General features: G+C 38.4%; 9 protein-coding genes, 1 long non-coding RNA gene and 1 other non-coding gene across 25 annotated transcripts; 4 read left to right on the forward strand and 7 right to left on the reverse strand.

The window, feature by feature from the left end:
• Positions 1-1,125: 1,125 nt before the first annotated feature.
• On the reverse strand, positions 1,126-1,791 carry LOC143876808 (uncharacterized). The gene has a single exon (XM_077378503.1). It carries the CDS (start codon positions 1,701-1,703, stop codon positions 1,422-1,424), a length of 282 nt encoding a protein of 93 aa, XP_077234618.1. The 5' UTR covers positions 1,704-1,791; the 3' UTR covers positions 1,126-1,421.
• A 4,337-nt stretch (positions 1,792-6,128) lies between these two features.
• Positions 6,129-16,191, reverse strand: LOC143877863 (E3 ubiquitin-protein ligase RING1-like). Its single transcript, XM_077380144.1, has 2 exons — positions 14,975-16,191; positions 6,129-6,409 (listed from the first exon to the last, which is right to left on the reverse strand). The coding sequence occupies exon 1, from the start codon at positions 16,039-16,041 to the stop codon at positions 15,025-15,027; it is 1,017 nt and encodes a 338-aa protein (XP_077236259.1). The 5' UTR covers positions 16,042-16,191; the 3' UTR covers positions 6,129-6,409; positions 14,975-15,024.
• Positions 16,192-17,203: 1,012 nt separating this feature from the next.
• On the reverse strand, positions 17,204-38,244 carry LOC143877864 (mediator of RNA polymerase II transcription subunit 31-like). Of its 6 annotated transcripts, none has more exons than XM_077380150.1 (7): positions 38,172-38,244; positions 24,251-24,340; positions 23,945-24,042; positions 22,535-22,631; positions 22,276-22,354; positions 19,735-19,982; positions 17,204-17,578 (listed from the first exon to the last, which is right to left on the reverse strand). In XM_077380150.1, exons 2-7 carry the CDS (start codon positions 24,295-24,297, stop codon positions 17,566-17,568), a joined length of 582 nt encoding a protein of 193 aa, XP_077236265.1. In that variant the 5' UTR covers positions 24,298-24,340; positions 38,172-38,244; the 3' UTR covers positions 17,204-17,565. The 6 variants fall into 6 exon arrangements, with proteins under 6 accessions (XP_077236265.1, XP_077236264.1, XP_077236262.1 ...); XM_077380149.1 differs by lacking the exon at positions 38,172-38,244 and adding an exon at positions 26,841-26,900; XM_077380147.1 differs by lacking the exon at positions 38,172-38,244 and adding an exon at positions 25,026-25,134.
• On the reverse strand, positions 32,599-39,691 carry LOC143877862 (Aha1 domain-containing protein). 2 transcript variants are annotated; one of them, XM_077380143.1, is made up of 4 exons: positions 38,674-39,691; positions 38,359-38,438; positions 38,172-38,275; positions 32,599-35,191 (listed from the first exon to the last, which is right to left on the reverse strand). In XM_077380143.1, the coding sequence occupies exons 1-3, from the start codon at positions 39,544-39,546 to the stop codon at positions 38,182-38,184; spliced, it is 1,047 nt and encodes a 348-aa protein (XP_077236258.1). In that variant the 5' UTR covers positions 39,547-39,691; the 3' UTR covers positions 32,599-35,191; positions 38,172-38,181. The 2 variants fall into 2 exon arrangements, with proteins under 2 accessions (XP_077236258.1, XP_077236257.1); XM_077380142.1 differs by lacking the exon at positions 32,599-35,191 and having other exon boundaries at positions 37,926-38,275.
• A 2,161-nt stretch (positions 39,692-41,852) lies between these two features.
• On the forward strand, positions 41,853-47,192 carry LOC143877865 (DNA-3-methyladenine glycosylase (MAG)). The gene is made up of 6 exons (XM_077380152.1): positions 41,853-42,247; positions 42,325-42,396; positions 42,981-43,104; positions 44,103-44,173; positions 46,596-46,653; positions 46,744-47,192. Exons 1-6 carry the CDS (start codon positions 41,969-41,971, stop codon positions 46,905-46,907), a joined length of 768 nt encoding a protein of 255 aa, XP_077236267.1. The 5' UTR covers positions 41,853-41,968; the 3' UTR covers positions 46,908-47,192.
• A 3,583-nt stretch (positions 47,193-50,775) lies between these two features.
• Positions 50,776-60,684, forward strand: LOC143877866 (E3 ubiquitin-protein ligase SINAT2). 4 transcript variants are annotated; one of them, XM_077380155.1, is made up of 4 exons: positions 50,776-51,045; positions 52,395-52,723; positions 59,005-59,391; positions 60,080-60,684. In XM_077380155.1, the coding sequence occupies exons 2-4, from the start codon at positions 52,505-52,507 to the stop codon at positions 60,398-60,400; spliced, it is 927 nt and encodes a 308-aa protein (XP_077236270.1). In that variant the 5' UTR covers positions 50,776-51,045; positions 52,395-52,504; the 3' UTR covers positions 60,401-60,684. The 4 variants fall into 4 exon arrangements, with proteins under 4 accessions (XP_077236270.1, XP_077236268.1, XP_077236271.1 ...); XM_077380153.1 differs by having other exon boundaries at positions 50,776-50,933; XM_077380156.1 differs by having other exon boundaries at positions 50,931-51,068.
• A 1,952-nt stretch (positions 60,685-62,636) lies between these two features.
• On the forward strand, positions 62,637-66,673 carry LOC143876809 (putative protein kinase At2g41970). Its single transcript, XM_077378504.1, has 8 exons — positions 62,637-62,746; positions 63,019-63,200; positions 64,221-64,474; positions 64,673-64,799; positions 64,933-65,206; positions 65,979-66,111; positions 66,206-66,292; positions 66,416-66,673. The coding sequence occupies exons 2-8, from the start codon at positions 63,116-63,118 to the stop codon at positions 66,533-66,535; spliced, it is 1,080 nt and encodes a 359-aa protein (XP_077234619.1). The 5' UTR covers positions 62,637-62,746; positions 63,019-63,115; the 3' UTR covers positions 66,536-66,673.
• A 4,285-nt stretch (positions 66,674-70,958) lies between these two features.
• LOC143877867 (Cation efflux family protein) lies at positions 70,959-89,308 on the forward strand. Of its 4 annotated transcripts, none has more exons than XM_077380161.1 (8): positions 70,959-71,209; positions 78,945-79,126; positions 79,298-79,496; positions 82,012-82,190; positions 82,341-82,491; positions 83,778-83,911; positions 85,974-86,181; positions 88,979-89,308. In XM_077380161.1, the coding sequence occupies exons 1-7, from the start codon at positions 71,014-71,016 to the stop codon at positions 86,151-86,153; spliced, it is 1,221 nt and encodes a 406-aa protein (XP_077236276.1). In that variant the 5' UTR covers positions 70,959-71,013; the 3' UTR covers positions 86,154-86,181; positions 88,979-89,308. The 4 variants fall into 4 exon arrangements, with proteins under 4 accessions (XP_077236276.1, XP_077236273.1, XP_077236274.1 ...); XM_077380158.1 differs by lacking the exon at positions 70,959-71,209 and adding an exon at positions 75,498-76,087; XM_077380159.1 differs by lacking the exon at positions 70,959-71,209 and adding an exon at positions 75,498-76,087 and having other exon boundaries at positions 88,994-89,308.
• Positions 89,309-97,482: 8,174 nt separating this feature from the next.
• LOC143878051 (small nucleolar RNA snoR117) lies at positions 97,483-97,560 on the reverse strand. Its single transcript, XR_013250875.1, has one exon. It is a non-coding gene; the product is annotated as a small nucleolar RNA snoR117 (small nucleolar RNA).
• Positions 97,561-99,901: 2,341 nt separating this feature from the next.
• On the reverse strand, positions 99,902-104,422 carry LOC143877868 (uncharacterized). 3 transcript variants are annotated; one of them, XR_013250820.1, is made up of 4 exons: positions 104,263-104,422; positions 103,623-103,811; positions 103,453-103,491; positions 99,902-100,915 (listed from the first exon to the last, which is right to left on the reverse strand). It is a non-coding gene; the product is annotated as an uncharacterized LOC143877868 (long non-coding RNA). The 3 variants fall into 3 exon arrangements; XR_013250818.1 differs by having other exon boundaries at positions 103,623-104,286; XR_013250819.1 differs by having other exon boundaries at positions 99,902-103,365; positions 103,623-104,286.
• Positions 104,423-106,391: 1,969 nt separating this feature from the next.
• LOC143877869 (casein kinase 1-like protein HD16) lies at positions 106,392-118,750 on the reverse strand. The gene is made up of 16 exons (XM_077380163.1): positions 118,015-118,750; positions 117,262-117,390; positions 117,058-117,131; positions 116,902-116,971; positions 116,631-116,686; positions 115,418-115,489; positions 114,890-114,984; positions 114,696-114,762; positions 114,453-114,582; positions 114,137-114,355; positions 113,885-114,027; positions 109,339-109,513; positions 109,161-109,251; positions 107,322-107,479; positions 106,952-107,140; positions 106,392-106,732 (listed from the first exon to the last, which is right to left on the reverse strand). Exons 1-16 carry the CDS (start codon positions 118,441-118,443, stop codon positions 106,673-106,675), a joined length of 2,157 nt encoding a protein of 718 aa, XP_077236278.1. The 5' UTR covers positions 118,444-118,750; the 3' UTR covers positions 106,392-106,672.
• Positions 118,751-143,670: the final 24,920 nt, after the last annotated feature.

The raw sequence follows: 143,670 nt of genomic DNA on the forward strand, positions 1-143,670 counted from the left end.
TCATGTGATGGACTTGATATCTTATTATGTTTCTTCTCAATTTTGGCGTTTGATTCAAATAAATGAACGCACAAGGCCTAAGGGTGCATTTGGATTATCGGAATCAGGCGCTTGAATTGATATCATTTTCCAATTCCGTCTAATTCTGGCATCTGATTCAGATAAATGAATGGAATAAGAAGGGGCGGAATAGATGGGGAAAAAAACCGGTGAGATGGTATTCTATTTCTGCCCCGGTCAGAATTAAATACTAATTAAAAAGTTTTATTAGAATTTTTTTCATTCCAATGAAAATAGGAATAAGAATCGAAATAGGATGTCGATTCCAATTCCTTATTCTGGCAATCCAAACACACCCTTAAATCTAGGCCCAGCAAAAAGTGACCCGGACCCGCGGGTCCACCCGGCCCGCCCGTAAATTCCGGGTCCGGGTCACCAATCTATGACCAGTTTGAAATTGTCCTGCGGGTCCACTCGGCCCGTCAAAACTGGGCCGGGCATGGTGACCCTCGGGTGCCCGTAGAGAATTACAAAAGTTTTATTTTGGCATTTTTTTCCTGTAATTGTCATAATTTTTAATTTTCTTTGTAGTTTTTTCGGTAATTGTCATATTTTAATACATTCTTTTGGCATTTTTTTGGTAATTTTTCTACTTTGCTTCCATTTTCCGTAATTTTTCATTTAAAACTAATTAGTACCCGCATGATTATTATATATTGCTATTATTTATTGCTAGTAACCTTTGCGCAAATCGTACTTTGCCGATCTTTGCAGCAAAGGATGGGCGACAAGCCGAAAAGTAGCCTCGGGGAAGGTGGCTAGCGAATCCCTATACAAAAAAAAAATCTTAAAAATAATACGTCAGAAATCCGGGAGACCGGCCCGGGTCTAAGCATAGTGACCCGTAAAATTTTCCGGGTCAAAACTGGCCCGGCCCGCCCGTTTGCCAGGTCTACTTAAATCCCAGCGATCATTTATGGCCAGAATTTTCAGATTTGGCAAACGGCAGCTTCATTGATTCTTGGCCTTCTTCCAAATATGCTGCATCATATTATGATGCACTGTGCCTATGTTGGGTCAATTGTAACTCAAGAAGAAACTTGGGCTGTTTTGTATCTTAACATGTGCTTGAAAGGGCCTTTAATATAAACAAATAGTAAGAAAACCACACTGATGGTACAAGGTTTCTCAGTATACACAGCGCAACAATAACATACAATTCCCAGGCAGCTATAAAAAGCTAATCACAAAGAGTGCAAATAACAAGAGCACTGCTATGATTAAAATAATGGGTTCCAATATCAATCTCCCCAATCAATACTATAACTTAATTACAACCCAAAAAATGAAAACAAACAAATGAAAGAATATGAAGTCCCTCCCAATTTTTTCAATGAAAATTTGCAAAAATGTTCAGCAAATTAACGTTTGTGATTAGCTGCAGAAACATCTTTGCTCGGCGACAGTGAATTGGCCGACGACGGGGAATTCTCGCCATCCGGCGGCATGTCCGAAAGGGCCGCCAGAATCCGCCGTATGCTAACCGAACGGGCAGTTTTAAAGCTTAGGGATCTCATATTGGGAGAGAATATATTGGACGACTTGGAAAGGATGAGATAAACCAGAGCTTGGACAAGGGCGAAAATTGCAGTCTTCATAAGAAATTCGCTTGTGCTATCACTGAAGAAACCTTCAATCGCCATTTCTAGAGACCAGAAGTTGCAGAATTCAAGGGCAGATTGAGAAGAATAGGTAAAATTAGAAGTGGCAATGTTATGTCCAAGACTACAGCAGGTGACCTTCTTATATAGTTGTTATCAAGCCGCCTTGTTGACTATAACGTGAGCAAGAAGAAGCCATGAAACTTCGATTACTTTTTTAAGTACCCAAAATGCCCTTACTCTGACTTTTGACTGCTGCCAAATTTGTTTTGACTATGTCTAAAATAGACACGAGGAGGAAAGCCTAATAGAGCAAAGTGGGTCCCATTTTGGATTGATCTGAACCGTTCATCTTAGAAGCCTTGAATCTGTTATGGCCCAAAAATGATTTGGTTTTGAGCCGTCCACTCACAAAACACATTATATGATGATAAAAATTGCATGATTGGCTTGATTTTCCGTCCAAAAAGAGATCTGAAGTGAGGCCTGTCAAATGAACAGTCCGGATCATTTAAAAAGTGGGACCAGCTATTCTGTAGTGTACACATCATATAATCGCACTACAGTGGGCTGTGGCGAGTGAAAAAACAGGGGCGAATACTTCAGGCAGAATAGTGCGTGTTTGAAAACGCCACGCCCCAATTGATAGCTTAGATCACCTGCTCACGTAACAAATAGATGGCGTGTCCGCTCCTTTGTGTCCCACTATTTTAGGCCAATGGGAAGGGGCCGATCTCCAACACGAAAATTCCTCGGTGCCTGAAAAATCTCTCTTACGTGTAAAAGTGACTCTCGTGAAAGCCATCAAAACCGAACTATAGTTATCTAATCAGTCACGTATGACGCATCTCACTCTAGAATGGTGGACAACTTCTCATGGTCAACTAATCCTAACAGTCCAAGGATAACTTCTCCAGAATATGACTAAAATACCCTTCTCGAGTAGTCATAAATTCAAAAGATGGGGCTGTCCGAATGAAAAAAAAAGGGTGAATATATATCACTTCCCTTTTTTCTTTTTTGAAAGTTTCACAACTTGACTGCAGAAAGATTTTACCTTAAAAAAAGAGCTCTTCTGTAAAAACGGGATTCCATTTGAGCCACGTCCACTAAAAGACAAATTGAGGAGCTCAAATCCGCATAAGAGCAATGTTAAATCAACGGTCATTTCAGTCCCGTTTTTATTTTCCAAACGGAATCCTGTTTTCGAGTTTTCCAAAAAACGAAACTGAACAAGTCTTATAGACTCTTCATCTATTTCTTGTTAAACTGGACAACCCTTCACAAAATTCTTGTTTTAGTTCTGTCTTTGTCGCTAGCTTTATCTTGTCTTCTAAGCTCTTCATTTGTTTCTTGTTTTAGTTTTTCTCCGTCGCTCTCTTTAAAGAGGTAGGCGAAAACATTCTCCTTTATCTTGCAAGTGACTTTTGTAGAAAGGCATTTAGCGGTCGGCTGTTGAATGAGAGAGCAATAGAGTAGCCACCTCATATGAATTAGACGAATCAGACAAAATTTGCTGAAAAGTGAGCCTATGTGTCTGCTCTCTCATACAACAGCCAGCCACAAAATGATTTTCCGCGGGAGTCCCTAGCAAATCACAACTATAAATTTACCAAAATTTAAGCCTGTGTGGCTGCTCTCACATGCAACAGACTAGCTGCGAAATGCCTTCTGCAATGGTCCCTAGTAAATCCCCTCATTAAATAACCCAAAATATACCTATCCCATGAAAATCGATAAAAAAAAAATCCATAGCTTGTAAAAAAAAAACAATGAAAGTACTCAGATTTCAAAGAAACTTATTGAAAACCTCGGCGAATAGTAAGGTAGATCGGCTTGAAAGAGCTAAAGTATCCTTATATTAATAGAAAATGACCATAAAAACTCTTTTTAATGGCTAACCAAAATACTCCTACCTAATTCAATAAGGGTATTTTGGTCATTTTTTACCAGATAGGGGAGTTTTTGTCATTTTGGATTAGCGGGATTTTTGTTCATTTTCTATGAGATAAAGACATTCTGGCTATTTGCTCGAAACTGATGGGACTGAGGATTGAAAATGGTACTGACTCTTGTGAAAATTTATTTTAGAAAGCAAATGAAGACGTTGTTTGATCTTATACTATATTGGCACTCCACATTAGAACATTGTAGTAGAGTGAATGAATAAAACCATCATTGAAAATGCATGGTGTATGCTTTCAAATGTTGGCTTGTCAAACATTTTGGGGAAAAAGCGATGACGATCCCAACCAATTTCATAGTCATTGGATGCCCTTGTACAACAAATTAGATGTGAAAATCCTTAGGAGGAATGGTTAGATAATGCTTGTGTTCATGTTAAGGATGGTAAATTAGATTCTAGAGCCAGGAACTGTATCTTTCTTAATTAGTTATGCACAGGGGTGAAGGGTTAAAGCTTTTGGTGTCATGGCCCTAAGTCATCAAAGTTAAAATCATTAGGGATATAACTTTTCTTGAGTTTTCTTTGTTGCCTCCGAGAAAGAAAAATGATAAGAGTGGGGATGATAATAAGGCTGATTTCGCAGAGGTGGAGTTTGACACTCCTATTTCAGGGAAGAAGAAGGTAGGGACACTTAATCCTTCACATGATACTAAAAATAACTAACTTAACAGTCAAGAATGTGTAGCACCAATAACAATCCAAAACCCTTAGATACGAGTTTGAATGTATGGTAGTTTGAATGTAAGGTTTTATTCTTTTCAGAAAAATCCAGAAAAGTGATTCTTCTACAGAGGAAGATTAAAGAATGCACCCTAAATTATCAAAATGCCAGAAGTATGGTTAAAGTAGGAAAAAAGAAAGGAACAGTGGATAAATACTAGAGTGGCACCTTGGCCCTAGCAATGATCTTAGATGAAAAACGAAAGTAATTGTCAACAGCAGCGAAATTGCATCTTTTCTTTTTGTGGGGACTTTACCAGTAAATATCTAATCTGCAAAATAGGTACCAATTATTCATGAACCCTGTTACCAAAATGTTGTAACATTTTTTTTTAATATTTCCAATGAGCCCCTGAGTACTAACAAAGCTAACCTACTTTTTCTCCGCAGTAATTTTTGTTTTGGTATACATGTGAAAATTGCAATCATCTTTTAGTATAAGAAATAGCTCTGCTAAAAGTTTTTCAGAGGAAAAAAATCATTTTCCTCAATAATGACTTTTTAGAATCACTTTTCAAAAAATTGGGCTTTTGGGTCCTTATCTTAATTCTTATGAAGTTATTAAAGGATTCTTTACAAAATGAGGGTAGTAGGGCCTATATCAGTCAGTCCCCAAGGCTATGTCTGGCAGCCAGGAATTTTTTATCAGGGGCCGTTTGGATACGCGGATTTTAGAATCCAAGTTTTAGGTTGAAAACATTGTACAAGAGTCGAGAGGGTTCATGATCAAGCTGTTGTGTGCTGTCCTGACTGCATTTCTTAGATTCTAAGTAAGAAATCCAAGTATCTTAGATTTGAAGTAAGAAATCCAAGTTTTTTAAATCTCTCCCGCATCCTCTGATTTCTAAAACCTAGAAACATGGGATTATCTGCTGCTCTCTCGCTGACGGAAGAAGGGCAAGAAATCAGAAAACAACGGCTAGTCCGCTTCTTCTCTTGTCTAGGTTCTAAAATCCGCATATCCAAACGGCCCTTCGGTGTCTCCAAGTAGCTAAAAATCAGGCAAAAGTCATCCTATTTTGAGTAAGTTTTTTGTTTCCTGATTTTTAGCCACTTATCATCACTTGGGAGACACTAGTTTCCTGTTTTTTGTTTTCTGATTTTGAGCCACTTCACCCTCATCTCCACTTGGAGACACCAATTTACCATGAAAAAAGATTCAATGGTAGCCGAATGTGCCCCAAATAAAAACTAAATTCCCCAAACTAAATCCCTAGACCCTTTCCCAAAAGAGGGTTCTCGAGAAAGTGTGATAAGTTGAGCTGCCACTTGGGGTGAAAAAAAGGGTAAGCATGTGAAATCCACTTCCAAGATACAATCTGAAGCTGCTACTTTTAGGGGCCATTTGGATAGGCAGATTTTAAGATATGGGATTTCTTCAAAATTGTAGCTAAGAGAAAAGAGAAGAAGCAGACCAGCCGTCGTTTTTTACTTCTTCCCCTTCTTTCCGACAGCAAAAGAGTAGCAAATCCTCCCATTTTTTCAGGTTTTAAAAATCTCAGGATGCAGGAGAGATTTCTAAAACCTGGTTTTCTTACTTAAAATCGAAGAATCGCTGCCGACAGCGGCAGCAGCTTGATCATGAACCCTCTTTTACACTGTTGTCAAATTAAAAACCTGGATTCTAAAATCCGCGTACCCAAACGGCCCCCTGGTTTTATTCCTTCCCTCCTATGTACATGATTCCTCTTGCTGCTATAATAATACCAACAACGAAAAAGAAGTGTTTTTTTTTCCTTTTTCTTGGGTACTTATCTATATTTGGGCACACGACCAAAAAGGAAAGAAGGAACTCCCGACCTCTTATTTATTATTCAAAAGCAAATTAGAATTAGCATACAGAGGGAAAAAAGGAATAAAAGAAGACGAATTCCATTCTTGAAAATGAAGAAAAGAGGAATAGAAGAAGAAAAATGACAAAGGCATACAACATCTACATTAAGTGAAGGTTTCCGGTGCAGAGTTTGCACTCCATTTAAACAAATTATAATGGGGAAATCTTCTGAATTCATAGCTGGAATGCTGGCAACAACTTACTGTACAGTAACTGCAAAAGCACAAACTAAAAAAAAAAAGAAACAGAACTCAGTACATCGAAGTTAAAAGGACCATGTTATATAGATTAGTATGCACGGATTAAATAATCTAAAGAATAATTGCCAAGATTTAACATAAAAAACAATCAATGAATTCCATGCAAATTGTTCACCCCAAATAAACAGTTCTTACAAAAAATCATGAAATAACTGAGGACTGAACTAAAAAATGCCATTTGGAGTGCTACTTATTCTTACAACTTTTACGTCTGTTTTGGTGTTAGGACATAATTCAACCCTCGCTAAAATTTCATTGCACTCGACAAGTGCGATTAAGAAACCAAAGGCTTTTGAGCTGATTAATGGAAAGGCATTCCCATGCTATTAATGGTCTTGTTGTGTCAACTATGGACTCGGAATCGATTCTCAAAATCTAAAACAAACAGGGCCTTGGGGAAACAATTGGGGTTAGCCATTTAGGGCAGCAAAGTTCACAAACAAGCCCCCAATTTAGCATAAACGACTGAAGAGTAGAGGGTCAATCATGATCCAAAAGTAAGCCCGAAGATGTACAAAACATCAAGATAACGTCGACAATGAACCCTATAGGGCTCCGTTCATTAAGAAAATTAGCGAACTTAATTATGATCGTACATGATGATTTATAATACTTTGTGTAATGCTTGGGCAAATTTTAAATAGATTTTGGTAGGCTTTTAATGAAAGTGCGAATAATAGGCTACAGAGGCACTACCATAGTTTAATAATTGCACAAACACAGCTTGTCTTGTTTAAACAGCTGTTAAAGGTTATTACAGGTTGTTTAAACAGCAGTTGGAAAGTCGGGTGCCAAAATGATTCTTGCACTATTTGTCATTTGGACGCAGGTGCTTCATCTCCCACTGGAAGTTCATGTACCAGTTTTGGGAGCCATTTGTGACTTGAAAAGGAAACTAAAGAAAGAGTGCATTGTGCTAGCATGAACTGAAATTCACCAGAACTTGTATAATGGTGAAGAATCTGAGCAAGGCAGAAAGAGGCGCAGATGGGGCTTGAAGGGACCCTGCTCGCGAGATACCATAGGTGGTGATGGATGGCTTCCAAGAACTACTTATATTCACTAAGAAAATAAAATTTAAAGAATGGGGCGTGAAAGGATATCCAATGGCTGTAAATGTTATAAGGGGCACCTGGAAAATGAAAAAGGAAAGTTGACCAGAGTGCGAACGAGCAAACTATCCAAGTCAAGAATAAGACTCATGGCTATGTTTAGAAGTGTGCATCAAGACCACGAAAAGATAGCCAACTGGATAAGAAAATATTGCCACAAGTAGTGTGATAAGAGGCATGCATTTTTTTTTGGCAAATAACGTAATTTCTAATAAAAGACTTTTCCAGCATAGGGTTTCACGATTTAGCTGAAAGGCACTAGGTGCACTCTAGGAGCAATGGCCCGTGGACTGATCTTCGGATAGAGTTAAAGAAGAGGTCTTCTCTGTATTAGAAGAAAAGAGCAGTGACCTTAAATCTTCGTGTATCAGGTACTGACACCTAATCGAATTATTTGGGGTTCAGAAGTGAAGGAAGACGTTTATCTACTAATAGTGGCATTTTAGCACATTACCAAATCAAGCCCCTATTAGGTATTTTGAGAATACCAATCAACGACAAATGTTCAATGATGGCCCTGATGGACCGCTTCACTAGAATAGTCAAAGATAGTCATATGGAGGTTCCACTGAATCACTGACTGATGGAGAGGTTTGTCCCCAGTCCTCGTCACCAATGCTAGAAAGGCATTTATAGGATGGAATTCCAGAATGATGTTTCATAAGGATGAGAATGCACCGCATCCAATAGTTGCCATGATATTACTTCCATTGAGTCTATCAATGATGACTTGCCTCCAGCGGCTTACACAACAGGTAGGCAGGTTTGAATTACTAGAAGAAATATAGGCAGTCATAGGGATAGAGAAAGATGCAATAGCTACAGGCACAACAATAAAATTGACATTGGGAAGTATGGCATCAGACTAGCATAAAATCAGTATATGTAACAGGAACAAGGCGTCAAGAGTCACTCAGTTAAAAGGCTTCTGAATACTACAGAAAAATAAAGGCATTGATTCTGATTTTGACAGAAGAAATGGCAGTCGACATCTGAAAAGAGGGTGCCGGGTGAATGAATAGCGTCAAAGGTCTTGATTTCCAAACAGAAAGTCGACTAGGTAGAGGGATTGGCAAATGCCAACGTAAGGAATGGTTGAGTTAGGATGGTCACCACCACCAATCCTTTTACAACATGTTTATCTTGGAGATATGTTCTCTGACCAATTAGTATGCATTTTTATTTTATTCCCATCATTTTACATATTATTAACAACTTCCTTCTTAAAACAATATATTACTTTCAACTCAAATGCTATTTTTACTTTTAATTTTTATGGCAACGTTTGATAATCCATATAATATATATTATGCAGTAGAAGCATCACGGTGCCCATCAATGCTCGCCATGCAAAAGAGGAGTAAATGTTCACATGCCAATATAGTCCAAATATAACAAACACTTGTAATTGGAAAAGCCCGACCATGCAAAACCATTAGTAAAATATGTTCGAATCTAACACCAATTTCTAGCTATTGGATTGGGTAGAAACTAAAGAGTAAGCTGCAAACTGATGATGCAGAAATGCACAAAAATTGGAAGGAACGATTATTATTTATTTATTCTGTTTGGTAACAAATTTATCAATAAGAAAAAAAAAAAAAAAAAACCCAATAAAAGACCTAATAGCAACAGAAAGTGTTACCTTCATAACCTTGCACACAATGCAGATGAAGGAGACCTGAAAGGCTCTAACCCAATGGACAACTCCAGGATCTCATTAATGGCACATGCTAATCTCAACCGTACTAGGTTCCTCTTTAATGCCAGGGTGATGCTAATAAGATCTGACCTCATAGACATCTACAAAATACTTATAAATCATTCGCACTCGAGCCTCAATTCATTTGAGTATTTAATTCCAATAAGGCCAAAAAAAATTACTTGACTAACCCTTTATCATCTCTAAATATCACTCCAATGTCTGACCCCTACGACTGCCACTTAAGATCCCATCTAACTTAAAAATTGAGCCAAGTGAGGTTCATCCAATTTCGTCATGTTGGTACATTTACTTTGACTACCTTTGGCCACAAGCTTTCATATGCATTGGAGATCTTGGATGAAACACAAAATTTACTTCTAGCCATGGCCTAATAGATCCCAAAGCTCTTGATCTCAAGGATAACTTCAACAAAAAAGAACCTTCATCTCTAATTACGCTTTTATCAGTCCAAGTGAGGATCAATGCTTCAAAACTTATACTAAGATGAGAATTGGGCCATGGTACAAAAAGGAGTAAACTGGGTGGGAATCAATGATTGACACAGTCAATTTTTCATTAAAAGGAGCAAGTCAAAAGAGTTCTAATTGACTTGGTAGGGCAAAACTCGGATTCAGACGAGAACTCAGCCAACGTATAAGAGAGTCAAATCAGGGAGATTTTAATAGTGGGAATGACCATTGATTAAGTGCACAGTCCTTGCTAGGGATGAACAACTCATTCCAAAAAAATGTCTCGTAAGAAGAAACACCACATATAAAACTGTTAAACAATAGACGGTGTAATTAACAATCTCCACCTTCATAACATGCATCCTCTAGCAGATTGTCACTCATGGATCACAAGAACAACTTTACAAGTAGCCCAAAGGATAGAACATGGAAGGACCCTCCATAATGTGCACCCCATATTGAACTCATTGAATAGACCACTAGACCAACCTCCAATTAGGTCTAATATCCAAGCTAGGAATGCCCAACCCATTTCAATTAGTTTGAGATAAAGCTCTGCAAACAGTGTTTCAAAATGTGGATGCATGCAACGAAAAACCTAGACAACTATGTGAGGCGCGACCAAACATTGGTTATGCAACCAAATAATTGGTTGACACCGTCATAACTCGGGAGAGGCAAATGAGTTCTTATTGACTTGGTAGGGAAAAATGCAGACTTGGACAAGAACTCTGACAAGGAAAAGGGAATCGACTCCAACGAGTCCGCGATTGATATGGGGAGTTCTGAAACAATGTCCACAATTGTTAAATAGTAAATCAATGGATGAAGGAGTAATCAACCACTTCCAATCTATTCAACGATTGCATGTAGGAATATTACCTACCATAACCATTCAAAAGAGGCCTTCAATTTTAAAAGGACTAGAAGGACGAGAGAATTCAAGAATAAAGAAGCTTTTTAAGCCCCACAACCAAATTCTTGTATCTATACCAAACCCAAGATATATAGGTCATCTAGTCTACGTAGCAAGTTGACTAGACAATCTACCTTATCCTCCTTTAGGCTCCTCCAAAAATGGTGCATCCGCAAAACCATAGTTTTGAAACTCCCCCGCGTTCGCGTCGACTTCCCCGAGTCGATTCCCTTTCACCTTGGTCGCGTTCTGCATTGCGCCGCATCCATGTTCCGTGTTTTGCCCTACAGAGTCAACAAAAACTCCTCTGACTCTCCCGAATTATGATGGCGTCAACTGAGTACTCGGTTGTGTCAACCGCGGTCATGGCCACGTCCGCGCTGAGTCAACAAGGGTTTTTCTTCGGCCGCATTCCGCACCACCCCCGTGTTTTTAAACACTGCCAAAACACTCCTGGATGACAACCTCCCACATACAAGTTTAACATACGGAGGCTTGGGTAAGCAAGATAGAGAGCTTCACCATCCCAAACATGCCACAGAGCTTTAAAACTAGGTTGCAACCACCTCACCTAGTAAGTTACACAGTCTTTCTCCACCCTTTTGTCAAGTTCTTTTTCCTAATTACCACCTCTCAGAACTTAGACCACTTGAAAAAAAAGTCTTCCCACCCTCTAAGTTGTATTGGTTTTCTAATAGCTATTAAAAGGCACAATCAATCAATCAATTCAATTGCAATCTTTACCTCCAAACAACTGTTATTCATTAAACTTGCCTCGTAATCAATCAATCAATTCAATTGCAATCTTTACCTCCAAACAACTGTTATTCATTAAACTTGCCTCATGCACCCCACTGGCAACCCCCCGGCTCGTAATATGGTTTTAGATTCAATCACGAATTGAAGAATTATTTCCCAAAATTCTAGCCCCAAGACCTTAGAAACATCATCGAGTATATCATTTTCACTGCTAGCAAAGGATACATCAATAGCTCATAGGCGTTCGAGGTAGGACTGACACTCAAGATTCTCGTAGAAAGTTTGTCAGTTACATACAAAAACTCCAGTTATTGGGATGTTCATGGACCTCAAGGACCATCACCGAAACAGAAGGTCAAAGTCTGTATTCATATGCTCTCAGTTGCAACACCTGTTCATTATTCATCCACACACCTCTCACTAAAGTGAAGGGATGAATCAACTAGATGACCACCAGATTCGCGATTAGCTTATTCTGGAGAGGAAGATGACCACCAGATTCGCGATTAACTTGTTCTGGAGAGGAAGATGAGGATGGACCAAATTTCAGACTTAATAATCATGAAATTTATAATGATAAATCCAAGTCCACATTCAATAATTGTTACGATATATCTCTATTGACTATATGGATAATCAGTTATCACCAGGGGCTTAAGAGACAGGAAGAAAGGTTTGAATTGCTAGATAAATAGGTAGTCGTGGGGATTGGAGAAAGACGCAATATACACTGCCACCTCATGGAAATTGGCATTGGAAAGTATGTCTTCATACTGAAAGGAGTATGCATAGCTTAAAATGTTACATGAGATAGGAGCAAGGCCTCAAAGGGTCACAAAGTAAAAAGGCTTCTTAATACTACAAAAAAATAATGACATTGATTCTGATTTTGGCAAGCACTAGACTCTCCTGCTAAGATGATATGATTGGAGCAAAGAAATGGCAGTTGCAATCCGAAAAGGAACAATGTCCAGGAACCATTGCAACTTTTCTTTTCTTTTTTTTTGCCAAGAGGAGCAATGTTCACATACGAATAATCCAAATACCAGGACACTCGCAGTTGGCAAAGCCCAAGCACGCATAACCATTATTCAATATGAATGAATCTAACCCCAGTTTCTAGTTGTTGGCTTGTGTAGAACCAGGACAATATGTAAATAAGGGTGATTTCAAATTGAAAATGCAAAAATCCACAAAAATTGGAAGGATTTCCTGTTATTATTATTTTGCTTAGTGAAAATTTTATTACTAAGAAAAAGACACAGCTAGACTAAGGGTAAAGCTTGCCCAATAAAAACAGCTTATCTAGATACTACTTGAGCAACAAAGTAAATGCAACCTTCTTAACCTCGCAGAAAATGGGGCTCAAGGAGACGTTTAGCACAGTAGACAATCCAAGATCTCATCAATGAGGCATGCTGACACCTTACCTCAATAAGCCGCTCTTCGATGTCCCGAGTGATGCCAAGAGCACATAAGCATCGGCTTTATTTGAGTATTTAATTCCAATAAACCTAAAATTTTTGAAATTGACTAGTCCTTTAGCATCTCTAAATACACCTCCAATGCATACCCCTTTCACTGCCACTTGAGCTCCCATCAAAGTTTTGAGCCAAGTGAGGTCTGTCCAATATCGTCACGTTGGTACCTTTAGTTTGTCTGCCTACAGCCACAACCTTTCATTTGCAATTGAGATCTTGGTTGAATCACTAATATTCCTTTCTAACCATAGCTTAATAAATCACAAAGTTATACATATTCTCCTTGATAACTTCATCACGAAAAAAACGTCATCTCTAGTTATGTTTCCCATCGAGTGAGGAGCACCGATTTAAGTGTACTATCCAAGGATCCTAGCTAGGGATACCCAACTCATTTAGAAAATATTTAGTTTGAAATGCCACATATATAAAATAATCACATAATAGACGAAAGAGGAATTAAAAATCTTCTCCACCTTCATAACAAACATCCCCCATCGGACGATCACTGAATGGATGACAAGACTAACCTTACAAATAGCCCAAAAAAATAGAGTACAAAAGGTCCCTCCATACGTGAACTTGCTGTCAAACTCACTAAATGGACCACTAAGCAAACCTCCAATTAGTTATGTTATCCTAGCTAGGAATAGCCAACTCATTTCAAATGATTGCAAGATAAAACTTCCCAACTATCAAATTGTGAAACAATGTATGAAAGAGTAATCAACCACATCTTGTCTTTGAAGTGATTGGATGTAGGAATATTACCAACCACAACCATTCAAAAGAGGCTTTCAATCTTAAAGGGATGAGAGACTTTGAGAAGAAAAAGGTTTTGTAAGTCCCACAAACAAATTCTTGTATCTGCACCAAACCCAGGGTATATGCCTAACCTAGTAAGTTGACAAGACAATCTACCTTATCCTCCTTTAGGCTTGTCCTAAAACTAGGTTTCAAACACCTTGCCCCAACCCCGTTAAAACACTCCTCAATGACAGCTTTCCTCATACACGCTAAGTACCTAACGTACAGAGGCTTGGCCAAGATAGAGAGCTTCATCATCCCAAGTGGTGTACAGCCTCTAAGTTGAATTGCTTTTCCAGTAGCTATTGGTGGGCCTAATCAATCAAGTCCTTAATGGGTTTGGGTGCTTGCGAGCTGAGACAGCACAGAAGTGCCTACTTAACACAACAGGGAGTTCCATTAGGGCAATTGCTATGAGCCAACCTGCTGTCCTAAGGCTACTAGCAGTTGAAAAAATACCACCACTCTGCCAGATGAATCGGAAAAGTCATTTTTTGCATCCCTTCATCCTTAGTAGCCGGTGGAGTAACCACTTTTTGTTCTATGCGACGTTTCCATCATTGATTCAATTGAGTCCCAGTTCAATTCCAATCTTTACCTCCAAACAACTGTTCTCCATTAAACTTACCTCGTGTATCGAACTCACTCTTCCCCCATATAATATGGTTTGAAATTCAGTCAAATTGAAGAATTATTTCAAAGAGCACTAGTCCCAAGACCTTAGAACCATCAACTCTATCGTCTCCATAGGTAGCAATGGAGCTGTCAAAAAGGTCCTAGGTGTTCACCGTTCAAGATAGGCCCAACACTCAATATCCTTGTAGAAACTTTGTCAGCTACATAAAATCCCTCTAGTTATAAGGATGTTAATGAAACTCAAGGGCCACACCCCTTTGACTAAAGGCATAAATCCGTATTCATCTCCTTAGTAGCAAAATCTGCTTATTAATCATCCACAGACCTCTCAGTCTCTCACTAATGTGTCGGGATGAATCAACTAGATTATGAGCACCAAAATGCTTACATGTGATGTTGTTTAATTTTCTTCATCTAGTTGCAAGGGGAATACTTTGGAGAAACCATTATAATGACGAAGAGATGAAAAAAGAAGCACTAGAACAAGAAATATGAGACATGATATTCATCTTAAAAAGCAAGAAATATCAGACATGATAATAATAATAATAGTAAGAACAGCAAGATATATCAGGCATGGTATTTAACTAGAATTATGGTCCCCGAATTCAGTTGAAAATGGTAAAGAAAGTTTACAAAGTAGATACCTCAAGTTCAGGAAAGGATAACCCATGAAGAGAAACAGATCAACTGAAATTCAATTGATCAAACCTCCCCTAATTTCAGACATCACAGTATCGCCCTCATCGTCAACCCTACTAGCAAACAAAGCTCCCCTAATTTCAGACATCACAGTATCACCCTCATCATCCAATCTCCCACCCCCACCACCACCTCCCCCAACAGTCGCCCCTCCAACCGGCCAACTCGACACAGTCTCCCCACTATTGGTAGGCCCCGCGGAGCTCGTCTCAGCCTCCGCCAGCTGCGTAGGTGAAGACCTAACAGGAAAAACAAGCCTATGCCTCCTTGCTATGTGCCTCAGAGTACTCCTCATCCCAAACAAATCCCCATCCTCCTCTTCCTCCTCCATTATATTCCCAAACCTAACCGGAACCCTAGCCCCACGGCGGGCCCGGCGCTCCGGCTCATCAGTCGGTAGCCGGAATCGGCAAACCGGGCACGAATTGTGCTGAGAAAGCCAAGGAAGAATACAATCGAAATGATAGATATGCTTACAAGGCAGTTGTTTTGCCTCTACATCAACCACAAATTCATCCTTACAAACAGCACAGAGGAGGGAATCAGAGGCCAAGAAGGAGGAAGTAATTTTAACGGTAGGGATCGAATTGACGGCCGATTTAGACGCAGGTGTCGAGCCGCGGACGGCCTGATCGTCATCGGGATCGGCAAGGTGTTGGATCAGACGGTCGATGTAAGGGCTACCGATCTGGAGCTCGAAATTATCGTCAGGATCGGATTCGGATTCGGAGAGGGATTGAGGGAAGGAGAGGATGGGGAAAGGGTCGAGGTAGGCGGAGAGGAGAGGAGGGAAAGGGGGATTAGGGTTAGGGTTAGGGTTAGGAGGAGGAGAGAAAGAGGGGAGAGGGATTTCCATGAGTTCGAGAAAATCGCCTTGGCAGAGAGGGCAGATGAGAGGGGGAGATGATGAGAAAAGGGTGACGCTCATGTCACATTCGTGACACCAATATGTCTCTCCACAACGCCCGCTCCCGCTTCCATTCTCATTGTTTGTTGTATCGGCCGACGACATTTTTCTCCCTCTCTCCCTCTCTCTCTCTCTCTCTCTCTCTCTCTCTGCCTTTTCTTTTCTTTTTTCTTCTTTCTTCTTTCTTCTGCTGATGATAACGACGGCCACGACCGGATTGCTTTTCTTCGCAGGTTCCTATCGATGGAAATTACAGGAATGCCCTTGGGAGGAAGGGGACAATGTACCTCCGAAAATTCGGGGAATTGGCTTCGGTTTATCCGGCTTCATTTTGGAGTTTCTATTTATATTTTATATGGATGATTGAGGCCGAAGCCCGTCGTTCCGGCCGTATGGTTAAGGCGTGTGCCTACTAAGCACATGGAGTTTCCCCGCGAGAGTTCGAATCTCTCAGTCGACGAATTTTTAGCTTCTCTCTTTTTTGGGCGAACTGATTTGGTGTACGCGCGTAGCACTAGGGAATGGATGGTCGCGCATGCATGTACGCGAAAACAGTAAAAAGAAACTCGGTTCGTTTGTCCGCCAGGTTTTTTGTCTTTCGTTGACACGCTTTCAACGAATTGATAAAATAAAATAAAAACAGTCGGTTCTTTTGTCGGCCAAAGGCCCTTGTTATGTACAGAGGCGAAGATATATCTGATCAGCCAGAGTGAACAGCTACTGATATTGGCACTACCATGTTTTGATAATTTGCATCAGCTCACCTTGTCTTTCCTTTCTTAATTTGCTTCCAAGAGCATTTTTGGAAATTTTGTTAACAATTGACCGCAGTTAAATACTAAAAGACAAGGTGAGTTAGTGCAAATATCAGTAGCCAAATCAACGGTTTACTGCCGTTATTTGAATGATTGGACAACTGGGATCTCACCAAATTGATATACTCAATCTAATTAGGACATGATTCAGTAACGAGGGCTTCGCTAATCTACTAGCTGGCTTTTGTGTTCTGAATTATTACAAAGATCACTTTTTTCTGTCTCCAATTGGATACGAATATAGACACTGTAATTGCACTAACCAATCTTGTCTCTTACTATTTAACTAGATGCCAAACCTTACTGCAACTCCCAGAAGCTAAAAAGAAAAGGCAAGCTGAGTTAGTGCAATTATCAAAACATGTCGGTGCCAATATCAGTAGCCTTCCAATATAGTGGTTTTTCTTAATGGCGGCTCAACTTCGCACCACTTGAGCTAGAAAACACAAACGAGTGCAATGTCAATTGATCATTCTAAATCACATTATTCAAAATGAAAACACACCGAAAACACCAAGTGAGAGTGATGTCAAGGGATTTGCTAGGGACCATCACATAAGGCATTTCGCCGATGGGCTATTGCATGTGAGGGCAGCCACACAAGCTCAGACTGTCTTGTTCATTTAATTCACCTTAGGTGAACACCCATATTTTTTTGAAATATTCTATATGCATATTAACAGGAAATAGTGCTCCCACACAGCCCACTCCCACCAACCCCAACCAACCAAACCAGAGTACCACTAAAAAGAAAAAGAAGAAAGTAGCAGTAGGCAAGCTGCACAGCATCCTTAGTAAATTAAATCCACCAAACTCAACCTTCTTTCCTGCAATACAATTCATATTTCTTCATTTCTGTCAATTCAGTTTCAATGCAGATTTCTTCTTTTTTTTTCTTCTAGTAAGGCCCTGTTTGGATTGCAGGGAAAACAATTCTGATAGAAAATTTTGGGAGATGTTATCAGCACAACTATGTTTTGATATCCGCACAAAAACATCTTATCTTCTATTATTTAAAGAGCTGTCAAAGGTCATTACCGTTCCCAAAATGCTCTGACAAGCCAATTAAAAAAGAAAAGATATGCTGCATTTGTGCAATTATAATAACATGGTTGTGCTGATAACATTTCCCAAAATTCTTCCTAGGATTTTTTTTCTTCTTTCTAAGATTTAGAAGGAAATGATATGGATATGGATTATTTAGAAAAATACATCAAATAATGGAAAAATATGAAATTCTGGAAAAAAAATTATGAGCAAGAGAAAGAGAGATGAAAATTAATGCATTTAAAGTTAGTGAAGTCATAAAATAATATTTATATAAGAGAAAAGCACAACTTTTCTAACAACATTGGTGAAAACTATCAAATTGTATAGCATTATTGATGGGGACCACCCTTGGAGAGAACAAACAAGTAACAGCTTGGAATTTTGTGTTTCGATAACTGAGAGGGTAAAAGTTTGAAAAAAGAGTCCGAGAGGCTAGGTTTCCTGATTTTCATAGATTCTTATGTTTGTTTAAGAGTCTTTGTTGACATTTTTCTCCCATTTAACTGTTAATTTAAGTGATTTGTTTTAAATATGCTTGATAGGTGAGTTGAGTCTTTAGGATAGTTAGGAATGGGAGTCCAAGGTTGCAAGGAGTTTGTTTTAGAGTTGAAATATGTATAGGATTAGTCTGTATTCTGCGAGAGTTTTGGAGTCACAATAGGGTATTGGTCGGTCTTTGGACTGGTTTATGTAGAATTACGAATCGGAGAAATAAATTTCAGAGTTTTGCTGCCTTTTCCCTTTGGAGCCTTGTAGATTCATGGGCTCAATCAATTGCAGATTCCATTGATCAAGAACCAAACCCTCTAGGTGGATTTCTAGGGTCCAATGGTGGATGCCAATGATTTATAGACTTTCCTACTTAGCTGGATTTCTAAGGGACCAAAGTAGATTCTTTGCTAACACAATCTATCTTAGCTTTTGTAGGGCTTTATCTTATGTTTCTACCCATAAGTTAATTATTTCATATTCAGTTTTGATTATTTTTAGGATCTTTAGGATTGTATATCTTCATATAGATTTTCTTTTTACAATTCTACAAAGCCTGATATCTCTAGGTCCCTCCTTTCTTGTGAAACTGCTAGTTTCTCCTAATTGTTCTTTGAAATAAGTGTTTTTACGAATATATTTATTTAATTCTATTATTATACTCAAATTTGGGAAGTTGTTGTTTTTTGTTTCTTTAAATCGGCTAATTCTAGAATTTAATTTTTTTCATCCAACGGTCCATTATTATAGCTAATTTCAAAACAAGTTCCTTAAAAATCCACAATTTCAGCACATACCTACAGTTTCTTGAATTATTTTACATTTCTAAACAAATAACTTCAAAATCCGCAATTTTAGCACATACCTACAGTTTCTTAAATTATTTTACCGTTCCCATAGCTTGTCCTACATCATTTGTCTTCTTTAAAGAATTAAAGCACACCTCTGAATATTCATAGCATTGCCTAACTATTGGCAAACCATAGTTTGTGTATTTGATCTTTAGCAATCATCTCCAATATATAAAAAACACATTATTAGAATATCGGCCTGTAGAAAAATGAAATGTTAAAAAACCCAAGAAATATATCAGAACCAAGAAGGTAATTTAATACAATGAGACACAAAAGATACAGCTCATACTTTCTAAGCATAATTATTCAAAGAGGAATTAAAATAGCTGTGAAGCGATCATGGTTATCCTTTAACTTGCGGGCATGTATGAAGAAGAAATAAACGGAACCTAAATGACTACAAATTGTTTCTTGAAATGGAGAACAAAATATTTTTCGAATTTGTAAATCAGTACGAAATCTATCAGGGAAAAATTCAGAATGCCTTTGATGAAAGAACTAGTTAAATCAATTAAAAATAAAGATGATCTAATAAAGTTAATAAAGGGTCCATGAATGTGTTGAAAAGAAGAGGCACTAAAAGAACGTACTTTCTCTTTCTTCGATCTCCCCCACTATTTCTCATGTCACCTTTTGGAAGAGCAGATCCAGGTGGTGCACCATATTGCATTGGAGAAAGTGCTGGTACGGCAGCGGCAGTTGCAGCCGGCACAGGTGGCGGAGGTGGAACTGGAGCTGGGCGAGCAACAGGTTCAGGAAGAGGACGTGGTACAATGTGTTTCAACCGATTATTCCGATAGTTCTTCCAAAAAAAGAATTGTTGGCGATGGGCCAACTCCTGAAAAGATCCAAATAAATGAATATTGTTGTTCAAAACAATAGACATAATAGTAAAGGAATAGCTAGAAGGCTGGAATAGAAAAAAGAAAAGATGTATGACGAAAATTGTGAGAAAATGATTTTAAAGCATTCATAAGAGAGACGGAGAGAATGGCATCACATTCAAGATTGAAATTCAACTGTGCTTCATACAAGGTGCATATATTCATATAATGGGGCAAGGCAGATATATAAAACCAAGCAGCATAGAAAGACTTAATTAATCGACACCAGAGAAGCTAGCAAATGGAGTTTATAAAGAATTAACATCATTCTGTGAGTTATCTGGAAACAAAAATGGCAGTCCAGTAGTTCCACAGCAAACTATGGCAAGAAGAATCCAATGCAATTGTAGAACTCTTGTTGCGCCCATGTGCATACAAGCATTTGCATGATGCAACTGCGGCACAAAAAAGAGCATTTTCAAATCGGCATGAACAGATCATAAATAACCAAATATAGCAAGGATGTTCAAATAAACACTAAGCTCGAGTTCAACCACCAAAAGAAATCCAATTCACCTATCAGGTTCAATAGTATAATCTCACACGAAGAAAACTATCTCCCAATGAATAAAAGGCAAATATTAGGGGTGCAACTCAAGTCGGGTGGGGTTGGGTTGAGGCCAACCCGACCCGACCCGAGGAACCCATTTTCCCAACCCGAACCCGGCCCGAGTCCAACCCGATGAGGTTCAACCCCACTCAACCCAAGGAACCCATTTTTCCAACCCAAACGCGACCCGACCCAAGTTCAACCTGAGCCAACCCAACTTTTTAAGCTTACTTTAATAAAAAAATGTTGGGTTTCACTCAGGTCGGGATGCCCAACCCCTCAACCCGGGTTGGGAAACCTCAACCGAACCCGAACCCAAACTCAACCCGACATTTTTTCAGGTTGAACCCGACCCGAGTTGCACCCCTAGAAAATATGTCTTAGAAAATCAGATCTACTAGATAACCACCTATCTACAGCCCAAATATGTTTAATAGGGAAAGATAATAACGAGTTTCTATTATAGTATGTATGGGTGACAAGTGTAGAGCTGGTTGGGTTAGATTGGGCTGTAAAACTAATGGGAAAGGGGATTGGCTAAGTAGAAAAAAGAAAAAGAAAATGATGGTTCAAGGCGTAATGTTGGGGGAAACTAGGCTATAATCTATAGAAATTAGCGGGCAAATGGATCAATACTTGGTACGGTGTGCCATTCCTTGAGCCTTGATTATCCGCTGCGAGCAGCGTCCGAGGGAGGGGGGGAGCAAGGAGAGAGGGGGAAAGAAGGGATGTTCACAGCCAAGATAGAGAAAAAATAGAGAATCAAGACCAAGAAAGGAATCAAGATCAATAAAAGAACCACGGTCAAGAAAGAAATCAAGATCAAGAAAGGAATTAAGATCAAGAAAGGAGAAAGATAGAGGTATAACAAGGGGGTGGAAGCTGAGAGGGAGAGGAGGGGAGGAAACTGAGGGGAGAAAAGAGAGTAGAAGGGCTTCCCTTTTTTATGTCACAAAACTTAGGTTTTATTACGGGTGATACGGTTTTACAAGGATGGGTTCTTTTAGGTTAAAAGGGATCAATGGCTGGCCCAATTGGTTGGCCAATAGGATTAAAAAGGGGGGAGGGGGCGCATAAAAGGTTTAAAAGGATTTAAACGATTGGGGGCCTTATGAAAAAAAAGGTGAGAAAGGTGGGTAAAATGTTGATGCAGACATCCCACATCTAAGGTAATAAATATAATCCTAAATAAATCCTAAGTAAATAAAAAATACATTTATGTCAATGAATAAATAAATCCTAGTAGTAGATCACATCAGTTTGAAGATAAATTACTGAACATTATTGCCTCCACCAGTCAATGAGATACAAATCTGATATATGCTGCCTTTATAAATTGCATAAAATTCCAAATAAATTTTTTTGAATGATATAAAATTCCAAATACTTATAAGAAAATATGCGGGGAATATCATTACTGAAATATAGAATTTTTGGCACATGTTAGAATCTCCAAGAGAAATTGTATTTTGGACAACCACCATGTAGTAAATAAACAAAGCAAGCATATTTACATTCAAAATGCATCAACTTCCTTTATTGATGATATAAAAACTGTGTTCCTTATTCGTCCCTTTTTTCAGTCAATAAACAACAGACTTGAGTGCAATGGGTTCAACGATACAATAAACCAAGTTATGAAAGCAATTCAGAATAGTCCTCTCCGAATCACAACAGGAATTTGGTAAGAATGTAACCTTGCTGCCTGGATGTGCCATTGCATTGCGGAAGTTTGCATTCTGGAGAAGTTCAAGAAAGAACAGGCAATGTGGATACCTAAATAAGGAAAGAGGGTGTCCAGATGTAAAGATCTAAAATCTAACAAATTGAATAATATAAATATCGATATCTGTGCACTTGATGACTTGAATGACAATGACAACATAGTTATCTTAATTCAATAAGAAAATGCAAGCATAACTTCAAGTAAAATCATGGTTCTTCAAATGTGCTCACATTATAAATTTGATGTACTCGGGCTGCTGCCAGTATTGAAGATATTTCAAGTAGCCAATGAATGCTTCATCTTCAAAATAGCGGTTCTGAGCCAAATCTGCAGAAAAAATAAGCACAAAATCATAAGTGAATCACAATGAACTTTGCTGGACTTAAAGACTATGATAAATAAAAAACACAGAGAGGATGAAAAATAAAGCACTTACAAAACAAAACTCGGGAAATAATTCCCAGTTCAACAGACATGAAGGAGAGTGGGACAACGAATGAGTAGATAAAAATCATACGTGGAATCAGATTTAAATACAAAGGAATTTCTAAGAAAGCGTCTGGACCTAATTTGGCACATTAATCATGGAAGAGTGGCATCACTCTAGGTCTGGATTTCCTCCGTGCTATTTTTTATTTGCATTTCTAAATTTTGAATAACATTAGATAATTTTATAAAGCCTAAAGTCATAAATCGATAAAACTTCTGATGATCAATTTGATTTCCATCAATAGCCAGGTGCAAGTAAGGACTAACCTACATGAAACTTGGAAAAATGCCCATCTCCCAAAAAACTCTTGAAAACCAAGTGATTCAATGTCTCATGGGCCACCAAATCTTGCAAACCACCATATCTCATGACACAATATGATTCAGTTTCTCATGGACTTGAATTTTCTTTGTGGTTTCATCTTATTTGCGAGAAACTTTATTTTGGGTTCTTGCAGACCCCGCAATGGCGGGAGCCTCGTGCACTGGGCCGCCTTTATTTTGGGTTCTCATTGTCCCTCAGACACTCACCCAATCCCCAGATCAGTCCGAGAATGGCCTGAATTTAGTGGTACCAAACAGGCACTTAGGGCCCGTTGGATGCCGAGAAGATTTTGATTTGGATTTCTCACATTTACAGCCCTTTTTGCATTGTAATTTGGATCGGGTCAAATTCTTGGATTTCTAATTCAGCAGCTGACAGTGAAAAAAATCAGATTTCTAAGTTTGCTGTGGAAATAAGAAATTGGAAATCCACAGATGTGGCAGTTTCCTCACCCTCTTTGCTCCTCAACCTCTCCCCTCCACTAGGAAGTAACCCCCTTGCCTCTCTGTCTCCCTCTACATGAGCTGCTTGATCTATTCAATTTGTATTCAAAACTCAATTTCTAATCCAAATACAAAATGGGAAGTATCCAAACGGGCCCTTAGTTCCTTTCCTTTCTTTTAGAAAATTTTCCATTGTCACTTTTTTGCTTTGCGAAAAAAAGTACTGGATAATTTTCCTTTTTTGAATGAAAAAAAAAATCATTTGATAAAAAAATAAGACAACTTTGCCACTTCCTCTCTTGCTTCCTACCAATAATAGTAACTAAGCTTTCACAGCTCGAACGTAAACCTAAAGGTCACTTCTATGATTTAAAAGAACTTACAATGGATGTAGGTTGGATTGGCCAGACACTGGACAAACTCCAATTCAAGCAAAAAGCGCTGACGCCCATCATCAGGGTCCTTGTACACATGTTTGGGCCTGTACAGAGAATTAAAGCGAGACGCATTATCATAAAACAAACCAAGTCAGTATTATCCCAAAACCTCGAGGGACCAAGGTAAAAAAATTTATTAAAAGATGAGCTGCTTGACAAATTATTACCCCAAAACCAGCTCTTATACTACCAACAGAATTTCAAGATGAAAAGATACGTAATAAATTAAAAGCATGAAGGCCAGATACTTGCGTGGATGGAGTTTGGGCCACTTCGTCTTTGTCTTTAGCTGAAGACATTGCTTCTCACTTCGCAGCAACAATATTCATCAACAACAGGCTACTGCAGATAGACCTTCAAGATTAGTGCCCTTCCTTCCGAAATTGAATAAGCCAAACAATCCAGACTTATAAGATTGAAATACACATGTATGTAGCACTTAGGCATGTGTGCGTACATGTATGTTTGTAGACAGGCATGAGTGATTGTATGGGTGTATAATGCACGTAGGTACCTAGGTGCATATGCCTATGTATAGATAGTGCATCTGTATGTGCATGCATGTATGTATGTATGTATGTATGTGAGCATGGGTGCATATGCAAATGTAGAGCACACAGGCAGGGGAAAAAAAGACGAAAAAGCAGAGATTTGATGATGAATCTACAGCGAGAAGGGGGGGAGATTAAAATCTGAAAAATATTACAATCTGAAATTCCTAATAAGGGAACACGATTGATAAAAAGAAAGAACTGGAAAAAGAAATTCATCGATTGAGGAAACCAAAAGTACGGAAATTTTCACAAGATCGCAAACAATAGCAAAAAAAAATTTTTTTTTTTTTTTTAAATCGTTCTAGAGAAAGGAAAAGTAAGGAAATTTTCACAAGATCGCAAATACAAGATTTTAAATGCAACATCTATTGGAATTTATGGTGGAATCGAAATTACCTGTACGAGAGATTTCTAAAACTGCAGGTAAAAACGATCAAACGGCTAAAATAACAAGGATCGAAAGAAACCCTAACTGTAAATTTGAAACCCTGGAAGACAACGTCGCTGAGATGCAGGAAAAGAAAACCCTCTTTTGCGTTATACGCACTCTATGTTTCCGTTATTATCAGTCTCGGTTTTTAAAGGCGCAGGGCGCGTGCTAGTTATTAGTTAAAAAAGGTGGGAAAAAGACGGTCAGTGTTTATTTGCTATTTCGCTGAGGGCAGCCCGTTTGGTTGCACAAAATATGGAAAATCCAAGTAAAGGTCATGTTTTCATTCCCCAGTATTATTGTTTGGTTGAACGCATGCAAGCTTTTCTTTTTCTTGACTTTAGAAAAGGAAAGTAGGATGTAAAGAAATAATATTCTCCTTAAACGGATAAAATCACTCCTAACGGTTTTCCATGGGAATGGTTCACTGCTCGAGGATAAACTCACCCCCCTCTTTGCCTTTAAAACTTTTAACGAATAACGTTAGGGGGGGTTTTTATAGGTAAATATCATTTCCCAAGAATGTCCTACGTTTGGGCGGTGAAAAATTCACCCCCTTCTAGGATGAATTCACCCTGTATTTTTCAAGATGACCCAAACCTCCCATTTGATGGGCAACTACGTAAATAGGTTGTGCCCCAAAAATCTTTTCCATAGGATGATTCTAACCCTCCGATCGAAAGAGGGACTCACATTATGTAAACTTCTATAGATCGGACGGTTGGTATCATCTTATGATATTGATTTTGGGGGTGCAACCTATTTACATTGTGGCCCATCAAATGGACAGTTTGGATTATCCTATGGTGTGGGCTGTGCAGTCCATTTTGAAAAATACGGGGTGAATGTATCACCCCTCTGTTTGTTTTCCTATCCTTGTATATCAAGTAGAGAGAGTTTATACCGTGCATGACTCTGAATTCAAGTGTGGAAAGTAGACTGTATTATGTTTGATCCTACAGCACTCTTAAATATTATTGATGAGAAAAAATAGTTACAAGAGGAGCTGGATAATCCTAACCATTTGAAATAGCAATCCTAACCCTTTGATTGATGGATGGAATGCGAGTGTTAAGCCATTCTTCCATTAGTTAGGATTCTCCAATCAATGCGATTTTTTGCTAGGTCAACCAGTGGATGGACTACTCATATTGTATAAATTTGCAGTGTAAGTCAGAAATTGAATAAATAATTTCCATCAAGCATTTAAATTAGGATTTTGCATTAGGTAATAAGCTTGATCAAGGCTCGATTGAGTGAGAGCTTAGGATTATCCGATGAAGGCGTTCAACAGTAATTGGCCATTTTGCTCTAACTTATGATGATATCCCTCTAACTTAATCATAATCATATCATTTTGCTCTAAATTGTGGAAAGAAAAAGTTTTCCAAAGAAACTTTCTAGAAAGCATTTTCCCCTCTAAAGAAATCAGAAATCTCTGCAAAAATAAACCTTAGGAATGCTAAACTGAAGGGCACCCTTGCAAAAAACATCTCGAGGGTAAATACGTGGTCCCTTAGCTAGGGCCTTGTTTGTTTTGGATTTTGAGAACCGATTATGAGTCGAAAACAGATTATTGAACTCAACAAACAGATATACGAAGAGTTGAATGAGATGAATCTAATTAAAAATGACAACTGACAACATGACAAAAGAGACAATGACACAATCTCTGTATATGATCAACAAATACCTATTATACGATAAATAAATACCTATATATAGCTGCTTCGCAGAATACTAATCAATCCTGTAAAAGACTAGGAATTCCTTTGTAAAGAAAACCAATGCATACCGATCAAACGTCCGAAAAATTGGGTGGGGATACCCTATGCCATCATAAAAAAAAAATGCATACCAATCAAACCAGCTAAAGACTAGGAACTCTCTTTTAAAGACCACGCATGCATGCTAACACCGCGACAAGATATTCACATTTGCAAGGTCTACAAGCTTCCATATCCCTAGCAAGGCAAAAAGAAAATTAGCATTCAATACATGTAAGCAAGCAAATCCAACTTGGGTTCCCTTGAAACAGAACATCTGACCGGGCTCCATCCGTCCATCCACATCTGCCCCAACTCCAATACCAAGTATAGAGCAATTCATGTAGGCTAACTTGCTATAATAGATAATAGAGAACCCAGCTTTCTTTCAGTAAATCAGTACTAAAAGTCACAATAACGCAGTAAGAATGACCAGGTGCTCTGTATCAAAGTGATCCAATTGACACAGACCACACTAATATAGATATGGGTTGTAGCAATAACCAATATGTGTGTGTGTGTGTGTGTGTATTTATTTTAAATTCAACCAATAACCAATAATATTAGTCTTAAAGAAAACAATATGCCACACAGAAGAGGAAACTTCAGAGTTCAGACAACAATGATGAGCTTCTGCTCAGAAACTCCAATAGCAAAACAAATCAGACCTCAGATCAACACGATACACCACTCTAAAATTGCTGCCACAACTCAAAGGTGAGATGGAAAACACAATCCAAACACCAAACATCATAACGAACCAAAAGAGATCCAAAACATTTGGATGTAACAAACATGAGGAGACAGCTTGTCAACCCAAACTGATCCCTGAATGTCAAGAAGTCCACAGAAAACAAATAAAAAAATCAAGAAAAATGGCTTTGACGACCAGAAGGGTTATGGGTCTTTAAGCAGTATGGTTGGTTACGGCGTACATTATGGATGCAATTGTGTGTGTAAACTAGCAATCTGGTTGCTTTTTAGGTGAAATTAGACTGCAAGCTTAAGCACAATGCACCAACAATCCAATTTGAATGCAAATCTAAACTTAGATTAACTAATTCCAACTCCAATGCAGATGAGACATGCAAGTCACACACTTCAACCACTGTTCAGAAACTCAATTGAGTAATCAAAATACTTGGCATATGAAGTCAACTAGTCAATAGACCATAGAAGAACGAATCACCCAACTACTGGCTTTCCATGACTTCTAAGGTTGAGACAGAGGCTAATAATTAATAAAAAAGATGGTGCCACTCTTATTACTGTCCTCTTCCGCCGTCTTAAACCATGTGCCTAGTACATATGTGTAGATTTTTCTCACACTTACACTAGAAGATAAAATCATAAAAAAATAAAGAGGAAACCTCCATTATTAAATCTGTTCACCACATTTTTCCAATAATTACAAGCTTTGGAGAGAGATTCTGAGAAGATCGCTGATTTGTAAACGATTACAAAGTGAAAGGTTCATGACTATGCTCAGAAAACACTCAGCCGCCTCGATGAAGAAATCAATGAGTATAGTCAGGATCTTCCCTACTCTCTGTTGTTGAACCTTGGCACTGACAAAATGGCCTCAAATGTGTAATTTATGAGGTCAAGTTTCAGGTCTCACTTAATGATAGAAGGAGAAGAAAGAAAAGAGAAGAAAAGAAAATCACCGGCATTGTCGCTGTATCATTTAGGTATGGTTCAGGCAGTCATGTCCCAGAGTTAGGTTTAGATAGGATAATGTGCCAGTGGGAGGATCCAGGAGCATATTTAATTATTTATTAGTTACTTCCATCAGGTTCTACATAGGGGGTGGAAGTAGTTCAGTAGCTTTGGCTCCATGCAGTAGGCACGGGGGCTTCTCTACCCCTCCTAGAGTGTTAGACATCAACATCAAATAAAATAATTACAAGAGTTTGTGTTGCAGTTTCAACTTCAAGAACTTCATTCCCATGTAATGTGTGTTTTGTCTCATGCAGCTGAAAGGACTATGGTCCGCCTCCTCCGTTATTGTATGTCGAAAAGCACTGGAGTTTATTTCCTTCACCACTTTGGTGACACACGAGATGCACAAATTGTGATTACAATTTCCTGGATGGTTGGGTTCTATAGGACCTTCCATCATGAGCGTCATATTAGATTCTTCCATTTGGGATTTCTTGGTGATTACACAAACAATAATAGAATTTTCAAGAGTAATAATTAGGTGAGAGTCGATGATCTAAGAGAGAGGATAAGAATTCCATTGTCTTATTGGCTCTAATTTCCAAGGGGTGCTGGCAACAAGGTGATACAAAGAATTGATAAAAACTCTATACAATAAAACAGACTGCTCATCCTTAATATCTAGATGAGATGTTGGTAGAGAAAGTCTAACTTTGGAGGGCATAACTTTGTACCCTGGCCGCCGTTGAGGACACTTGAGTACTCATTTCGAAGAGCTTGAAAAGATATAGGTAAAGAATGTCTAAATTCCGGAGGACACGACTTTGCAGTCGGGTTTTTTTTGTGCCAATAAGAACTCAATTCATAGAGCTTGACGAGATCTAGGTAGAAAATGTCTTTAACATCCCAAAGAGACAACTTTACAATCAGGTATTCCATTTATGCTATTTAACTGCTGATATTGAAGAGTTTGATGACACTTATGATCCTCAAAGCTGAGTCCAACAATAGCTTGCTCGGTAAGGTCGAGATTCAAACAAAATGGTGAAATAAGTGATCAACGGTCCACATTAAGCAGGTAAAAGAGCCGATTGATTGGATTGGTTATGATTACCTGATGAACATGATGCTTGGAATATGGACATTCCATCACAAGGCACATCTTTTCAATTTACCAGACCAAATAAAAGCACCAGTTTACAAAATAATATTATAGCCCACTCGGGAAAGTAGACGATCAATATAAGAAAAAAATGTTGAAATGAAAGCACAAGAGGAAATGGAGTGAGATCGGAGGTACTGTCGACAGATGATGACAATAATCAAGATAAGGATTTGTCATATGGGGATTAACACCCAAATGATCCAAACATGATTTAGTACCATCTTTGAGATGTAAAACCAAATAACAAATATACAAATTTAAATCAAAGTCTATAAAAATAAACTGGGTAACAGGTTGAGTTGGCAAGATAGGTAGATGGAAAGCCATCAGTAAGTGTCATATTACGTTCAACATCATCACCAGCTATCAATGACGCTTCTGTTGGAAGCAGTGTTTTAAAACGTGGATGCGGGTCAGAACGCAACCAAAACAAATCCTAGCCAACTCAACATGATGCGGTCGTGAACTCGGTTAACCCGGCTGGAGTACTCCATTGATGCGGTCGTAACTCGGGAGAGTCAAAGGAGTTTTGATTGACTTCGTAGAGCAAAATGTGGACTAAGACAAGAACATGACCAAGATAAAAGGGAATCGACTCAGGGGAGTCCACGATGATGCAGGGGAGATTTGAAACTATGGTTGGAAGTGATGAAAATATTATGAGGCTGATGTGAGTGGACCATAAGGTCCACATAAATGCAAACAAATAGGGGTGAGTATTCGGTTTAAACCGAACCGAATTAACTGAATTGAGCAAACCAAAATTTTTTCGGTTACTTAAATTTCCAAACCGAACCGATTTGGTGATGAACTGAATCGAACCGAACCGATTTGGTGATTTCGGTTGTTCGGTTTTTTCGGTTCAAACCGAATAGTGAGTTCTACCCGAGTCCAAACTTTTCAAAAAAAGAGAGGGCATGAATTAATGGCATGCAACTGTCTGGACAAAAATTGTGGTGAGAATAAATTAAAGGGGTTGTAATGATGGGAATAAGTCAGGGTACTTCTGACAAGTAAAGAGAGTGATGTGATGTGAGAGGGTAAAAAAAAATCAAATAAAGGGTGATTGATGATAAAGTAACCTGTAGCCCTTTTTGTCTTTCACCTCCTAACATATGTCATCGAGAAGTATTGCTTCTCTTGCTGAAATTTGTTAAAACAATAAAAAAACCCTTGAGGGAGACAACAGCAATCCTCCCCATTCGGTTTTTCGATCCTAACCGAATTATTTTAACAAAAACCGACACCGAAACCGAAAACCGAGATTTATTACAAATAGAAACCGAACCAAAATACCATTTAACCGAATCGGTTCGGTCGGTTATTTCGGTTTTAACCGATTAATGCACACCCCTACAAACAAAGCCATAGTAATGGCTTTATTTTCTTTTATTTATAATGTGTGCGTGAGCGTGAGTGTGTGTGTGTGTGTGTGTTGGGGGGGGGGGGGGGGGGGGAGCAAGAATGAATTTTACCAATCATCAAGACGCGCAACTTAATTTGTAATCGCTTAAGTGAGTGGGGCCAATCTGACCTAACAACACAGTAGTCAGAGCAGGGAAGGTGCCCATCTGAAGTAGCTGTGATTTTTTCCCTACTTCTCTTCGTATTTTTCTTGTTCTTGGAATGTAGAAGACCTAATATATACAGTGGTAGGCTGATCCTCGCTAGGCCGTACAGCTGATTCTGTCAGTTGTACAGTGCCCCTTCAGATTTGAAATATGAAACAAGAAATAAGGATGAAGATTATGTGAAGGTATGTATCGCATTACTTTCAGATATTTATATTTTATAAGTAGGGAAGGGTGATTATTAAGACCTAGAAATCTGTGGTTGTTTGAGATTCAAGAGGGCTGCTCCGAAGGATTTGTGATCTGATCAGTTTGTTTGGATATTTTCATGTTCTTCACAACATATCTCGGTTAGAAGTTAATGGGAACCAAACACTCATCTTGGATGGCATTATTGGCTGGACATCAAGAATACGATGTGTTCTTAGAATATCTCTTACTTTATAAGAGCTGGTTGAATCTGAAATCTCTCAGCCCATATTTGTGAAGTGTTCAAAGATAGATGATGTCTGAAATTACATCCACTAGAAGATTTGTGTCACATTAAAGTTCAAATCAGACCCAGAAGTCATCACATGGACCATCCTAAGAGCCTACATCACCATTGGTCACTTGGATGGATCTACATATCTTTAATGATCAAGATCTGCTAGGATGTTTATTGGATGGAACAGTGGGAGAATCACTGAACCAGAGTAGAATGACCCCAACTATGAAAAGTGAGAATCTGAAAATCTCACTGTGATGTCCTGGCTGATACACACTACAGCCTAATATTAGCCGGGTTATCTTTTCTTGCGAACGACAAAGGAGGTATGGGATACTTTAGCACAGACATACTCCCATAGGCATGATATTGCTAGAGTCTACCAGCTTCATCAAGCCATAGAAAATCACACCCGGGAGGAGAATACAGTTGAATACCATGTAATATTCTCAAAAGTGGGAAGAGTTTGATCATTACAAACCTAATGCACTGAGCCCATAAGATATGAAGAAACAAATAGAGAAAGGAGGATCTTTAAGTTATTGCCAAGATTGCCTCAAATCTTGAGTTGAAGCCTATTTGAAGAAACAAATAGAGAAAGGTGGATCTTGAAGTTATTGACAAGATTGCATCGTAATCTTGAGTTACAGCCCATTAAACAAATGGGCTCGAGATCCGTAATCTGAGATATGTCAACAAAGCGTTGTTTGGAAAATGACAATGGAGATTTGAGGAGGAAAGGGATCATCTTTGGACCAACGTTATCGAAAGTAAGCACGATACATGTTCGGGCTTTTGGATGTCTGATGATAAATACAAGTTTGCAGCCTTGACGACTTGGAGGGATATTCTGAAACAGAAACACCAATTCGTACAGGCACCGGATTCTAGTTATACAATGGCAACAGGGTTTAGTTCTGGCGTGACAAAAGCTGTCCAAAGATGCTTCTCCTAGACCTCTTCCCTTTTTCTCTTTTTTTTTTTTTTTGAACGGCACCTCTTCCCTGATTTTTTAAGAATGTCTTCAAAGAAATAAGCTTTTGTTCAGGACTGCCTCATGAGCCAGGGGCGAAGCTACATGTAGCATAAGGGGGGCAGCTGCCCCTGTTGAGTTGGGCCAAACTCCTTAATAGGCCCAACTCAATTGGGCCCAGCCTCCTTTAAAATTTGAAGCTTGGCCCCCTTACGTATAACCTGCCCTCCTTATGTATAAATCCTGGCTCCGCCACTGTCACGAGGGATGGGGATTCAGTCACTTGGAATCATGGTTTGGAGATTCTTCGATTGGGAGATCAAAAGGGTTGCCAACCTGATGTGTCTCCTGGAAAACTATTACATTGGGAAGGCTGGAAGAGACAAAAGGGTTTGGGTCTTTAACTCATATGGAGCCTTCTCAGTGATGTCGTTTTACATCCACATTGCTTCTTCCTCCCCTCTGTGGAAGCTATCCAGAGTCTGGAGTGTTCCAGCCCCACCCAGAGTCTTTGGGTTTGGATGGGAAGCTTTCCAGGGCAAGATCTGATCATCTTAGCCGGAGACACATGCTCATCATCAACCACTACACCCTTTGCACGGAGGTATTAGAATCAGTGGGTCGCATGCTTCTCCATTGCAGGTACTCTAGATCAGTGTGGTATAAAGTTCTTACAAGGCTTGAAATTTCCTGGGATTTTACTGCTCCTCTATCACATCTCCTAGATTCCCGGTTCTTCGCGCCTTGGCCCGAGAAGGGCATGATTCTATTAGAGCTTGCCATGTTGGCCATTGTCTGGGTCTTATAGAATGAACAGAACGCTCGTACTTTTAAGAATGTGGTCAAAAGCACCTCTTTTACTTTCTCGAGGATCTTAACCTTAGTCATTCTGTGGGCTAAGACTCTCCCATTGCTTTCAATTTTATTCGGGGCCACATATCTCAGACGTTGTTGGAGGGAGATTTGCGTGAGCAAGGAACAAGGAATGACCGCTAGATGAACCCCGCCTGAGCCTGGTTGGATGAAGCTGAACTTCGACGGTTCTAGCTTCGGCAACCCTGGCCTGGCAGGTATTGGAGGTCTTCTTAGAGACAAGACAAGATCGACCAAAGGGTTTATCAGACCCCATTGGATTCGAGGACTCTAACGAGGCAGATGTGAGGGCTATTCTTCAGGGTATCAGATTGATCGCCAAATCAGATTTGGATATTCTAGTCATGGAGGGTGACTCCCTAAACGTTATCAGATGGTTGAACAAAAGGCTTACTTACCCCCTTGGATATTCTCTGAGCTCATTGATGAGATTTTAGATTTTGTGGAGTGCCACCCGGTTTAGTTCCATCATGTTCGGAGGTCGGCTAACGGAGATGTGAACTGTCTTGCTAGAGTCGAAGTGGAGCATCCATTCTTAGAGATATTCAATTCATTACCTCCCTGGCGATTGTATTACTTGTAGCTTCTCAATCATCTTCGTGCTTTCTTTCGTCCTCTCAGTCTCGGTCGTGGTTCCTTTTCTTTCTTTTAATAAATTCCACCATTTCAAAAGAAAAATGGATCAAAACATCTTTAATGGTCACAATCTGCTACAATGTTTATTGGTAGCATATATTCAAGCTAGGTAACATTAATGGGAGAATCAATGAACTAGAGAAGAATGACCCCAACTATGAATAGTGGGAGTCTGAAAATCTCATTTTGAAGTCATGTATGCTACACTCTGTGCAGCCCAATATTAGCAGGGTATAATTTCTTGTCAACAACAAATGAGATATGGATACCTTGGCAGTTAGCACAGACATACTCCCATAGTCCCATAGGCACGATATTGCTTGAGTCTATCAGCTTCATCAAGGTATAGCAAATCTCACCCAGGGGGGAATTACGGTTGAAGAATGATATGTTATTCTCAAAAGTAAGTGGTAAGAGTTGGATTATTACCAACCTCAAAGCTCGCCCAAGCGGAGATGACAGTTGAAGAATGATTTGTTATTCTCAAAAGTAAGTGGGAAGAGTTGGATCATTAACAACCTATTGCACTGAAGAAACAAATAGAGAAAGGCGAATCTTTATGCTTTTATTTTGACAAGATTGCCATAATCTTGAGTTACAAAGAATTCAAATCCTAGGGAATGATACACTTCCTCAGCTTGAGTCTGTTTATAACTATATTAGAGGAGAGGGCAGGAGACTCAATAGCAAGCAGATTCTAGCATTTCCTACATTTTCATCTTAAACGTCCATCATTTACATATGCTTTCATATGTTTCCATGAATTTATAGGATTTTCATGAAAATTTCCAAACAAAACCAACATGTTTCCATTTCCGTAGAGATCGAGACACACTGAAATCAAAACCTGAAACCATGCACAAAATATATTGGCGAGGTTAGAAAGAGTTTCCTTGATAGAAGTAACATGATGTAATATGACCACCCAAAGAAAGAAAACACTAATTCCACCCTGTCAACTTCTCCATACGCTCATTGATAGAGTTTCAAAGAGAACTGGAACAGATGTCTAAGCCCAAAGCAAGTCCAAGGTATGCAAGTAATAGGGAATTGAGAAGTTGCGGGTCCCAAAATCCCTGCCAATTAGGAAAGAATAGAAGGTCAATGTTGCAGCCAATCATTTTTGTTCCTGAATGAATTTCATTAAAGAAAACAGAGACCAAGAAGGTTCCTAAAAGCACAACACCTTAACATCCTTATAAAACATGACCAAGTATAAACAAAACAAAGAGCTAGGGAGGAAGTCAAAGGGTCCAACACTCTCTCCGGTACGCCCTCTCTAGCCAGCCTGTCCGCCTCACCATTAGTTGATCGCCTAACATGTATAAATGAAATCGACGCCACCCCAATTCTGTCCTTAATCTCATCAAACAAGGCGGCAAACCTCCAAGGTACCACTTTTGGACCTCTCAACCATCTAATGACATTGAGAGAATCCCCTTCCACCACTCCCTTGTTCAGATCAACATTCTGCAGCAGCTTAATCCCTTGGTGAACCGCTCATACTTCCGCTTCATTTGCATTTGCCACCCCAATTGGTCCTCTGAATGTTGCAGCCAATCATAGAACTTTTTTTTCCAAATTTACCTTCAAACCATACACCACCTCCAACCATCACAAGATTATGCAAAGCTTTGCGATCTGATCAACAACATTGGCGTCATAGAAAATAAGTGTCATTATCAAACTTTTTTTTTTTTTGAGTAGTGTCATTAGCAAACTGATGATAAGAGATCATAATCACTTCCCTAATGTAAACAACAACCTCAATAGAACAGGATAAGCTATCCTTACCCAACAACTAACACAAAGAATCCCTAACAACAGTGAATAAAAAGGGAGGAAACTGAAGCTTCTTGAACTCTCATTTATCATCACGGAGAAAAAAGGGCCCATCATACATTCCTTCATCTAGACCCCTCACATTTCTACTATATTATCTTCCAAAGAGAAATCTACAAAAATCCCAATCCACCGATCATAGGCTTTCTCTACATCTACTTTGAAAATCACTCCAGAAAATTCATTCAACCAAGATTCTAGACATTCATTGGATATGAGCACTCCATGAGGATTTGCCTACCCTCCACAAAGGCCCCCTTATATGGACGGATAATCGAACCCATAACCTTGCGTAAGAGATCTGCAAGATCCTTAGCAATTATCTTATGTACACTACTAAGCAGGCTAATCGGTATGAAATCCTTCACCTCCTTGGCCCTCTCCTCCTCCAAAATAAGAGAAATAAGTCGTCTTTAAACCATTGTTGAGCTTGACTCTAGTATGATATTCCTCCACCAGTTCCATTAGGTCATCTTTGATACCCTCCCATATATCCTGATAGAAAGCCTTAGTGAAACCATCAGGAGCCTAGTGCCTTATCTCAATCCACATAAACCATTAACATAATGAATCTCCTCATCAAAGTTGCTCTCCAATCCACCCAATCATCGATCAAAATTTGACTAAAAGAAACCCCAGGTAGCAACAGCCTCATTCCTCCTCATGCATAGTGCCTATAGGTGCCCCTTGATCAGTATGCATTTGATAGCACTCATGTGCCTTCTAGCTAAGACAATCTTATGGAAAAAATGAGTAATCATATCACATTAAGACACAAGCCTTTAGACTATGTCCCTCCATCCAATCTCCTCCCAGAGGAGTTTATCATAATCCTAAAAAAGCTCCCCTATTCTAGTAGTAATATCTCATTACAGATGCCCCTTTCCATTGCCTCGTCCAAACCTTCAAATTACCTTCAATCTCCTCCTTTTTTAATATACAAAGACCCAAGGGATGATTTCCTACATTCTTTTAATTACACTTGACAAATTGAAGGCTTTGAGAACCTAAAACCTTCCCACCCTTGCACTTACTTTTTCTTCCACCAACAATTTAAGAGATCTTTATGGCCGGGAAGCTTTAACCAAACATTATCAATCGTGGGCTTGCCTGGAGTTGACTCCCTTTTCCCTTTGTCAAGTTTTCATATGAGACCGAGTTTTTTTTCCTATAAGTCAATCAAAATTCCTTTGACTCCCTCAAGTTAATGAGAACTTGACTCGCCCGAATTAACTCCCTTTTACATTGGCCAAGTTTTCATCTGAGTCCGACTTTTAAAACCTTGACGTGAGCATCTATCTATTTTTCTATCAACCATCAACACATGGGTTGCAAATTTGCAGTTACATTCAGATCATGTGGGCCTATGGCATAGAAATACTCCAATCAGCCTCAACATCTTGAACCTAGATTTTACATGATCTTTCAACCTATTGCCTAGTTTAAATATTCACAACAACAACTTTTGTCACTCAAACACAATTCTAGGTCAATTGGTCAACTACAGAAAAATTTCTTCTTTTGGCCCTACTCTTTTTATTTTATTTTTTAAAGTATAATTTAATTAAAATAGAAATCTGAAATAAGCTACATGTTATCGATTATAGGTTGCCAATATACAAAACAGATCTATCTACATTGTTCTTGGCAAGTCTATCTGCCCCTTTGTTTGCGCTTCTCGAGATGTGGCTGACAAATATAGCTGTTTCTCACTTTCTCTACATCTTTCCACTACCTCATCTATGTTAATGGCTAATCTCTATGGAGCCTAACTTTCCTCTCTTCGATATATCATGGTAAATGTCGAAGCATGCTTTCAGCCAATGTTTGAAAGGATGATTCAAGGAGCACCAAGTAAAAGTTCTAAAGCAAACCCACAGGATAATGAGAAGCATATAATCATATTGTTCAGATAAATCATATATGCAATGCCTAGAAGAAAGAATATCTTTCCAATGACACAATTACTAAAACGAAAATGGGTTTTAAGTCTTCCCACTTTGTTGACTTTTGAAACTTACATCACAAAATCGAGTACACAGGATATGGCATATATGAATCCCTCTGCTCGTCGACAAGCTAAACCAGAAAAACAATGATGGAAAGTTTGACACCACATAAAAGACCTATCAAAGTTCGTACGACTGCTATACTAAAATCATTCAGCACGCGTGAACTTAGAGAAGAGCAAAAAGTAAGGAATGAAGCCCTTGCCATAAAATTTTCACATTCCGAAACCGAAAACTGCACGGATCTTGTGAAAAATCAGTTCCTTCCATCCTCTTTCCGTATTCTCAACCACCGTAGAATTTCCGTATCTGCAATGTATACATTTAAAATTAGAAGAAGAAAACCCAAAGAAGAAGAAAATAATCCCAAAAACCTAAAGAAGGACACTAACCTGTCTTCTTCAGGAACTTCAGTCTGTTTCAACTTGACAATGGTAACACCAGGTTCAGTCTCTTCGAATGTGAGTCTTACCTGTTAAAACCAATCCATCAAAAGCCCAAACCCAATAAATCCAAAGTAATAATCAATTGAGAATAACCAATCCATCCAAACCCAATTAATCCGAAGTAATATTCAATTTAAAGTAACCAACTAAAATCACCAAATGAATGGTCCAAACCCAATAAATCCAGAGTAATAATCAATTGAAAATAACAAATCCATCAAAACCCAAAACAACAAAAATCACCAAATAAAATAGAATTACCGTGGAGTGAATCCCATCCGCCCAGCTCCCAAACCTCCATTTCTGCACAATTAGTTTCCCTTCTTGAAGCTCCTGATTAACCCCAGTAATCGACCCATCAAAAAGACTAAACTCCCCTCCAACCTCCTTGCTAATCTTCGCATTACTCTGCGTAAAACCCTTCCACCTATTTTCATCCATCAAAATCTCATATAAATCCTTAGCCCTACAGCTAAACTTCTCCGTCAAAGAAATCGCCTTAAACCCCTCCTTCTTCTTCTTCTTCTCCTCCTTAGTTTCCTTCTTCGGAGCCGCCCCCGCGGGCTCCACCAGCGGAGCCGCAACCGTTACCTTCTGAGCCTTCTTCTTCACCTCCATTTCGTCCTTCGCAGGCCCACCATTCGCCATACTCTCAACATAAACCCTAACTTTTTCAAGCAAAATGGATTTCCCTTTCAAAACAAAAGCCTCCTTTAATCTTTTCCCAATCGGTCCTTCATCTTTGACAGAGATCTTGATTTCAGGATCCTCATCAGCGTTCTCATCAGCGATGTAGGGAAAATCTACAGTGCCATCGACTTTGAGGAGGGTTTTGCCCTCTGCGTCTCGAGCTTCACCTTCCCATGAGAGGGAGATTGAGATCTCGTAGCCTGGTATGATCTTTCCTTTACGGATATTAACGTAGGCCTCCCCCTCGATTTTGTCTAGGGTTTTGGTCTTGACGAAGAGATCTCCCTCTCCGTTGAGGATTGTGAGATTTTGGAGTAATTTGGAGAGTAGGGTTTTAGACCAGTCGAGACAGTTTGTTTCAGCCCAATGCCAGTTATGAACGTTGGCTCCATCGGCTCGTTCTTCGACGATCCAACGTTTGTCGCCTTCGCCGTATTTTGCCATGGAAATTGAAGATTGATACAGAGAGAGATTGAGAGAGGGAAATTTGAGCAATGTGGGGGGAAGAGGAAATGGGAAGGAAAGAAAAAGGAAGAAGGGGAGGAAAGGAGTTTCTGGATGATTCCACTTTAGAAGGGTCTAGAAGGTCATAGGACCTTAGGAACGGATTTTCAAGAACATGTAACATCACTGATGAGAACACATTTCCATGGAAAATCTTTCTTCCTACGTTTGGAACGGAAAGTTTTTTCTAAAGTCGGAATTGAATTTTTCCGAAATCCAAAATTCCGGTGGAGACCGACACCGAAATCACTAATACCTGAAACGGTATTTTATGTTGTCCGAATTTCGGTCGAAATTTTGTTTTTCCCCGAAATTTCACCCAAAAACCTGTTTTTTAAAAATTAAATTAAAATTTCAGCCTAAATTTTATACAGAATAAAATATTGTTTTTCTGGTTTCGCCGGATTTCGGTGAGGTCTGAAACTAATACGGAAACCGAAATTTAAAACCAAGGGTACAGCACACACATGTAGTTCTTCTGCCGAAATTTAATACAGAATAAAATATTGTTTTTCTGGTTTCGCCGGATCGGTGAGGTCCGAAACTGGTACGGAAACCGAAATTTAAAACCAAGGGTACAACACACACATGTAGTTCTTCTAAACAAAATTGGGTTTTGCTATTTTAACTAGCAGGGAACCTTGCATAGACGAAAGAGAAAACTTGAATGATTAATAAAATGATGTTTAAACTTATTAATATATAAAGTAAAAAAAAAAAAAAAGTATAATTGGACCAATTGGTCATTCATACTATATGAAAATCGTCATTCAAAACTGCAGACAATATGGTTAAATAGCTGGAATGAACTAACATCAAATTGTATAGAAACATAAATCTAACCGTATCGTGCATTTGATTTACTAATACAAATTAACATTTTGTATGTGATGCATGGATTTATGAGATTCAGTCATGCATGCATGCAGATATCCAAATTGGTGAATAGCTTGCCTGTAATTCGATGAGCACAGTAGAAAAAGCATAAGCAAAGGTGGTGTTTTCCTTTTTAAAAAACAAAACAATGAACCATAGAAGGGATAAATTCCATTAGAAAAATCTTTGAAAGAATAAATGAAAATAGAAAAATACTGGTAGCAAAACAAAGTCATTAACGGAATTAGAAAAATCCAAATCATTCAAGCTCTCAGCCTGTTCCGAAGTTGAGGATGAGTACTGGATTAAGCTTCCTATTTGGTTGGCGTCGAGTCTTTCCAGAGATTGTTCTGAGAATGAAAATAAGAAATCAATGCAGCGGGGGCATGATTAGCAGCCCAAGTAAAAATATATTAAAAGTGGAAGATAACTCCAATAGAAAATGAAAAGTAGAGAGAGATATTGCAGCCCTTGGGTGCAAAATAAAACGTCTGAATAGTATGTTTTTTTCCTTTCCCTTTAAAATTTGTTCTCTCTCGCCATAGTTTCCCATAAAAAAGCATCTATTATTTTTGCAGGGTGAAATCTACAATGGGATGTGATATATCCGCCCTTTCTGATTACTTGATACATCCGTAGCAATGTATAAATAACTGTAGAGTGGCTGATTGGCATGTACACGGTACACTGGTGCTGAGTGTTCCAAATAATCAGAAAGGGGCAGATCTATCACTTCCCCATAAAAATAAAAATAAAAACTGTGTACATCTTGTCATGTGGAACGTTGCCTAAACGCAGTGTATTTTGGAAAAACCACAGAGGCATAATTATGGGTCAATAGAGATCCAAAGCAAGGCCTATAATGTGGACTGGGATTGAGCATCTAACTCAGCTGGTAAAGACTCTTGTTCTTTCACCCTGAAATCAGGTGTTCGTTCGATCGCCACAAAAAATATGTGGACGGGTCAGATTAATCAAATGTTGGACCCACTTTGACCAAATGGCTCATAATCTTCCCATCACCTTGGTTACGTTAACAGTGGATCCTATGCTGTCTCCGTTTGGATGCCAGAATTATTTTGGTTCTTTGGACTTTTGTGGAACAAAAAACTTCTTGGGAGATTGGTGGGAAAAAAACTCCCTGGAAGTATCCCGGTAAAATAAAAATCCCATGTTTGGTTGACTGTACTATGGTGGGAAAAAAATCCCGGTAAAATAAAAATCCGTTGTTTGGTTACTTGAACTGTTGGGAAAAAAAAAAGTTCTTCTTTGGTTATTTTGGTTCATCGGATTTCGTGCGGGATTATTTTGGTTCCTTTGGGATTTTTTTTTTCCAGCTTTGGGTTTCGTGTATAACTAGCAACCAAACGTGGGTGAAACTGCGGAAATTCCACAAAAGTCCCAAAAACCAAAAAAATTCTGGCATCCAAACGGAAAATTTAATAAATCTTTATAATCACGGCTTCCTTGGGTAGAGGTGAAGAAAATGGCAAGAACTCCACGTCTTAAAAAGGGCCTAAATTCGAGCAAGAAAGCGACTGAAAAAAGTGACGAAGAATCCCTCGAAATCCATCCAAGTCCCCGTTCGAATTCAAAATCAGTAATTCAGAAGACCCCCAAATCCAAACCCCAATCTTTTCCCAAATCTATGTTATCTTCTCAAATCCTGCCCCGAGATTTCTTTCAAATCGACGCCCTAGATCTCGCCCCGCGTCTCCTCGGAAAGTTCCTCCGCAGAGAAGAAGTCGTTCTCCAGATCACAGAGGTATCGATCAAAATCCTTCTCTCTCTCCCTCTCTCTTTTGCCTTTTTTTTCATCTAAAAAAGAGATGGGTTGTGCAGGTAGAAGCTTATCGACCAAATGACACAGCATGTCACGGTCGCTTCGGTATTACAGCAAGAACAGCTCCCGTTGTAAGCGATCTTATCTCCCTGCATTTTACAATTTGGACTATTCTTTAGATTCCAATCTACACATAAACAGCGAGATAAAGAGGCCCTTTGGCCCCACCTTTGATCATTATGGATCGTCCAATCTGGTGGGCCCCACTTTGGCAATATTTGCTCTGATTGGATGGATGACCCCAACTTTCAAACTGTTTGATCAAGAGCCAGCGGATGGAATACAATGCTCTATACGAGGCCAAATTAATTGATCGTATGGTTAGGATTGTCTAATCAGAGTGGTTTTGCGCCATGGCCAATGCAATCTCACCTGATCAATGGGCCAGATTGGTCAAGGTTTTGTCCAACCTTTGTCCCCTGAGTCAATCAAAAACACCTTATGTTTATCGGTGCTAATGAAGAATTGACCGTGTAAATCATTGACTCACCCAATTTAATGAAAAAATCGACGTCGCCAATCATTGACCTGCATGAGTCGACTCGGTTTTACCCTGGCCTAGTTCTGTTTTGAGTTTGAGTTTTTAAACAATGTGCTGGATGAATTTTTTTTATTTTTATTTATTTATTAATTATATGCAGTACTCTGGATTTAGTTTGGATCAGGAGGACATGCCTATGTTTATCTGTGCTATGGTCTCCATACAATGCTCAATGTGGTAGCAGACAAGGAAGGTGTGGGCGCTGCAGTCTTAATACGCTCATGTGCTCCTGTCAATGGTATGTGTCTCCTCTGTTTTTTTTTTTTATGGAAAAAGATGAGATTTTATTTGTGTCACGTCTATGCCTGATATTATCTCTAAGTCCGTAATGATTTTCAATTACTAAAGAAAAGAAGATATTAATCTGAAGTACTGAACCGTGAATATTGATGTAACTTTGGTTTTGCTCTTCCTATTGCATGGGTGCTGTATTAAATTTCCTAATTGTATGCACATCAAATCAAATGAACAGAAACCTCTTCTTTCCCTGCATAATAAACACGAACCTCGATTACATTGCTAAATGCTCAACATGTTTTCAGATTTTAGATATATTTAGAGATAATAAAAGCATTGTTCAGATCAAGGAAACGGAGTTAGAACTGTTGAAACCATTTGCCTTGTTTTGTTGGAATACGGGGTTGCAGTTTTAAGCATAACTCTCCCAAGCCCTCTGCATAGGCAACCTCCTCCTTGTGTTCCAACGGTGGACAAACATTTGGCATTGTCATTACTCTTTTCATCCTAATTTTGTGAGGCAGGAATACTCGTGAGCCTTTGCAGTATTCTTAAAGCTCAATAATGATTACTTCCAAGCTTCTCCATTATGGTATGATTTTGGTATCTTAAAGGTACTCACACAAACAACTCACTAAGGGCTCTTTTAGTTTAAGATATGAACAGGTGTTCAACATGTAAACTTCAGCAACATTGGGACAACAGCATATTCATACAGTTATTTGATAATGTTAATTCAAAATTCTTAATTAATGTAAATATCCAATCTAAAGTCTGGATCCATGTGAAAGATGAAAGTAGAACGATATAGGGCAAAGATTGTTTAGCTGTTGCAATTTTGGATCAGATCAAATGTCTTCTGCAGTCTATTATTGCAGAAACAAAACCAACATTGCATGATTATCTAATTCTGAACGTACCTTTCTTCAAAACCAACATTGCATGATTATCTACTTCTGAAAGTACCTTCCTTCTAAATTTATCACAAAAAAACTACAGGATTGGACATCATTCAACAACGTCGTGGTCAGAAGACCGAGAAGCCTGTCCTCCTCACAGGACCAGGAAAGGTCAGTTTCTGCTCCTTGGTAACTGTTTTTTGGCATCTGAATGCCGGGGGATGCGCATTGTGTTAATGATAGATTCTTCACTAAGTTTATTGCTAACATCCACTCTTAGCAAATTGTTTTGAATACCATACTCATCCATCATTGGAATAGTACTGATTAGGGCGGCTTGATTAAAACTTTAGAGTATAAAGCCCGTGAAATTCTTTTCCTGTACATGCTAATTTAGTCCCAATTTGACCATGCACCCGTTTGTAAGCTTTGACGTAAATAGGCTCTAAAGTGGTCTGAAATATGAATGAAGCGCTTCATTTGGATTTTCTTACCTATCCATTTTTTTTAAAATTACCCATATAATTGTTTTGAAGAATCAGAACTTTCTTTTGTTTGATTTTATGCAAATTGTATGATATGCACATGTTAGAAAGTGACAACTGCTTCCATTAACCTTACATTCATAGTTACTCCTGAGCGTTGATTGATTTTTTAGATGTTCTTTTCTCTTTGGTTCTTGTACCTAGACCAATATCACTTTTGCTCTAACCCTCGGTTGGTCAGATCTTCCTCCTGCAATGCAAACTATCTCAGCCTCAACTGCAAAAGTAGTAATCTGTTTGACATTTTTTATCCATATGGGAGCCTGCAAACACAGATCAAATTCCTACACACCCTAAGGAACTTCAAATCTCTATCTTAAATCTCCCTCAGCGTAGGTGGCAAAGCAGAATTTCTAAAAGCCCCGAATCAGTAGCTCTCTATGCATTGGAAAACAATGGTGCTTAAACCACAGATGGGCAAACCAAGAAATAGGTCTAGAGTACAATTATAAGTGTTTGATCTTTTGGCTCTCATTTCATTATAGTTTCGTTAGGCAGATGAAATAAGTAGCACAATATAAAAATATATACCATCGGCATTTCAGTTACATACAGAAACAAGTTGCTGTTTTCTTAACCACTACTAAAAAAGTTAAGCAAGCCATGGTTGGAGTTGCACCATTTGAATACTTATTCATTGCACTTAAGCCCGCTCTCAGTTGACAGTCTATCCACAAATCGAAGGGTTAGGATGATCTTATGGAGCTGATATTTTGGGCACACACTATCTATGTCAGGGCCCATCAAATGAATGCTTTGGATCATCCAAACAATGTGGGCCCACTATGTTTTGGTCGGCGGACTAGAGAAGGTTCTCTAGTTGACCGACTAGAGACGAGATCTTAATTAGCATTGTTAGTGTTTCAAAAGGGGGGGTCTACCTTATACACATTGAAAAGTCAAGGGGTGTAGCTGATGAGTTTGAAACTATAGGGTTATCGTTGAATGTGTCAGAAAGTTGAGGGGGTGTAACTGTAATTTTTCCTAAAATAAAAGAAGAATTTAATTTTAGAAAAAAAAAATGCTGCTAATTGAGGATGATGAGCTAAATGCAATTCAATTTTTTTTTTCAAATAGTAGCTATACACAAATCGTCAATTATCACATGCTTTAAACATTCATCATTTTATGGATTCCATGAAATTTCCTGTCTAGAAGAGGCAACAAGCTGAAGACCATTTGCTTAAACATGATTTGACAAAGTCGACTCGAGCCAATACAAGATGTTAGAAAACATAATGTGAACATTTAGAACAATGTAGACATTAGAAAGATACTGATCTTAACTACCGTTCTGTTTGTCAATCCCTAGATCCAATTCATAAAACTGAAAAAGGTTGAGATGCTTCCATATATCTGCAATACAATGGTGCGGGCCATCACTTGTTAAGCTTCAAGAATTAAGCGCCAGTGCCTTGTGACTGGGAAGCACTGCAGCAGCCTTTGGTGTTTTAGGCCCCTTGGAAGGAAACATCTAATAGTGAGCTTGGTGTTCTCATTCTATGGATGACGCCCTCAATCTTCTACAAGATATTCTAAAACGTCAAAAGCCTTCCTTCACAGGATGTCCTCCTTTTCTCATATATGCCCTACAATTTGACATGAAAGGAGGTTTTATGTTTTCATAGCAACTTGTAGGGATGGGGAGGTCTTCTGAAGTACTATTTTGAAGGCGGAGAGTTATTTATTGGTCCTTATCCATCTTTGTTGTATTGTTGGAATCATGTTTCTCTAGATAATTAGGCGTATGACTTCCCCTCATGTTTGGACAGCCTCTTCCTGCTATAGGCATGAAACTAGCAAGCTCGGAAAATTCCACGACCTTCCACATGAGTTCCTTATATTAGCAGTAAGGGCATGGTGAATGAGCTTGTGAAAATTGATATATGGTGCTGAACATTATTTCTTCTCAGCTCTCATGAGGTTTTCTCTGATTTCCCTTGCCTGTGAAAGGCTTGGTACTAGTGATAAATTACTTCTTGGTTTCTTGATTGATCTGGCATCTCCCCTTGGTTTATTGCTTTTGTCAATCCTTATTACTGCTATAGGTTGGTCAAGCACTGGGGATATCTACGGCATGGTCAAACCATCCTCTTTACACCCCTGGTAGGTCTATAATTTGCTTTCAGATATTTCCTTCAAAGTAAAATAGTTGTGATTTTCTGCAGTAATTCTGATATATATGGATCTGAGCAGGTGGTTTAGAAGTTCTAGATGGGCCCGAACCGGAGAATATATTAACCGGTCCGCGTGTTGGCATCGAATATGCTTTGCCTGAGCATGTAAATGCTCCATGGAGGTTTGCCATTGCTGGTAGCACCTGGATTAGCGCACCTAAAAACACTCTCAGATCTCCCTGACTTAAGACATGTTTGGTTCTAGGGAAAAGAAAATAATAGAAAGTATTATTTTCTTGAAAATGTATTACTTCACCAATCATCGTGCATGAAAATGGAGAAGAGTGAGAAAGATGGAAGACAAAGGGAAGAAAGATTGAGTTGTAGAAAATGCAAGGAAAAGAAATTGTGATTCTCCATATCCTTTGCAAATGTCAGCCTTTTCCCTTTCTTTTTCCTTTTGTATTGACTGACCTGAAAATATAACCTGATTGATCTTTACAAAGCATGAAAAACAAGGTTTTATGAGCATTTTAGGCAGTGGTTTGTGAGAGCTAAAATTTTAAATTGGAGGAAAATGACTGATTTCCCGAGCCATAAATCGGATTTTCAGTGGAACCTGCTTTGTTGTTTATTAACTTAAAATTGAAGAAGTATATTAATCATATTTTGAACTTCTCTGACCCTCCCATTTTACACCAAATAGATCAGGTGGCCAGGATCATCCTCTCAAGAAGGTTTTTTTTGGGTCATGGCCTATCTACGAAGTGGACTGATGAATGAATGGTTTAGATCATGCAAATAAATACGCCCCTTTACATGATCAATTTCATTTTTTTCTAAATCAAGATGGTAATATTTGTATATTAACTTAAAATTTGAAAAAGTATATTAATCACATCTTGAAATTATCTGATCCCTCAATTTTACACCAACTAGATTGGAGGGGCTAGGATCATCCGCCGAAGAAATTTTTTCGGCCACGGCTGAGGTCGACCAATAAATAAATGGTTTCGATCATGAAAAAACATTGGTAAATGCGGGATGCTACACTACTGAGAAGGTCAGAATAGAAAAGAAAGACTTCGATGAGTAATGTTCCAGTGAGAAAAAATAAACTGAACTAGAAACCAACAATAAGACTAGATGAAGTAATAAAAACCCATTTCCCATTTAAATGACAAAAGCCAATCTGGGATAGTTTACCATGTATGTTTTCACAGATGTGGAGCTTTGCAACTGGAACACCAGCTCTAGCCAGTCAAGTGTTTAGGCCTTCTACGACCAATGGCAGAAGTGATGGTATGACAAGTGAAGTTCCAGATGCTTTTTCACATATTTTACAGTTTCTGAGTTGGCCATAATAGTAACACTTTGTTAAAAGAGATATAACATGTGAGAAATTTCTTGGTTCTGAATCCATCTAGTCACTGCAACATGCCCCAAAACACAATTCATGTTTATTATGTTGGATCCGTATAAAACAAAACTACAATCTCAGATGGGATTTGCTAGGGACAGTCGAAGGCATTGCACAGGCCGGCTGTTGCATGAGCAGCTTCCTCAGATGAATTAAATGAATAAGACAAAATCTAAGCCTATGTGGCTGCTCTCTCATGCAACAGCCAGCCCGCAAAATGCCTTCTGCAATGGTCCCTAGCAAATCCCATCTCAGTTTCATCCAACATATCAAACAAGCCTATCTAAGTTGTTCATAATATTAAAAGCTCGTAAAATTTTCTTTCATAAACATGAGATTTTATATGGTGTAAGCCCTTAATTATAGTCCTGTCTTTTTCAAAGAGTACCATACAGACGATCCAAACCATCCTGTGATGGGCCATAATATAAATAGGTTGTGCCCAGAAAATCATTTCTATATGATTCCAAACCTCCAATCTATAGAGGTTTCCAATGCTAATGTGACACCTAAATCCCAAGCAAAACCCTAAGCCCATCCTGGCTTTTGTGCAATACATGTTGGTGATTTTATCAAACATAATACATTTATAGTAGCACAAGAGCTGCTAGAAAGACAAGCCCATTTTTGGGATGTGCACAACATATTGCCACAAAGGTTCATGAAAAATCCCATATTATTTGCAGCATGGTCTTGTCCATTGCCCATATTGTTCACACCATGATCTTGACTTGGAGGAAGCGTACTGCCATAGTGCCATGGCAATGTTGGCACAAGTACCAGGGTAATCGGATGCTGATCAAGAGCGCATTATATCTAGTGGCATACACATATTTACTTGGGTAATTAAATCAATCCAAATGGTGTGATTTCCGAGCTTTCTATGATCAAGTACTAAGGCTTAGAAGGTAGACGGTCCAGATCAGCCAAAGGTGGGACCCACTATGAAATAATGGACGTATGTATGTCATTGTACCAAAATGAGGTCGTGCCCCACCTAGAACTCCTCTTATTAACTTTATTTTGCCAAATAATCTCCTTCCCAAAATTTTAGGTGTGAGGTTCGTCTATTTACCTGAGTCTGCTATAATTATCAAAGAACCAGAGGACCACAAACAAGCATTAAAATAACAAATAATCCAATCCCAGATTTACCAAAGAATTTGTGGTCTGGGCAAACCTTCATCTCCTCTAAGTTTATAATGGAATTCCTCAGCAAAATACTTTTTTCTTCTCTCTTCATTTTCGTTGAAAATTCTCATATCACATTCTCCTCTCAAGTAAATTGAAGAAAATTTCACAGTGGAGATGGGAGAAATCACCGTAGTGGTTAAATTTACGGACAGAATCCTAGTAGATTTGCCATTGATTATGGGGAAGATGAAGACAAATTTCCCTGAAATTGCAGGTAAGCTCGAAATTTCTCTTTATTGCTACAAACTTGAACGTGGTCCAATTTTCACGCTTAAGGCACTTTGTTTATGGAGGTACAAAAAAAAACAAAGGATCTAGGACCACACACAGACTAAGTCTGTCCGATTTTAATTGAATTGATATTGACACCTCTCTCTAATGGAAGAGTTTTGCGTTTGTCTCTGGCTCTTTGCGTTGCCCACTAAAGACGGCAAACACACTGCACTATCTTACATAGAAATGAACGGTCTTGTTGGACCATTTACGGTGCATTTGTAGGACACAAGGCAATGTCATTTTCATGGGCCTTAACTCAAGGCCATGTTTGCCAACCTCGAGTTACTTTTCCATGGAATATTAGTTCATCAAATGGAGCCGGAGGGGGAGGGATACACCTGAGAGGTATATACTGAGTGAGGTGAGGGTGAGAATTTTTTTGGAATTTTTTTCCAAACATCCAAACATCCCCAAAAGACAAAGTAATCAACCCTATTCTATGAATATTTTTTCGAGGGCCGTCCAAATTTCAAAGGGCAGGACACCCCATATTCTACGGCAACCCTTTGGAAAAGTCTAGTGTATAGAAAAATAATGAGGGATCGGCGTGGGATGAGGTTTTGTCGCACCCTTCGAATACACCATGTATTATTTCTTGGTGATGGGCCCCACATGTGGCTTACCCTTGTATAGTCTTCCTAACGGGCTACTCCCTTTCTTCTGTTTAAATCGGTTTTAGACTACTCTTTTAAACATTTTCGATCGTTGCTCTCTTCTCGTTTGCAATCCCCAACATTCTCCCATCCCAAAAATTACCCTTTTTTGAAAGCAATTGGAATTTAAATTATGGGTTCCTACACTGCTGATGTTGCCACCCTAGCCCTCCGATCTATAGAGGAACTTCATATTATGGAAACCTCTATAGATTGGAGGGCTGTATCATCATATGGAAATGATTATTGGGCCACAACCTATTTAGATCATAACCCATCAAATGGACGGTTTGGATCATCCAATGGTGTTACTTTTTGAAAAATAGGGGGATCTAATACCGGCTTACACCATATAAAATCTGGTTTTGATAATGGGCAAACTCACCTGGTTTTACATGATTTAACCAGCTGAGAAAGGTCATTATGCAGCAGCTGATTAAAAAGTGTAAAACAAGGTGAGTAGGCGCCATTATTAAAACATGGTCGTGCAGATATCAGAGAATACAAAGACGACAAGAACCCGCATCACATGGCTGTAGAAGGGAAACGTCAACGTTCAATTCAATGAATTTGAAACTATGCGTGTGGAAAAATAAACTCTGCACGAATCTCGAGGTGTTTTCCAAAAAATGACGCCAATAGTAAAAGCAACGCGTGAGAACTCGAGTTGCTGAAACTAAGAAAATGGCATTTACAGACTCTGAATTTCAACATTTTCTATAACTGGTAAACAAAGATCATTCAATCCTTAAATCTTGGAGTCTCTTACATGGAATATTTCCTTTTTTATTCTCTGTAATCTTAAGCCTCTTTCAATGCCTTTCTCCGTGGATTGAGAGTAAGCTGGGAACTCTCTCTGTGGTATTTATGTTCTGGGTCTCTTTTATTTGGGTATTTTTGTTCTGGGTCTGCTTTATTTCACTCTCCTATTTTTTTTCTTTATTTAGATTTTAGAATTGATGGGTAATGTGGTGTACTGAGAAGGAATTGGATCTCTTCTGTTGTTCTTGATCTGGGTTTTAAATGTGCTCATCTTTTCTGTTTGGATTTGGAAGTGTTTTCCTTTAGGCCCTGTTTGAATTGAAACATTTCTGACAGAAAATTTATTCTTGGGAAAAAAAATTTGTTTTCATGATTTAGAGGAAAATGGTATCATTATGGTTAATTTAGAAGGATATTATCACAAATTGAAGGTCTCTCTAAGTAAAAATTGAATTGGTTTTGTTCAAGCTATCTTTTTTCCCTGTGTAAAAAATGTAGAAAAAATTTTCATTTCCAAACTCTCCAGAAAATTCCTGCAATCCAAACAAGGCCTTATGTTTTAATGGATATCCTCTACGGGTGCCCATGTGGTTCTTGTTCTTATTTAGTTTCATTGCCATTTTGCTAAGATTTGCCTTTTTGATACAAATATAACAGCCCAATACAAAGCTGGTAAAAAAAAGTAGTTAGAAAAACCAATCAAATGGGTGTTTCTGTGTCCTTTCATTTTTCAGCCTATTCAACTTTTCTCTACCTTTAGCAAGTACTTGTTGAATTAGAGTGCTGGAGGTTGTTGTGTTGCTATTTGGTGTTTTTTTAGGACTATGATCTCCCATTTTACTTGACATAGATTGGTTTGGAAGATATGTATCTTTCACTGAAGGGAAATCTTTGTGGTTACTCTTTGGATTAGGTATATGATATTTTTTTAGTTAACTGGACTTGCAAATGGGGTGAGATTACTTTGATTCAAGTCTCAATTTTGTTCATCACTTCGTTTAAAAGGTTGATTGATTTAGCCCAATAAAACATTCTGTGAACCAAAAGTAATAACTGAACTAAACCCCTAAATCGTTTATACCTCCTTCAATGACCTTTTGGGGAGCCCTGTAAGAGAAGAAAGACAAGGAAGTCACTCCCACTAGCAGATGGTGAAGTCAAAAACCCAAATTCATGGGAAAAGCATTCAATTATTAAATCTTAGAAGTTTCTTAAAACATTAGAATTCTCCCAAGCCAAGTCTTACCAGTTACAACTACCAAATCTTGATTATTTCTTCAAACCACAGTCTTTATATTTTAAAAATGTTGTAATTGAAAGTGTTTTTTCACTATGTAATATATAGTTGCATACTATACCTCCGTAAAATTGACTCCTTTTTGTTGTACTTAAATAACAATTTTTAATGTTAAATTTGCTCATCAGGATAAAGACACCCTTGGATATTTGCAAGAAAAATAAGTGGGGAGCCAAGTATTGCTTTTGAGTTCTTAGTTATTGAGCCTGATAGACATAATAATTTGGAGTTCACAAGCATGGGTCCAGGAAACAACATCTTCAAGGAAGTGCCCGAGTCTCACTTTGCTCTTTCAGAGTCTTATAAATTGACTGCACTCGCAGAATTTGAAAAGGTCCCTCCAACAAAATCCATTACTGCTTTAGGTGGAAATCCTGGAATATCATCAACTAATGGCGTGCACGAGCTACTTGATTGCCCTGTTTGTACAAGCTTGATGTACCCTCCAATTCACCAGGTTCACATTGTTTATTTCTCATTGTTTCATGTCTTCATTTTCTCCCATATTTTCATATCTGTGATACCTGCTCATATTTTTTTATAGGAACTTCCATTTTCTGCAACAACCTGGGAATAAAAACCCTTGGATACATTCTGTAATGTGATGCACACATTTTCATTTGATTTGCTTAGTTTTCATTATTTGTTCTCATAGCTTGGCTCTGATTTCCTTCTTCTTATTCAATGCCTTATTGTCACTGACTCACTGCTATGATCATACCCTATTTTGCAAGCTCAATGAAAAGTCCCATCAGAACATGGTATCTCGGTGGAAAAAATTTAAATTCTGTCCATAATATCCACTTTCAATGTAAATTTTCCTTTTGGAACTTGATCATATTTATAAGTTTTTTCACAAGACTTGAGCTTTCTATCATATCCAATTGATGGAAAAAGTTCTGGGACGGTCTTTAAACCTAAAAAAAGCTGGATGTGGCAGAATAAAAGAAAGAGGCCAACTGCCTCCCTTAATCAACTTATGAATCACAAGTATTCTCCAAATCTCGTTTACTGCTGTTCTGAACTTCGATCAAGCCACTGGTTTTACAATTTTAATTTCCAACTAAAATATGTCTTTTCTTAGTGAAAACTACCTAACATCTGCATTTATGTGAGTGCTCTATAGGCTGTCCGAATGATTTTCATGAAAAGCCGATGCTCCTTGATCATGTTGTTAGTTTCTGTGACAATTATAATACTCTCAGATTTTGTCCACTGTGATTGGAAACAGGACTTTACTCTCTTTTGTGTGGACTGATATGTATTTTCTTCCATCTACTTGCCCTAAAAATGAACCATCCACGTGCACCAAATTTTAGGATTCTCAGTTATGTGATGTTCTCTTCAGTTTTGAAGTTTTGCCCACAGTATGGAAGCATTGTCAGATGGTTCTCATTTGTGTTCAAGTAGTATTAAGAAGATAAATTGCAGAGCAAGTGCTAAAAGAAACCTTGTTTGTAGAAGTGCAATCATAAAAGCAGGCAGCAGGGTCGTTTTGGAAATTTACCATGAGATGTATCTCTAAGTTAAGTTATTCTCCTAAGTAACATAGTTTATATCCAGAAGTATCTAAAGTCCACAACTTGCAATTTACTGAAAGAAGAAAATAAAGAGAATATCGAGGTTGTTCGGAGAAAAATAAGCACTAGATCTTGCAGGTCCAAGCCAAAGCTATACTTTTTCCAAGAATGATCTGGTAGCTGTTTTTTTCTCATGTAGTTTACAATTTTCAAGTCGTTTCACTGTCTTTATAATCCTTTGCCTTTTGACTCCTAATTTTATTTTATACTTTTTTTACGAACTCCCATGAAAAATTTATTCTGAGTTATTTCAAGGTCTTCTTTTGGAAAACACTCCTCTATTAGAATCAAACAGCACCGTGATTGGGAACCTCTAAAAGATTTCCAAATTTTCTACACAATTCCTATGTGTATAATGTGCATTAATTTCTATAAACCAACACTATAATCCTGAGTAGCAGCCATAAATAATTTTAATTTTTTAATTAAACTTGCTGGTTAAATGGTCGATTTGAATGGTATGCCTAGGAATTTTCAACGTAGGGTGCCAATTCCTAGTTCTCCCCCACTGGTGTCTTGCGATTCCTAATTACTTTAGACCCAATTAGCTCTGACATGCACCAACAGTAGACACAACTACGTCAACTGATTGGCCACTCTCTTTTCATACTCATTGCAACCCATTCCCTTCCAACATCCTTACCATGGTGCATACAACAAGCATTCATGTGGTGTGAAATGATACCCTGAAATGATCATATACCCACAATTTCCCGTCATTTCCATGCAGAACTCTCTTAAGACTAGTCTGCTTTAATGTCAGTCTTACTGTTTTGGGTGTTTCCCCAGCAGCATAAATATTCACACAAACATATCGAGTGTAGCTATTGGCTTAGAAAATGGTGCTAGACAATACATTAAAGGAAACCGGTAGCTTTATTGCTACAAGAACGAATGCTAGGTGATGGGACACAATTACGGCTGTGTTCCCAGATATCGCCGTGTGTCATCCATGCACGAGCAGAGCCCAATCATCATGAAGAAGGGCGTTGGAAAACGGCAAAGACCACACAATCATGACACGTGTCACCCTCTCGCCGCCCAGGCCTCATCATCACAAATTATGGAAGGAAATGGCCGCCAAAGCCATGCGCGCCGGCGAAGCAGGGGGACGGCCCAATCTTGCAAAAGAAGGTTTTCTCTCCATAATGATGAAAAGGGCCGCGCGCCTCCCTTTAAAAGGGAGAAAAAGGAAGAAGAAGGGAGGCCCTTTCTCTAAAAAGAGGACTTCACCCATTCTCCACTCCGGACACCGGGAAAAGAGGCGAGGCAACAACAGAGGAGGCTAGGAACTCAATCCTACTCTCCCTGCTAGTCCCCTCCGACCCACTCACTCACGCACCCAGAAAAGATTTCGCACGCTGCCCCTGGTAACCCTAATCGAAACCCCTTCCCCCTCTCACTGTTCTTTATATTGATTGGTCGAAGGATCTGACTTGGGTGTCGAAGTGGTCGTCCGGGACCCACCCCAGACCCCCTGACCCCCTTTGTTTGTGATTGCAGACCCCGCGGAGACCCTCTACCGACCGCGCAATCGTAGACCCGGATTTAGACGCCATCACTAGGTATGCAAAATGTAGGTCATGGAAACATTGTAGGAATGGTCCCTTAGGCAAGAGCACAACTTAATTGACCCAAGCATACCAGTATAGCTAAACAAGGGCATATGCATGGCTCAACCATAATGGAATGCCAAATTGTTCGATGAGCCACCTTGGGCTGATGATGTTCCTCGTAACATAGTATATGGTGCCTTCTGAAGTGTTCATGCATCTCCATTGGACTAAAGAACATACCCCATTAAGCTGTGTGTGCCATAGGCTATGCAATGATAGCTGAACTAAATGGATGCAATAGTTTCCTCATTTCCATATTCCAGCCCCATCATCATTCTAACACCGAAATGAAACTAAGGTGTTGGATTCACAGTTCTATTTCCTCTTTCTCTATCATCTTTCTTTGCCTGATCTGAAACAAAGGTGTTGATTCATGGTTCTATTTTCCCTCATTGATTTATGGTTCTTTTCCTTCTTCACTCCATAATTTCTTTGCATGATCATCCCTCTCTTTGTCCCTTTGTTCCATCACTCTTTTACTTTTCCCACCAAACGAGTCCATGAAAAATTGAAAATCCATTCCATTACAACAAAATGTATTTCTTCATCATCTTGTCTTTCTTCCACTGTTCCACCATCTCCATGAAAATTCTCCAAGATCTTCATCTCACAAATCATAATTTCCTCTCTGTTAGTTCCTTTCATCAATGATCATCCTTCTCTATCCACGAAAACCCTAATCTTCTCCTTTCATTAGCTTCATCTTTTCAATTTCATTCTCATGAAAACCCCAAGATTCCCTTATTAAAGCATCTTTGTATATCCGTTGGCCTTGTAATCATTGTGAGAAGTTTCATCTTTGAGCTTGGGTTTCTATTGCTCGTATGCTCGAAAGAGTTCCTTAAAGCCAATATTCTCATAGCTTTGGCACTTAATGTATCTATGTTCACCCTTATCATTTAGTGAGGAATCATACCCCTTCTAGTTTTTATGGAACCATGTACCAATTCATTGGCCCTCCTTTTTCCTGTTGTTTGTAATGGTAATTGATTGGACTCTACCTGTTTAAGGATGCTGTGAGCTCAATTGAACATAGTATGGCTCGAGCTTAGTTTTCCTGTACTTCACCTCACCTTATTTGAATGAAAGGAATGGTTATCGTTTGGCTTGTTAACTAGCGCCTGTCTGGGATCACGGGGAGTTACTCAACCAACACAACCCTAATTTCAGAATAAGGGTAGAAAACCCTAAGATTCCTACGTCAAACATCTCACGAAAATAATGATTATAATATAAAAAAGTTGATTAAAAGTTATTAAAACATATTTTATTTTTCAGCTCTCCCTTTTGCCATCTGTTTTGAGGTCTTAGACTTGATTCTTAACTGCATCGTATTTACACACCCATTGCACACGGTCAAATGCTGATGGGACATACCGATGGAACTGATCCAATTCCTCAATCCACAAAACAGGATGATAAAATTGATAATTAGGACAAGAATGCCAACATGATTCCAATCTAGCGTATCTAGTATGGTTTGTTGCCGATCGATCTCTCATTGGATGGATCAATTCCACCCTCACACTAAAGATGCTTTTGCAAGTCCTGGGAGTGAGCAGTGCAAAAGGTCTTTGGGACTTTCTCCATATCCAGTTTCTCAAATATCTCAATCTAAAATAATGTACCCACACAGGGAACTATTGAAATGTCAACAAGAGGGTAATCTACCATCAATGAAGTTTTTTGGCAAAGTGAAGAATATTTTTATGAACTATCCTATGCACTCTCTCATTGTTCAGTATGAGAGCATATTTCAGGAAAAAGGAAAGAAAAACACAAGAAAGGAGACATGGAGGTTGAAGGGTTGAGCGTATCATCTTCTATACAGGCCATTTTCATGGTTGGGGCTGTAGAAGAGGCTTCAAGGATATGGATGAAATCCTCAATCCAATGTCCAACAAAAGAGCTCACAATAATTCATGCGGGATTCTAGGAGGCCTCCCAACTACCACTTATTTCTATGGTACATCTTGCTTTTACATGTCAACTATGTGGCAAGCGAAATCACGTGGTGGCATGATGTTATCCTTGCTTTGATGCTAACTTTCAAGACTCCAACACGAGTGCTCTGAATCACTCTTTTGAGACATTGAGTATTACATATCCAATTATCCATCAACTCATTATTATCCATTTGGTAATTGGAGAGAACATCATTACAGTCTTCAACATCTTCAGGCGCCTCCTGGACAATAAACAGTGGTGCTACCAACCATATGACTTCTAATGCTGGTAAATTCCAATGCTTACTTCCTTGGCCTGATAATGGAAAAATCGTCATCGGAGATGGTACTACATACCTCATAACTTGTCTTGGTGATGCTATCATATCATCCCCATCCAGACACATTCATTTTCCTAACACTTTTCTTGTAATGTACATTTTTCTGACACTTTGAGTTAAAAGAAGTCTCATTTATGTTTGTCAAATTGCTGATGCCCAAAATTGTTACTATGTTCCTAATTTTGTATTCATGAAGGATCTTTGCATGAATAAAAGCTCATTGAAGGAATGAGAAGTGGAAAACTCTATTTAATTCTGGACTTCAAGTCATTCCATCCACTAGTTATGCACCATCAGCACGAGTTGACACCATACCTATTCTATCGTCAGATAAAGCGGAGGATTCATGTGTTTGACTTAAACCATCTTCTAGTTCATTATGGAGACCACACCTTACGGTCTCTTTTGAAAAATAATTTGATTTCTTCCTTTATTGCTTCTAATAATAAACTTATATGACATGAATGTGCCATTGGGAAACATATATTTGGTCTACTGTTGCACGTACCTCTTACCCTTCAGAACTTATCCATTCTAATGTCCTGGGACCGTCCCCTACTGCTTCTATGTCTGGCTACATATACTATTTTTCATTCATTGATGACTTCACACGGTTTACATGTATGTTCTTCATGCAACACAAATATGAATTCCATTCAGTTTTTGTTAAATTATCATTCATTTTTTAAATTCAAATTGTTTGTTGAAAATCATTTCCATTATCCATTGCCACATTTATAAGTGAGGGGGAAGGCAAATTTTCATCTCTAATGTTTCAAAGTTCCCTATTAAATAATGACATGAAACGAGAATTTTCTTGCCCAAAGACATCTCAATAGGACGGTGTGGCTGAACGTAAAACAAACATTACCAGGAAGCAACTCTCACTACAATGTGTGTTTTGTTTTTATTTTCAATATTAATGATGGTAAGTTAAGCTCGAAAGCAAATGATCACATTTTTGTTGGATACAATGATATGCATTTAAGGCTACATATGCTCCATTTAAGGAAAAGATATCTTTTTTGGCATGTGACTTTTGATGAAAGGAGTCTATACAAGCCACCAATCGATATTTGCCACAGATACTGTCATACTTTGTCATTTAGCTTTACTTGCTCATTGTCAATCTACCATGCTTTTACATTCTAAAATATTGATGCTTGCTTTTGAAAGTTCGATAACGAAGAAGATCTAGCTTAGATTCTCAAACTGATTAAGTTTTACAAACTATATGCATTTGACTTTTGTGTAGTGTCCAAACGGCCACACTCTATGTTCAAATTGCAAGCTTAGAGTGCACAATCGTTGCCCAACTTGTCGCTATGAACTCGGTAACATAAGGTGCTTAGCTTTGGAGAAGGTGGCAGAGTCATTGGAACTTCATTGCAGATACCGAGACCTGGGTTGCCATGATATATTTCCCTACTACACCAAGCTCAAGCATGAACAGAATTGTCGTTTTCGACCATACAATTGCCCTTATGCTGGATCAGAATGCTCAGTCACGGGTGATATCCCGACCCTTGTTGCGCACCTTAAGGATGACCATAAGGTTGACATGCATGATGGATGCACCTTCAACCATCGATATGTCAAATCCAACCCACAGGAGGTTGAAAATGCGACATGGATGCTGACTGTAAGTTTCTTTATGCTTTGGGTTTTGTGATGGATGGTTTGCATATATTTGAAATACTATTTCACTTTTGATGCCAATTGGCTAGATTTTATAGCAAATAAATTGTATATCAGATTCTGCAAACACTTTCAAGTGAAGGTAATCGAGGCATTTTCCTAGTCTAACCCCCAGTCTAGTGAAAGTTTACTAAAACACAACCCCAACTACTAGACCATTAGAAAACTTCACCACACATTGAAGAATTGTTGCTCTTTCATGTCAACATGAATAAGGACAAATTAAGCATGTCTGACATTTGAATAAAATCATGGATTCAATCCATTCAATTAAATTGAGAACCTACGCCTATTTGGCTACCAATAAAATAGCTCCTTATTTTCAAATAAGTTTTTTTCTAAGTTAATTTATTTGCAAATGGGATATTAAGGTCACTTTGGAAGCCATTAACTAAGATATACAAGTCTTGTAACAATAATTTGCATTATAGGCAAACAGTTTTGAATACCATCTATCCACTTTTTGGTATGTTTAGCCAACATTCCAAACCTTGGTGAGAAGATGTATAAGGATGAGTGTATTTGGTATTATATGTCAAATACACATTCTTGAAGTATATTACAAAGAAAATATAAAAAATTTCTGCTCTTGCTATCTTGTCTGAGTCTCTAACTTCCAGTACTTGGTGCAGGTGTTCAACTGTTTTGGCAAGCAGTTCTGTTTGCACTTTGAGGCTTTCCAACTGGGAATGACACCCGTGTACATGGCCTTCCTTCGATTCATGGGTGACGACAATGAGGCAAAGAGCTTCTCTTACTCTCTGGAAGTGGGCGGAAGTGGGCGGAAATTGATGTGGCAAGGAATTCCGAGAAGTATTCGTGATACCCATCGGGAAGTTCGCGACAGTCAGGACGGGCTAATCATTCATAGAAACTTGGCACTCTTCTTTTCTGGCGGCAACCGTCAGGAGCTAAAACTGAGAGTAACTGGCAGGATATGGAAAGAACAGTAGAGATGGAATGGAGCTATTTAAATATTTATAGAAAACAAATGTAATACTAGTTTAAGTGAAGTGGGTAGAATCCACATGATGAATTTACAGGCAGGAGCTAAAAATTCATGGAAGACAAATGTAATATGGATTCAAGTGAAGTGGGTTGAATCCACATATAGTGAATTTCTCTATAAATTGGTACCTGTAAATCAATTAGATAGAAGTAAGAAAAACTAGTTTCTACTTTTGTACCAATGTTCAGGTTTTTTGTACTTGAGAAGTTATTAGAATTGATTCTTGAACACATGGAGCATATTGAGTTCTGTGGCCAAATTCATGGCTTTATATCTGTGTTCGAGTCTATGACAGTATGGGCAGGAAAACACGACCATGTGCAACAAAAAATTACTGTTCCTGTGTCGATTTTTCATGCTCGAAATCTGGGCATCACGTTACAACTTTTTTAGCAGGTTTCAACTAGGATATGAAGGTCAAAACAAAACTATATTACTGTTAAAGATTTTTCAAAATCAAGTGTTCTATGGTCAAAACAAATTTTGGAAAATATTTTTTTTTAGTTGTTTTGGGAAAAGAAAAACTATTATCTGAAAAAGTTGTTTTTTGCTTTTGCTTTTGAAAAGAGTGTAGAAGTGCATTGAAAAGATAGTTCCACATTGCTCCGGAGAAAAGTTGGAGATGGGCATATATTAGTTCATTCATTCATTTCTCTTGTTTGTGTGCACGTTGGGTCTTAGCCATGGATCATCTAACGGTTACAGGGGAGGACGGGATTTTAAATATCCCAACAGTCACTCCAGGACTGATCTGGATCATTGAATCGCGTATGGGCGCGATCTAACGGCTAGAATTCAAACCGAACTGTAAAGACACTATTCAGGGGTGCTTTTCACATTGAAAAAGTCACCAAAGGCTCAATAAAAAGTGCAGAACTCAGCCATTTCAAGATAGAAAACGAATTTACTTATTTCTGGTGCAATTCTCAAGACTTCCAGTGCAATTATAGTCTATTTTCTCAATCTTACCAGAGTTATTTTCTATTGTTTCATTCTTGTTTGTCTAATTACTGTTATACTATAGAAACAGTAATTAGATTGATTCTCTAAGGCTTGTTATTCTCTAAAGGGCATTTCGGATTTGACTCCGCTTGTGCATAGCGTCGTCAAATATAGTAGGATATTCCTACTGGCTTCATTGTATCTTGGAGGGGGAGAAATCTGTCTTAAGGAAAGCGATTTCGCACCTTGAAGCAAACCGGTTTCTATTTTTCTTCTCCAACAGATACAAATTATCCCCAACAATTACTACTACTCTTCTCATGATTTCTGGGCAGAATCAGACTAACCGATTTGGTGGTGTTTCGTATGTCCAATTTCTTGACTGAAACTTTTCATTTTTGTTTCGGGGTTGAGTTGAGTAAATATTGATGCCCAAAAAATGATCGAATATTCGTTCCGTATGCTTCATTTTTTTCAGCCATGAAAACTCGTTAAAGTTTATTCTAGACCGTTGGAGTTGGGGTGAATAATCTGCCATAGAATCAGTTCAAAATCCCCTGTAAAAAGCAATGGTTAATAGCCCTTGGAGATTTGCAACACGTGCAGATGAGCTGTTAGATGTTTCTAGGCAAACGTCCAATGAATGGTTTCAATCAATCCAAGGTGGGACCCACTGCCGTAGTGGGGCCGCAGGTCCCGCATACTAGCGGTGCAACTTGGGTCAGTCACTCAGTTGGGTTGGCATTTTCTTGGGTTGGGTTAGGGATGGGAAAGGCCAACCCAATTTAATTTCAGTTTGGGTTAGGGTTGAGGCCTTTGGCAACTTGACCCGACCTGACTCGACCTCCATCATCTAATATTATCATGATTTTCGTAGGATAATGTTATTTTCCTTGTATTTTTCAATTTTTGGTCCTAGATGAACCTGAACCCAACCCAACTCAACCTGACCCGGTTTGGAGGCGTGGGTTGGGTAAGGGTTGACCATCCTCAACCCGAGGCACGGGTTGGGTAGGATCGGATTAGGGTTAGACCCAACCCGACCCGAATTGCACCCCTAGTACTGAGAAGCCTACTCTAGTGAAAGAATTTCTCATTCCTGGTGTATTAACAAGCATGGGAGACGACATCGAAGCGTGTGGGCACGTGCGATTCGGAAAAATGGGATGCTGACGTGGGCTGCTTAGTTTTAGCCGTTGAAACTTGAAAAACCTTAAAACGCCTTTCGCGGGAACTAGAAGATATCTGCCTCACATTTTTTTGCTCGTAACAAAAAAAAGCCACTTTTCTCTCTTACCGATTCCTCTTCTTTTTACCTCGTCTCCTCGATTCCATCCCAATCTAACTGGTATTATCTTTCATCCAAGATTTTTCCTTTTCTTTTCTAATCTCTTTTTTTTTTTTTTCTAGAATATTCAGATCTCCATTTTCGAATTTCAGATTGCAGCTAAATAATAAATTAATTTTTGTTCTTATGGAATTTAGGCATTTTTTTTTCTTTCTTTCTGAATTCTCATTCAATCCAACGATTGCCTTTGATCTGTTTGTTAACTTTGTTCTATAGGTTGTAATTATTTTTTCTAGGTATTAATGCGATTTAATTAGGTTAAATTCTTTCAGTTTGAGGGAATTCTGAATAATATTTTGGGAGCATTCAATTGCGATGGGTGATTGAGCGTTTATTGTTTCTGGATTTGTTATCCCTTCGACGTGCACTATGTTGTGCTGTGGTGGAGCAGAAGAGGAGAGCTTTGGTCAGCCGGCGAACCAATACACTGCCCCACCTAATGGGAATAGACCTGGTAGACTCCCTGCCCTTATTTCCAATATTTGCCATTCATCTTCCTCTTTCTGAGAAGTAATTCAATATGAGTATTTCATTTCTCACCAAATAATAAAAGTCGCAAATGTCTATATTGTCTATGTATGTAACTTTAAACTTACTGCTTTTGTGGCATTTTTAGTGCATTCTTCCCGCAGAGTCCAAAATCTCTTTGCTCGTCGCTCTACAGGAGGGATTGTGATAATAAGTTCTTTATATAGTTCTTTCTAGGGATGTCCGGCCGAACCGGCCCCAAATCTTTCTATGGATGACTTCTTTCACTGTCAAAGTGCCTCCCTTCAACCTCATATTCGATAAATACATCTGGCCTCCGCTGCTCTCGCAGTTTTCTATCTTTCAGTGCATCCGTTTCCTTTTTAAAAGAGAGGTTGGCCACGGGGTCATTCAACTGAATCATGAAATTCGGGAAGGGATGTACTTTGAAGCTAAGTTTATTTGTTTACACAAAGAACTGGCTCTTGTTTACCAGGTTCAAATGCTATTTACCTTGGTATACTTGATCATAAATTCATTGGTACCCAAATTAACTATTAGAGGTACTATGCTAGTAGCTATCACAAGTTTTGAGAGAGATACGCCAAATAAAAATTAGAGACACCATGAAATCATGACTACATTCGGTCATTTTATGCCATTTTGTTTACTAACTTATGTTTTATATCTTCACATATTTGATAGGCTTATCATGTGCTACTACATTGTAAGTTTGTCATTTCAACCAATCAGTACTAAGCTAGCATTTTCTTGTACTATAATTAAAATTTGGGGTTGTGTGGAGACAAACTATAATTTGGACTCTTAAAACGCCCAGATTGCAATTTGAGTGTACACCCAAATGCACCTTTCAATTCTTCATTCATCAGCCTCAGGAAGTTTAGGAAACCATTGATTTTGATCAACATAATGGAATTTTTATAAGCACTAGAATTGCTTATTTCTCTTAATGCAAATTATGTCCTGATATTTTTGTGTGATTTAGATAATGATAGAGAGTCAAAGGGCCCCAATGCTGTCAAAAGTGGAGCTCCTGCAAAGGTCTTACCCATCGAAATACCGGCCTTATCTTTGGATGAGCTGAAAAGATTGACTAGTAATTTCGGCCCCAAGGCTTTGATTGGAGAAGGGTCCTATGGCCGAGTTTTTTATGCTACTTTAAGCACTGGTCAGGCAGCTGTGATAAAGAAACTAGACGCCAGTTCGTCGCAAGAGCCCGATTCTGATTTTGCAGCTCAGGTGACCTTTTGGGAGAGGAGTTATAGTTCATAAGAGGCATCAAGTTATACTTATTAATTCTGCCCTTCGATAAATCATATATTGTTTTTCATTTGTCTTTTTTCGAACTCCAAGGTACCATGCATACTAATTTATGCATGCTTTGGACTTCACCTTATTTTGATGCCTTAAATTCTCTTCCTATCATGGCTTATGCAGCTTTCAATGGTTTCGAGACTCAAGAATGAGAATTTTGTAGAGCTGTTGGGTTACTGTTTGGAAGCAAATAATCGAATTTTGGTGTATCAGTTTGCAACAAAGGGTTCTTTGCATGACATTTTACATGGTATATTAATAATAATTCCTTTTTTATGGACTCCACTGTACTACCCATTTTCAAGTTGGGTTCATCCACTACGTGTTGTTTCTATATTCATAACTTTTGCAACTCAATCTTGGTTGGTTTATTTTTGGAACAGGGAGAAAAGGAGTACAGGGTGCAGAACCTGGTCCAGTCCTCAGCTGGAACCAACGAGTGAAAATCGCTTATGGTGCAGCAAGAGGTCTTGAATGTCTACATGAAAAAGTTCAGCCTCCGATTGTCCATCGTGATGTCAGATCCAGCAATGTTCTTCTGTTCGATGACTTTTTAGCTAAAATGGGTGATTTTGTTTTATCTAACCAGTCTCCCGACACGGCAGCTCGTCTGCATTCAACTAGAGTCTTGGGAACTTTTGGCTATCATGCTCCAGAGTAAGATCATTATCACCTAGATACACCCCATTTCTCTATTAATTGTAAAATTAGTCTTCAGATGTTGCTCTAATATGGGTTTGCCTTTCTGTTGCTTTTCTGTTGCTTTCCCTCAAGCAGTTTTAAGTACAACCCTGACCAAATAAACATGATCTTGAAAAACTCCACTACTTCTCCTAGATAGACACATTTTTTTTGGTAGGTAAGCTGGGATCGAACCTCCTAGATAGACACATAGATAAACGTTTTCCTTTGGTAGGCATGTATGGTTTTAAAACTTACCTTCAAGATTCGAAGGAAGTGAAAAAACAGGGGGAGGGGAAGAGAAGAACACCCCACACGAAAGTTTGGGGGAAGGAAAAAAGTGACATGGTTGGAGAAAGAGACTTGGGTGGGCTAGACTCTCTTACCATACTAATTTATGCTTGCGTATCCTATTCCGTCAGTTGAACAAAATTTCAGTGACATGGTTGGAGCAAGACTTCGGTGTGCTAGACTCTTATGTACTAATAATATTTCTGATGACATTTTGCCTTTTGATGAAAAAGAGACAAACTAAATAACATGCTTTGGAATTTCCAAAGAGCACATTGAGTGTTTAAATGTATATCATCTTGTTAAAAATTCTTCAACACACTCAAGTTTCTAGTATCATCTATACACAAACATACAATGTTTGTTATGAATTATCCGATTAAAGAAACACACGTACGTTCTTTTTGCACTTTTCCGTGAAACATATGTATTCAATTGTCTATTCTTGTCTTTGCAGGTATGCCATGACTGGACAATTAACTCAGAAAAGCGATGTTTACAGTTTTGGGGTTGTTCTTCTAGAGCTCTTGACAGGAAGAAAGCCAGTAGACCATACCATGCCCAAAGGGCAACAGAGTCTTGTAACCTGGGTGAGTGTTTTTCCTGCATGCCAACTATTGTTGTTGTTTTGGCTGCTGATCCTCCTCCTTCTGTCATCTCTAACTACATTTAACAATAATACAGGCAACTCCGAGACTAAGCGAGGACAAAGTGAAGCAATGTGTGGATCCAAAACTAAACAATGAGTACCCACCAAAGGCTATTGCAAAGGTGCTCTTTTCCTTTCCTTTTCTTCTTTTATAAAAACGTTTTTTGTAGTTATTTTTACAATATAACTAACATTTGTGTATGTGTGTGCTGGTGTGCATTTCTAAATGTTTTCCTGTGCATCAGATGGCAGCAGTTGCAGCACTATGTGTTCAATATGAAGCTGATTTCAGGCCAAATATGACCATTGTTGTCAAGGCTCTCCAACCTCTTCTTAAACCATCAGGGCCGGACTCCCACACGTGACTTATTATCTTGTTGCTTACATGTATCATTTTTATCTTAGTCCCTCAATTTGTTTCAATCATGTTCTTGTACCAAATTCTTTTATGAAACATTACCAATTATTTGTTCCGATATTTTAATGAATCTATGCGAAACTTAAGGAAATAAAATCGCGTTCGATGTTTTTTTGCAGATGACATGTAGAATTAGTTCCCTCCAAAATTGCATAATCTCATAGAAACTCAAGGATAAATTGCAGAATCTCATAGAAACTCAAGGATCGGTTTAAGACAAGGAGTTGCATGTGCCTGTGTCCTTTAGTTGTTAAATTTAGAGATTTTGGGGAAGTCCTAAGAATGTAGTTAGTCGTGGTTTAGAAGAGATTACACTTCTGCTCATGATGAGTGGATTCTGTGGTCAGGATGCTCTATTCATGTATGCTCTAAAAGAGATTACTTTTGTTAAGTTGTAGGAGATATGGGCAGGTGTAGGAACCTTGGGTGATGGGTACACTAGTAATGTCTTGGGTATGGTGACGATGGAGATTAAAATGTTCAACGTGGTAATTCATACTTTGGGTGGTGTGGCATATGTCCTAAAAGATACAGAAGAATCTAGTGTCTCTTGGTCAATTGGACTCCATGGATTGTAGGTATTTAGATTAGGTGGAGCCATGAAAATCATACGTGCCTGTATGGTTCTAATGAAAGGAGAGAGGTATGATATATCATATTATATGTTAGGGATTACAGTTTCTAAGAGTATTCCTATGATCTTAATGGTTAGCTAGAAATGGAGTGGAGTGTGCACACATAAGGTCTCTTTTGCAGTTGGTGCGGAGACGGTTTTTCAAGTTGCACACAATGTTGAGAGTTATTTCCTGGTGGGGATGAAGGATCGATGTTCCTCTCCAAAGTTATTTCCTGATTGTGCAAGTTGACTCGGTGCAGGTGTGTAGTACACATGTGCATTGGCCATGTTGATCAAGTGAGGTGGAGTTAGAACTAGGATGATTTGATGATATGTAGCCGATGCTTCAAGATGCCAATGGTGGTTTGCAATGACAACGGATTCGTGATGACGCCCATGGAAAATCTTCATGTTTTTGGGCAACAAACCAAGGTGGAGATTGTTGGGGGTTTTGTCTTCCCACTCTGTGGGTTTCTCCCATGTTAGTTACTTAGCGTAACTAGGATTGTTATAGAGCATAGTACCTAGTTGGACTAGGAGAGAAAGAGCAGAGTTAATATATGGTTCTCCTAGTTAGACTAGATCTAGGCCTTGGTCTTGTAATCATTAATTTTTTGATTTCTCATAATGGAAGATTATGATCTCATTGATGGACGTAGGCATCTTGGACGAACCATTGAAAATCTCTTGTGTAATCTTGTGGTTTGTTCCTTTCTATTACTTTGCACATGTTCGGATCCGTTTTTGCTCATTTTATTTTTTTTCCCTACAAAACATTCCTGATTTGAAGTTAATAATACAAGTAATCGATCCTGAATCATGAAATGGGCCAGCGGACAAACATTCAAGAAATTCTATTGGATCTTGCTCGTCCTTCTTTTTGGGTTTCACTGCAACCACAAGGGGCAGAACAGGTATGAGGTTGATGGCCATTAGAAAAAGATACATCTGATTGAGATTGAAACATCTCTCCATGCATATCCAGGACAACTCAGTTAAAAATCAAACTAGTGGCAACAAAGTATAATCCACTAATTGAGAGACCCAGAGCATTCATTTGCAGCACTTCCATTTCTTTATCCCCATCTTGGATGGTCTATGCCCCCCAAAGCCATCACCAGTGGATGATCATAACCCTTCAATTTGTGGTCATTAAAATTTCGTTTGAAAATATAAGGCCGAGTATCAATGTTCAAAGAGTTTGGGCTTACTGCTTGCTCCAACTGGAAAGAGTGTAGTCAGTACCCAACCTCTAGCACCAATGTATGAAGAGTTTTATTGTCAGAAGTTATATGGTGTGTAGCAAGAGCAGGGAACAATACCACATACCAAGTAGAGAGTTGCCTTATAATAAGGGGTTTTATATTGTCTGTGCATTTTTCTTTTCTATTTCCTTTCTTTTTCTCAACTAAAACTAGTAAGAAAAATCTAATTTTTCTGGCCCTCGAAGTGCATTTTATTTTCTAACCCGACCTGCCTATTGGACTCCACCATAGATTGGTCGTGCTCCAAAGATCTTCTCCATAGAATGATCCTAATCCTCCAATGCATTTGGTGTAAATTGGACGGCTCAAAAGTTTCAAAAAACAAGTGTAAAAATCTCCACAAATCAAAGTGTTTGCCTATGCTTGGCTGCCATGAATTTATTTTCCATAGAATATTGGCTTACCCAAAATGGTGAGGGAGGGTGGGGAGTAAGAGAATTGAGACGTTTAGAAGAGAGGGGAAGAAAAGGCTGAAAACAAAGGTTTAAAAAAAATCCACTCTAAATTACGATTTATTTTTTCCCTATATTTAGCCCACTTCTAATCCTCTCCTTATTCGTGCCTTATCAAACCTCTCTTTGTTATTGGTGAAGCCTGATCTCAGTCTAAAGTACTGTACACTTTACCCTGACTGCGGCGGTCCTGCTTGCTGTTGAGTGGGCTGGGGGGTTGCAAGACGCGGGAGCCCCCCTGCCTGAAGGCGGCCCCGACTCGAATTTTTTTATACTGGAGGTAGTTTTGTACTTTCACGAATTATGATTTTTTCTTTTATTGTAACGCGTCTTAGAATGCCATAGAAAAGGATGTGATATCAGAAGAAACCCTAGAGAGGTGTGAGGGTTTGTAACCTCTTCTTCAAAATAGTGAAATCTTTAGCTTGTCGCTCTGCTGTGGACGTAGCCCATGCCAAACTGGTTGGGTGAACCACGTAAGTATATGTATTATATTTTTGTGATTTTCGTTCACCTTTGCATCGTTATTTTGCTGCGTTGTTAATTCCTAACATATCTCTTCTCTCCTTCTTTACCCATCTGCCACCACCAGATAAACTAACATTCCATAGAAAAGAAAAGAAAAATTCAAGGTCACCAAACATAGCCTTACAATCATGCCATGAAAACACGGCCACCGTATAATTTCACCTAAAATATAATGTAGTATTAGATTTTACTCGGGCAGCTCGCAAACCAACTTTGTGTGGACAGACTTTCCTGTTATGCCATATTGGTCTGGCGAAAAGACCCCATGCAGTCCGTGTTTGTCCGCTAGGGAGAAGATTGACGAGTCATTAGATATGACATTCAATTGACAGGTTATTTGACTTCTAGCTTACAGGCAATGAGTCAAATGACAAACAATCAGTCAAATCTTCAATGCAAGATTGAGTGTCTAGTTCTGTGGAGCAGTCGTACCACGAGTGTAAAGGGCTGAGATTAATCTCACTAAAAAAACCCTTTTTAATCTCAGCTCTTTCACAAAAGAGAAGTGATAAATCCAATCCTTTACCCAACAGCAGTGTACTTGGAATACACTGCTGCTGGGTGTCCCAAGTAATCAAGAGGGGCGGATTTATCACTTCCCTCACAAGAAGGTGAAAGGCCGGTATCTAAGTGATGAATGTAGTTGCAAAGGAGGTGAAAGAATGTCTTCATTTGAAATTTTAACCCTTAAACAAGAGTACTTTGGTAATTAACCGTGCAGAAAAACAACAACGGGCTAACCTATTTCGATGATCTAAACCATTCATTTGTTGATCCCCAGTGGGCTCCCAAAAAATCGTATCTTTCGGATTATCCTAACCTTTTGATTTGTAGAATTTTATATGGAGTTTTTTATTTATTGAAAACTTTCATATATGTCCATTTTCCACCGAATATCGTACGGTTTGGAATTATCTTATGGATATTTTAGCTCTTTATTTTACAGCTTAGAATCATCCTACGGGTAAGATTTTTAGAGCACGTCCTATCTATGGCGGGGACTGCAAATTAATGATTTAAGTCAAGGAAGTGATATATTTGCCCCCTTTCTTTACTCTGGACTGCCCCTCTAGTGTATTCGTGACTTCTCTTTTACATAAGAGGGGGCTGTCCCAAGTAGAAAAGGGGGTCAATATATATTTGCCTGTCAGGTAATCCGAAGAGTGGTCCCTTTCTGCAACTGTATTTCCACGTGAGGGCACAGTAAAATTCCACTATAAAAAAGCTACTCTGTGGACGCTGTAAGTGCCACGTTGACATAGTCAGCTCCCTTGATCTAATTGGAAAACAGACACTTTGATCTGATGATCCTACCCCTTCATCCACAAAACCCTCTATTAATAGGTTATCTCATAAATAGTATGTCCATTCGGCATGGGACCAGAACCTTGTCTTGTGGTTAACACGTGATATTCTAATGCATTTACCTCGATACTACCGTCCGAGCGTTTTTATTTCAGCATTCATTTATTTTTTTCTGACTTGCCCTATAAAAAGAAACGCAGGTTAAGCTGCTGGAGGAAAGTATTTTTCTCTGTGGTCTGAAAGAGTTGGAAATACGGCCATGGAAAGAGTTAGGGTTTGTAAAGAAGACCCGTTACTAATACGAAACAGTGGAGATGTAGAAGACGATGTAGAAAGAAATTCTCTGTACGCAGCTAGGGCTCAATTTTTCAACAGATTTGAAGGAGCTTGGAAGCAGAACTACGAACTGGAGGAATCTATTGCTTGGAAACTCTCCAAACCAGTACGCTCTAAAGGTACGAACGCCATTTTCTTCTTCTTCTTCTTCTTGGAATTTAGTTTTTGTCTCGTAATCTCGTATTAGTGTTAGATTAGTGAGTGATTAGGAAAGGAATCTTAGATTTTAATATTCAAAGGTCGTGTGGCGTCGGCTTGGGGTTTTGAGGGAGGGAGAGAGACAGGAGACTTTTGGTTTTTGATATGGGAAATGATATTTCCACCCCCTTTTGTTTTTCGTTTACCCATAAATCATTGCGTGCTCCAGCATTTATTATTATTAAGGTAGTTCCTTTGTCCGTAGTTAATTAGGGGACTTGATTATGGTTTAGGGAGGCAATATCTTAGTAAGGAACCTTCTATATATAAGGTATATCTCTGATGGGACCGAGTTCCTCTACTGACTTGTATAAAAAATATAAGAAGTGGGTCCGCGAGTTTGGGCGTAAATCAGTGTCTGTTGGGATTCCGCTCATGGCCCGAGTGGATCATGTTACAAGGCTAACCAGCTTTTGTAGGGAAATATTTCTTTCCAAAATGACCACAATGCCCTTGATCAGACTATTTATTGAACGTGGTGACCGTGGCTGGAAGCTCAATCTGTAAATAATAGTCCTACGGGGATTTCGTAGGCAATTTCGAGTAAAGCCATCTGGCGACTGACTTTTGCATGGGAGAAAGGCCCACCTCACCTCAGATGAATTAATTGAATAAGACAAAATCTGCTGAAAAGTGAGCATGTGAGGCTGTTCTCTTTTCCTAGCAAATCATGAGTTTTAGAAATGATATATTTAATGGCTTTCAAATAAGATTAATCTTAAATTCTCAAGGTAATTGTTTAGTTGTGCTGTTTTCTCCCTTTTTCCTTTCATTTTTTTATTTCTTTTTGTGTTAGGTGTTGTTTGGGTCCCACGAGGAAAAAAATGGTTTCAGATTGAATCATCATAGCATAGCTATCAATTAAATTTTTTATAAACTTTTATTTAAGAAACAATAGATAACATTTTTATGAAATTAATGAAATATGATATGCAAACACGGCAGACAATAATTTTTTGGCTCTTTGTTATGATAAGCATATGGCACCCATAATTGCATGTCAGATGTCGTCATCTACATATAATTCACACCACCTAACACTTGCATTGATCAACAACATTTAAACCATTCATCAGAGTTTTTATACAGCTACATGCACTCATTTTTTTCTTTTTTAAACCATTCATCTGTTGGTCTCCTTCCCAAGTAGGTCCGATCTGTAGAGGTTTCTACAGTGTGTGTGAGAAATGGCGGGACTCTTAGCAAGCTGATCTGCAATTTTGAGAGAAGAATGGGTCAAATAAGAGAAATTATATAGTGTAAGGGCTTACAACAATAAGGCCTTTGTAATGTGGAAGTACCATCATTGATATCTGATCCAACAGCAGCTCCTCTTTTGAGGAGCTGCTGTTGGATCAAATATCAAAGGTAGCACCCCTACCGTATAGTTGTAAGGCCTTACACCATATAAAAACTCCTCAAATAATCCCTTTTTGAAAAAATTGGAAGAGTGTTATAAACACATTACATTCAGTCACGGCTAGTTTTGGTGAGCAATAATATAATAATTGTAGTCTAGTTAATAACTCTATCTTGCTGGCGTAGCTAATGATTTGTGAGTCAACCATAAGATTTTATTATCATCAATTTTACATGACCTTTCAAAAAAAAAAAAAAAAAAAAAAAAGTCATGATTTTACACAATTTTTTATAGTAAAATCTCGAAAGATGAGTAAAAATCTCAAATTATGTGTAAAATCTAGCAAAACCCTATTTTCATACAGTTAGATGTCACTTTCATGCATTTCTGTCTAGTAAGAGTTTTCTCAACCACGATTCCAACTCAATCCATTCATATGAATTCCGTGCGTATGTTCCTGTGTGACACTTTCTTTTATTTTATTTTTTTGTCTCTCTTTGTTTGGTTTTACTTACGTACGCTTGACCTTACTTCTGTTAGAATAGATGGAATTATAGTGACCCACTTGGCCACTTGTAGATTATTTTTCTTGATGGCTTGTCGTTAGTTCTTAATTTTTGAAGAATGTTAAATAGTGGCTGTTGGGCTCTTTCCTAACAGCAACTTTTTGGGAGCCCTGTATGCCATGTTGAAATGATCTGATCCAGTGATCGAAATGGGAATCACAATTCCAGTCTGATGGCGTTGATAAGACATTGATCAGATGATCCAACAAGCCTTGTTTAGTATTCCACTAAGAAAAGATCAGCCGTTGATTTTAGTAGCCGTTTATCTTATGCATGGGATGTCTGTTCGGCATGGGACCATGACCTATTGGGCCCAATAAAATGCCTGATTGTGAGTAGATATCTACCGCATGGGACCCTGAAATTGATAGTTGACATTGATTTCCATGACGAATGGTTAGGTTAGTTGGTCATTTTAATAATGTGTCGTAATGGAGAGAATCCAAAAAAGGACCCCTTGTTCACATTAATAGTGTCCTAATGAAGAAATTCTAGGTAAGTAGTCATTATTGTGAAAATGACAATACAGTTTGCAAAGTCAAAAATCATCTCCGTAGGATGAAGGGTTAAGATTATCTATTTTTCGAGCACATCCGATTTACTTTGAGAGCCAACAAATGATGGTTTGGATCTTCGAACAGCCCCCCTCTTGCCTGTTTATGACTACTCTTTAACACTAGAAGCTCTGTTCCAACTAGGGGTGGACATGGTTCGGTTCGGTTTTGGGCTAAACCCAGAACCGAAACATGTATAATCGGTTCCCTGAAATTGGAACCAGAACCGAACCATAGATCTGTGGAACCGAACCAGAACCATATATAATCGGTTCGGTTCGGTTCGGTTCGATTCTGGGTTTACCCAACCTTCACCAATGGCCCTGTTTATATATGAATTACAAGCACTAACAGTCACAGTAACAGACACAAATTTGGGCAATGCAAAACTTATATGAAGTATGAAGAAGTAAGAACAGGTGGGATAATCATACACAAATTTTGGCAATGCATGAAGCCATGAACTACAAATTTGGGAAATAATCAGACCCTAATATCCAAAGCAAACATGCCCTCATTAAACCAATTCGGTTCTCGGTTCGGTTCTCGGTTCCGGGATCCCAAACCCAAAACCGAACCGAATTTTCACCGGTTCCCGGATTTTGGAACCGGAACCGAACCATATAGAAATGGAACCGAACCGAACCAAATGTGCCGGTTCGGTTCGAACCGGAACCATGTCCACCCCTAGTTCCAACTAAAATGAGGGGCCAATATATCATTTACCTTTTTTACTTAACTCTCATATACCTACGGATACCATATAAAAACCTCACTTACTTAACCCAAGAAGCTTCCTCTTGGAGGCTGTCGTGGGGAAGAAAAGGGGGTGAATATATTATGGAATGCATCATCTTAAATCAATTTCCAATATTTGTTTATGTCTAATTCAATTTAGGTCAAACAAGAATCTTTCTAAAAGTGGTGAGTACGCTTAATGATTGTAAACAAACCTTTTGTTTTTTCTCTGCTGACCAATCCTATTTTACCTACCCAAAAAATCCTATTTTGAATGGTAGGAAAAAAAAAAGTGTGTATTCAAAATAGGATTTTATTTTTCCTATTTTCCAATCCTATCCCTGCTCTCTCTCTCTCTCTCTGTGTTTGGTTTGCTGAAATTTTCTGGAAAAGTTTGGAAAGGAAAAATATTTCTAAAATTTCCTACTTTTTCTTACTTTGTTGACCAATCCTATTTTACCTACCAAAAAAATCCTATTTTGATTAGGAAAAAAAAAAGTGTGGATTGAAAATAGGATTTTTGTTTTTGTGCATATGTTCTTTGGTGATTGGATCCAATGGGGCTGAATGATCAGTTTAGCATTTTTCATACTTTTTAGAAGGGAGATTTTTTTTCTTTGTTTTCAAACCCCATCACATGCTCTCGTCACTCACGGCCCACTCAATTCACTCTCTCAACAACCCTCTCTACCCTTTTCTCACTTGGGTAACAAATATTGAATGAAAATTTTTCCATGGTTGCCAAACATGAATGGGTTGAATGGCCTAACCAGGTGTCAGCTCTAGTACAAGTGGTACAGTGGGGTCCCCCCTGCAAATTAATTCAGGCCCCACAAGATTTTGGTCATTGAAGGTTCTCCATTGGGCTAGAAATTCTTGGATAAGCTGTTTCAGGGATCGATTAATTTTATCCCGATTAAACCCCTGAGATTGGATACCTGCGGGTAGAATACGTGTTTTGCTACCCTCAATCCAGAACAGCCCCAACCCCAATCTATTCTATGTTCAAATTAGTCTGCCTTTCCCTCATTACATTAAGACATTTCTCGCGCCAATCTCGGTCAGACTTCTGCCCTAAAGAGAGGGGAGACGTGTAATCTTCCTAACGAGTCTTTTTTCTTTTTTTGTGTGTGTGGATCCATCTGTTCTCCGTACGAGAGGATAAAATACCCCGTTACTCATATTCAAGAACCCAAAAAAAGGTGAACCATAAAAAAAAAAAACACAAAGAACCCAAACAGAGAAATATCGTAAGATTTCAGCTGGTAGAAAGCATAGAGACATGTCTTTATTTGTGTAGAAGTTTGTGTTTAGGAGGCAAAACCACTTGAAGGAAAAATTTTCAAGTTTTTTTTATAGGGTTTGTGATAGATTTTGTGGAAATGGAAAGGGGTTCAGAAGTTAGTAAAGCGTTGATGGACGGGTATAGGCCGGAGAACGGGCGAAGGGCGAGTCGCCGGAATTCGGTGACTACCCTGAGAGGCGAATTCTTGGCTAAGTTACCTGAAAAGTTGAGATGTACAATTGATCCAGAGAAGCCTTTTAATGTCAATATGTCGAGAGCTAAAGGGTTGGGAGAAGGTGAGATCTGTGTTTTGATTTTGTTCTTGTGATGCTGATTATGAGTATGGTGTTGTGTGATGGATTCCTTAATAGATTTTATTTCTGTGTCTTTTAGAATTTTGATCAGTTGTAAATTAAACTAATGATATGTGCAGATCTTGTTGCACTACTTTTTCCTCAATCCTTCTGAATCACCTGTATGTTTGAATGTTATTTCTTTACATCTTTTGAGATCTACATGTTGATGGTTTTATGCCTAGGGTTTCGCTTTGCTTCAGCTGCCCATCAGGGATTCCTTTGCTAAGCTTATTCAAAGAAAACATGTATTGATTCTCTGCCTTTACAGAGTCCTGTAATCTACTCGTAATATTGACCCTATTTTGGGTGAGGTACCAAGATTTTGCTATTAAACTTTGACCTTTAAAAGATGTAGTTGTTCTTCTGTTGCTGATCAGTGTCATGGCCAAAATTCTGACATGGCTCTTATTTCTTGCTTTTAGTGGTAGCTGTTGAGAATGCCACTGGTTTGTGCAAGCATTGTGATTTTTGTTCGGACTTGGGTAGAACTAACCCTTAAATGCTAGCCATTAAAGGGAGGGTGCCCAAGTCCTTATAAGCCCTTCCGCATGTATTCACTTTTCTGATATGGGATCTTTTGCTTTCGCATGGAACCCCCAACAATTTTGCCATTAACAAATTTTAGGCTTTTGCTCTTGAAATGTGAATTTATTCCATTTTTACTTTCGCCCTTGTTCGATTCACCACTATTTCTTTCTCCACGTGTCTACTTCTATTAGACCTATTTCCTTGAGGATTCTTCGGGAAATTCTCCAGGAGGTTTGTGTCAAAATTAATAGGATGGATCTTAAAGACAAAGCAAGGGAAGAAAATATCAAAGCTGCTTCATTATTTGGGTACAAATTCCAGGAAGATATGCCACAAATTAAGTGCTGTCAATCGCACAAGCCTGAAACAGATGAAAGAAAGCAAAACACAGATGCATCTTTGGACGATGTTGGAGCTGGTATAGGTGGTATTGTTCAAGATTCCCATGGCTCTGTGCAAGGTGTTTTTTCTGTTGAGAGCCCCAAGGATGAGGTATATGCCCTTGAATTGCAAGCTATCCTGAAGGGAATCCATTTGGTGTCCGAAATAAGGAAAGATTTGGATTGAAGCAGATTCTTTGACAGCAGTCAATATCCTGAATTTTCTGCCTGAAACTCTTTGGAAGGTTATCCCTTTGGTGTCCGAAATAAGGAAAGGTCTTACTAGGTTTGAATCATGGAGAGTCTCTCATTGCTGGAGAGAAGCTAATGCACCTGCAGACTTCCTTTCAAAACAAGAATGCCCATGCAAAGGAGAGGATATTGATCCAACTCATCTCCCTCAAGAGCTACTGATGCTGATTCAAGCAGATAGGGAGGGAGTAGTCTTCTCTAGGATTTAATTTGAGTTGTTATTTGAATCTGTTTCAGTATGATGTAACCATTTGGCTGTGCCTGTTTGGCACCCATTTGTGTTCTCTTGAAGCTGGCTTTTCTGTCCCCCTTGGTCGGATTAGTTGAGTTTCCCATTTGTACTTTCTTTCCTTTATTTAATATATCTGGTAGGAGTCTGCCTAACCCCAGCTTATCCATTAAAAAAAAAAAGTGGTTGGAATTGGGATTCTAATTTAGTGAGTTTAGAAGTATCTGGAAATGATGAGTGGAGAATGAGCAGGAGCAAAATGTAGAAGTAGAGAAAACAGCATTTTACTGTGTGATATGGAGTGGAGTCATGAGACCATAGAGCAATAGCAGTGTCTTTAGACCATGGAGCCAAGCAAAACTATGATAAGAAATCATGTAAAAGAAGAGAAAACAAAGGGAAAGGAGAATAGAATAGAGTTTCCCTAAGAAGAATAGAACTCACGCCACTCTTGTTATTTCTTTTCGCCTTCTCCGTCTTCTTTTCTAACTTCTTGTGTAATGATTGATTGACCTACCAACTATCACACCTAAAAGAACCAATATTATATATATATATATATATATTCACTATGTATATAATATATAGGGAAATGATATCAACACTCCAATGTTTTGATATTTCCGCTCAAGTTTTTTGTCTTTTAGTATTTAAAGGGCTTGTGAGAGCTTTTTGGGAGCTGTAATAACCTTTTGACAGCCCTTTAATTACTAAAACACAAGAAACCTGAGCGGAAATATCAAAACATTAGAGCTCTGATATCATTTCCCTATATATAATTCCTCTAAGGTTCTTCTGGTTAAACTCAATCCCTTACTATAAATCTTCTAACTATCCAACCAAAGTTTGGTAGATCTTGTTACTCCGTTGCCCAACCAAATCCTACTTTTTAGTAATTCCTATTTCATCACATCTGTATAAGGAGCAGCTTCCCCCAAACCCTAAAACTTCTAAATTGGTGTCAAGATGCCTTAACCTGACACTGATTGTCCCCACATCATTGCCGACTCCATCTCTGCAGAATTACAAATGGTGTAAATGTGAACTAAGTAAACCCTCAATGCACTCATTATGATTTAGTTCTCCATTTTAGTACCTTTACAATTTAATTCTAGCCTTACATGTCAATGGTGAGGGCTCAGTAGTCGGCAATCGTTTTCGACAATTTTAAGTATGATTTATTCCATTGGATCTTTTGGACAATTGATAATAGTTTGATATGTTGAAAATACTAATAGTTGGCAATTGATATTTGACCATGATGCAATTGTTTTTATTACAACTAAATTATTGGGAAACTTATGCATGCATTGTTTAGTTCTTGAATTGTAGTTTCTATTTATGTTTGTTGGCTACCTTTATCTCAATTTTTTCTTTGTTAAATTCAATCACTTCTATATTTTTTCAGGGGAGAAAGAATACTATGAAAGACAATTCTCTACTTTAAGATCCTTTGAGGAAGTTGATACTTTACATCCACAGAATGAAATTGATGAAGATCAAGATCAAGTCCATGACCATGAAGAGAAATCTCAGGAATTGGCAATGCAAATCTCTAATATCGCCAATATTCTTTTGCTGGCATTTAAGGTGTGGTTTCTGATTATATTGTGAAAAAAAAAAAGAATCTCAAAATATGAACCAAGATATCTTCAATTATAATTCCATTTTCCCATATGATATCTGAGTTAAGTATAGCTCATGATTTCATATTCTAATTGTGTGTAAATGTTAAGTGACAATGTGTATTCTGAAATATAGATATATGCTACAATAAGGAGTGGATCATTAGCTATTGCCGCATCAACTTTAGACTCTTTATTAGATCTCATGGCAGGAGGCATTCTTTGGTTTACACATTTGTCAATGAAGAATATAAATATCTACAAGTATCCTATTGGCAAGTTACGTGTGCAACCAGTTGGCATTATCATTTTTGCTGCTATCATGGCTACTCTAGGTATGTATCCATGCTCAGATCTTCGTTTTCCTTGTGATGATTTGATTGTGGTTATTTGTTTGCTATTTGATGGTGGTCATTGTTAAAGTGGACAATTTTTTTTTAGGGCTTATGTATGGAAGTTTAGATTCAATGACAGTAGGTTGTTATGTTCTCAAAGCAGATACTACTTTCCATAAATGACATGGATTTCTAACCATTTCCAAAAGTCTGAACTACATAAACTCAAGATCTGAAATGCTTATCCTCAGATTCAGACGATTCAGGAGATAGTTTAGTGCCTCACCGGCCATGGTACGATACCTGAACCCGAAGCTATGATTAGATCCGATTGAATCTAATCAGTTCATATTCCATGGATCCGGCCGATTTGGTCTGGTCCTCTCCGACCCAACCCCAGAACTTAGAAAGGCAGGCCTGTTTTGCGTGGTGCAACAAGGAGAGGGGAGGTCTTGCTCATTCTCTCTCCGGACACAAGCAGGAGCATCAAAGTCTCAGACCATTGTCTATGAGAGAGAGAGAGAGAGAGAACTGATATCTGCACTTTCTATTTTGCTTTTAAAGGTTGTTACAATTCCCAAGATGCTGTCAATAGCCAAATAGAGAAGTGGTTAATAAAGTATGGAGTGCTATATCCAAACAGGGAGTGTGTGTGTGTGTGTGTGTGTGTGTGTGTGTGCGCGCGTGCGTGCGTGCGTGTGTGTGTGTGTGTTCACTGATCCCTCTGGTGGTCGAAGGCAAGGTTACCTGCCCTCCCCCCTTGACCCGCGATCCGGATCACCAAACCAACGACCCGCATATATATATATATATATATATATATATATATATATATATATATATATATATATATATATATATATATATATATATATAGAGAGAGAGAGAGAGAGAGAGAGAGAGAGAGAGAGAGAGCTGAGAGCTACACAATAACAAGAAAGAGATAGTTACAAAATAACATGAATAAAAAAACGGATTTACAGTTGACAATCCAAATGAGAAAAGGGGGGGGGGGGGGGGGGGGGGGATCGATCGGGATCGTGCCAGAACAGACAGATGCCTATTCCACAAACTTTTCCCTTCTGCCATGGATGCCGAGTGCCGTCGAGAACCCTTCTCATTTTTAGCATTATTAGATGACAGGTATAGTTGTGGTTTATTTTAAGGATATGTCTTGTGATGAAAAGGCAGACATACTTATCTCATCATTTTGTTTCAATGAGCGAGTACACAAAAGGAAATAACAGTGGCTACCATTCTGTGAGAGGTGACCCATATATAATAAGTGAATACTGTTGGCAGATGTTTTCAGTAAGACCATGGGAAGAGGCTTCCACTTCATGAGGTGAGCAAAATTACTAAACCCCCTATATAGCGATACAATACTGATAAGATATGTATTCACGGAGTCTGTGGGATGAGGCAAATACCTATATTAGGCAAGTGAGCATGACCTATATTCTTGCTATAATGTGTGGAGGGTCTGAGACACGGGACCACAGTGACCAGTTTTCAACATAGATTCTCTGATTGCCGATGTCCACTGTGAAATGGAAAATGTATTTCATTTGAACAACCTTGCTACATATATGTAGAGTTTGAATAATAGGAAACCTTCAGAAATGGACACTTCCACTACACATGCTTGACTGCGAATGACATGGAACAGATACCTTTTATACTGTTCCACGTTTTTTTTTCCAATTTTTGTCTGTCTAGTACTTTTTCTCCATTGGATAGATAACATTGGTTTTCATGAACTAGGTGATGTGGAACTCTTACTCAACTAGATAATTACTTCTATATAATTGATAAACAGGTTCTCAAACATAAATGAAATAATTTTATTGTTGACAATGTTTAAAAACTCGTACTTAGTCACTAATTTGCCCAGGGTAAAACTGGTTTGTCTCCGGTGAGCTAATGATTGACTCAACAAGTTTTTTATTCACTAAAGCTTGTTGAACATCTTTTTTAAAAATAAAAAAAACTCTGTTGAGCCGAAATTGAGTTGACGTGGGCGAGTCGATGATTAACCCAGTGAGTTTTTAAACATTTTTTCTTAGCTATCTATTCCGAGTGGAAGGATTTACATACAAAATGAAAACAATTCTTCACTCAAAATTTATTTTTCTTAGAGAATCCTACGATCCTTACTCCTTTATATCCAAATACGGTGGACTTTTTAATTACTTAATTTTTTATTTTTTTTTGCTACTTAGCCAGGTGTGTGAAGACTTTCTAACATTGCTTTCTATCGGACTTATACATTCGACTATTATAAATCGGAATGAAATAGCAAAACTATTTCCAGTGATCCATGATAAAGTGTTATGATTTATTTATTTTATTGATGGTAGATCTGAAATAACTATATCTTCTCTAATTATGATACTGCTCAGTCTGGTTGTTCAGTCTTGCCCTGCTATCAGTCAGACAGTCACCCTCTTGAAAGGAAATTGCATGTTTGTATATTTCTAAAATAACAGTGTAAAACTTCTCATCTCATTTGCAGGATTTCAAGTGCTGATCCTGGCAGTAGAGGAACTGATCAAAGATGAAGCTACGGCTAAGATGACCTCGGGTCAATTGGTGTGGTTGTATGCAATCATGTCGTCTGCCACTGTAGTAAAACTTGCACTTTGGCTTTATTGCAGAAGCTCAAGGAACACCATTGTCCGTGCTTACGCAAAGGTTTTTCTCATTTAATCTCTATGTTCTGAAGTGTTTACATCCATTTTGATTCAATAACACTTGATGGTACCATTCAGAAAAAAAAAAAATACACTTGATGGTGCTCTTCATGCTGGAAAATTTACTTCTTCCTTGAATGTTGACATCCAGGATCATTATTTCGATGTCGTAACAAATATCGTAGGCTTAGCTGCTGCCATTCTTGGTGATAAATTCTACTGGTGGATTGACCCTGTTGGTGCTATTATACTCGCGGTCTATACAATTTCGAATTGGTCTGGAACCGTTTTGGAAAATGCAGGTACAATTATTTTCTCTTTGTATATTTCATTCACAAGTTCTTGTTCGACTGTCCGATGATTTCTAGAGGGTTCTCAAACTTAAATGAATAATTTCTGCACTATAATGTGTATTCTTCAGCATTGCATGCCTCAATCTCCATTTACATACCGACTTGACTTTGTTCATAGAAACAGCCAACTGATAACCTTCAAATTCAAAATTTTATTTTCTCCTGAAAACTGCGGTTAAGAGAATCCGCACACGTAAAAAATAACTGCTATTCTGGGAATTTTAGTACGTCAGAAATTTATTTGAGGAATTCTGCAGAAAATTTCTGTTGTCTAAAGATATACTACAATTGAGGAATTCTACAATAGATTAGCAAGACGTCTAAAGATATACTCCGTATATCAAGATACTAGCAACTCAACTCAACTCAACTAAGCCTTTGTACCAAACTAGTTGGGGTCGGGTAATGAATCCTTTAGAAAATTTTCATGAAGGTGAAAGAATCTACCCGGCTCAAAATTTTCGTAAACTTTGCCACTTTTCTATGAAATGAATCCTATATATCAAGATACAAGGCAATGAAGTAATCTTTCCTTGAAATTTTAGAAATTTGGTAATTAAAAATGCATTCCTCATTGGAAAGAATATGTTGGATTTTTTTCTTTTCCATAGACTATCCATGAGGGATTTTGGTAACCCCATTTTTCCCCTTTTCATGATGTTTCTCTGCGGATTAGTTTCTTGTTGTGCTTTGAATTTGCACTCGCATAACATCCTTCCCTTCTATTTCATGAAAGTGGCTTATTACCTTCTCTCTTTTGTGAAATCAATGGGAAAAAAATCTGAGGTTATTTTTACTTCTGGTGTGCAAGCAATCACTTTTAAAAAACGTCAACAGGTGCCTTGATCAACTTTGCCTTTAAGACTAATGGGTATGGATTAAGAATATTAGCACTTTATCATAGGGAGAGTTCAAAAAAATCTCATATTACAATGGGGTTTTGTTAATGTTGAGGTCCTTGGAGGATTATTGGAAATTTTCCGTGGAAATCATCCTTTCTTTTCAAGCTTCATTAGTTGTTATATATCCAGATTTTATCGTATTTGAAGAACTAATGGATTTAATTATGATCATATCTTGGTGATTGAATACCTATTAGATTAGCAACTAGTCACATGATTTAGTACCAGAATATGATAAACATACCAAGCCCATGAATAAAGATTTAATTTGCTATATTTAGCTGGGTGTATAAGTGGTGTATTTGACTATTATCATATTCCTTCTTGATGCAGTTTCCCTGGTGGGGCAATCAGCTCCCCCTGAAGTGTTGCAGAAACTGACATACCTCGTCATAAGGCACCACCATCAAATCAAGCGTGTTGACACAGTTAGAGCCTACACCTTCGGTGTTCTTTATTTTGTAGAGGTTAGTAATTGACACAATTTACTTTTACCATTAGTATAACGACCAATTGTGTTGACATTTAGGCAAGAAAAGGTAAACACCATTTGGGTATGCCGCTAGAACTTATTATGTTATTACGTATGCCTGCTTTATGGAAATATTAATGCATGTTTTGTAAGTTGGTCTTTCAGTTATTTCTTGGAAGTTTGAAATTTGGCTTTCCCTTGATCCGTCACAACTTATCCCAAAACATATACAAAACAAAACCTTTTATGGGTCAATTCATTGTTCTCTAGATATTATTTTATTTGTAGACACTAGCTAACAATAGGTGCAGATAATTGACCAGGAAAAATCCAATATTGATAAACACAGTTCATTACGCATGGTTTAGGTAGGCTACTACCTGGAGGTTCGATTTCGTGTAGTATTATGCTTTAGAAAGCTAGTGGTAGTAGGCTTGGTGATTTGGAAAGATTGGGCCTGTGGGTTCTAGGGTTTGATTTTTTATTTTTGGTTGGTAATCTGGGATTTGGCAGGGCTCTACCAGTTTATTAACAAAGTAAATATGACCATTACATCCGAGTCAAGTAACTTTTGGAGCTCAAACCAGATACCGCACAAGAGATTTCGAATTCTCCACAAACAGAGGATGTTACTGATTTCAATTTTAACACCACAGGAGGAATAGACTCCATCGAAACTTTAAACTCAGAGAGAGTAATAAAATGGAGAGAAAAGATCTATTATCCAACCCCAAATTCTTGAATCATCATCAAATATCATTTTGGATTAACAATGAAAATAGGTTTTGTTTTAGTGTATGCTTACGAGCACCTGGTCTTGGGCTTTGGGGTTGGTGATCATAGGTCTCTAGTAATCTCCTTCAAGGTGAGCTCAACTCAACTCAACTCAACAAAGCCTTTGTCCCAAACTAGTTGGGGTCGGCTAAATGAGTCTTTTAGAAAAATCTCATGAAAAATTTCAGGGTGAGCCAATATAGAAAATGTTTCTAATCTCTTCTTCCTCTGTTGGAGAATCTGATGATTGATTATTCTTTTCAATTGTTATTTCTTCATTCATCTCCCTATTACCTAAGGTTCTAGGAATGATGACGGGAATCTTAACAAATTTTAACTTCAGGGGGCTTAGGCTTTTATCTGCTGTGACAGTCTCAGGACAGTTTTATATGTTTTATTTGTTAATTCTGGGCATTACCTCTCCGAGCTATTAATACGGTTTTGGGTCCGAAGCATTGGCTTTATTTGTTAATTCTGGTTGCAAGCCACGCCATTTTGTAGGCTAGTTGGATCAATCTGATTATCCAGTTTCAATATTGCCTCTTTAGCCAATTCATGAATTGCTTGTTTGAACCATGACATGTCGAACTTTGAAATTGTTCCTCTTTTTCTTTGGGTCATGTATTGGGCTTTGATTCATTGCACTGCAGATTTTATCAGAATCAACTTTCATATGGTATTGGAAGATAGATACAATCTCATTCTCAAACAAACCGCGCCCAAATACCACACGTGCAATAATAGCTCAACAAACATCTCATATGCCTTCTTGTGGGCTTTCACATCCCCATTGCGCTCCACCAATCCCTTATGGAAAATATGTAATCTTTCAGGCTCGAATATCCTATTTCCAGTTTTCCACATAGTATTTACATTTGCTGAGATTTTTTCAGGCATGATACATCTCCTCTGCTCACTCTTTACCACCGATAAGCATCCTTTCATGTATGATGCGTTGCAAGACTTCTAGTTGATGTAAATGTTCAGTATCTCAATTCCCACTAAACAGACTACTGTGTATTCCATTATAAAAGCCATCATGTGTTTCATTTTTCTTCTCTGGCATTTAAACAACTCCGAAGGAGCGCATCCTTGTGGCTCCCACTATTAAGATAAGCTTGTCTCTGATTGGTAACTATAATTATGGATACTAATACAATAGAGAAGCTACAAATCTCAGCAATGAAAGCATAGCAATATTACCATTATCCTAACGGTAATGCTGAAAATTTGTTGTTTCATTTGTTCGTTATTGTTTTTAACAGCTTCATGTAATGAATCAGGTAGACATTGAGCTGCCAGAAGAATTACCTTTAAAGGAAGCACACGCAATTGGAGAGTCATTGCAGATAAAGATTGAGGAGCTTCCTGAAGTCGAGCGGGCATTTGTTCATCTCGACTTTGAGTGTGATCATAAGCCAGAGCACTCTGTCCTTACCCGACTGCCTGACTCCCAGCCATGAATCTCAATCATAGAACTTCCAGCATAGTGTAAGTTTATCTATGTCTTCTCTTTGCCTGATAAACATAACATGAAAATGATCGTTGTTCTCATTTGAAGATGACTAGGATATGTAGAATAACAGTAGATTTTCCCCCTGAGAAAATTTTCACATTTATGATGTAAATCCCCGTCAAGTGAAGGTAGATGCAAATTTATTTGGTTCACTATTGCTCTGGAAAGTTTACCAATGACAAAAAGTTTGGTTTTCTGCTACTTGTCATGGAAATGAGGTGAACGCACATCCTATAAAATTAAGCAGAATATTCTTGATGTTTCATTAAAAGCTAATTATATGCTACTCATTTTAGTCATAACGATAGGTTTATGATTGAACTTAGACTTTTATATGGTGTCAGCATATAGGTTCAAGTATTTTTTATAAAATACAGTGGGGCCCACCCATTTGGTGTTCTTTATTATATAAAGGCTAGTAATTGACAATATTTACCTCTACGTATAGCATAACAACCAACTGTTTTGACATGTAGGCAAGAGAATGGAAACACCATCTGGGCATGCCACCAGAACTTATTATGTTAGTATATATACAGTACCTGGTTTATGGAAATAATGCATGTTTTGTAAGTAGGTCTTTCAGTTATTTCTTGGAAATTTGAAGTTTGCCTTTGAGATACCCTTGATTTGTCACAACTATCCCAAAACATTTACAAAATTGCCCATTGTTATAAAACAAAACCTTTTATGGGTCAACTTATTGTTCTCTAGATATTATTTTATTTGTAGACACTAGCTAACAAGTGCAGATAAATTGACCAGAAAAATCCATTATTTATAAACATGATTCATTATGTATGTTTTAGGCACACTACTATCTGGAGGTTCGAGTTCATGTTGAACTGTGTATTTACAAGAATAGTTGGGCTAATGGCGTAAATTAGATAGTGTAAGTTGACTTTTATCATTTCAAGTGAGCTTAACATATTGGATTTTACCAGCTACTGGTGGTAGGTCAGGTGATTTTGGAAAGCTTGGGTTATGGGTTGCAGGGTTAGATTTTTTATTTTTGGTGGTAATCTGGTATTTTGTAGGGCTTTACGAGTTTAATAACAAAGATATAACCACGGGTCCACTACATCTGAGTCAACTAGTTTTTGGAGCTCAACCAGATACTGCATAAGAGATTTCAAATTTTCCACAAACAGAGGAGGTTACTGAGGAGGAATATACTCCATCAAAACTCTAAATTCAGAGAGTAAAAAAGGAATAGGAGAGATCTATTATCCGACTCCAAATTCTAGGATCATCAAATATCATTTTGGATTAACCGTGTATACTGAATTCGATCCTAATAGGATTTGTTTGAGTTGTCATTTTTTTCATGATATTTGTTTTAGTCACGCACACGAGTAATAAATCATGGGTTTGGGGGGACAGTGATCTTAGGACTATAGTAATAATCTCCTTCAAAGTGAGCCAATATAAAAAATGTTCCTAATCTCTTATCCCTCTGTTGGTGAACCTGATAAGTGATTCTTATTTTCGATTGTTATTTCTTCATTCATGTCCCTGTTATCTAAGGTTCTCCGAACGATGATGGGAATCTCAACAAACTTTACCTTGAGAGGTCTTTATCATTTCTTTTATATGCTGTGACAGTCTCAGGGGAGCTGTATCTGCTTTATTTGTTAATTCTGGGCGTAAAGTCTCTGAGCTATTAATAATAGGTTTTGGGTCTTAATCATTAGCTGCATTGGAGATAGTCTCATTACTCAAGACAACAAATCTAACTGAATCATATTTCTTGCTTAGTGGCGTGGAATTGGGTAGCTCAATAGACTTAACAGCTCTAGGATGGACAGATTAATCAATTTTAACAACATTTATATTCTCAGCTGGAGCAGTCTCTGCAGGAACTTTCTTGCCAGTTGGGACCCACTTCTCTTCTACTATCCATTGTCTTCTAGATACAGTGGCGGTTATTGTCTCTCCATAGGAATTTTATTTCCACTTGGTATCCAGTTCTCTTTCACAAAATTTCGATCACATTTTCCTACCATAAGCATTTAGCTTCTCCCTCGTCACGTGATTGGAAAACGTGGGTTCTCTGACTTCCTGGTTGCAAGCCGTGTCATTTAGTTGGCTAGTTGGATCAATCTGATTCTCCAGTTTCAATAGTGGCTGTTTAGCCAATTCATGAATTGTGTATTTGAACCATGATATGTCTGGAGCTTGAAATTGTAGTTTTTTTCTTTGGGTCCTGAGCATAGTTAGCAAAACTTCGTTTTAAAGGGTTCTCCGTTTAATGCTTCATTTAAAACTTTTTATGACTAAAAAACTCGTTTTTTTAAGGTAAACGTTTAAAATGCGTTTTAAACACGTTTTAAACGTATTAAATGTGTTTCTTTGACCAACTTTCCAAATTTACCCCTATCATATTTTGTAAATGAAAAAAAAAATGTATTAAATGTGTTTTTCGTGTTTTCATTTATCTACGTGTTTTCTACTACATTTTTTGAGCTAATACAGTATTGAACTCGATTTTTTCTTGTTCTTTTTTTTGTGCCATATCACGTGTCGTGAATTGCGTTTGATTTCCATAAAGTATTGGAAGATAGACCCATCACCATGTTGTATAGCTATTCAATCTCATTCATTTCACTGCAGATTTTATCACAGCAGTGCATCCTTTTGTCTCCCATTAAACTTGTCTATGATTGGTAACTATAGTCATGGAAACTAAAACTATCGAGAAGTTTCACCATTATCCTAATGGTACTACTGAAAATTTGTTGTTTGATTTGTTCAAATTTGTTTCTTTAACAGCTTTTAGGAATGTAGCAGGTAGACATTGAACTGCCAGAAGTCGTTGCAGATAAATATTGAGGAACTTCCTAAAGTTGAGCGGCATTTGTTAATCTCGACTTCGAGTGTGATTATAAGCCAGAGCACTCTGTTCTTAGCCGACTGTACACCCAGCCATTAGTCAGTCAAAGAACTTTAAGCATAGTGTAAGTTTATCTTCTCTTTGGTGTTTATCCTCTTTTCTGGACGCAAAACATGAAACTGATCGTCGTTCTCATTTGATGATGACTAGGATATGTGGAATAACACTGGTTTTTTCCAATGAGAAAATTTTCATATTTATGATGTGAATCGGTTTTGGGCAAAGGTGGATGCAAATTTATTTGGCTTATTGTGGCACATGAAACTAGGGGTGCAACTTGGGCCCGGTTTTACCCGACCCGAAAATACCATGGGCCGGGTTCTTAAATCATGGGCCTTGGGCAGGGGGCAGGGTTTCAGGTTAAAACTAGACTCAATCTCGGGTAGGGTCGGGTTTCATGTTGAAAAACCCAAAACCTGACCCGACTTGAAACATATAAATTCAATATTGCACATATTAGTAATATCATTGAATTTAGTATTGTTGCATGTTTAAATGAATTATTTATGTGGTTATATGAAATTTATGGTTACGCTCTTTGGTTTGGCCTACGGTTACAAATGGAGTTTCAATTGTCAACAATTACAGAACTACCATCCTTTGCAGACCGGATGCATGTTTGCATTTTCTTGCAAGTGCAAGTGAGTCCTTGCTTAATAAGCATGGAACCAGTGTTTTACATAAAAAAAGGTTAAATGCAAACATCTAAGCACTCATACACCTATATATATGCCTTTATGTTATTCCATGCCACCGAGTTTGTTTCTCTCTGCATTTAATCTCAGTGAGTTGTAGTTAGATAATGTAAAACAATGCGCCAACATGAAAAACCCCGACCCGACCCAAGAATTATCATGGGTAGGGCCGGGTTTGGGAATCGTGGGTTTTCCATGAGAGGGGGCGGGGGGGCAACCCGACCCGAGAAATTTCTCGGGTAGGGTTCTTCAAAACCCAACCCCGAGTTGCAGCCCAACGTGAAACTTCACCATTATTTTTTGGGTCATGGATTGCTGATCCTATTTTTCAAAATTAAGCAGAATAGTCTTTTTCTTTTGGGAGGGGGTAGGTAAGATGGGATTGAACCTTTGACCTCATGGTTGCAGATGATTAGGCGGGCAGCAACGGCTATGCGGTTTGACTAGAGGCTCAACCCCTAAGCATAATATTCGCAATGTTCATCAAAAGCTAATTTGATGCCCGCTTACGGTTGAATTTTGAGAGATGTTATTTGTTTTTTGTTTTTTGAAACGCTAATGATTTCTTAACGATGAAGAAAGAATCAGAGACGAGAGGATTGAGAGCAGGAGGAGGAGAGAGTTTATTTTTTTCTCGTAAGCAAATACGAAAAAGAAAAAAGAAAAAAAGAGGGGTCCACATGGTTTGATGATCCAAAAGTCCAAACCACTCATTTGAAGGGCAGCAACATAGGCCAAGTGTCCTGGAAATCAATCTCCTTTGTATGATCCTAACCCTTCAATCTAGAGACGTTTGTATAATGTGTCATCCCTCTATAGATAAGAGTTAGGATTTTCCTTTGTAGATGATTTTCAGTGACGACATATCTAAGTGGGGCAATAGTTTGGATCATCGCATCATGTGGGCCCGTTGTATATTTCAGATACTGCTAACAATGGGCCCACATGGTTAGCACCGGGCCGTAGTCTACTCACAATATTGATGTTCTTGAGTAGATTAAGGCTATAGAACTTGCATTTTACTGTTGACCCAGAAGAGACCAGCTGCAGTTTTTTCCCTTGAAAAAACCATCTGCTTCATATAAAACATCCTCTGGAAAATGGGAGAAGACAAATGGTCGGTGCGCGTCCTTCAACTTTATAAAAAAAATAGAGATTTGACGGTGTAAGGATCAAATCACGACAGGAACAATCGGGTATTGTTGAGAAACATAAGATCACCAAAAAAAAATTATTGAAAATTCTATTATAAATACTACATACAATATTATAAAAAAATATTGAATTTCGGGAGTAAAAGCCTACTGATCGAATAGCATGGTTAAGAAACAAGATAAAGAAGCAAAAAGAGTCTTTTGAAAGGTGAATAAAGACAAATGGAAGCAATTGAGTAGGGCTGCAACTCGGGTCGGGCGGGTCGGGTTTTGGAGAACCCAACCCTACCCGAGAAATATCTCGGGTCGGGTTTTTTCAAGTTGACGCAAATTTTTAAGGAAAATTCTTGTTTGGCAAGGCAACTCAACTCATAGAAGCAGAAATTACACTCACATTACACTTGAATCAAACAATGATGTAATTACACTCACATCACACTTGAATCAAACAATGATGTAATTACACTCACATCACACTTGAATCAAACAATGCTGTAATCAAACAATGTTGTAATTACAATCAAACAATGCTGAATCAAACACTTGAATCAACTCAACTCATAGAAGCAAAAATTACACTCACATACAGTAACAGTGGGTGCGTGGGTTTTCACTTTTAACTTTGGGATAATTACATTTACACCCCCTCTAGTTTCTGACCCATCCACTTCTACCCCTATAGCTTAAAACGTGACAAATACACCCCTGTAGTTTCAATTTGTTTAAGGTTTGCCCCCTCAGCTGAAGGTTCGTCCATAGATTGAAGGGTTAGGATGATCCGATGGAGCTGATTTTTTGGGCACACCATATCTATGTCAGGACCCATCAAATGAACGCTTTGGATCATCCAAATAATGTGGGCCCCTACCCGAATCCAAACACTACCAAAAAATCATCCAAATAATGTGGGCCCACATTGTTTGGATGATCCAAAGCGTTCATTTGATGGGTCCTGACATAGATAGGGTGTGCCCAAAAAATCAGCTCCATCGGATCATCCTAACCCTTCAATCTATGGATGAACCTTCAGCTAAGGGGGCCTACCTCAAACAAATTGAAACTACAAGGGTGTATTTGTCACGTTTTAAACTATAGGGGTGGAAGTGGATGTGTCAGAAACTAGAGGGGGTGTAAATGTAATTATCCCTTTAACTTTTAACTAACAATAGAAAAAAATGTACATACTATAACTTATGTAACTCGGGTCGGGTCGGGTCGGGTCGGGCCCCTTCAAACCCGGCTCGACCCGAGATTCATGCGGGCTTTTGAATGCTGAACCCGGCTCGACCCGAAACCCATGAAACCTGAACCCGACCCAAGCTATTTTCGGGTTGGGTCGATGTGGGTCGGGTAAAACCCGGCTCGAGTTGCAGCCCTACAATTGAGGGCTAACCATTTCTTGCCACATACAATTTGCATTGATGAGCAACCGAGTGAAGCGCCACTCAAAAAGCTAGGCCAAGTGTCAAATAATAAGCATTTGGTAAGTCAAAGCTCAACTGTACAAGACTGAACAAGCCCAATGAACATTGCGGCAACCAATGAATAGACTAGTGATTCTCATTGGTACGAGACTGAACAGAGTACTTGTATAAGACTGAACAAAATATCATCTAATCATGTCCTCATAGTCGACATAAAATGTGATTCTACCAAGGCCCATCAGTTAGGAGCTCACAATCGGTTGCCCCATTCCAAGAGGGCCTAAATACAAAGAGCTCCACCATAAACATGTAAGAAGGACTTCAGACTGCTGCCAAAGGGAGCTCAAAATCAGTTGTCAGAATCTAAAAAGAAAGATCCACCATAAACAAGAAAGACAGGCTTCAGATTTGCTGCCAGAGGGAGGATGTGAGAGGAAAGAGCATGGAACTGATCAAATAATGATTTTAATTTTTCGTAAACACTTTGTTATAGAGATGTTGCTTCTACCGATTTTGTAGCTCCACCATCAACAAGTAAAAAGACCTTCAGATTGCTTCAAAAGGAGTATTGCTGCAGAGCATTCAACATTAGGAATTGAGCATGAGCATGAACCTATTGGTGTAGATGTGAAATTTGACCAAGCTCTGATGATTTGATGCCAAGAATCAACAGTTTATTCGCACACGGAAATAATACTCCTCGCTTCATCACCAATTTGGAGCCTTCCTGTTCCAATGACTTCATTACCAATTAGGAGCCTTCGTGTTCTAATGATACCACCACCAGACAATTCGTTACCAATTATGAGACTTCATGATCCAATGACCATACCGACACCACGTCGCCATCACATCATTGCCTCATAGAACCTCCTACCATAGATCATCCACTCCATTTCAAAGGTTATAACGCTTGCTCAACCACCACTACATTCCCATCTTTCTTGGGCCTTGAAGTGGTCCGCTCTAAGAGTGGAATTTACTTGTCATAGCGCAATTATGTCCTTGAAATTTTAGGACACTCGATTTCTTGCCTCGTGGCAAAAATCCTTCAATCTGAAACGATTATGTAGAAAGTTCTTGAGCATGATGAAAGTTGAGGTTATAAGGCTTTCAAAGGTTATAAAGCTTGAATGCTCAACCACCACTACATTCCCATCTTTCTTGGGACTTGAAGTTGTTAGCTCTAAGAGTGGAATCTACTTGTCATAGCGCAATTATGTCCTTGAAATTTTAGGACACTGGATTTCTTGCCTTGGGGCAAAAATCCTTCAATCTGAAACGATTAAGTATGTCGTTCACGGTACATAAAATATTCAGCCAGAGCCGCTCCTGTATAAGGTGCGAGGTATTGTAATGTTGCAGGCGAATCCGCCGTTAGGGCTACCACAATAGTGTATTCTATCGCCCCTCGTTCTTGGAAAGTAGTCACTAACTGAGCCACAGAAGATGCTTTTTGACCAATAGCTACATAAACACATATTACATTTTGCCCTTTTTGATTGAGAATAGTATCTGTGGCTACTACTGTTTTCCCGGTCTATCTGTCCCCAATAATTAATTCTCACTGACCGCGTCCTATAGGGATCATCGAATCAATAGCAATAAGCCCCGTTTGAAGAGGCTCATATACGGAACGTCTCGAAATAATACTCGGAGCGGGAGATTCAATTAACCGAGATTCAAAAGCTAAAATTTCACCTCTCCCATCAATAGGTTTAGCCAAAGCATTTATAACACGACCCAAATAAGCCTCGCTCACTGGTATCTGAGCAATTCTTCATGTTGCTTTTACAGAACTTCCCTCTTGTATCATCAAACCGTCACCCATTAATACAACACCAACATTATTTGATTCCAAATTCAGAGCAATGCCTACGGTACCCTCTTCAAATTCTACTAATTCCCCTGCCATTACTTGATCAAGACCATGGATACAGGCAATACTGTCGCCTACTTGAAGTACGGTGCCGGTATTCACAATCGTGACTTCTCTATTATATTGTTCAATACGTTCACGGTTAATATTACTAATTTCGTCGACTCGAAGGGTTACCATTAGTCTCTTAATTCTTTTTCAGAAGCAAAGCGAGAAAAAAATAATAATGCCTACAGTGGAAGGGCTAATCAGTTCTTTCTTTCATGGCCCCGAGCATGCCAATATTTGCACTGATGGTGCGTAAATGTTACTCACTGTTCAAACAACTATTCAAAGTTCCTAGAGCTCCTTGTAAGGCTTGCTGGAACACTCGTTGTCGTACCTGATTAATTGCTCGTTGTTCTTCAAAACTAATGGTTTCATTTTTGAAATTTTCTAATCGTTTCAAATTATTATAAGTAGCATTAATCAAATTCTCTTTTTCTCGTTCTATCTCAGAGTATCCATTCACTCTAAACTCATCTGCTTCCATTTCCACTTTCCGTAAGCAAGCCCGGGCTTCCACGTAGTTCTTCTGAATTTCAAATAGTACTAAAGATCCTCTGTTTTCGATTATCTAATAAATCACTTAATGAAAGTAGATTATCTTCCCATTCATTTCACAACTAAACTTCCATGATCTCTTCCCGAACCAAACATGAATCTTTCAATTCATTTGGCTCTCACGCTCAGATACTTAATGGGCATTCCCATATCTTTTAATGTAATGAGCTTGCCCTCTCTTCTCTGTTCGTATTCCACGGTATCGAAACTGATACAAGATCAGAACAGAATATTCGGAGGACTCTTCCGACCAGACAAAAAATCTGTAATTGTTAGCAAAGTTGTTTATTTTTATTTTTATTTTTTATTTTATGAATTTTATCTTCTTCAAATCCAAAGAATTCTTCTTATTTTATACACAGGCCGTCGATTTAGAGTTGGATACAAAAAGGGGGCGAGGCACCCATTTGTTTTTTTTTTCATTTTTCAATAAATGGTTCAAATCATTTTATTGATATGAATGTTCTATATCAGATAAATTGCCAACTATTCTATTCATTTTTAAACCATATCCGTACTAACGTAGTGGTAGAAAGAGTACCATGTTGTGCCTGAACTTCAAACGGTTTAGCTTAACCATGTTAATGATCCCACATTATTGGTTGATAGAGAATCAAAGTCGATTTACCAATGAGTCACGAAATGCTATGGTTCTTACATATGATTTCTGAATTTATTCAGAAGTAATTCGTTGAAATCATGCACCTTTCTTTCCTAGCTATAACTTTCCTATTTATAAATAAATAAGTAAATAAGTGCAGCCGGTTGGATCGAGCCTATTCTTGAAATACACAACTCGCACACTCCCTTTCCAAAAAAAAGATCAATACACCAAGCACAAAACTTAGATTTATTGGATTTGTTGCTAAAATATCGGTATTAAGCCCAAAACTCCCGGCGTATGACTAGTGACCCAAGAAAACAAAAGAACCGGTTACGTTTTTCATATGCTCTCCTCTTATAGATAGGACTAACAAAATTAATTGAACAGAGTTTTCTTTATTGTATAATTTCGCCCCTCTTTTGATTGATTTCTTTTTATTTATTTACTTATTTATAAATATGAATAGATTCATTTCATTTTGAAATTTCATTTATTCTTTATTATTATTTCAACTGAAGTTCCCAATCCAATAAAACACTTATTAATATGAGGTCCCGGGTCTCATGCCAATTGCGAAATACCTTGTTTGTTACGACGCTTCCTAAAAATGGGAAAAAAAAAAAGGATTTCCATTAAGGATGGAAAGGAAGAAAGCGAGTGGATCTACTAATTCCTCATCCTCAAATCAGCCTTTTCCCTTGGGGGGGGGGGGGGGGGGGGGGGGGTATTGTCTCAACGAATAAGTGGTTGTAGGAGTAAAGCAAGCGGCAAGTTCAAGGCAATCAATTAAGAAAAAAATAAGTCGTATTTTTCACATTTATTGGATTAAACAAAACGATTCGCAAATAAAAGTGCTAATGCCACCACCAGTCCGTAAATTGTTAAAGCTTCCATAAAAGCCAGACTAAGCAATAAAGTACCTCGTATTTTACCCTCTGCTTCTGGTTGTCTCGCAATATCTTCTACAGCTTGGCCCGCAGCAGTACCTTGACCAACTCCAAGCCCTACGGCCAATCCAGCAGCAATAACGGAAGCGGCAGAAATCAGTTGAGGTGTGCACACTCGGAAGCCATTCTCCTCCACATGCTTAGTTCCCATTTTGTTGCCCCAAGTCTGACTTGAGTGTCGAATGGTCAGACACACCCCCTCCACATGCTTAGTTCCCATTTTGTTGCCCCAAGTCTGACTTGAGTGTCGAATGGTCAGACACACCCGGAAGCCTCTTGTCTGTGAGCATCCAGGTCCACAGTCAACCGACCCCACTTCCGCCAAAGCCGTACCAGAGTGGGACCCATTTGCACTCGGCCAGATTTGAGCAGCAACACAGATTAAGGCTCCACACTTTGTTTCCAATGAAGCACCTCCTTGTTCCAACGATTCCACGACATCCTCCTAATTTTTAAGAAGACGCTAACAAAACATAAACTCTACAAAGGCATTTGACTTCAGGCTGCTTGCAAAATATATCAGGAAAATTGTATGCCCGACCAAATATATCAAGAAAATATAAGATTCTATGCCGGATCTCATTTGGGGTTCGGCAGAGTAATACTCGAACATGAGTTTAATACTCTTGCCAGATTAATACGTACTACACTTCCTTTCAAACGATAAACCTTCATTCCCCAATCATTCCAACATATCCTTCATAATTTTTGCCAAGCATGTCCACTAACATAAACACCAACTCAAAAGAGGCATCAAGAATGTAATGTTGCATGTAAACCATATCAAGAAAATTGCAAAAATACATGCCAACAAAGTGTAGAAGCAAAAACAATATTGAAATAGTTCAACAGAGAATAGTCGTTAAGTCTTTGGCTCAATACAAATTTAAAGAAAAGCTAACCCACGATAAAATAATTTTAAAATGGCACATGATAACACAAAACAGGAAGTAATGGACTGAATTTGAACTAAAATTCAGTGCTGCTGCCCAACACAGCACACCCATAAAATGTTTACAACAATCAATACAAAAGAGTGAGAAAACAGAAGGAAGAAAGAAAAAAGATAGAAAGGGACAGCCTCAGAAAGCTTGTTTGATGACATCAGAGACGGTTACATCTCAGATGGTACGGACAATTCTAACATCATAGGCCATGAGGATCCAATGATTCCTCAAATTTATTTATATAGGAAGCACATGATCATTTGGGATTTGCTAGGAACTATCGCAGAAAGGCATTTCAGGGCTGGCTGTTGCATGTGAGAGCAGCCAGATGAATTAAATGAAAGAAAAAATCTGCTGAAAAGTGAGCCTGTGTGGCTTCTCCCACATGCGACAGACAGGCATAAAATGCCTTTCTACGATGGTCAGTCCCTAGCAAATTATGGAGAACAACAGCAATTGCTGAAAAAGATGGAAAGCATTCCGGCGAAAGGGCTTAAGAAAATTCATATAATCCATTCCAACAATCCTTAAGCCCTATTCCTTGAATGCATAATACAAGAATCAATCTATTGAACTAGTTTTTGACCTCTTAAATAAATGGAGTACCTACTTAAATTCTGAAGCTCCATTCCTCAATTGCATAAATACAGGATTCTCGGCAAAGAATATCAAGGCTTGCTACAGAATTTAATTAGCTGAAAAAAAATTGATCACGGGCACACAAAAACATACTATAGAGTTTGTTCGCAAAGAGAAGCCTATTCTTCTATAGTTCTATCACCTCCTTTAACATACTCTGCTGGAAAGAAACAAAAGGAACTAGACCGAGGCGCTGTGTAAAATATATAACAGCATGTCAGAATTTTCGTCAATCTTGCTACCATCAGTGTAGAACGCCAAAGAAAAGCATGAGACTCTCATTTGCTATCTACTTGATTCATTAGATACCCCGACAAAAAAAAACTTCATGGATGTGAAATCAAAATAAATTATAAAACAAAGAATGTGTGCTAGCACATGAGAAAGCAAGAAAGAAAAAAAAATGAATCGGAAAACAAGCTAGCTAAAATTATCAGCATCTTATGGTATTTCTCACCACCTGGCATTACTTTTCAAACGAAAGTCAATAAAAATATGAAGGAATAAACATTCTGGGAAAGGCAGGAAGCCACACAAATGGAAAGAATAGGGTTTTGGAGAGAGAGAGAGAGAGAGAGAGAGAGAGAGAACCAAAATTTCATGTGGAAAAGTTCTACAAAAAGGCATCTTATGGTATTTCTACCACCCGGCATTTTTTTTAAAACCAAAGTCAATAAAAATACACAGGAATAAACATTCTGGGAAAGGCAGGAAGCCACACAAATGGAAAGAATAGGGTTTTGGAGAGAGACCAAAATTTCATGCAGAAGTCTTACAAAAAGGCAACTGGTTCGCACTACCATGTTTTGATAATTTCACTAGATCATCTTATCTTTTATTATTTAAACTGTCAAAAATTGAGTGAGTGCAAATATGAAAACTTGGTAGTGTGAATATCAGTAACCTATACAAATCAATAAGATTGGCAATAAGAGTAAGAGTTGAGGAAAATCCTTATTTACTAGGTAATGGATTACACATCAAATTACACCACCACCCTCTGTTTCAGAATCGAAAGTGTCTTCCCTGAATACTCTCCCCCCGTTGGTATGAAACAGAAACAGAAGCATATTAAGGCAACAAAATGCAAAAGCAGTACGTAATATATCATAGCAAATTCCAGAATAAGCACCAAAACCTTCTTAATACTATGTTCAGTGCTAAAAAATGATAAAGAAAACACATCAGAGACTTAAGCGGTTGCCTCCTATATTTAAATAGACATCCAAAAAAATGGGTACATGTGTCTAAAAAAATGAAATCAGATTTTTTTTACACAAAAAAACAAAGATACAAGAAAGCAAGGCTCAGACAGTACGAAACTTCAACAAGAAGTGAACTTGACTTTTCACCGTTTGATGGTATTTCTCACTGCTCATCATTGCCTCTGCATTATTTTACACAAGTAACCAAATAATAAATGAACAAATCTGAGAAAACGGTAGAAGAAACGACCTCAAAAAGCGAGAGCTAAAAAGTCGAAGAAGATCACAGATGTCACAAGATTTGAACAGTTCTGGCTGGTCTGTTCAAAATTGTACCAACACGGTTCCTATGTAAGAAAATCGCTGGAAGATCCAATAAAAAGAGTAAAAAACAAGGAAATGAGCAGAAAGAAACAACCTTAGAACAACTGCGTGTATAAACAACAAAGCAGTAGGGACAGATATATCACAGGCCGTTAGAGAAATTTATTAGGAATAAAACAGAGTAATTATTTTAAAAAAAATGGAACTACAATTGGAAAAATGAGAAAATTACAAATAGAAATTGCAGGCATTTTGGAGAGAGAATGGAACAACAAGCACTATTAACAGAGGTTTACATAAATGGTGAGAATGTATCTTGGATGAAACTGAAAAAAAAACATAATGCTTGGGAGGATGGGAAAGATGAAATTACCGAAACAATGCTCTACAGAAATGTTGAGGTGTTCATTTTTGGGGGGAAGTGTGGATGTAGTAGTTAAATACCATAAATACCCAAGATTGTATATGTACAAGATGGGCCAGATTAATCATACAAATATACCCAAGATTGTATATGCATTCTTTCCTACTGTGGAAAACAAAAAATAGCTGATAGTATCAAAAACAATAAAATATAACTGAATTCAACTTTTCAGCATTTAATGGAAATTCCGGATGCTTGTCAGTGCTCACCATTGTATTATGGCGTTCTTTCCTAGGGGAGGTGAGGTCTCTTTAATTATTCAAGTAATCACAAACTATAATAGTATGAAACAAAGGAAATCTGTCTGGGCATCTGAATGCAAGAGCCGCGTGGAAAAATATACCACGACAAATGCCAGAATTTCAACCCAATTTCACTATTGGCAACGTACAGCACTACATACGCTATCAGGAAAGCGCATTAGAGACTCTAATTTGTTGCCTCGGTGCTTCAATAGTTATCAAAAAATACAGCCACAAGGCTGGTTTTCGGGTCGGGTTGGGACAGGGAGGTGTGGAAGTTGAGGCAGCAGTATAAAGTAGCCTCGAGCACCAATCTGCATGCACAGGGCACAGATGCACGTGCGGATTGATGGAACAACCCCCCAGACCAAAGAAACAAGAACATCCCTCGAGATAACTCTCATGGTGCCTCAAGCAGATGCCAGGTCATCAAACGGCTCTTCAACCCCAACGAAGGTTCCAAGTCACAGCCTATTGGGGCTAGGGAGTTGAAGAATATCACAAGAAGCCAACCCCTTAAGCTGTGTTGGCATCCAACTAACCTGTACAGGGAGTGCCCACCAAAGATAATGTAGCTGTTATACTTTGAGAACGTAATGAGACAAGGTCAGCTTTTTAATACCAACTGCGGCCTCGAGAAACTTGTGAGGGGCTCCCTTTTCTCCAAAGGCTCCATCTACCGTCTTCACAAACTCTAATAGTATGAAACAAAAGGAAATCCGTGGGGATCTGAATGCAAAAGCCATGTGGAAAAATATATTATGAGAAATCTGTATGGGTATCTGAATGCAAAAGCCATGTGGAAAAATAAATCATGACAAATGCCAGAATTTCTGCCCAATCTCTCTATTGGCAACGTACAGCACTAACGACGCTATAAAGAAAGCGCATTAGAGACTCTAATTTGTTGCCTTCTTTTTCCAAAAGACATTAAAAAATAAAGGTCTAAAAAAAACATAAAGGTTTTAAAAAAAATAAACATAAAGGCTTCAAGAACATAACCATACATGCATTTGCCGATATTAAGGAAAACAAGAGAAAATGGCAAAAATGGCTTCCACGTTGTTCAAAACATTCACAATTCCAATAAAGGAACCCATTCCATATTATTGAGAAAAAATTAAAAAAATGGCTCTCATGTTGTTGTAAAAGACCAACACTCAAAAGTTCCAACAAATAAACCTAGTCTCTATTATGATAGTTATTAAACAATGAAACTCCAATAAAGAAACCTAGTCATCCCTACCTTCTTCACAAACACTACTACTACTACAAAACGAAAGGAGCTCTCTCAGGATATCCAATCGCAAAAGCCACATATATAGAAAATATAAAAAAAATGCAAGAAAATCTACCCAGCTTACTATGGGCATCGTACAGCACCAAAACTGTCAAGAAATCACATTAGAGGTTCTAATTTGTTAACTCATAGCTTCAATAGCATACAAAAAATACATAAAATAAACACTATATAACACAGACTATAGAAAATTAAAGGAAAGAAGGCACAGTAAGCAAAACAATAAATAAACCCTTCAAGAAACTTGGTTTATGCATCTGAATGCAAAATTGCATGGACCTTATACCATGAAAATGCTTGAATCTTAACCCAAGTCAACGCATGATATTAAAAACACAATCAAGAAAAAAAAAAAAACACATAGACAAATGTTCAACAGACAAAAAAATTAAAATGCACATTTAAATAATAGGATCAAAGAAAATAAGAGATAAAGTTCTGGGCACATGCTGCTGTAACATAATATAATTGAAAAAACTCACATTTAAATTATGGGATGAAGGAAAGAATAATAACTGAAAAACATTAAAAAAACACATTTAAATAATAGGATCATAGAAAATAAGAGAGAAATAGCCCAAGCTTTAATATCAATATTAAAAATTATGTCTGGGCATCTGATCGCATAAATCGTATGTAAAATGTTTTACGAGAAACGCAAGAGAATCCACCCATCTTGCTATCGGCAACGTACAGCACCAAAAACGCTACCAAGAAAGCGCATTAGAGACTCTAATTTGTTGCCTCAGCTTCAATTGACATACCAAAAACATATTAAACAAAAAATAACATGATTTAATTAAAATATAGAAAAAACAAATCACCAATGATGTTCTAAACACTAAAAAATCCATTCAAGGGGCATTGTTGAGGCTTTGGAATGCAAAAGCAGGGTGCAAATTATGCCATGGCAAATGCCAGAATCCCAACACAATGTTGCTATTGGCAGCAAACAGCACTAAACACGCTATGAAGAAAACACGCAAGGTGCAAGTGCTTCACGTACACAAATCAATAAAAGGAACATATATATATATAACAGAGATAAAATAAAAAGGGTATTGCTAACGAGTGCCCTAAGGGCACTTGTTAAGGTGCATAGGAAATGATAGTTTACACATCTTTTGATAATAGAGTCACAGAAAATGAGTATTTTTATCAAAGTGTGTAAAATGATTGGAAAATATCATTCCCAGTGCACCTTAACGAGGCACTCGTTAGCAAAACCCAAAGAAAAAATAGAGAAACAATGGTCAGACAGTAATTGGAAACATAAAAAAAATGGTCATTCCAAAGCATATGTTGGATAATCTTCATATTTAAAAATCGAACCTCCAATTGCACTTTCCTTTGATGGAAAATTGGAAAATAATCAAATGAAGGCCTTCAAAAGATCTCTAATTCTATAACATTAACAAAATAAATAATTCAAACTACAAAATATCTACTAGCAACTCTAGGAATAAAAAATCCAAGGGGCCTGCCCCATTCATGATTGCAATTAGTAGTAGCATTCTCTCTTCTAACCACACTCAACCATTCTCGGTTCTACATAACGTCTCATATTAAGAACCCATGTTTTTATTCAACAACAAAAACACTATATGCATTTTGGATTCATGAAACATAAACCCTAAGTTATGCTGCAAATGAAGAGCAGTTTCAAATCCATAAAATAAGTCATCACAATGAGAATTCTTTTCAAGATATTCCAAATTGTGAACCAAAAGTCATCACCATGTCAGTATTCTTTTAGAAATGCTCAAAATCATGAACCAAAAATCCAAATCCAGTTAAAATATGAAAAATAAATACAAGCATAAAGATCCTCTCCAGATTTTGTGATCTGGGTGTGTTTAAGCCCAACAAAATAGAGTTCCTGCAATACAAAAGCCCATACAATTCTAAACAACGAAAAAATATACTACAGGAGAAATAGAAAAGGGGAGAGAGAAAAGATACCCACATTATCAACCTTCTCCTTCTGATGCCCTTTGCTCCATTTCTGTACACAAAAGCCTTAAAAGCCTAAACATCTATAGAAACCCTAATTCATACCCAAAATAAGCATTTAAATCCCTTCAACACTGGAAATAAAATAAAGAAAATGTCAGGAATATATTAATAAACTCTTACCAGTGCAGACTATGTTAATAAATAAGCTCTTCTTCCTTCTCTTTTCCTCTACATGATCATGGGAGAAGGAAGAAAAGCTTGTCATATTTGTTACATGTGTTTATATTTTCTTTCGCATGTAACAAATATCCACAGCTCTTCTTGCTCCTCTGTTCCTGCTCGCTGAAACGAAAGGATCGGAGTGCATATCTGAAGAGAAGAGGTGAATCTATTTAGATCTAGGGTTAATCTCGTCAATTCAAGAACAATATCCCAGATCTACCGTAATAGAGAAACTCTAACCCTAATCCCTGCATTTTGAGGGGAAAAAGGAAACGTATATAAAAAGAGAGAAGCTGCTCTTGCTAAAATAAGATATACAAAAGCAGGTCGAGAGAAAGATAGAAGAAAACTGCCATATAAATAGAAAATCTATAGAGGGACTCAGTTAAAACCCTAACTAAGCTGAAATGAAAGAATGACCGAAAAAAAAAACCATTAAAATGAAAGAAAAAGATCCTGAGCTGAAGAAAAGACATTAGAAACCAAAACGGATCGATTGAAATAGATTAAAGAAAGACATTGAAATGGAGGACTTGCAGAAACGTCCGAATACAATTTTGGGGAGGGGATTTCTAGGGTTTTGTATCAGATTCAAAACCTCACGAGAAGAAGAGCTGCTAGGGTTTCGTTTTTGGGAGAGCTCTTCACCTGTGCCCTCTATTTATAGGGTTTGAGAAAGCTAGGGTTTTGTCGCAAGGGATGTGCATTGCCTTTGAGGCTTTGACAGCTGGTTTAAAACGTCTACAATAAGAGTCGATTTCATCACAGCCATCCACTGGGAATATTTAAACGCGTTTCGTCGCTACAGAGGTGAAACCCTAAACAGCCTCTAAAATAAAGAGAGTAGTGCCATTATCAGAATCCGGGGCCGCGCATACCGTCCTATTACGAAAAGGCTAGTGATATTGGCACTATTATATTTCAATAATAGCACAAATCCGATTGTCTTTTCTGTTAAATGGGCTTGTGACAGCTTTTTGGGGATCTGTAATCGCTTTTATATTTTTTTTAACTAAGAAAAGACAAGATAATTTAGTGCAATTATCAAAACATGGTGGTGCAATTATAGCAACTTATAAAAAATGCCATGCCAAGCACCCCTCTTGGGAGACTTTTTTGGAGAGCGTGTGAGGTTTACGTGAACCGTCGATCAATAAGATCTCATTTATGATTTTGACAAGAAAAGCTAGAGATTTTATAGGTGTAAGCCCTTATAGACTACGACCACACTACAGGATGATCCAACACGTGCATGTGATGGGCCACAACGAAAATAGGCTGTGCCCAAAAAATCATTTCTAGGATGATCCTAGCCCTCCGATATATAGAGGTGTCCATAATGAGCAGTTCCTTTATAGGATCGGAGGGTTGGGCAGCCTATTTACGTTGTGGCCTATCACATGGACAGTTTGGATAATCCTAACCCTCCAATCAGAAAAACTAACCTACTGGTTTTTTAGTCTTTTATCTTGCCTAACCAATTTCACGGAAAGCGACTGGCTTTTGCATGTGAAAACAGCCAAGTCCGATGAATTAACGACTGGCTTTTGCATGTGAAAACTACCTTGAATTATTTTCCGAGGAATATTGGCTAACCCGATGGTTTAAAATAGGATCAACTTTTCTTAATTTTTAGCCACTTCTCATTCGTACCCTCTCAAATCTATCTCCTTCTCCTAACCACCCTACCCCTCTTTCCCTGACATTGATTTTTTCTGGTAGGTGATTGAACCCCCCCTACCTTCCTGTTGAAGAACAACACCTTTACCATTGAGCTAGAGGCTCCATCCCCCTACAGTGATTGTTCCCGAATAAAAAATGAACGAACAATTGTATCTGGAAAGCTTGAAAGTTAGGACTTTGTAACCTCTTGAAAGTCAATCTTCCCTTGTATTTTGGTATGATCTCACAAACGGTGAATTTCTAGTCTTTTTCCTAGTCTATTCATGAAGCATTATGATTCTTTTATATTTAAAATGCACCCCTTCTGGTATCTGATCAATGTAGGCTGCTTATCGACACGCCAGATCGCAATCTACAATCCAGATTGGCTCATGTCGTAGCAGTTGGATTTTATAACCTTAAATCTTCCGCATTAGATGTTTTTTGGACACAACATTAATCCAACAATAAGTACCCACCTTGATCCAAAACAATAAGTTAAAGACCATTCAATCGCAATGGATTTGAGACAAATTGTGACTATTCTTTGGGATATCAACATCTTTTTCAAGGGATGGAAATATCTGAAGACGGCTAGTGCTGGTGCATTTCTGAAGATGTAGGGTGGGAGCCCACCTTCTACAAAGATCCAAACCATTCATTTGGGTCGACCTAGCCGAAATAGGTTGTGCTCCAAAGGATGATCCACAGCATCCGATCTGTAGGCGGGTGGTAAATTATAAAACATGTTTAGATCCGAGGCTCAGGATCATCCTTTGGAGATGAAATTTGAGGCACATCTTGTTTAGGTTAGGTTAGGACGATCAAAATGAAGGGGTTTGGATCTTTGACGAGAGGATACTTTTGTTCTAAAGAAAATTTCATTTGCTCTAAAAATCTAATTTCTGGTCCATAATACAAGTTAAACAAAAAAAATCAAAATGTCTTAATTAGACCATCACACAAATGAGTGGTGAGTTAGGCTAATGGGTATAAGGCCCCATGCTATACATCCCGCAGTCTGGATATGTAGACCTGGAGGGAATCTCATTTCTGCAACATCCATAGCTTTTAAAGTTGGACTTGATGCTATATATAAAATATAAAATACATGGGAGTACAACTCTATGTTCTCTTGCCTTTGTTTTAACTTCTGGTATCAATTCTCCAGCAAAAATATAGAATTAACAGAAGAAAAAATAAAAATAGAAACCAACCTACTTCGGGGTTCCTTTTTTTTGTTCCCTTGGCAAGAGCCTCCTTCAAAATAGAAAGAGGCAGCAGTGGCTGCCGCGAAATTCTACATCATCTTTTGAATCTCTACCTTGCGCCGAGGGAAATATGCATCAAGACACGGTGCGGCCATAGCACACAGAAGCCAGGTAGAGATTCTTCGCCCATTTTTCCTGCTCACCATAAAAAAAAATGTCAATATTTAAAACAGAAATCCATGGTAATACATTTTGAGAAATCTGAGGAGAGAACCATTTGTTTTAAAAAACCCTCAGGATCTCTCTCTTCTATGGAATTCCTAACCTTTGGGTTGTCAGTTTTCAAAATTACAATTATGATCTTCGAATTTTTAGTGATAACAAATAAGAAAAGTTAATCAGAAAATCATTCACCTTGACATGAGTACTCGGGAACGCAGAAGTACGCAAGGTCTCCTGAGTTTCATCTCCCGGTTTTCGTTTCGGTACACTCAGGATAAGAGCAGCCTGATCCCAAGTAGCAGCTGTAGCTGTGATTCGATAACCACTATCCCATCGTCTATGAATTCCCTCACTTGGATATAGAAAATCGAGTTCCACGACCTATGGAAACAAAAAGGATCGAATTGCAGGAAAAATATCAATACGGCAGAAGCTTAAGGATAGGAATCCAACAAGAACTCGAATTTATACGGGCATTTGGACAGATAAATGTAGGATTTAGATGGCATGTTTTTAGATGTATTGCCAAGAGTTGTTAGTGGAACGAGAAGTGAAATCTAACCTGATCAGTAAAGCCGGCATTGCGGGACATAACTACACCCCATCGGCTGCCAGCGGTAGCCATTGAAGTCACATGAAATCCTTCTCGCCACTTCTTGTTTATCCATTTGAAGGGGAAAGAATCACTGACTTTGTAAGATTGTTGGGTATATTGGGTGCCTGAAGGAATTTTCAAAGCAACTTAGAGATTAGTACAGATGAAAAGTAAATAGTTTCTGAGAAAGAGAAAGCACTACATGTAAGCAAAAAGCCATGGTGCAAACTAAAGAATTATAATGTACACAAAAATTTTGATAATAAACATTAATTTTAAGAATAATATGATCAATAGGAAAAATGATTTGTTTTGGAGTAAGAAAAATGATAAATAACACCAACCAATATAGGAAACGGTGCAATTGTTTTAAGTAATAATGCAAGAAGTAAAAATCCTAAACTCCATACTCGACAAATTATTTAAAAAAAAACAAAGGCAAACAGCGTAATTTATTTCCGGAACTGATACTCCCCCCCCCCCCCCCCCCCCCCCGCCCCGGAAAAAAAAAGGGATAAAAATCCCCCCTCTTAACGGTTTCTGTGAGAATGGTACACTGCTCGAGGATAAATTCACCCCCTCTAACGTTTTTATTTGCCTTTAAAACTTAACGAATAACGTTAAAGGGGGGATTTTAAATCCAATTATTGTTGGTTTGTGAGATTAAGATTTGACAAATTTTTTACATGAAATAAAGGGAAATGATATCCCCTTTAAAACTTAGGGATTTCCTAGGGTCCATAGCAAAAGGCATTTCGCAGAACGTCTGCTGCATGAGAGAGCAGCCACCTCATGAATAATGACACCACTATGCATCACAGCTCCAATTTATGATGAATCAAAATGAAATTTGATGGATGGCTTCCCAATAGCACAATTGTGAAAAGTAATTCAAATCGTAGTTCTCATGAACGCTTCAAATGCACCAATTACTTCCAATCTGCCTGTGGTCCTAACTCCTAACAGGATGAGAAGTTGACAAGCAGGGATACTCCCCTAGCCACACATAGATCATCCTCTTTATGAAGTCGATAACACACAAAACCCAACTAACCGATTAAAAAAGAGCTCTGTCACGGAAACTTCCTCCAAACCCAACAGAACCTATATGTATGCCAAATTTGGGGCCAAAGCAAAATAAAGTCAAAGAGCCCCAAGGACGAGGCAACCTAGACGACTTTCATAAATTAAGCCAAAGTTAAGCTCAAGCTAAAGAAAAACAACCACCAAAGAGCCCTCAAGACATAGACAATGGTAGCCCATGTAGATCTGTGGACAATTAGAATAACTGCACCACAAAAACCATGCTAAAACATAACAAAAGCACATCCCTTTAAACAATATTTCCATTACAATATGCTACCCATATCCTAGAACAAAAATATGGCTTTCAAAAATTACATAGCTACGCTCCTGGCAGGGGATATGCAGATCAGGTGCCATCTAAAAGTGAAGTTTACGCCTCGTGAACCTACCAGAGAAACAAAAGATTTCTTCCAACACAGGGATGTGTGACAGCTTTTATAATGTGCGACGAGCTTGACCATTCAACTTAGGGCATGGAGCTTGTTTTCAACAGTGTCAATAAAAATGGAATTTGCTCAATTATTTACACATTTAGCGTAATCATCCAACTTGATTCTAAAACATGCCAATTTTCAAGTTCATATGCCACTTACAAATTAGAGAATGCCATAATGCTTGAATATGTGCATCAAAATTTCCATTCAAACTAATATTAAAAAGAAATTCATCATTTATGATAAGAATGAATAGCAAGAAGGCATCCAAATAAATGAGACTGACCTTTAGACATCACCACAAGAGAGCTTCCATTGTTAGCACCAGCAATAGAACTAATGTAGTAGTTTTTCTCCCATTGCTCCATAATCCACTCCTATAAATTTTGAGCTAACGCATTGGTAAATCTATAATGAAATTGACTTACAAAGCGGACTAAATTAAGTTCGAAATTTTGTCATACCTTGTGTAGGAAGTATGGGGACAGTTCATAAACTTGCGTTGAGAAACCAGTTCCAGCATCCATAATGAGTGCCCAAAGATTGGAACAAGATGCTATGCAACTTATAAGTAGACCATCTTCATTTCCTCTGTCCACATGTTGCGCCAATCGAGAGTCGGCTACATTATAATGGTACCTGATTGCATTTGAAACGATTGTGTTCGTCAATGGTCAGTCACAGTAACGGAAATGTAGCACTGAATAAGTTGATTTTAATACATAGAAAGGACAATGTTATCTATCATATCATTCGTTTAGTCCATGCTGAACCAAATAGTAAGTAAATAACAAGATTTCCCAAAAGAGGAGCATGCAGAAACAAAACAGCGTATGAGCGAACACTGGTTCACTGGAATGAAACTAGTTTCTATCCTGTATTTTACTTGAAAAATAAATACAAGCTTCGAGAATCCGTAGGTTCCAATTTTGGACGAAGGTTTTGCTAACAAGTGCCTAGGGGTACCCGTTAAGGTGCACTGGAAAAGAGATTTTCCAATCATTTTACACATTCTCTCATACTTTTACACCAGTTTTGAGATTTCTTTATAAAAATTGTGTAAAATCTTTCCCAATGCACCTTAACGGGTGTCCTTAGGGTACGGCGTTAGGAAAACCCTCCGGACATAAGCTCATGACAAAGAAATAAAGGAATTTGAAGTCTCTATATTGCCAATAGCATGATAAATAGTATCATTTACACCATTGGCCAAAAAACTGTCCATCATATTTCTTCAGATATCAGGAACTTGTGAACCTGTTTAATCCATATACAACCAAGCATGCTTCCCTTCCCCTAGTAATGTTGGTAAGTCCATAAAAGATCTAATGATCAAGAGAACTACTGACCTAATGATAATATGAACAGTTAAAGAGCATTTACTGCTCCATTGAAATACAAATTGCGATGGCGAAAGGAATCCAGTCCGATTCCGTGCACTCCATTCACAACCGACTCATAATGAACGAGAGTTCAACTAAAGAAAAGGTAGCATAATGTAAAAATAAAGGCTAAACTGAGATCTCCTTCAAGTATTTTCAGACGACAGGGGATTCAAATGCAAATCAATTCTGCAACAGAAGCATGTTGCAGTGTAAGCAAAGACACTGAACCATGGTTTAAATGAAATTTCAATTGTTATAAATAGATGCTCACATAGGCTATAGGTGAAAAGTACAGAAGTCCAGACTCAGTTTTAGTTCACTATCATCCCTGTACAGTAAGAGATCCAATGCAAACTCCAATATATATCATGGACCATAATTATTACCCTTGTTCTGAAAGAGAATGACCATAGAACCCCAACTCTATGGTATCCAGAGCTTCCAAGGATGGCTTTATTTATTTATTTATTTTTAATGGTAACTTACAAAGATGGTAATCATTGTCAAAGGAAAGAAGTACAGATTTCAATACACACTGCAGGAATATTGAAGCCTTGTCACTAAAGAACGAGTCATCATTGCTAAAAAAGATTGGGACTCATAAACATGCCTATTCTAAACCGTCATTATTCAAGCCATCAGATGTTTTGTTAAGTGAAAATGGAATGCCTGATGTGATCTAGCTTTGATCACTTTGCTAGTTAGGAGACTTTCTATTTCATTAGTTTCTATTTTGGACATTTAGGATAGATTTTTTTAGAGCATTTTCTATTTTGATCTTATTTCTATTTTGAGAGCGCAGATGTAATGGTTGTGCAACCTACAGCCCACACCACCTACAATTACCCTCATCCCACTTGCACCTTGATCATGATCCCCACATTAAACTTGAGCTATGATTTGTGGACACGGACATGAGTGTCGCATGTCGACACGGACACGGAGTGTCGGACACGGCGAACTCCCAAAATTTAGAAACGGGGACACGCCTAAAATAGAAAGTACATATAATCATTATTTGTGAACACGGATTCGTTTGCTGAGTTTCGACACGGATATGAGGTATCTAACATGGCAACCCCTGAAAATCTAGAAATAGTGTCACACTCATACACATAAATACATATAAAGTTACTGACACTTCTAGTAGTACACTTAAACATGTCTAAAGGAGTGTGGACACGGGTGTCGTGTCGGACACGACACGTGTGTCGGCAATAAATTCAAAGTGCCGGCCAAATCATAGAACTTGAGTGATTGTCTTTACTTAACCATTACATAGGGGCATTTAAGTCATTAACTAATGACTTAAGTGTTTATATCCTGTTGGCTAATGAATGCTCATCCTCTACAAGTTGTACTTCTGTTAATGAATGCTCCTGTCTGCTACAAGTTGGACTTCTGTCAATCAAATACACTATCACATTACCAGGTTATTTCATGCCTACTTTTAAAAGCTAAAGCCATATTGGCCTTATATTGAGGTCCCTCTCTTCTCTTCGATTCTGAAAGTTGCTTGGACAGATCCAACATTATCAATAGGACAATAGCATCCGATGTCACGCAAACTCCCAACATTGATAGCCAACAAATGTCCAACATTTCAAGTCCAAAAGTCATACCCATTGGGAACCTGTGACAAACTCATGTTGTGCCTGTGTAAAATAGTTAGGAAAAGTGCAGCAATTACCACAATTCTGAGTAACTGCAAGAAAGAAATGGCTTTTACAGAATTACCCAACAAGATTGTTGAAAGAAGGTTCATTAGCATATAAAACAGTTTTAGGTTATTGGTACAAAATAAAACGAGAGATAAAGCATGTCCGCTTCGAGAAGAGGGATTGGGGAGGCTAAGTGCCCTCCCTTTTCCACCATGTGCGCCACACCACATTCATAGCTGTTTCTTCAAGACATAAATACCCTACTATTTTATAAAATGAAAAACATGCCATTGTTTTGGCACACATGGCAACATCAAGGTGGTTGTTTAGAACAAGCATGTCTTCATATCATTTTCCAATTAAGAATAAAATCTCCTTGCATAAAAGCCAGGTCTTCTCAAGGAATAGAAACAACAGAAAAACATGTCATATTATCTACATTACATCTTGGGTCAAACCAATCTTAGACTTCTTTTTTTTTAATGGTACCAATTTTAAACAATTACCTAGATGCACCCCAATAAGACTGAACAAACAGCTCATTCCAGAGCATCCAGTATTACATGCAGACATGATAGCAAATACTACTACTTGTTTACTTTATTTCCATGCTATTTAGTTTTTAGGGCTTTTATTTCCATGGTATTTAGTTTTAGGGATTTTATTTTTCATGTAATTGAGAGTTAGGGATTTTATTTATTTCCATGGAATTTTATTTCCATTGCCTATATATAGGCCTCATGTAGTGGACTTTGGTAGTTTTTTGATGAAATAAGATTTTGATTAATGATTCACCCCTCTAACTTCTCTCCTCCTCCTCCTCCCTCTTTCCTTCTTTCCCTTCTCCTTCTCGATCCGAGCTCTCCGGCAAAATTCATTCCAAATCAAGAAAGCGAACCTTCGGGTTACTGCCGAGTTAACTCACCAGTCAACCCGCTCGCCTTCAACCTTCATCCGCTTTCTTCCTACCCTGATTAAACACAACCCCTTCTTCCTCTCCGTAACAATCTCACAAACCACCATACTTTGCTGCCCTCAAAACTTCCCAAATCCTCCAAAACCTTCACCCGAAACAACCCAATCCAGTCCCTTGTTTGACGCCCAAAATCCCAAGCCCAAACCCTAGCCCATTCCTTACTCACCTGAAAGTCTGAAACCCACCTCCAACCAGCCCTATATACAACCAATTAACAGCCCCAAACCGATTTTATCTCCAATAGTCGCGGAGCCCTTAAAAAATCGCCCATCCCAAGCCTACCCTAGAGCCTTATTTCCTTCCAAATCCTTCTAATCTCAACCCTTCTCTTTTCAACAACCCCATATTGCCCCTTTGCTCCTTGATATTAGCAGTCACAACACCGTCCTAAGACCGCTACGCTTGAACCCCCAAATCCTCGCAGTCGGCGTCACCACCGCAGCGTCCACTTGCCTGCGAAGAAGTCAGCACCGTCGCTGTGCGCATCCCCATCACTGTCACCCAGCACTGCCCGCGGCAACCGCTCGTGCGGTCGTCGCCGTCCGCCGTGTCGTGTTTTCTCCTTTTTTCCCCCTACAACACAGATTCCTTGTTGAATCGGGTTGGTGGTGAAACACCTAGATTAAAGTAACGTGACCCAGTGGGTCACGAAAAAGGTGGTCCTCTTTCTCTTTTTCGATTTCTGCCTCTCACCACTTACGGGGCCTCACAAGCGTCTAGATCCTCATCAACTTGTTTTCCGGATATAAGCATATAGCATCATGTCAGTGACTAGAAAATCAAAAAAGAAAGATAGGCTAGATAAAATCAAATAAAATATTCTTCAGACTCCTAGCAAATCATTTTACAGCAGAATTTTCAGATTTTATGAAAATGATGGTTGCCATTTTTGAACAAATTGATACATGTAATTAACACCCAAAAAACAACAGATCCACATTGTACGCAAAGACCAAGTGTGAGAGCAAAAAATTGATGACAACCATACCTCTGTTTCATTGGGAGCCTGGCATTGTAAACTGAGATCCACTGGGTAGCTGGAACTCCTAATCGTACCTTCTTTTTTGGTTGCCCATCATCTTCTTCATCAATGCTCAACCTACCCCTTTTTTGGCCCACTTGATAGATTATCTGGAAAATCACACAGTTTCAAGAAACAATAACTATTACTGATGCCGAAGAAAAAACTCCAAGCATATGGGGGCACCTTAAATACTCAAATATAACCAACAACTATTACCTTCTGAGCACCATCAGTATTAATAGGCCTAATGGCGGGATTGGGTCCAATTAAACCCTCAAACAGTGATATGAGCTTGGAATAATTAGGCTCCTCGTCAAATTTCATGTTCACCACTATCTCAAGAAATTGTTTAAATGGCGGAGGGCAGAAGCAACACAACATTTCCGGAGATGTAGCCATCTTTTTCTTGCAAACTAGGAAGGATTTGTTGCCACCCTGACAGGAGAGTAAATGTGAATGTGAAGCATGAATTGGATTAACTGTAAGGTTACAGGTTATCGGCTCATGATTTGCATTACAAACATAATTTTACCTGATATCCTTGCCACGGTAACCTGCCACGGTGTAGAAAGATAAGCGTGTATGCAAGAGATTCCAGATCATCTCTTCTACTTGCAGTTCTTCCTAAGTGAGCATGGGCGCTGGCATATCGAACAGTTCCTCTACAGCAATCAAATGGGCCAACTCAGAAATTGACATCACAAACAGATAAGAGCAGGCAAATTTTGCATATTGTATTGTGTCACATTTCAATCCATAGAAAACGTCAGCTTACCTAAACACATCTGGGCGTTGGTCGTATTCAACATGCTGACCACTACCACCGTCTTTCCATCTTGTAGCTGCATGATAATTTAAATAGAACTACTTAAACAAGGAGCTATAGAATAAAAAAGAACAAAAAAAAAGATGTTGAAAGAGGATATCTCTCAGAAGAGAAACAACAAATAGCAAGTAAAGTTCCATCACCTAATCCTAGGTCAACAAGAAATAACTTCTTCTCTTGTGGGGTGGCTGGCTGCCCAAGTAAAAAGTTCTCAGGCTTCACATCTCCGTGGACATAGCTAACATCATAGACAAAGGCACGGTGTGAAAAGGAGGAATGTAAAATGTATGTCGACGGAATAGCAAATTTCTCGGAGAAAGCATATAACACGTGATGATGTGCTAGCAACATGCTGCAGATAGTGGGAAGGAGCGGTGGACGCAAGGCTGGGAAGGCCTTTCACTGCATGCCCTGCATGTGGGCCAGACAGCAAAGGTGGTCTAGCACCATGCAAGGTGTGCTGCCAGAGGGCGTCCGGGCCAGCATCCTCCCCTCCACCCGTCCCAACCATGGTGTCCTCATATCATTTTTTCCACATAATATCTCCTTGACAAAATGTAGTGTAATAGAAGATGTCTTTGGAAATACATGAATATTGACAAAAAATAGAGTAATAGGAGATATGTCTTTGGAAGTATATGATGATAATTTATATCCCTGCATACACTTACCCTCTGGAGTGCATCTTTTCTAAAATTGAGATAGACTCAACAGCAATACAAGCTACCATTTCTGAGGACATCCTGCAAATTTACAAAGCTCAAATCACGGAAGGAAAAAAGTCGAAAGCTCTACATACAAAGACAGCACTTGCTAAAATGGCTAAACATATATTCAGATGCCATTTTCATTATAAAAAAAATGTAGCACAAAAAAAATCAATTTAATTTTAAAAAATCAATTTAATTTAAATAAAAGGATGATTTTGGGTATTTTTTTCCTACCGCTGCAATTAGGATCTGGGACAATTAAAAAATTGTTCAATAGAAAAAGAAACACAAAAAAGAATTGAGACTTTGGCATGCACTATGGCAACTTGGCCATGAGAGAAGATTACAGTGAGGACATTACACACCATGGTACATAACAACATGTGATGATCAAAGCCCCCATGCCATGCCATGTGATGGGCCATTCTAGCCACAGTTTTGTAATAAAGCAATAAAAATGTCAAAGTCGTGGCATGCAAAACCAGAAGAAAGTGACATGCGACACTCATGAATACATGAACATCTGGTCACTATCATAAAAATATTTATTTATTACAAATTTTATACTTTATACTAATATTGAAGGAGCGTGCCACGAGTCATCTTATCTCAGGATGGGTATGACCTCAACTCACCATGTCGCCATTTTAGAATTGTATCTTAATTTATAAAGAACAAATAGCATCAGCAAGATGACATGATAATACACTATTTATCAAATAGTTTGAACATCTTCACTTCTGCCGTCAGAACCCATGTATAATAGCCATAGAGGTAACTGGGAAGCAAAGGCACATTACTTGAGATGCTTGCTCACAAAACAAAAAATACAACTGTAGCCATTGAAAACCTTCAAGAAATTTGGTAATGGTCAATCCATCATTAAAAAAACCGAATCCTAAATCAAAAAACAATGACATGGTTGGAAAATAGGGAGAGAACTACAAAATTTAAGAATTTAAAGAAATAAATATGTGTTAAAACAGAACATTTCAAGGAACTTTTCCCTACACTCCTTGTAATGGACTTCACTCTTAGCACAAAGAGTTGAAAATGATGAGAAGTGTCTCTAATCAGCAGTCATTCACACTGTAATTGTTAAAACTCAAGCAGAATAACTAGAACAAACTTGACTTTCATGATTCAAACACTATTGGAATGTAAAGATACTCACGCTTGACCAGAAGAATTCCATGCATCCCATAAACTAGGACCTAACATATCCATAACCTGCACATATATAAAGAAAGTGATCCACAAAACATCGAAGAAATCCTACCTGCTAAAATAACTAGTACGGAGAAAATAGAACAAAAACCCACATGACCATAAAGCAGACGATCCCAAACAACTAAAAATTAAACATAAAGATTATGCCATGGCGAAAACAGAACGACCAATAAATGGAATCAGAAAATAGACAAGAGATAGAAGAAAAACCATACCATTACATAGTAGTCACCTTGCCGTCCCTTATAGTGTACCTTGGGCACCCCATGACTGCCCCCAAGAGTGCTATTCAAAAGAAACAATAACAAATCTCAACATAAAAAGAGAGTGGGAACAAAAATAAGATGATCACTGCGTAGGAAAAGACGTACTTATAAACTTGCCACTCGTATGGAGGACCATAGTTACAGCCTTTGCTGGTTCTGTGCTCAAATTTTAGAGCAACCTGTGGCAAGAATTTGCAACCAAATAAAAGCAATCCGTTAAAGGACAGAATAACAAACTGATATACAAAATTTACTCTGGACAAATATATTAAGAATAGAAACCCATCAAAACATCAAACTAATAAATACCTCCAAAGCCCCAGGGCCAGATGTCCGATCACTCCCTCCAGTCACGCGACGACCAACGAAAACCTGACCAAATCCACCTTTACCCAACTTCCGCTCGACCTTGTAGAGAGGAGATCCCCCTACCTGAACCTGAATGGCGATCAAGAGGAGAAATAAAAAAACTTCGAAATACCAACAGATGCCAATCCATTGACACAAACAAAAAACAAATAAATAAAATGTAATTAATGATCATGCTAGATTATTAACAGACCAAACAATAAAACTAGAGGAGAAAAAAAAAACACTGAAATACCAACTGAGGCCGCACCATTGACACCAAAAAAAAAAAAAAACAAATAAATAAAATGTGATGGTCAGGCTAGATTATTCAACAGACCGAACAATAAAACTAGAGGAGAAATAAAAACACTGCGAAATACCAACTAATGCCGATCCATTGACACAGACCCAAGAAGAAGAAAAAAAGTGGTGATCAAGCTAGGAATTTTTTTTATTTTTATTTTTATTTTTTGAATGGTATCAAGCTAGATTATTTAACAAACCAAACAATAAAACTAGATGAAAAGCAATGAAAATCAAATCAAACACCCTAGACAACTTACAAAATAAAAGTACAAATAAATCAACAACAGTTGTTCAAACAAAATCATCTTGCCACCAAGAATAAAAATAAAACCCAATATCAAATAAATAAATAAAAAGAGAGCTGCAATAATCTTTAAAAAAAAAAAAAAAAAAAATTGATCTTACCCTATCTGGGAAGGGAGCAGTGTTCCCCTCTTCTTCCTGACCCACGGCCTTATTCGCGCTCAAACCCCCAGTATCATCAGCCATCACTTCTTTCTCGCGACTTTTCACCAAAACCTCTTCTTCTCCTTTTCTCTCACACCGATCTCCTCCTCCTCCTTCTAAAACCCTAACCTGATCAGAACCCGATTCAACAACAATCTTCTTCTCTGCAACCTTGACCCCTCGATTCCTCGCCGCCAATCTCGTTCTCGGCCGAGTCTCGACCGCTTCAGCCGCCGCAGCCTCCTTGGCTACAGCCGCCCTGGTCCTGATGTACTTATTCCCACGCTTAGGGTCAGATTTCTTCTCCCCGCCTCGAGTTTTAGGCTTTTGACGAAGATCTACCACCGGAACACGGCCTCGGCGTACCCCACTCCGCAACTCAGGCATTCTTCGCCCATGCAATCCGATAATCCCTTTTTAAATCCGACCATTATCTCCCTCACGGGAACCTAAATTTCCCCACCATTTTTCACCCGATTCTCTCCAAAATAACCTGTAATCGGAGAACGCGATGATCGAAGTAGCTCGATTAGGTTTTGAAGATCGATTTTTTAGGCTTTTCTAGGGTTTTTCAGACATGCGAAGGAGAAAAGGATGGGATCGTAAACATACGAAGACAAGAGAGATGAAATCTGAGGTTTGGGGAGGATTCTTTTTCTAATTTCCCTTTTCCTTCTTTTGTCCCGTGAGTAACAACTAACAAGTGTAGGTCGCGTGGAAACCAAATAGTGACGCGGGTTAAGTTAACCCCCGTTTTTCCCGTTCACTAATAAATAGCGAGGCGAGTTAAGTTTAACTCTTGTTTCCTTTTTTAGTTACCACATCGATTTGAAATTGACGCAAAAGTTGGGAACGTTACGGAGATGTGCGAGTCTGTCTTGCTTTGTACTTAGTCATTTTGTCTTCTCTTTGGATTCTCTCTTCACTTCTATCGGTTAAAGGGGGACCACATCTTCCCACGTGATGGAATCACGTAACTAACAGTTGTTACTTGTACGTGTAGATGGAGTATGTTGTCACCCCTATGTCATCGACATAATCTAGTCCTTACACGTGGCAACTGTCAAATAGATCCGGTGAGATCATTGGGGTCATGTTTGATGGGGGCTACCACTCCCTTCTAGTACGAAGTCTGGCACACGTTGCACTTGAGGTTATTTGATACATTGCTTGAAATTATTGTGAAACAACCAAGTACTCCCAACGCTTAAGGTGTATAGAGTTGGTGTTATTTTATCATTTATGTTTCAATCCTTATGTGTAGCACATCTGGCCCCTCTTTTGGTTGGCATTACATGTTGATTTTTAATATCGAGGAGTTGTTGGGTTTAAAACTCAGGACTTGTTGCAAGGCAGAAGCTCTAGGTGAGAAACCAATTACTCCAAAAGCTTAAGTTGTTAGATTAGTTAGTGTTATTTAATCATTTATACTTTAATAATATCATTATAAGCTGATGAAACTAGACCCAATGTTGTGGCAGATGTGTGTGACAATGATAGGGGTGCAACTTGAGTTGATTTTTGAGGATTTGGGTTGAGATTTTGCCATAAAATCGGTTCGAGGTCATGTTAACTCTAATTCTTTTTTAGCAAAAGCTCAATCCGACGTGACTTGACCTAATTTGAGTGATGTGATTCATACCGCGTACAATAATGGTAACTCAAGGTGCAGCTTCTCAATCAATTTAAGAAAATAAGAGAAAGATTGATATTTAGCCCATGTTTGAATTCTTCATGATAAATTAGTCTCCCAATTGGTGAGAGGGCACGAATGAGTAGAGGGTGAGAGGTGTCTAAAACCAACGAAAAAATCTATCATTTTTTTATAGAGCTTTTTCTTTCCTTGTTTTCTATATTTACTTACCCCTCTCGTTGTGGTTGTCTTCAAGTAGGACTCTTGCATGGGTGTTTTTATTAACACCTTATTAATGTCCGTCGTGGAGTCTTCGAGGACTCCTTTATTAAGATGTAAACCAAGCATACCATAAGCACTGGCAACTTGGAAACCGGTTTTGGAGAGGTTATCCTTCAACGGAAAAGCGGTGTTGCGCATATCTTTGAAGAAAAAAAACTACCGTGAGACCGGTGGTGTGCTACTTTAAGAGGAAAACAAGAAAGGCATATATTCTTGGGTTTTATTGCTTTCGGCTCTTGGTGAGAAGTACAAGGAAAAGGCTTACGGGACTTGTGTCTTTCAAGTTGATTGAGGGGTGAGGAACAAGGGGAAGAAGCAAAGCCGATAGAGAGCGGAGGCGCTTCGATCCTAAACGGTGTAGGGATTATTTCTTTTGTAATCCGGAGAAAGCTTTGGGCTTTTGTTATCCGGTGAGTGCTTCTTGTAACCCAATTATTTTCCACATAGTGAAATCTTTTAAAGTCTTCTCCCGTGGACGTAGCTACACACATCGTGTGGTGAACCATGTAATTTCTGTGTGCCTTTCTTGTGGTTTGGCTTGCACTTTATTTATTTGTTCTTGCAAATTTACTTGGAAAACATTGCGTAGTATCATTAATCAATACCGGAAACACACTTTCGTGTTCAGATTGTTAACGGGTCACCGCGTAGGGCTATTTGGAGCCCCAATTTTGCAACACCTCTTTACTCAGTCCCTATCGCATCTATCCCTCTCCAACCACCCTCTCACATCTATCCCATCTTGTTTAGCCTATTTCAAAAGAAACAAGGCCTAAGAGTGTGTTTGATAACCATTATTTGAAGTGATTTTTTACCGTATCACTCCAAATAATGGAAACTAAAAAGGAATGGTTTTTGGTAAAAAATCGAACCTTACTTTTGTTTTGAAAGTGCATTTGGACAGTTTTTCAAAGCAAAAAGTGAGATTTCATGATTTTGTGCCCTAGAAACATAGTCGGCATAATGGTTACCGTATGGGCTCAAAATTAAATGCAATTTTGAGTCAAATAATCAGTTTTAGACTTACAATCGGATCCAAAATCCAAAACACATGCAACCTAAGGAAGTGTTTGGTAACCATTCTTTGGACTGCTTTTTTATCCTATCAATCCAAATAATGGAACATCATAAGGAATGATGTTTAATAAGAAATCTGACGCACCTTTTTGTTTAGAAAGCATTTAGCCTATGTTTTTCGAAGCAAAAGGTGAGATTTCATAATAGATTAACCATACAACTTGCGGCTATGACATTCTATAAGCACGTGCCAGTTGAATAATCACATGTATGTTATATATAAGATTGGTGAACCAAATAAAGAATATTTTTCCACCACCCAATTCCCTGTCTAAAGAGAGCAACTACGAGGATGTGCCTCTACAAGGTGTCAGGTCATGGTTATTCAATAGACGAATGTAGAGATGTCGTGGCCTACGCAATACGCATCACTCATCAAATGATCAAAAATTTTCTACTTATGGTAGGATGAAAGAACTGGAATGGAATTAAAGAATCATTCACATTCAAGTCCACTCATCAGATGGTTAGGATCATCTAATAAGTGACTTTGAGGCTATTGTCTCTAAAAAGGTCAGGCCAACCAAAAGGCGGAATATCTCTTAATATTTTCCGCTCCATTTGGTTACCGGAAATTTTTTGGTTCTTGGGATTTTTGTGGAACAAAAAACAGCTCGGGAGATTTGTGGGAAAAAAAACTCCCTGGAAGTATCCCGGTAAAATAAAAATCTCATGTTTGGTTGACCGGACTACGGTGGGAAAAAAAAATGCTTTGTTTGGTTGCTTGAACTGTTGGGAAGAAAAAAAATTCTTCCCACAAGCTTATTTTTGGTTCCTGGGAGTATTTTGGTTCCTAGGATTATTTTGGCCCACCAACCAAACGTGGGTTTCCTGCGGAAATTCCATGAAAGTCCCAAGAATAAACAAAATTCCGGCAACCATAGGGGAACATTTCAATTTTTTAAAAACCCATAATTGCTAACAGGCCAGGGCGAACCACCTTAATATATTGAGTTGGAAAACCGCATAGGAGGTCATCAAATTAGCCTCTAAATAGAAGAGGGGACATACCCTAGGAAACATAATAGCAGCAATGCAAAGACAGCCCATGTTCAACCTGATAGCTTCGAGGACCGAGTTTTGGGAAGACCAAAAGCATCAGACCGGGCAGGTCCTAAAGCTCTGGAGGGCATTTCAGTCAACAAGCCAGAGATGGAGGATTCTTTGGAAGCACAAGTAGCGTTGGTTGAAGCGTCAGCAATTGAATTACCTTCTCTGAATTGTTGTGGCACAATCTTGCTCATGGAGTCGAGATGAGTAAGAATTTGTTGGAAAAAATTGAGGGTACTGTTGTTGATAGAAATCATAAACTTGTTGCTTCAAGGCGTGATATCACTTTCCATAAGACAAGATTCACCCCACTAGTAGTGTGTAAAGGGGATCCGCGAATTGCCTAGAAGATACAATGAAGCCTAGTAGGGAAGCCCTACTAATGTTTGATGACGCGTAGCACTAGCAGAATCAAACCCGAAATGCCCTTCCGAAATTTCAAGCCTTAGAGAAATTTCTAGATACTGTTTCTGCAGAAAAACAGTATCTATAACAGTAAACAAAAGAAAAATAGTATGTAGAAATACTTGGGGATTTCGTAGAAGTGTAGAAGATAGTGTAAAGTCTGTCAGAATTGCCAATTCTTTTTCCTGTTATGAAATGACTGAATTCTGCACATTTTGTAGACCACCTGGTGTCTTTTCAGTGTGAAAAACACCTCTACAGGGCACCTTTCTAGAATGTTTGAAATCTGACCGTTAGATCGCACCCATTGATATTGAACGGTCGATCGATCCTAGAGGTGACTGTTGGTTTGAGTAAAACCTCTCTCCAACCCAGTCATCGTTAGATCAACCATCTATGGTGTGGATCATACCCCCTTGGCACTTGACCGTTGGGGCCATTTGACCCACCCATCCGACCGGTCCACCTTCATCTTGATCCAACGGTGCAGATCAAATCTGGAAAAATTAAAGGCTCCAATCGCTCCTCGCTACGTTGCGTACGTGCGAAGTGCAAAGTGAGCATAAAAAGGCGCCAATAAAGCGCCACTATGCGCCCTATAGCCCATTGCCCACGCTGCGCGTGCGCGTGTGCGAACGGTGCGTTGCACCGTCCCGCGGGTCTAACCATGGGTTCAACCCAATGTACAATCAACAAGTATTAGAGAAGTGTAGTGCTTTATAAGCCCTTCTCTTTCCTTTCTCTCATCCGGTACAGGACTATCTTTTCGACTACACTTCTACATCCTTTTGTAAAAGCAAATCTTTCCAAGAAAACATTTTCTTTTTCGCAAACGCTTTTGATAAAATATTTTCCAAAACACTAAAACATGCAAAATACATGATTTTGAAAATCCAAAATCACTAACAACCCCCCCCCCCCACCACTTTCAAAATCAAAGAAAATTTTCTCATCAGACTTGGAAATCTTATGCATAGATGAAGGTATCTCTCGATTTGAACCTTCACTTAGTGAGGACACATCAAAGTTAACCAGAATTGCATAGTAGACGTATCTTTGAACTAGCTATTCTATTTGGTTAACCGGATACGTCTCACACACAAGATTTCACCTCTTTGGGCAATTTCTAAAACCGACACATGTACTGGCCTTGTGTCTATATCTTGGTTTCATGAGCGCTCTAGAGACTAGCCAAGTCTCATAGGAAGCGGCACCACTCCCACACTCACATAGGTAGGCTTATCAGAGTGCCCCTGTAACTAAAACACTCCAACACTATGTTATAAGCCTATTAAGAGTTTAAATACTCAGCCTTCTCCTTTTAAACATTATAGGTATCAAGCACTTTACCTTGGGATGGCAAATAATACAGATTATAGTGCTTACAATCACTCCATATGATGTACTTGGACTCATTGAACTCAAGACTTGATGTTTATTGAAGTGTTGAGTTGAGGTTCCATCATTGGTGACTATTGGTTAATGGCTTTAACCCCATCCTTAATGATGTTTTACACACTAGATCTCTTGCAAGAGCTTTAGTGAATGGATCAGCCAACTTTTGGCTCGATCTCACAAAATCAATAGTTACTACTCCATTAGTAAGTAACCCTCTTATATTACTATGTCTAAGTCCTATATGTCTGGACTTACCATTATAAACATGATTATATGCCCTTGATAGTGTGGCCTAACAATCACAATGGACATAAATCGATGGCATTGGTTTAGCCCATAACGGAATTTCCAATAACAAATTCTGAAGCCATTCCGCCTATTTACAGCATGCTGCCAGAGCTATAAACTTTGCTTCCATAGTTGAAGTTGTTATGCATGTCTGTTTCTTAGAGGCTCAGGAGACTGCTCCCCCATCAAGTGTGAAAATCCACCTACTGGTTGATAAATGGTCTATACGCTCAGTTATCCAGCTAGCATCAGTGTATCCTTCTATTACAGTTGGATACCCACTATAACATAAACCATAGTCTATAGTTTTCTTTAGATATTTTAAAACTCTATAGACGCATTCCAATGAGAAAAACTAGGATTACTGGTAAACCTACTAAGTTTACCTCCAGCAAATGCTATGTCTGGCCTAATACAAGTCATAGCATATATAAGACTACAAATTACATTAGCATACTGTGGTACCCTGATCCCGCGAGAGGGGTGTGGGGCGCGAGCCGCCGCTCTCTCTCTCTTGGTCTCTCGTATCCACGCGATTGGCGTGTGCATTTTAATATTGATTTGAATTCGTCTTTTATGTGAACTTGGGATCACTAAGGCAATCCGAATTCCACACGAAAGAGACTGACAGAGTCGCCACCTAGATGTGGGATCTAGGACCCGTAATTAACCAGAAATCTAGACTCGCTACCTGGTTACGAGAATGGAAGGTATGGGGAGTTATCCACCACATGCACCATTCTTGCCCGATAATCGGTCTTCGATTCCAAAAGCTAACTCTTTTAAATTTATTTTAAATGGCTCATTCAACTCTATGTTAATGTGCGAACTAAGTGACATGCATCCTATGATCTAATTTCAATGTGAATCCTAAATGTGTATCTTGATTTATTAATTTGTCTGGATTCAATCTAAGTGAAAGTTCTCCTAAAATTCTAATTTCATGGAAAGTCCTAAGTGATTTGATTAAGCATTTACAAGAAAATTAATATACAAAACACCACAATTTGTTTGTGGTGCCGACTCGCGGGTGGTATGCCATCAGACATCCAAGCTGCCTACGTACCCAAGCCTCACTGGGATCAGAGTCGACGTAGTTCGGTGCACCTAAGCTAAGTTACATATGCCTAACTCAACTAAGACACCGACCTAGACGGGATTGACTGTTTCAACAGTTTTAGGAGAAGTTATTTAATTCAAGTTGAGGATTTTATTATCTTAGGATTTCATCGAAGATGCTATATGATTCTTATCTAAATGCAAGTTGTCCCTTAGACTAATGCAGGTTAGCCTACATCCTAGTTAACTAGGCTTGTCCTAGGGAAAGATCGGGTGACTAGTGTAACTAGACCTATGGCACGGTTGCTATACATAGCAAACGTCCGTGATGAGGCTGGACTCCTAACTCTAGGACTCCCTAAAACTTAGGACACGACACGACACCAGTGTTCCTAAAGTGGGCTCTAATGGTTCTTAAGACGGAAACCATAATCCAATGGTTCCGAGAGACACAAGACAAATCGATTTAAATTCTCGAGGTTAATGAATTTTAGATTTCAAGGATTTTCAGTTTTTGGACATTCAAGGATTACCAATGGTTCTAGGGTTCACCAGTTTCGGCCCAGGATAGCATCCAAGGAAGGGAATCGTGCGCTCTTTCCTTGCGCAATTTAATACTTAGGTTATAGCATCTTATTGCCTGGCATATCTCAGGATTTTCGTGGACAGTGAACCTCGGAGCCAACAACGTGCTATAGCTTAAGTATTCAAATTGTCAAAGATCGGTTGCAATTGGGATACGATTATGGATGCATTGGCCATTTTTCCAGGGAAATCTAAAGATCCTAAGATTTCTGTTTCAATGGATTAAGGATTTAATATATGACAAAGATTTAAGGTTCTTTAGAGATTTTCAGGTGATTTTCAATTAATTTCGGATTTTCAATGGATTTTATCAATTTTAAGCATATGAGTGATTTTACAAGTGAAATTGTTGCAAACGAATTCGAAATGAGTTGAAACTTATACAGAAGCAAGATATGATGAGATGTAGCTTGCTGGAAGATTTTTACAGATTTTTACATTAAGCTCATATTTAATTTTGATTTAACAATTAATTGACCAGATTGCAAAAATAACACAGAAACTACTAGAAATAGAAATCTAAATTCCATGAAATTTCTACATTAGTAAGATATAAGTGAAATTAGCATGCTGTGAGATTTTCATGAATTTAAAAAACTATTTACTATCAGTTTCGGATTTTTCAATTGTTAGACCAGATTATGAATTAACACTACATCCCATGTAAAACAAGATCCAAAGTAATTGAAACTTTTATAGAAGCAAGAAATTTGAAATATAAGACTACTGTAAAAATTTTAAGAATTTTCTTTGTGATCTGATGTCAGTAAAAATTCCCCCAAAATCTGCTGATTTTCAAAGAAAGCATAAAATTATATACCAAACAAAATCCAAAAATTCTCACAAATTCATGGTAGAATGTATCATTATCATATTATTTTCCCACGAAATTTCATTATTTTTGGAATCTGTTTAGTATAACGTTTAGTTTTCTTTGTTAAAAATCATGCAAAAATCCGAAAATATACCAAATAATTCTAAAAAAATTCCGAGAACGGTGTACCTACCTGTGATCGAAATCCTCGCCGAATCCGAGAGCCGAAAAACTCGAAAATCCCGCCTCCGTGCGATCGCTTCCGCTTTCTTTCTCTTTTTTCTTCTTTTTTTGTTTCTTTTTCTTCTTTTCTTGTTTCTTTTTCTTTCTTTTTTTCTTTTCAACCCCACATAGCCACTTTGTTAGAACTCATGATAGAAGAGAAATGAGTTCTCCTTCTTACTCACCCTCATTGAACCATTTATAGCAAAGGAATGGGAGGGTGGTGGCCACCATTGTGGACTTATTCCATGGTAGGTGGCCACCATTGTGGACATATTCCATGGTAGGTGGCCACCATTGTGGACATTGAATTTTGACATGTGTGTGGCCCCATGCATGTTTTTTTTAAAATCCTTTTGAGTAGGTAAAAGATAACCCAAGTGGGTCCCATATGTGACCAAATTCCCAATTGTGCATAAAATCATATGCCCCACTCCAAAGTATGATCGGAACCGTTCATTTGATGGGCAACAATGTGATTTAATTTGTGCTCCGCTAATCAATCCTATGGGCTGATCCAAGCCATCCAATAGATCAAAATGTGAATATGTTACCCCATTTTTAAATTACTCCCATTTGATGATCCGAACCGTCCATTTGATGGGCGACAATTGATGATCTTGACCGTTCAAATAGTGGGCTGCGATGTGATTTAATTTGTGCTCCACTAATCAATCCTATGGGCTGATCCAAACCATCCAATAGATCAAAATGTGAATATGTTACCCCATTTTTAAATCACTCCCATTTGATGATCCGAACCGTCCATTTGATGGGCGACAATTGATGATCTTGACCGTTCAAATGGTGGGTCGCAATGTAAATTGGTTGTGCCCCCTTAAATCATTCCTCTATGACGATCCAGACCATCCAATTGATGGGTCCCCTACCTAAGTAGGTTGTGTCCTCCTAAATCATTTCAATGGGCTGATCCGAGTAACTCAACCTGATGATCGTAACAAAATTGGTTGTTAAAACGACTTCTCTGAGATCTTGACCGTTCTCTTGATGATCATCTTTAGGTGTTGGATCGAAGTAGGTTCAAAACTCATTTTTCACTAAAACAATGCGCGGGCCACCCTGTTTGATCCAAATCTAAACAAATGCTCAAGACGGGCCCATCAATCGGATCCAAATTCTCTCTTGCTCGGATTCTTGGGAATAACCTTTCTCAACAATTATCAGGACGACACAAAACATGACAAAAATAACCAAAAAGATCGAGAAAACAAGAGGAGCGGACACGGGAATGGAAAACACTAAAGGAGACTGATAACAAGAACACTAACTTCTTTGTTGATTAAAACAAAACAAAATGGGGTGTCTACAGATGCCCCTCTTTGGTAGAGATGACGTAGTCATTGAATACCAAAGTTAAAAATGACAGAACCATTTTGCGTAGCTTTAATCGACAAAGGACTCTACACAAAACGGAACCGACGCAAACATTTACTACCTAATGCAAGACCCTAAACGAAGTCCTAGAATTGGAATGCAATAAAAAAATCCCGCTGCGGTGCCGCTCACAAACGGGCAACGAGAGAATGAGATACCGCTCACAAGCGGGCTCAAGGAGAAGACGAGACCATTCGCAAATGGACTCGAGAAATGAGGCACCGTTCACAAACGGGTTCAAAGAAAAGACGAGACCATTCACAAATGGACTCGAGAAATGAGGCACCGTTCACAAACGGGCTCAAGGAGGACCTGAGACCATTCACAAATGGACTCAGAAAATGAGACACCGTTCACAAACGGGTTCAAGGAGAAGACGAGACCATTCACAAATGGACTCGAGAAATGAGGCACCTTTCACAAAAGGGCTCAAAGAGGACCTGAGACCATTCACAAATGGACTCAAAAAATGAGACACCGTTCACAAACGGGTTCAAGGAGAAGACGAGACCATTCACAAATGGACTCGAGAAATGAGGCACCTTTCACAAAAGGGCTCAAAGAGGACATGAGACCATTCACAAATGGACTCAGAAAATGAGACACCGTTCACAAACGGGTTCAAGGAGAAGACGAGACCATTCACAAATGGACTCGAGAAATGAAGCACCTTTCACAAAAGGGATCAAAGAGGACATGAGACCATTCACAAATGGACTCAGAGAATGAGACACCGTTCACAAACGTGTTCATGGAGAAGACGAGACCATTCACAAATGGACTCGAGAAATGAGGTACCTTTCACAAAAGGGCTGAAAGAGGACATGAGACCATTCACAAATGGACTCAAAGAATGAGACACCGTTCACAAACGGGTTCAAGGAGAAGACGAGACCATTCACAAATGAACTCGAGAAATGAAGAACATTTCACAAAAGGGCTCAAAGAGGACATGAGACCATTCCAAATGGACTCAGAGAATGAGACACCGTTCACAAACGGGTTCAAGGAGAAGACCATTAACAAATGGACTCGAGAAATGAAGAACCTTTCACAAAAGGGCTCAAAGAGGGCATGAGACCATTCCAAATGGACTCAGAGAATGAGACACCGTTCACAAACGGATTCAAGGAGAAGATGAGACCATTCACAAATGGACTCGAGAAACGAGGCCCCATTCACAAATGGGCTCGAAGAATTTAGAGAATTTTTATGAACTTGAATTTGTCGTAGGATTGGATTTTTTTGAATTAAGGATTTGGATTTGATAAATTTTTTATTTTTGGGAAATGAGGTACCGTCCGTAAACGGGCTCAAGGAGAAGACGAGACCATTCACAAATGGACTCGAGAAATGGGGCACCTTTCACAAAAGGGCTCAAAGAGGACATGAGATTTTTCGTAGGATTGGATTTTTTTTTTTGAAGTAAGGATTTGGATTTGCTAAATTTTTTTATTTTTGGAAAATGAGGTACCGTCCGTAAACGGGCTCAAGGAGAAGACGAGACCATTCACAAATGGCCTCGAGAAAAGAGGCGCCGTTCACAAACGGGCTCAAAGAGGACATGAGATTTTTCGTAGGATTTGAATTTTTTTTTGAAGTAAGGATTTGGATTTGCTAAATTTTTTTATTTTTGGAAAATGAGGTACCGTCCGTAAACGGGCTCAAGGAGAAGACGAGACCATTCACAAATGGCCTCGAGAAAAGAGGCGCCGTTCACAAACGGGCTCAAAGAGGACATGAGATTTTTCGTAGGATTTGAATTTGACGTAAGATTGGATTTGTTTTTTATTTTTTTTTGAATTGGGATTTGATTTGATGAATTTTTTATTTTTTGGAAATGAGGTACCGTCCGTAAACGGGCTCAAGGAGAAGACGAGACCATTCACAAATGGCCTCGAGAAAAGAGGCACCGTTCACAAACGGGCTCAAAGAGGACATGAGATTTTTCGTAGGATTTGAATTTGACGTAAGATTGGATTTGATGAATTTTTGATTTTTCAGAAATAAGGCACCGTCCACAAACGGGCTCAAGAAGGACATGAGACCATTCACAAATGGACTCAGAAAAATGAGACACCGTTCACAAACGGGTTCAAGGAGAAGACGAGACCATTTACAAATGGACTCGAGAAAAGAGGCACCGTTCACAAACAGGCTCAAAGAAACAAGATAGCTTTGATTGATGAATTCAACAACGAAGAATTTAGAGATTTTTCATGAACTTGAATTTGACATAGGATTGGATTTGATGAATTTTTGATTTTTCAGAAATAAGGCACCGTCCACAAACGGGCTTAAGGAGGACATGAGACCATAAATGGACTCAGAAAAATGAGACACTGTTCACAAACGGGTTCAAGGAGAAGACGAGATCATTTACAAATGGACTCGAGAAAAGAGGCACCGTTCACAAACGGGCTCAAAGAAACAAGATAGCTTTGATTGATGAATTCAACAACGAAGAATTTAGAGATTTTTCATGAACTTGAATTTGACATAGGATTGGATTTGATGAATTTTTGATTTTTTGAACTTAATGAAATCGGGGATGTTATAGATCGTGCCTGACAAAGATATCGGAAACTAGGACTTTGACGAATGATGAAACGGCAAACCTTAGGAACGAAGAACCATTACTAACAAGAATGGATCAGAAACACTTTTATGAAACTTCAACAAGATTTTTCTCAAAGAGACTGCTGGTCTTGTCTTCTGGGGATTTTGATAACTGAAACCTTGAAGAAGATATTTGAGATTGGTAATCTAGAACAACGGCTCTCTTGGATATAATCAAACTAACTGGAAGGAAATTCTGAATTTTAGCGGTTCATCTTTCTGAGAAATTGGCTCAACCATCTTTGCATCTGAGGTTCTTCCAAGCTTAAGGTGCCTTCCTGGGGTATGATCTTTTTACGGAAGCTGGGCTTTCTGATGTTTCTACTTCTGAATTTTTCTGAGCTGATCTTCTTTGAAATGAAGTTGTTTGACTAAATTCTCGAGCTCTTTCAGGTATAATTGCAGGGAGCTGCCTAGGCCTGGCCTCCTTCACCAAGACAGTTACATCATTTGGACATAGGAACGACAATTGACTCTTTCTAAAGAGAAAACTTAGATGAAAGGCACTACTCAAAGGATTGAGCAGCCCTGAAGGAGTGAACTTAGAATAATAAAGATTGACTGACTATACTGACAAACATAGTGATGCTTCTGACTTAGTTAATGTTTTGTTTGGTAAGTCTATCCTTGCAAGGAATAGTTTTTCAATTGGTAAACACCGGACTTCTTCCTCGAAACAGTAATGCCTCAAGAATTTAATTACGACCCCTAAGATTGCTTAGCTTCAATGCCCCCAGTTTTGAGGATATCACTTGAATTTGCTTGAACTTCAGTTGATCTTCAGTCTTGATACCGGCTGTAGCCTTCTTATAATGATTCTCTTACCGTGACCAAGTCACCTCTTCAGGGTTTTTAACTTGGCGGACCGCGCTAGCCTTAACTTTTGCCTGAACCACCTTTCTAGGTTTTCGATCCAGCAGGCTATCCCCTTAGCTTTTGCCTAAGCCGCCCTTTCGGGTTTTCAACTTAGCAGGGGAATGATCTTAAATTTTGCCTAGACCGCCCTTTCAGGTTTTCAGTCTAGCAGATCTTCAAACTCCGTTATTTTTCTTATTCATCATCATTTCATTTTTTTATTGTATCTCAGGACCTAGCTCATTAGTTCTGAACACCAGAAGGACTTTTATAGGTAAGATAGGGCTTTTCAAAGAATGGCTTAAGGCTCAACAAAGATTTCGACCGAACCTGTGAACAGGTCGCCTACATATCCCAAGGTAGGAATCAGGTCGTGTGTAGTTCAGGGCGAATGCCCCTAGTTTGAAGATAAATTGTTTGATTTTTTTTTCCTTTTTTCTTTTCTTTCTGGAACAATTAACTTCTCTTCTTTTGGAACTTGTCCCTCTCTTTTTTTTTTTGAAAGGATTGAATTTCTTTTCCTTTTTGAATCGACCGAACTCGGTTCAACCGAGTTGCCTACGTACCCCAGTATAGGGATCAGGTCTCGCGTAGTTCGGGGAAATGCCCCTGGTTTGATGGGTTTTCAAGAAAATTTTACTCAGGCTCGAAGGGTTTGCAATCGGTATTCTTTTGACGTTGGGTTCTGATTTTGGGATTTATTCGGCCAAAGGAGGCCTTCTGATGTTCAAATTGGGAATCGATCTAGGTTACTAGAGTCCCTCTGGTACTGATTATTTTTTTTTCTCTTTTGTTTTTTTTTCGCGGAGTTTGACGGCATTTCCAGGTAAGAGATAATGGATCTTCTTCTTTCAAGATTCTAATACGTGCTTTTGACTTTCATAGAGCGAAACTTGTTCTTTGACATCCTCCATCTATGGATTCGTACTCTCGATATCTGATGATCACTTTTCATTGTTTGCTTTTGAACTTTTCATCTTGAATTTGTTGGCTTTATGAATTTGAGAACCAAGGTCATTGATTGGAAATATGAAAGTTGTTTCCACTCTATGCCCCTTGTATAGCATATATCTTCTCACTTTCTTCATATTCTTTGAGCTTTCCATCTATGTCTTGCCCCTGGTATCGGTTGTAGCTTTTCTAGACAATCTTCTTATTCTTGAAATAATTTTATCAATTCTTCACACTCTTTAGAGGGTAATGTATTTTCAATCGGCATTTACTGGATCAAGGTTTTAGTGCCAGTGTTTACCACTTCAATTTCATCTTTGAAAGGCTGAGATTGGCGCTCCTCCTCTTGTTCAAGTAATTGCTGTGACTCAAGTGGAGTTTCGTCAATTTTGTCCTCATTTGAGGAGGGAGTCTTACTTTAAGATCAGAAGCATACTTAAGAAACAGACACAAGTGAACTATTGAAACTTGGAATTTTATTTAAAGGAAAGGCTGTTACATCTGACGACCTATCCTGAACATGCTCAGGATTCACAACTCTGAATAAAGAGAAAAGCAAACGATAACTTGCCTGGACTAGGCATTAACCTTGAACTGTAAAACCGGACTCAACAATTGCACTGACCATGATGACTGACTCAACATAAAATAGTAAACGACTAAAACTTTAACTGCCGCAACTGTCTAGCTCCGGAGGCTCGGCGAAAGCTGGCTCATAAGTGGTACTTTCAACTTCTGATTCTTTTCATGGCAACCGGGCCTGTGCTTCTTTGAACCCTCAGTTATCTAAGCATTGCGATCGGCTGGCGGCAGTACTGCATGATTCGGGTAGGCTAATTTTTTTTCATCAATCAACTTTTGGATCCTGAATTTTAAGGCAATGCAATTATCAGTAAGGTGGCCAGGGCCTCTATGGTATTCACAATACTGGTCCATTCTCCAATTTGCTGGTAAAGGATTAGGAGGAGCCCTAATGCCGGGTAGGGTAATGTGACCTGAAGCTAACCCTTGCTGCAAAATGACTGATGGTGGAAATGGGAGAGGGGTAAATTCCTTCTTGAGCGCTTGCTTAGGTGTTGCCGTTAACTGATTGTATTTGAATACCATAGGGTTTTGTAACTCCTTGATTTTTTTCGAAGTAAAATTGCCTCTGTTATAAACCCCATGTATTGTGGCCACTTTGATTTCCTGACCTATGGAGACCGGGCTCATCACTGTACATTGCTGGTCGTGATTATCGTGAGACTTTCTCTTCATTTGCTCAAACCACGGTTTGTGGTCATCAGGAAAGGATGAAGCTTCGCCGCTTGACAAAAGATTTTGAGGGTCGAGGAGCCCCATGTCTATAAGGTCTTGAATATCATATTTCAAGCTGAGGCATTTATCAGTTGCATGACCATGACGTAAATGATAATCACAAAATTCTTTCATTTGGAAGGTCCCAGGACTGGGAAGAGGATTAGGAACAGGCTCTGATTCCAATAGTGTTATCATTCTTTCCTTGAGCAACCATTTCAAAGCATCAGGTCGCGAGATCGGCAAGTCAGTGAATTCTCTTTTAGTAGTCTCAGATGGTGGCTCTTGGTTATATTCAAGAATTAAGGGCCCAATAAAATCCTGCTGGTGCTGAGAGATAGAGTTTCTGGTAACAACACCTTGGACTTTGGTATTTTTGTCAGCGAAATGCTTCGAACTTTGGGACTGACAATACCAGGTTTGCATTTGTTGCTTCATCTGATGAACTTCTTCTGTTAGCGCAGCCATTTGTCTAGAGAGATTCACAATTAGTTCTTCCAAACCCATAACCATGGAGAGGCTCGGATTTTTGCCCTTAGAGACAACAGTGGTTGGACCAAATTTCTCAGTAAGTTGAGCTTTGATGAATTGATTTTCTTCCTTCAATTCCTTCATCAGTTGGACGAGCTGGGCCAGGGTTTCTGTGACATGAAAGAGCTGAAAATTTTCCATAGAATCGGCCATCGGTAGGAAAAAGTGGATAGAGAGACTTCCAAAGAAAATGGGGAAATGGCTTCTTCACTGGCCACGAATAGATTCAAACCCAAGAAGCTTTCCTGGATTTTCAGCAGTGAGCAATCCTGACATAGGAACAATAAACACGAGATGCGAGCTTGAAATTCAGGGAATTTCTCCTTTCTATGATTGACATGATAATTATGATACGACTAGATAAGGAACGAGAGGTAAAATGATGGTTCCTCAAAACAAATACACACAGCAATGATGACATGACAGCACGCGGGGAATGCCCCTCGTTCAAGGATTATGAGAGTAAACTCTGAAGGATTCAGCAGAAATATTCTTGAAAAAGGTATCCCCTAGAGGAGGAAGAGACCAAGGGTACAGGCAAGATTGGATCATCAAGATTGCATGATCAAATGATTGAGACACAATTTCCGCCAATGAAGACACAATCGAATCCCACAAGAGACGAATGATAGACACATGATCAAAATGTGAGATTGCATAGGATTACTTTCAACGGGTAGATTAAGAATAACTAATCCTATGAGATCTTTAGAAATGATGGGATTTATATCCTAACCCCAAAGGAAAAGTTTTTAGTCTTCGCACATTTTAACAGTGTTACCTGAAGGCATCAACCCTAATCCTAATCTAGCGGAGTGGAGAGAGGATCTCGACTCATGACTTTGTTTGTGTACCTAGGACCGATCGTAGCCATTGGAAGATGGACTACGGCCTAATCTAGACACAAATGGGTAAGATATCCTAAACTAGGCTCACACATGTGGTGCACATGTGTTCGTATACTGCATGCATGTGTGGGTTAATCTAGGGGTAAGGCCAAGAGTCCCCTTAGCGCGAATCCATGTTCGATATACTGTACCAGTGTCCGGCGTATCAGTACGTGAACAAGAGATCCGTTTACGCACCATAAAGGTACTAGGCTAAGGGTGGAATGCTTCTCTAGCACAGAGGCACCAGGTGATGAAATCCCAGTCAACCATGCTAGATAACACTCCGGGTTCCTAAAATAGGACGTGTGTGCACGTGAGATGCAAGGGTTTAGATGCAAGTGATGTAAGTGTGTGCAATAAGTTCGCGCGATCTATGATGCCTTCAGGTTTTGTTAGATTAAGTTTGAGTAAAATGTGATGAGAAAATAAAACAAGACAAACTAATCTGACAAGTATACAAGAGATAGAGTTCTTATGTGCCAGTTAAATTAAATTCAAATGAATTATCTTTTGGAATTTTAATGAAGTTAGGTGATCCCCAGCAGAGTCGCCAGACTGTGGTACCCTGATCCCGCGAGAGGGGTGTGGGGCGCGAGCCGCCGCTCTCTCTCTCTTGGTCTCTCGTATCCACGCGATTGGCGTGTGCATTTTAATATTGATTTGAATTCGTCTTTTATGTGAACTTGGGATCACTAAGGCAATCCGAATTCCACACGAAAGAGACTGACAGAGTCGCCACCTAGATGTGGGATCTAGGACCCGTAATTAACCAGAAATCTAGACTCGCTACCTGGTTACGAGAATGGAAGGTATGGGGAGTTATCCACCACATGCACCATTCTTGCCCGATAATCGGTCTTCGATTCCAAAAGCTAACTCTTTTAAATTTATTTTAAATGGCTCATTCAACTCTATGTTAATGTGCGAACTAAGTGACATGCATCCTATGATCTAATTTCAATGTGAATCCTAAATGTGTATCTTGATTTATTAATTTGTCTGGATTCAATCTAAGTGAAAGTTCTCCTAAAATTCTAATTTCATGGAAAGTCCTAAGTGATTTGATTAAGCATTTACAAGAAAATTAATATACAAAACACCACAATTTGTTTGTGGTGCCGACTCGCGGGTGGTATGCCATCAGACATCCAAGCTGCCTACGTACCCAAGCCTCACTGGGATCAGAGTCGACGTAGTTCGGTGCACCTAAGCTAAGTTACATATGCCTAACTCAACTAAGACACCGACCTAGACGGGATTGACTGTTTCAACAGTTTTAGGAGAAGTTATTTAATTCAAGTTGAGGATTTTATTATCTTAGGATTTCATCGAAGATGCTATATGATTCTTATCTAAATGCAAGTTGTCCCTTAGACTAATGCAGGTTAGCCTACATCCTAGTTAACTAGGCTTGTCCTAGGGAAAGATCGGGTGACTAGTGTAACTAGACCTATGGCACGGTTGCTATACATAGCAAACGTCCGTGATGAGGCTGGACTCCTAACTCTAGGACTCCCTAAAACTTAGGACACGACACGACACCAGTGTTCCTAAAGTGGGCTCTAATGGTTCTTAAGACGGAAACCATAATCCAATGGTTCCGAGAGACACAAGACAAATCGATTTAAATTCTCGAGGTTAATGAATTTTAGATTTCAAGGATTTTCAGTTTTTGGACATTCAAGGATTACCAATGGTTCTAGGGTTCACCAGTTTCGGCCCAGGATAGCATCCAAGGAAGGGAATCGTGCGCTCTTTCCTTGCGCAATTTAATACTTAGGTTATAGCATCTTATTGCCTGGCATATCTCAGGATTTTCGTGGACAGTGAACCTCGGAGCCAACAACGTGCTATAGCTTAAGTATTCAAATTGTCAAAGATCGGTTGCAATTGGGATACGATTATGGATGCATTGGCCATTTTTCCAGGGAAATCTAAAGATCCTAAGATTTCTGTTTCAATGGATTAAGGATTTAATATATGACAAAGATTTAAGGTTCTTTAGAGATTTTCAGGTGATTTTCAATTAATTTCGGATTTTCAATGGATTTTATCAATTTTAAGCATATGAGTGATTTTACAAGTGAAATTGTTGCAAACGAATTCGAAATGAGTTGAAACTTATACAGAAGCAAGATATGATGAGATGTAGCTTGCTGGAAGATTTTTACAGATTTTTACATTAAGCTCATATTTAATTTTGATTTAACAATTAATTGACCAGATTGCAAAAATAACACAGAAACTACTAGAAATAGAAATCTAAATTCCATGAAATTTCTACATTAGTAAGATATAAGTGAAATTAGCATGCTGTGAGATTTTCATGAATTTAAAAAACTATTTACTATCAGTTTCGGATTTTTCAATTGTTAGACCAGATTATGAATTAACACTACATCCCATGTAAAACAAGATCCAAAGTAATTGAAACTTTTATAGAAGCAAGAAATTTGAAATATAAGACTACTGTAAAAATTTTAAGAATTTTCTTTGTGATCTGATGTCAGTAAAAATTCCCCCAAAATCTGCTGATTTTCAAAGAAAGCATAAAATTATATACCAAACAAAATCCAAAAATTCTCACAAATTCATGGTAGAATGTATCATTATCATATTATTTTCCCACGAAATTTCATTATTTTTGGAATCTGTTTAGTATAACGTTTAGTTTTCTTTGTTAAAAATCATGCAAAAATCCGAAAATATACCAAATAATTCTAAAAAAATTCCGAGAACGGTGTACCTACCTGTGATCGAAATCCTCGCCGAATCCGAGAGCCGAAAAACTCGAAAATCCCGCCTCCGTGCGATCGCTTCCGCTTTCTTTCTCTTTTTTCTTCTTTTTTTGTTTCTTTTTCTTCTTTTCTTGTTTCTTTTTCTTTCTTTTTTTCTTTTCAACCCCACATAGCCACTTTGTTAGAACTCATGATAGAAGAGAAATGAGTTCTCCTTCTTACTCACCCTCATTGAACCATTTATAGCAAAGGAATGGGAGGGTGGTGGCCACCATTGTGGACTTATTCCATGGTAGGTGGCCACCATTGTGGACATATTCCATGGTAGGTGGCCACCATTGTGGACATTGAATTTTGACATGTGTGTGGCCCCATGCATGTTTTTTTTAAAATCCTTTTGAGTAGGTAAAAGATAACCCAAGTGGGTCCCATATGTGACCAAATTCCCAATTGTGCATAAAATCATATGCCCCACTCCAAAGTATGATCGGAACCGTTCATTTGATGGGCAACAATGTGATTTAATTTGTGCTCCGCTAATCAATCCTATGGGCTGATCCAAGCCATCCAATAGATCAAAATGTGAATATGTTACCCCATTTTTAAATTACTCCCATTTGATGATCCGAACCGTCCATTTGATGGGCGACAATTGATGATCTTGACCGTTCAAATAGTGGGCTGCGATGTGATTTAATTTGTGCTCCACTAATCAATCCTATGGGCTGATCCAAACCATCCAATAGATCAAAATGTGAATATGTTACCCCATTTTTAAATCACTCCCATTTGATGATCCGAACCGTCCATTTGATGGGCGACAATTGATGATCTTGACCGTTCAAATGGTGGGTCGCAATGTAAATTGGTTGTGCCCCCTTAAATCATTCCTCTATGACGATCCAGACCATCCAATTGATGGGTCCCCTACCTAAGTAGGTTGTGTCCTCCTAAATCATTTCAATGGGCTGATCCGAGTAACTCAACCTGATGATCGTAACAAAATTGGTTGTTAAAACGACTTCTCTGAGATCTTGACCGTTCTCTTGATGATCATCTTTAGGTGTTGGATCGAAGTAGGTTCAAAACTCATTTTTCACTAAAACAATGCGCGGGCCACCCTGTTTGATCCAAATCTAAACAAATGCTCAAGACGGGCCCATCAATCGGATCCAAATTCTCTCTTGCTCGGATTCTTGGGAATAACCTTTCTCAACAATTATCAGGACGACACAAAACATGACAAAAATAACCAAAAAGATCGAGAAAACAAGAGGAGCGGACACGGGAATGGAAAACACTAAAGGAGACTGATAACAAGAACACTAACTTCTTTGTTGATTAAAACAAAACAAAATGGGGTGTCTACACATACCCTAGTTGATAAATAGTCATGCCAGTATTAAGATACAACTTTATATTTGGGTCAAAAGGTGTTGAAATGGGCGAACATTCAGATGGTTAAACTTTTTGAGAACTTTCTCAATATAATGTGATTGTGTTAGAATAAGACCATTATCCTGTCTTATGATTCTAATACCCAAAATCACATCAGTTTCACCCATATCTTTCATATCAAAGTTTTGAGAAAGAAATGATTTAGTACTTTGAATGCTTTCAATATCAGTACTAAAAATTAACATGTCATCAACATATAAACAAATAACAACACATTTGCCACCTTTTAATTTACTGTATATACATTTATCTGACTCATGTATCTTATAACCATTTGACACTAAGACTTTATCAAATCTTTCATAACATTGTTTAGAAGCTTCCTTAAGCCCATACAAAGATTTGATAAGCTTATATACTTTATGCTCTTGGCCTGGCAGAATAAATCCCTCAGGTTGTTCCATATACACTTCTTCATCAAGTTCACCATTTAAGAATGCAGTTTTAACATCCATCTTGTGAATGTAAAGTTTGTATATGGAAGCAAGGGCAATCAACACACTAATGGTAGATATCCTAGCAACTGGTGCATATGTGTCAAAGTAATCAATACCGGGTTTTTGAGTAAACCCTTTGGCAACTAACCTTGCCTTAAACTTTTCTATGGTCCCATATACTTTGATCTTCTTCTTGAAGATCCATTTACATCCTATAGGTTTAGACCCAGGTGGTAGATCAACCAAAAACCAAGTTTTATTACCCATGATAGAATCCATTTCGTCATTAATTGCTTCTTTCCAAAAAGCAGCATCTTGTGACTTTATGGCTTCTCCATAGGTTTGAGGGTCACTTTCTATGCTTAAGTTTAACAATACAGAACCTTGGAGTTTTTCTCTTGTCCCTTCTACCAGGTAGGTTACAAAGTCAGAGCCAAAACTCGTATCCCTTCTATCTCTTGAACTTCTTCTTATTTTACTAGGTTGTACACTAGGTTCACCAACTTCTGTTTGTGATTCTAAAGGATGATCTACAGAAGTTGTAGGTTTAATATCTTTAGGAATTGAAGTGAACCTATTTTTCATAGAAAATGGCATCTCTAGACTCAATTATGGTATTGACATCTATGAAATCATTAGGTTCTATAACTAAGAACCTATAGGCCTTACTGTGACTAGCATATTCCAAAAAGATACACTCAATACCCTTTTCACCTAATTTCCTTAACTTAGGTTTAGGGACTTTAACTATAGATCTACAACCCCAAACTTTAAGATAACTTAAGTTTGATTTCCTTTTCTTCCACAATTCATAAGGAGTTATATTAAATTTCTTACTAGGTACCCTATTCAAAATGTGACAAGCCGTAAGTAAGGCTTCACCCCAAAAACTCTTATTTAAACCAGAATTAACAAGCATATCATTAATCATTTCATTAAGTGTCATATTCTTCCTTCCTGCTACACCATTTTGTTGTGGTGCATAAGAGGCAGAAGTTTCATGGACTATGCCTACTGATTCACAGAAATGAGGGAAGTGATATTCACCACCTCTATCTGATCTGAGACATTTAATACTTGTTTTACATTGGTTTTCGACTTCAATTTTATAAATCTTAAATTTTTCTAAAACCTCATCTTTATGACTAAGTAGATAAACATAACAATACTTAGAATAATCATCAATAAATGTAACAAAGTACTTTTTGCCTCCCTTTGTGGGAACACTATGTATGTCACATACATCACTATGTATTAAATCTAACAAGTTAGAAGTTCCATCTACTTTAGGAAATGACTTAGCGATTATCTTGGTTTGCATGCATGTTTTACATCTATCTACTAAGTCATTTTCATATTTAGGAATTAAGGTTAACTTAACTGTATCATTCATTTTTCTAGTATTTACATGTCCTAAACAATTAGACCATAAAGATAAAGAAGAATCCAAAACATAAGCAAAGACATTCACTTTATTGATATTAAGTTTGAACATCCCTTCATACATATATCCCTTCCCAACAAAAGTACCCCCCTTAGAAAGAATGAACTTGTTAGATTCAAATACAAGTTTGAAGCCATTCTTGTTGAGAATGCTTCCAGACACTAAGTTCTTTCTAACTTCTGGTACATGGTAGACATCGGTTAGAGTGAGTCGCTTGCCGGATGTGAACTCAAGTTCCACCTTGCCCTTCCCTTTGACTTATGCTGTCTACGAATTTCCAATGTATAACACGCTTCCATCTTCAACTATTTCATAAGTTGAAAACAGGTTCCTGTCTTTACAGACATCCATCGTCGCACCAGAGTCAATCCACCAATCATTGCCATCTTCAAGCATATTTGCCTCTTAAATCATGACGACAAACTTTTCTTTGTCTGTTGGTGCACCCGACTTCTTATCCTTAAGAGGTCGGCACTCACTCTTGTAATGGCCTGGTTTGCCACTGTTGAAACAAGCACCGTTTCTTTTCTTATTCTTATTAGTCTTCTTTTCAGGGTGTTTGTTTCTCTTCCGATTGTCTTTTTCTTGTTGGTTCGAATTCTTGACATTTTCCACCAAATGGATCTTAGAAGATACAATTTCATCTTCTTTCTTGTCTCTGATTCTTGACTCTTCCTCAATCCTGAGGCATTGAGCCAAGTCTTCAATAGACATTTTATCTTTCTTGTGTTTTAGACTTTTTCTAAAGTCTTTCCAGTTTGTGGAAGTTTGTCAATAATTGAAGGGACAATGAAGTAATCATCAAGAAGGATGCATTGCAAATGAATTTGACTAATTACATGTTGTATTTCATGTAATTGATCAATAACAGACTTATTATCTACCATTTAAAAATTGACTCACAGTGAATTTCTTGCTACTGGCATCTTCCGCCAAGTATTTGGCTTCAAGTGCATTTCAGATTTCACTTGCTGATCCCATGCCTTGATATATGTCAAATATAGTATCTGACATAGCATTTAGGATGTGCCATTTGCAAATGTAGTCATCCTGTTCCCACTTCATCCCTACACGAGCCTCCGCCAAAGTTTCATTTTCATTTGTTACCGGCTTTAGAGTAGTGAGAACCCGGACCACTTTGAGTGATGTCAAAATGAAGTGTAACTTCTTCTGCCAGCGTTTGAAATTTCCTTTGTCGAAACGTTCGAGTTTGACAAAGTCTTAGGTCATTTGACGAAACGAATAAAGTGCCATTAAAACAACAGTAGAAAATCTTGTCTTAAGATTGTTGGAAAAAATTGAGGGTACTTTTGTTGATAGAAAACAGAAACTTGTTGCTTCAAGGCGTGATATCACTTTCCTTAAGACAAGATTCGCCCCCACTAGTAGTGTGCAAAGGGGATCTGCGAATTGCCTCAAAGATACAATGAAACCTAGTAGGGAAGCCCTACTAATGTTTGATGACGCGTAGCACTAGCGGAATTAAACCCGAAATGCCCTTCCGAAATTTCAAGTCTTAGAGATATTTCTAGATACTGTTTCTGCAGAAAATAAAGCGCCACTATGCGCCCTATAGCCCATTGCCCACGGCAGGCGCGCGTGTGCAAACGGTGCGTTGCACCGTCCCGTGGGTCCCACCATGGGTTCAACCCAATGTGCAATCAACAAGTATTAGAGAAGTGTAGTGCTTTATAAGCTCTTCTCTTTCCTTTCTCTCATCTGGTACGAGACTATCTTTTCAACTACACTTCTACATCATTTTGTAAAAGCAAATCTTTCAAAGAAAACATTTTTTTTTTCCAAACGCTTATGATAAAACATTTTCCAAAACACTAAAACATGCAAAATACATTATTTTGAAAATCCAAAATCACTAACAGAATTTCCATCCAAAAGTAGAAGATCGACCACGAGCACGTGTCGTCCTTGCATATAAAATCCACGGGGGCCTTGCTATCAATCTCGACAATGAGGTTATGAACCTTGTAGGCCAAACACTGACAGAGCCCGTCTAGTAAAACTTTGGTTTTATCATAGTAGGAGAAGAAAGCGGAAATAATATCGAGCATTCTCATTCATAAGAAGATCGACAATGGCTGTACATTTCAATTAATCTATTAAAAAATGATGAAATAAGGGCGTTAATTTAGATAATATAATAAACACTATGAAATTTAATGACCATCT

The sequence above is a fragment of the Tasmannia lanceolata genome, unplaced genomic scaffold (assembly GCF_043159265.1).
Source record: "Tasmannia lanceolata isolate RefF3 unplaced genomic scaffold, GAP_Taslan_0.1 ptg000005l, whole genome shotgun sequence".
Taxonomy (NCBI): domain Eukaryota; kingdom Viridiplantae; phylum Streptophyta; class Magnoliopsida; order Canellales; family Winteraceae; genus Tasmannia; species Tasmannia lanceolata.

Coding starts and splice junctions, on each gene's coding strand:
- LOC143876808 (XM_077378503.1), bottom strand. CDS start 1,703: ATGGCGATTGAAGGTTTCTTCAGTGATAGCACAAGCGAATTTCTTATG.
- LOC143877863 (XM_077380144.1), bottom strand. CDS start 16,041: ATGTCGTCGGCCGATACAACAAACAATGAGAATGGAAGCGGGAGCGGG.
- LOC143877864 (XM_077380150.1), bottom strand. CDS start 24,297: ATGTCTTCAGCTAAAGACAAAGACGAAGTGGCCCAAACTCCATCCAC. Junction 24,043..24,250: donor GTGGCCCAAACTCCATCCAC/GCAAGTATCTGG, acceptor TTCTCTGTACAG/GCCCAAACATGTGTACAAGG. Junction 22,632..23,944: donor CAATCCAACCTACATCCATT/GTAAGTTCTTTT, acceptor TTTTTTCTGCAG/ATTTGGCTCAGAACCGCTAT.
- LOC143877862 (XM_077380143.1), bottom strand. CDS start 39,546: ATGGCAAAATACGGCGAAGGCGACAAACGTTGGATCGTCGAAGAACGA. Junction 38,439..38,673: donor CGGATGGGATTCACTCCACG/GTAATTCTATTT, acceptor TGGTTTTAACAG/GTAAGACTCACATTCGAAGA. Junction 38,276..38,358: donor GAAGTTCCTGAAGAAGACAG/GTTAGTGTCCTT, acceptor TATACATTGCAG/ATACGGAAATTCTACGGTGG.
- LOC143877865 (XM_077380152.1), top strand. CDS start 41,969: ATGGCAAGAACTCCACGTCTTAAAAAGGGCCTAAATTCGAGCAAGAAA. Junction 43,105..44,102: donor CTCATGTGCTCCTGTCAATG/GTATGTGTCTCC, acceptor AAAAAACTACAG/GATTGGACATCATTCAACAA. Junction 44,174..46,595: donor TCCTCACAGGACCAGGAAAG/GTCAGTTTCTGC, acceptor TTACTGCTATAG/GTTGGTCAAGCACTGGGGAT.
- LOC143877866 (XM_077380155.1), top strand. CDS start 52,505: ATGGGTCCAGGAAACAACATCTTCAAGGAAGTGCCCGAGTCTCACTTT. Junction 52,724..59,004: donor TGTACCCTCCAATTCACCAG/GTTCACATTGTT, acceptor ACTTTTGTGTAG/TGTCCAAACGGCCACACTCT. Junction 59,392..60,079: donor ATGCGACATGGATGCTGACT/GTAAGTTTCTTT, acceptor TACTTGGTGCAG/GTGTTCAACTGTTTTGGCAA.
- LOC143876809 (XM_077378504.1), top strand. CDS start 63,116: ATGTTGTGCTGTGGTGGAGCAGAAGAGGAGAGCTTTGGTCAGCCGGCG. Junction 66,112..66,205: donor AACAGAGTCTTGTAACCTGG/GTGAGTGTTTTT, acceptor ACAATAATACAG/GCAACTCCGAGACTAAGCGA. Junction 66,293..66,415: donor CACCAAAGGCTATTGCAAAG/GTGCTCTTTTCC, acceptor CCTGTGCATCAG/ATGGCAGCAGTTGCAGCACT.
- LOC143877867 (XM_077380158.1), top strand. CDS start 75,889: ATGGAAAGGGGTTCAGAAGTTAGTAAAGCGTTGATGGACGGGTATAGG. Junction 79,127..79,297: donor TTCTTTTGCTGGCATTTAAG/GTGTGGTTTCTG, acceptor TCTGAAATATAG/ATATATGCTACAATAAGGAG. Junction 83,912..85,973: donor GTGTTCTTTATTTTGTAGAG/GTTAGTAATTGA, acceptor GTAATGAATCAG/GTAGACATTGAGCTGCCAGA.
- LOC143877869 (XM_077380163.1), bottom strand. CDS start 118,443: ATGCCTGAGTTGCGGAGTGGGGTACGCCGAGGCCGTGTTCCGGTGGTA. Junction 114,763..114,889: donor TCTTGTTGACCTAGGATTAG/GTGATGGAACTT, acceptor ATTATCATGCAG/CTACAAGATGGAAAGACGGT. Junction 109,252..109,338: donor CCCCATACTTCCTACACAAG/GTATGACAAAAT, acceptor CAAAATTTATAG/GAGTGGATTATGGAGCAATG.